At 48.7% G+C, this 120661-nt stretch overlaps 1 protein-coding gene across 1 annotated transcript; it reads left to right on the top strand.

Moving 5' to 3' along the window:
- The first annotated feature begins 38995 nt into the window (after positions 1 to 38995).
- Spsb4 (splA/ryanodine receptor domain and SOCS box containing 4) lies at positions 38996 to 116270 on the top strand. Its single transcript, XM_028866045.2, has 3 exons — positions 38996 to 39755; positions 59308 to 60154; positions 115012 to 116270. The coding sequence occupies exons 2-3, from the start codon at positions 59461 to 59463 to the stop codon at positions 115137 to 115139; spliced, it is 822 nt and encodes a 273-aa protein (XP_028721878.1). The 5' UTR covers positions 38996 to 39755; positions 59308 to 59460; the 3' UTR covers positions 115140 to 116270.
- Positions 116271 to 120661: the final 4391 nt, after the last annotated feature.

Genomic DNA, 120661 nt, shown 5'->3' with positions numbered 1-120661 from the left:
TGTGTGTGTGTGTGTGTGTGTGTGTGTGAGTCAGCTTTCTTTTGCAGTGAGACAGTACCTGAGAAAATCACTTTATATGGAGCAAGGTTTATTTTGGTTCATGGTTTTGGAGGCTTTGGTCAATGGTCGGTTGGTTTCATGGTTTTTGTGTCAATGACAAGACAGAATATCTGGACAAGGGCACATGGGTAAGAAAGCTGCTCAATGCATGGCAGCTGGAATCACAAGAGGGGCCAGCATCCCAGCATCCCCCTACAAGGACACACCCTAATCTTGGTTGTCATCTTGACATACCTGAAAAAGCAACCTCTATTGAGGAATTGTCTCCATTAGATTGGCCTGTGGGCATGTCTGTGGGGCATTTTCTTGATTGCAAATTGATGGAGGGGACTCAGATCTCCATAGACAGTCCCACCCCTGTTGTAGAATATTGTTTTAAGATGTGTTACATTTGTTTATGCTATGGAACATCTGTTTAATGATGCAAAGATGTGTTGCATTCTTTTATGTTGCATTTGTTTAACTCTGTTACTTTGCTTATTATCTAAAACACCTGATTGGTCTAATAAAGAGCTGAATGGCCAAGAGCTGAATGGCCAAGAGCTAGACAGGAGAAAGGATAGGTGGGGCTGGCAGGCAGAGAGAATAAATAGAAGAAAAAGCTAGAAAGGAGATCAAGGAATGAGAAAAGGAGGAGAGGAAGATGCCAGCCAGCCACAGTCAGACATGGAATAAGAAGGAAAGATATGCAGAAATAGAGAAAGGCAAAAGCCCAGAGGCAAAAGATAATTTAAGAAAAGCTGGCTAGAAACAAGCCAAACTTAGGCCGGGCGTTTATAAGTAAGAATAAGTCTCTGTGTGTGATTTATTTAGGAGCTGGGTGGTGGGCCCCTGTAGCTAGAGTTTTTCTCTCCGGTCCCGGCCAAGCCCCAGCAGTCCCGTAGCCCACTTATAAAATAAACATACAGACACATATTATTTAAACTGCTCGGCCATTAGCTCAGGTCTACCATTGTCTAGCTCTTACTCTTATACTCAGCCCATTTCTGTTAATCTATATATCGCCACATGTTCCATGGCTTTACCTGCTGCCTTTACATCATGCTCCCTGGACGGCAGACTGGTGTCTCCTCCAGACTTCCACCTCTGACTTCCACCTCCCGGTCTCTCCTCTCTGTTTGTCCCACCTATCCCATACTTCCTGCCTGGCTACTGGCCAATCAGCATTTTATTTATTCACAACATACAGGACATCCCACAGCAGGCCCCCAGAGGAGCAAAGAGCCAAAACAGGAAAAGAGTAAAAAACAACAACACACCCCTGAGCAGGTAGTCCCGAATTAGGTAAACAAGCTAAGTGAGGAAGCCAGGGGAAGTGAGCCAGTCAACAGTGTGTTAGGTCTCAAACCTGGGACAAATGGCTAAGGTGCCTATTTAACATATCACAGCAGCCCCTGGCCACCAGGTTCTCCCAGGTCCTCAACCCGACCTGTTACAGGGCCTGCCTGCCTGGCATACCCTGCCCGGCATACCCTGCCCGGCATTCCCTGCCCCTACCCTAAACTTCTCCAGTCCAGGCGCTGAGCCGCCCTTCCCCCAGCTGCTCTTCCGCATGTAATTCAACCATTTTGGTTCCCTGGCCTTCCTGTCTACTGTTTGGGCCTCTTGGCTGCTGGACCGGGATCCTCTCTTTCCCCTCTTCTCTCCCGCTTCTCCTCACATGACACACAGCTCAGTCAGGACATGTCCACTCTGGACTCCCCGAGATGTCCCGGCCTTTAGCTATACTCTCCCGCATATTTACAATAAACTTCTCCTCTACCGTTCCCAGGAGCAGCCACGTCCTTCCTTTGTTTCTCTTTTTCCTTTCACAGCGCTCCTCCATGCTCGCCGCTCCAGTTCCTGCTCTAACTTCCCCGACGGTGGACTACACCATGTAAACTAAGTAAGCCCTTTCCTCCCCAAGTCGCCCAGGTCAGAGTGGTTTCCTTCAGCAACGGAAGAGCGACTAGGACTTCCCCAGTGACCAAACTTCCCACTGCCACCCAACAGCACTAAGGCTGGGAACCCAACCTTAACACGTGGGCCCTAGGGAGTCCCTCAAGATCCCAACTACAGCATTTGCCGAAGTAACTACACAGTGGGCAGGTCATGTATGTATTTTTACTCAGATGTTTTTCCTTCTGAGTTTCTTCTTTTGTTTCACTTTTGATCATTTCACAGGGATCAGCACAGTATTTTATATAGTCACAATGTAACGGTCCAGTTCAGGAAAACTGGTATCGGGCAGTACAGCTGTTACCAGTGTTCAGCATACACTCAATTGTGCCTGTCCAGTTCACAGTCACAGTCCAGTTCACAATCTCACATACTTATTATTCATCTCTTTGAGACACTGATATTTTCTTTTCTTTTTTTTTGGAGACAGGGTTTCTCTGTGTAGCTTTGTGCCTTTCCTGGGACTCACTTGGTAGTCCAGGCTGGCCTCGAACTCACAGAGATCCGCCTGGCTCTGCCTCCCGAGTGCTGGGATTAAAGGCATGCGCCACCAACGCCCGACAAGACACTGATATTTTCTAGTGCACAGGCTAATTCTTGCATAGAATGACCCACACTTACAGTCTGTCTTATTGTGTTACAGGAACAGTACCATGTGGTTACTGTGGGAGTTACAGGGCATTTTTTATTGTAAGTTTTGTTTATTATTGTCACATATGTCTCTGCATGCAAATGATGTGTGCATGAACATGTGTTCCACGGCATGCATGCATGAAGATCAGATGACAACTTTCATTTCTTTCTCTCTACTGTGGGTCCCAAGAATCAAGCTCAGGTTGTCAGGCTTGCAGGGTAAAGGCTTTTGTCCTCTAAGCCATCTCAGTGGCACTATTGTAAGGTATTTAAAGAGCCAGTCACTCCTGAAGCAATCAGAAAATAATTACCAGTGCATCTCAGCTTCTGAATTTAATGAAGAATGATTCAGAGAAGGGCTTTAAGAACCGAACTGAGTAGGCGCCACCCACTCTCAGTCTCTAGGGGGTGCCAGCGCCTGCTGTGGGGCATGGAGCCGCTATCTGGTCTCTAAGTACATTCTTCCTGCCCTCTGAGGAGCAGGCACCAGGAGCCTGCAGAACCTGGGGACAGCAGCATGCACAGAGGAGTGTCCCTAAAGTATAGAAAACGCTCCAGATGCCAGGAGTCTGATAAGTGGTACTCATTGAAACACAAAGGGAATAAGGAATTATTTTATAGCCTTGTGTAGTAAAGGCCAATTAAATGTAGTTTGAATGCATGCATTTACCATTGGGCATTTACCCAGTAGTAACATTCTATTAGGCCAGGTGTGGTGGCTCATGCATGTAAACCCAGGACCTGAGAGGGATTGCCGGAAGTTTGAGGGTAGCCTGGCCTGGGGGACATAGTGAGTTTCAAATTGGCCTGTGCTGCAGTGTGAAACCCTGGGTCATAAAACAAATCAGTGAGCAAAACCCCACACTATTAGTACTGTTGAGTATATCCAAATTTTGTGTGGCATATTAATTAGTTTATGATTGAATGTTGTAATTTAGCTAGAATGAGATTGTTGTGTTGGAAATAGCAACCAAGTATTCCCAGATTTCCCATCTCCCAGAAAAAGGGTCTACAAAATATTGACATTGTATCTTTAAAAGCAATTTAATTCTTATCTAATTGCAACTCAGACAAGCACCCCCTTCATCTCCTGCAAAGCCCCTTTCTCTTTCCTGGGATGGGATTTTACACCAACTTGAGCGGCATTAGCACAATACTTTGCCATGTCTCTCAGGAAACCAAGGATTTAAAGTAATATTGTGTTTATTGGTGCAATTTCCTCTTCATTCCCTGGGGGTTTCAGTTGAAAGCAGGTGGGACAAAGGAGAAGAACCCAGGCCTTCAGTAGCCATCCCAGCCCCCTCCCTTACCCATAACTCATTGAGACTGTTCACAGCCCGGGGAAGCATGGGAGGCACTCATCAGCTTTCTTGTGTATTCCTTCATATTCAGCAAGTGTCTGCTGAATTCGACACGTCCTGGAAGAGCTAGCTGGCGTCTGGAACTTCCTTCCACAGCTCTATATGCATATGATGAAAGACCACTAAACTATGCTCACACCATATCCTGAAGAGAGCCGGCTCTGGCCAGCAAGCTTGTCTAGAAAGGCCTTAAGGGAGAGTCTAGATTTACACTGCGCTCCTGGAGTTCCATATTTGGGAAATGAGACAGATACCAAGAACAAGAAGTCCAGCCCATTATGGTGGTATTTTATTTGTACTGAACTGTGATTTTAATTGTATGTTAATAAATAAAGTTGCCCGGGGGTCAGAGCTATTAGCAAGCCATAGGAAAGCAGGGCGGTGGTGGCGTACGCTTATAATCCCAGCACTTGGTAGGCAGAGCTAGGTAAGTCTCTGTGTGTTCAGGGATACAGCCAACATTGGAGACATACGCCTTTAAGACCTGGAGGGCGGTACTTACAGGCAGTGATGAGGCAGTCACGTGTTTGGGTTTATAACCAATGAGAAGGCAGAACAGAAAGACTATATAAAGACAAACACATAGGAAGTAGCTCTCTTTCGGAGAGGTAGAACCATCACAGGAGGAAGGGTAAGGTCTTAGCTCTGAGCTCTGACCTCTTGGCTTTCTTCTTTACATTGGTTCTGTGTTTCTTATTTAATAAGACGATTGGTTACATCTACAGCCCATGGCTCCCCACAAACTACTATATTCAATAAGGCAGTGTACTCTATGGCTCATGTGAAATGAGGAATGGGACAAAAGCATTCAAACAATCAAGGACCCACTGGTATCTTGGATCATGTGGTTTTTCCAGTTCCAACAGGTCTTCAGACCCAGAGTCTGTCTCCTATTCTGGGAACTTAAGTTATTTTCTGTTTTCCCCCCCGACTATAAGACTAGATGATGGAACACCACAGGGCTGTTCAGAGCATAGAATTTGACAAGCACCTGTGCAAAGGCCTGATGCACAGAGGAAGGGCTGCAGGTATGGCACCCTTCACGGTCCCACATGGAGGAAAGAGCTGGATGCAGCTTCCTCCAAACCATGTGTACATGCTTAGAGAACCGTCTGGCCTCAGTCTTCGTTGTTTTGAGAAACAAGACAAAACTGGCTTTAGAAAGGAAAGAATTGGGTAAAGAAAACATTTTTCTTGATTGGAAAATGAAATGTATACATACGAAAACAATGAGAAACTAAGACAGCTAACTGAGTATTTATCTAGTATCTATGGACAAGGGGAGCAAAACCACAATGTGTGGTAAGTTCACCTGCAAAAAGTTCTGCACAGCCAAGGCCTTGTTGAAAGCTGAGGGTGAGCTGGGTGTGGTGGCACATGCCCTTAATTCTAGCACTCAGAGGGAAGGCAGATCTCTGATTTCGAGGCCAACCTGGTCTACAGAGCGAGTTCCAGGACAGCCAGAGCTACACAGAGAAACCTTATTTTAAGAAAGAAAGAGATAACTAGATAGCTAGGTGGATGGATGGATGAGAGAGAGAGAGAGAGAGAGAGAGAGAGAGAGAGAGAGAGAGAGAGAGAGGAAGGTCAGTGAGGATGGGCTGTCGGAGTTTTGATAGAAACAGTATGGTTGTAGTGCTTGCTGCCTGTCTCCTGGGGCCCCCGAGGCTCTGTAACTGCATAAGAAGCCTGCTCCTCCATGCCATGTCTCAGGCTGAGCAGTGGCTGGTGTACATATGCCCCCAACTCAGGCATTTTCCCTCAGCAAAGCCTCATTAGACTGTGATTTGACATTACCTAATGGATGAATCTTATGAGAAAAATGTGCATTGGTCAGCAGTGACTTACACTGGCTATGTCTTTCAGGACAAAACAAAGCAGCAATGCTCTGTGCTAGATCTTTAGAGATTTGGGATTTAAGTTGTTCAGCATCTTGAAACACAGCTGGTTAAGCACCAGAAATTTCCCAGTATCACCCTTTCTCGTCTGACAAATGGGGATGATGAGATGAAGATCCTAGAGCCATTGCTGGGATCCAGGTCAAAAGGCATCCAGCAGGAGAAGGCACACCTCTTGTTGTGAGCTTGTTCTGCAGACCACAGACATGTGTGACTTCAGAGAGCTGCCTCCCATCAGTGGCATTCATCAAGGACACGGCAGGGCTGTCCTGCCTTGTGCCCAGCATGGGTTTTCAGCACCACATGAGAAATCCCCCTGGATGGAACACCTGGTCTTACCACTCCGTTCTCTGTAGAAACACAAGATATTTCTGTGAGTTCCTAATAGTGATGCACTTTCTAGAATGCACTTTGTCTTATTAGACTGAAAGTTTACCGAGGGACATGTGCCATTTCAGAAAGTCACAATATGACAATACTAGTTCTGGATCTGATTGAAAAATAACTTTGCTCTGCATTGGTGGAGCCCTACTCGAGGTGAGCCTGCCTATGAGTATTAGCATCTGACTGCCAGTCCAGCTGTACCCAAACATTCACAAACTGAAGGACATATTACTGCAAGTGACTCCTTTTTATTTCTCCTGTAAGGTAGGTACAATTATGGTATTACAGATGTTCCCTGGCTAGACAATACCATGACCTATGTTTTTGTTGTTGTTAGTTTTGAGAGGTCTCACTGTGTAACACAGTTTGGTCTGGAACTTAGGATATAGTTCAAGTTGACCTCAAACTTACACTGTAGCCCAGACTGACCTCAAGTTCACTGTGCAGTCCGTGATGTCCTCAAACCGTGGTCCTCTTGCCTCGGTCTCCTGGATGCTAGGATGTGCACCACCATGCCTGACGAGACTTGGGGTTTTTGACAATGGCGCAGAGCAACGTCTATTCAGTAGAAACAACACTGCGAATTTTGCGTTTTGGTTCTTTCTGTGGCTAGGCAGTAAGTGGTGTGGTGGGCTCCTGCTATTCTGGAAGCGGCAGGGAGCCGCAGCCCACAGCCAGCCACCCATCACAAGAGCAAACTGTTCTGCAGTGCGCTGGGTGCCATGATGTCCGTTACCCTGGGTGTGTTAAATGCATTTTCCACCTGCGGAATTTTCTGTATGTGATGGATTTATCAAGGCGCAAACCAGTTTTAAGTTGAGGAACATCTGCACGTGGATTTGGGTATGCTATAATTTTATTTCAAGATGATAAAGAGGAACCCACAAAATATTTTCCATGGAAAGGGGAGTTTTACACAGAAGAAAGGCTAAAAGCCTGTACGCTAAGGGGTCTCGGAGAGGCTAGGTTCTCTACTGTTCCTGCTATTTCTTTTCTCCTCCCCTTGCCCCGGACAAGACTTCATGTGTCCCAGGCCGGCCTCAAACTCTCTACGTAGCACAGGACGACACTGAACTTCTGAACTTCCTCCCTCGGCCTCCAAAGCTCTGCTTTCTGTGGTGCTGGGCACCAAACCTGAGCTTCATGCGGGCTAGCGAGCGCACTCCGTCTGCCGAGAAGTCCCTAGCCCTGCTTCTGCTTCTGATGCTTATCTATATCCCTGCAGCAAAGTGCCCTAATAAATGGCCTGACTGAGACAGAGGTCTGTTTCTCTTTCTCATAAATGAAATCCAAAGAAAAGTGATTGCAGCTGGCACGGCCGTTCTGACAGTCCCCGGGGCCCAGCCTCCTCCTGTGCCTCTGTTCCCTTATCTTTAATGTCAGGCTTTCGTTTTCAAGGCTGGGTCCGAGGCGACGCTGGAGCGCTGGTCTTCCCAATCACAGGCTATGCAGGGAGCTAGGGATGGCAGGAGAGCAAGGGGGTACCTTGCAGCTGTCTGTCCCCGCCTAAGGAGCTTACCCAGAAGCCCCATTCAACAGCTGCCGTTCATCCCTTTGCCCCATCTCAGGCTGGGAAATGCCATCTTCCAGCTGGCATGCATTGTTCTATGGATGAAATCAGGAGTGATTGAGAAAGGACACTGGTGTGGCATTTAGTGATCTCAGTGACTTGCTCGGAGTGTTGATAATGTAGACATACCTCCCTCCCCAGATGTGGAAAGCTGCTGACCTTCCAAAGAACAAAGGCTGTGCCGTTTAAGAGGCATAACGTCTAATCGTGGCCTCGCTACCGAACTGTTTGCTGGCTTGAGCCAAACGACAGCCTCTAAGCTTCCTTTCTTTCCCTCAGCTGTACACAGAGGACAGAAATAGAACCTACCTTCTAGAGTCACCATGAACTTTAAAGAAAAAATGGTTCACGGAGGCCCTGCCAAAGCCTTGAGTACCCATTCGCCTCCTCCTGCCCGGTTACACACTGAACAATAGCAGTGCCGGTCCCTCTGTAAGGAGGAAGCCCCGCGCTGTCCCACACCCGGCTCCCTGAGCAGAGGAAGCGGGTCTTTAGGAAAACACCCGCTTCACACCTGTCAGCTCTTGGCCCCCGACTCTGCGGGATGGATTCGGAGACAGCTGGGTTTGGTTTTTCTGGGCTCTTCTCCACTATCCTTTCCGGCAGGGCCAGCCAGAGGCCAGACTCCTGAGCGTAGTCTAGTCTCCTGCAGCATCTGCCTCCCCTACACAAGCAAGGCTCTGATTGGTGATTGTGTGGGCTTCTCGTCCCCTTTCCGTCTAGACGCATGCTTTTAGAGGGAGTTCTCTTCCTCACGCACCGTTTGCCACCAAAGGAACCAAGGCTCCTCGGAAAAGGGGCCAGAGGCAGGATCTATACACAAGATAAGCCAGGGATAGCTCACATCCAGAGGGCACGGAAGCTACCAGAAAACCAGACCCAGTAGAAGGGACATAGAGCCCAACAGGAAGGCCAACCCTTCCGATGGCCAAAGATAAGGTGACTTGTGCATCAAAAACAATAATGAACAGAATATGTGGAAACACAGTTTTAACATATTTTATTCGTAGCTTGCTTCGTGTGCAGTGTATGTATGAGTCGTGCATATGTACACATGTATGTGCATGTAAGCATACAGATGTATATAGAGGCCAGAATGCAGCATCAGGTGTCTTCATTGCTTTGTACCTTAGTTTTTGAGGTGGAGTCTTTAACTAAACCTGGAGCTCTCTAGTTCAGCCTGATTGACTGACCATGAGCTTAGAGATCCCCGTCTGCCTCCCCCGAACTGAAATTACAGGTGTACATGGACAAATACAACTTTTTGCATGGGTACTGAAGATTTGAACGAGGGTCCGCACGCTTGCTCAGTAAGCACCTTACTTACTGAGCTGTCCCTTCAGGCCTCCAGTTTCAACATGCTTTAGATGGCAGTGAACACTTCCTGTGGTTTTCTTGTTTAAGGTTGAAAGGTCATTATTCTGAGAAAAGGCAAATGAAGGAATCAAGTAGAAATACTTAGGCTGTCTTTATTGGGTGGACTACATATCAAAGTAATCAAATAATTAATGCTAACTTTATCTTTATAGAATAAGCATAACTCTCTGCACTAAGAGGGACTGATGGGCCCCAGGGACATGGCACTTGGCCCTGGGAACAAGGGGTTGGACACCCTGGCGAAGGGGAGAGGCAGCCCCGGGACCAGCAGGGGTGGAAAAGAAATCTTTCAAAATTAAAACCTCATTTATGTTAAAAATGGAAATTAAGCACAGTCCTGCTTAATTTATAAGTGGCATCTTTGATATTTTTCCTTCTCATTCTGTTACTAGCAGGAGTCCCAGAAACCCGTGCCCTTGGCTGACTCAGTCAACCTGTACTCTCCGAGCCTATCCCTGTGATTCAGGGATTGAGTACCGTGAGGGGGTAGCTTGGTTAGTCATCCATCCCAGGAGCTAGCAGCATCCCCTGAACCAAAGCAGGCTGTGAGTGGGGCGGTAACATCACCTTCTATTGCTACCAAACAGGGTGGTGGGGGGTGGAAAGGACTTGATCCTCGACAAAGAAGACATGAGAGGCCGCTCTATCACTTCAGCACCTGTCTCCACTGCCTCGGCTCTAGATGAAGATGCTGCTGCCTACCTGAGGTCTCCGTCGGATCTATCAAGCTCCTGTCAGTCAAGCCTGTGATGACGGGAGCTGTTCTCCTCCACTCTCTCTGGTGGGCGTATGTCCATTCCCTTTTGTGGACAGAGACCTTAGACTTCAGAGTCTCCTGAAGCGTGCACATGCGTGCATTGGAACAGCCATGGTATGTCATCATCTTCTCTGCCACTGGTGTCAGGGAGCCCTAGGATTGGCAGTAATAATTACAACAATAAAATTAGGAGGCCGATGTATTCTTGCTACATGGAAATTGAGCAGGCCACCATAAGTAAGGTGTTTGCAGAATTCATCCAGTGAACCTGGCAGATTGGCTGTGCTTCAATCCAAGTATGCTCGGTCAAAACTCTCTTTTAAAAATGTTTTTAAACGTATTTCTATTATGATGTGACTGGGGCTAGTCAAGTAATGTGACATCTGGCTTCATTTGTCCCCACTTTGGGTATCGCAGGGTAAGGGACTTTTAGCATTTCACCTTTCTTTGGATCTAAATGGTATGCAAGAAGCTACTAGCTTAACATTTGACATCTAGAAATAATCTGGTGAAGTAAATGAGACATGTAGGGCTTGGGAAGCAGACCTCCTGCTTTAAATCCTGAGTGTGCTAAGCATTTCTGAGACCCTGTGTTCACATCTATAAAAAAAAGGGGGGGTAGAATTTGGCTGTGGCAATTAAATGGAGAAATCGGATTTCCCACAAATGGCCATTTCCCTCCTGTCTGTGGGCCATTGTTTCCAGGGTATAGTGTGCCTCCGAGGACAGCAGGGCAGGACTCCCCGTGGGGACTGAGCTATGTGACTTACCTCCTTTGTGTGTACCTTTTGTTCACCATCTGTCCAGCGAGCCAAGGCCAGCTGCCACATGAGCTTAGCCTGCCCCACCACCACCACTGGGGGCCGGGCAGGGCCTCCTTCAAAATAATGTCCAGGATGGCTGGGCTTTGCATATGCCTGTGGGCCTCTCTGCCTCAGAGCCAAGGCCAGATGGACCCACATGGAAAGGGATGTGGGAGACGACAGAGGACAGGGTTTGCCACAGTGGCCGGGACTCCGCTTCCCTTGACCTGCTGTTGAGCTCAGGTCTTGGCAATGTTTGCTTACAGGGTGGTTCTACCCACGTGTGGGGACTGACCAGACAGAGTCCTATGTGTGTTGGGATCCACTTCACAGACAGCTCGTTCTGTCTCCTTCCAGCTAGTCTGTGTCCTCCTTGCTAGGCATCAACTATTCACTGTGATTAGGGCTATTCGTTAGGAAGTTTCTTGACTCTTGCAGTAACAGGATTGGGCTCTGTCCAGGGAGAACTTGTGGAATGGCGTGTGTGTATGTGCAGGGGACAAGGAAGAGGAGGGGAGGAAGGGAAGTAGAAACGCGAGGAAAAAGAATGGTTTTAGATACCTCGAGTGGTCGTTTCCGTGTGAATTTATACGCACGTATAAGACTTTGAACACTCAGGCATTAATGTTTCAAGTTCGAACGAGTGAAGAAAGACACACAAAAAATCATTAAGCAAATTTGCCTTCCTGAGAAAGAAATCAAATGAGCACTTTTTAGAAGATTGCTGCAGACTTTATACGTCTGATTGTCATTGACAGCCCTGTGAAGCAAACAGCTTCTTCCACAGCAAAGAACAGGAAATGGAGACTCAGGGAAGGCAAGGGAATTGCCCACAATCACACAGGTGGCAGGTGGCGGGCGCTGACTCAGGCCCAGGTTTGCCTGGCTCCGAAGCCTCTGCTCACCTCAGCAGGCACCAGTTCCCAGTGATGGGGTGCTCACTGCTTGCTCAGGAACTGGCTGTGGGCCTCAGGGTAGCAGGCACACTTGGCCTCAGTCTTCTTCCCGGTTAGGTGGGTGCACCACACAAGCGATCATTCAAGGTGATTTTGAGCCTTAAGTGAGATGTTTCGATGGGGACGATAGACTGGTACTCTTGATGAAAATGCTTCTTTTTTTTTTCATCAGGGATCTCCCTGGTGGAGAAGGGGAACATGGGACAATTCTGGCCCAGAGATCAGCAGGCTGACTGATAGCTCCTAGAAGAGGAAAACAGGCCACACAGTGAAGAGGAGGAAATGAAGAGGTGATCACAGGAAGGGAGAGGAATGACCAGAACCTTGGAGACAGAGTAAGAGTAAAGGAAACACACTGCTGGGGGATGTTTTTCCGTACCCTGTGAATATATGTTGCTCCCATTGGTTAATAAATAAGCTGCTTTGGCCTATGGCAAGGCAGCTTCGAGACAGGTGGGAAATCCAAGGAGAAAGGCGGGGTCTAGAGATACTTGAGCCAGCTTCTGAAGGAGCAACATGTAATGGGATGCAGGTAAAGCCACAGAACATGTGACGATACATAGATTAATATGTTATGGGTTAAGTTATAAAAGCTAGCCACCAAGAAGCCTGCCATAGGCCATACAGTTAATAATTAATATTTAGCCTCTGAATGGTTATTATAAGCAGCTGAGGGACCGTGGGGCTGGGCAGGACCAGAGAAACCTTCTGGCTACAATACATACATACATACATACATACATACACACATACATGCACACACATATATACACACACAATACACACATGCAGACATACACATACATACACAATACACACACATGCAGACAAACACACACATATAATATATACATATACATACACAAACATACATACACACATGTACACATGCACACATACATACACAAATACATGTCCATACACACACATACACACACAAATGGTCTGATTTCGCTTACAAGTATCTCTAGCGTGGTACTGAATGGGTATGCCAAGACTGAACATTGCTCTTCCATTCTCTGGAGGGAGCCTTTAGTCTTTTCATCAATGCTATAAGTGTATTTCTAGTTTCCTGGTAGGTGTCATTTATCAAGCGGAGAATTTTGCTCTTTATTACTTTTATTCTTAATTTTCAAAAATCTCAAGTGGAAAATGAATTTTATTAAATGTTTTTCTTTGCAGTTATGAGATAATCAGAGTTCTTTTTTCGTATGTTGTTATTCTGAATTACATTGGTTGATTTCTGGGTGTTGACTTAATCTTGCATTGATGGCATAACTCTTACTTGGTCATATTCTATTACTATCTTTTAAAATACACTGAAAGATTAAATTTGCTAATTAAAAAATGATTTTCATTTTATATATATAAATGCTTTGATGCATGCATGTCTGTGCACCACGTGTGTGCCTGGTGCCTAGAGGCCAGAAAAGGGCATTGGATTCCCCTGGAATTGGAGTTATAGACAGTCATGAGTTGTCATGTGGGTTCTGGGAACAAGATCTGGGTCCTCACAAGAGCAACAAATGCTCTTAACCACTGAGCCCCTAATATGCTAATTTTAGAAAGGATATTTGCATCTGTGTTCACAACAATCTGTGTTTTTCTTTTCTTATGGTGTCTCCAGCTTTCTGAGTGAATCAGGAGGACTTCCTTCATTGTCTGTTTTCTGGAAGAGGCTGCGTAGAACTGGCATTATTTCCTCTGTAAAGGTTTAGTTGAAAACACAACTGTAACCATCTGGAAGTGGAAAATTTTTTGTGGCAATATTTTTAACGCAGAATTCAAATCTATGCTTCCTATTGATGGAGTTGGGCTCAGTGGTGTCTTTCAAGGCACTTTGCTATTTCTTTCGGGTTGTCAAATACACAAAGGGTTGGTAGGGTCATATGTTAGCCTTTCTCCACTGCGACGATTACCTGAGAGGAACATTTTAAAGGAGGGAAGATTTATTTTGGTTCACGGTTTCAAATCTTTCAGCCCAGCATTTCTGTCTTTGTTGTTTTGGGCCTGTGGGACCTATAGGACCTTCCATCACAGTGGAAGGCTACAGTGGAGCAAAGCCTCATGGCAGCGAAGCACAGACAGACAGGCAGACAAAGACAGCCCAGCACAAGATGTGGCCCCCAAGGAAGTGCCTCCAAATCTGTTTCCTCTAGCCAGGCTCCACCTCCCAAAATTTCTATCACCTTCCTTAATAGCTCCATAGGTGGGGACCACACTTTCAACATATGAGTCTGCAGGGGTGTTGTGTAACTGTTTTCCCAAAATTAAACGTTCTCTCCCAGGCAGAAACTCAGGAGATTCAGAAAGATCACAAAACTTACAAGCCCCAGGAAACTAACAGACATTACAAGCTTCACTAGTTACAAACATTTCTGCAGAGAGAAGCTGGGCTCAGTCGTTCAGGGCACTCCAGGGAGACACCTTCTGTGAGTCAGCACCATAAACTGGGTGAGCTTTCCTGAGATGCAGCTACGGCTAACCTCAAGTCCGTCCCTGTAAATAACCCCTCACTGTAGTCCTGTAAGGATTCCCAATAAGCTCACTGAGTCACTCTGCAAGATGGTGCCTGTTTCAGCTGTTTCCTGTCCGTTGTTGACGCCTTATTGGGTTGATAGCCCTCTATTCACGAAGGAAAAAGAAAAATCACACAAGGGAGCATTTCATATTCAGAACATAAGTAACAGTGGTATAAAAAGTGTTCCATTATTATCCTTATAATGCTTATAGGTCTTATTAATTAGCATAGCATCTCTTCTTTCATTTCTGAGAGTGATCATTTTTCTTGATTAGTTTGGCCAGAATTTTATCCATTTTATTTCTCTTAAAAAAAAAACCTGATGTTTCATTGATTTAAATATTTATTTTTGGTTTCATGTTCATTAATTTATATTATCTTGCTTAATTTTTTTCTTTTGGACAACACCTGTTTATTATTTCCCTGGTATCTTAACTACTGAGCTCTTTCTTCACACCCTATGTTATTTTTTCTATCATTCAACTGAAAATAATTTTCCTGTCTCTTTAATTAGTGAGGTATGAAGAGGTTTGTTGCTTCATTTCCAAATAGTACATGCCCCAGGCATCCTTCAGTTAGTGGTTTCTGGTTTAATTCTGTCACTGTCACATGATCTGACTTTGCATCATGCAGCTTCTTCTAAACATGATTGGATTAGTCTCAGAACTCAGTGTACGGCCTACTTTCATTTTCTAGGTCCACTTAGCGTGTATGCTCTGCTCTCTGAAGGTAGAATGAAATGTCGATTGACCTGTGTGATTTCAATGTATTATGTTTATTGGAAGGCCTTTATATCCTGTCTTGATGAACACTCTCTACAGACTTGAAAAAGCATGCATCAGATGGGTGACATTGCTCAGCAGGTAAAGGCACCTGCTGCCAAGCCTCGTGAGCTGAATCAAATCCCTGGGGCCCATAAGGGCACATGTGCACTTGCAAACACATAATAAATAAATGTTACAAAATTTAAAAGAAGAAACACGTACTCTGCAGGCATTCTATAGCTATCCCCAGATCAGTATTGCTAGTAGTATTGATTAGATCTCTTTCCTCCCTCAGAAGTTAAATTCTAGACTTGATGAAGTCATTTTTCTTCCAACCATTTTGTAAGCTTTCTTTCTCGTTCTGACCCAGATCACCAATCCCCCAGGTCGTACTCCACTGGGACCATGTACACTCAGTAACTCTTTCATAAATGCAGTAAGAGGTGGTGCTAAAACCTTGAATTATAACCTTAAAATTGTTGATATTTTCTCTTCATTAATGCTTTTGCTCCATAAATTTTAAAGCCATGATGTTAAGCATATGTATATTATTATTGATATGTCTAACTGATTGATGCCCCCCTTTATAATTATTTAATAATTATGTCTTTTTACCTCAGTACTTCTATCCTGAAGTCTATTATTTTTTTACTGTCACTAATATAGACACTGGTTTTATGATAGTGGTTATTTGCCTACTATATTTTTAAAGTTTCTTCATTTTTATTTTATGTATATGTGGAGGAACTTGCCCTTGGAGGCCAGAAGACGATGTCAGATTTCCTGGAGCTGGCATCACAGGTGGTCATGAAACAGCTGGTGTGGATGCTGGGAACCAATCTTGGACCCTGGGCAAGAACAAGTGCTCTTAACCACTAAGCTGTCTCCTTCAGCCTCCTCCTCCTCCATTTCATCTTCCTCTGCCTCCTGATTCTTGGTTAAATTATTGTGAGAATAGCTCATAGATTTAACTCATAGAGAACTCACTGGCTTCTCCTCCCTGGTTTCTGTTTAACACCATAGAGACAACTGCCATTGAGGTTTCTTGTGTGTAACTGTAGAACTATTTCACAAACACACGCGCATGTAAAAAGTGTGTAACTGCTTCTTCAAACAAAACAGAGCTGTCATGTGTGGGGAAAGGGTTTGGGATTCCACAGACAGTGCCGTTTCATTTTTCTCACTTGATGATATGTTCGGACTTCTACGTCACCAGGGTTAGAGAGACGCCATGTTTCCCAGACAACACACAGTTCTCCAATACAGGCATGTGCCATGACTTCCTTACCCAATTTCCCAGTGATGGGTTATTAAAGTTTCTTTTATTTTTTGTTGCTACAAACCATGCTGTGAAGATAAAATCTCTTGTAAAAGACATGTTTGCACACATGTGTGGGTGCATGCATAAGATAAATTTATTTCGCTAGAATTTCCTGCTGAAAAATGTGAACATTTACAACTTTGATAGACACTGCCTAATTGTGCTCTGCGACATGTGTGCTTATGGATGGCCTTTTCACTCCACAGGCACAGTTTGTCATCAGCAGTCTGTGAGCATGCTCAGTCGCTGAACGGTATATATTAGCTTTCCACTCAAACAGAAACTGAGCATTTGAGATCAATAAATATTTAATTAAGTGTCTCTACAATGTATTACTTCTAATGTTATTATTCATAGAAAATTTATTATATTAAAAAACAATTTGTAGGTTATATTTTGTTCACTTCATAAGAATTCACAAGTAGATATGTCTGCTCAGCAATAGGCCATCATAAATCAAGTAGTCTATTATAAATTACAGAGCTTATAATAAATTAAATAGCCTACCATGAGAATTACTGATAGGCATTTCTAAAAGTGAAACTGGAAAAACTCTTTCAATATTAGTGAAAATTATACTTAATGTGAATGGATATATATTTTATATCACATAGAAACTCACTTCCAAAAGTAAGAGAGCCTAGGACTCACAAGCATCTTGAAAGGCTTCAATTGTACCAAAGACACAGGAAACTGCTGGAATCTTTAGATCCTCATCATGGTGCATATTCTCAAAAGTTTCAACCCGTACCCATATCGTGGGCAAATGTTTTTCTTGTTTTTTTCAGTTTCATATTTAATTATGAGGACAATTGAGTGCTTCTATGTACTTATGTGCCATGTTTCTCCATCATATTGGAATTTGTTACTGGATGTTGATTGTCATCGTCTTCTCCTCCTCCCCCTCCTCCTCCTTCTTCCTTCTCCTCTTCCTCCTCCTTCTGTTTAATTGTTTTGTTTTTCAAAACAGGGTTTCTCTGTGTAACAATCCTGGATGTCCTGGTCTCACTCTGTAGAACTCACAGAGATCCGCCTGCCTCTGCCTCCTGAGTGCTGGGATCAAAGGTGTGCGCCACCACTGCCCAGCTCCTTTTCTTATTGACTTATGAGGTCTCTTTATGTGATAAAGTGAACAGTCCTCAATCATGTGGAGTTATAAATATTCCTCCCCTCCAATTGATTTGTTTTCAGCCTTACAGAATTTGACACACTTTTTTCTAGTTTAATTTAAAACTTCCTTCATGGCATCCTAAAGGACGTCCAAGAGCAAAACGGAAGTTTTGGATGGTTCCAGCATGGAAGTGGCGTGGCCTGAATGGGACCACATCTCAGAAGGCACAGCTAGTTCCCTTGGCAGGACTTGTCTGGATCTGCAACTAGGATGAGAACGAAGTGTTGGCTTACTAACACCATGCACTTATTAGCTGGCATTCTACGGTAAGGGAGAGCTGGCCTCCATGTATGGGTGTATTTGTGTAGATACAAATTCTTTTTAAAGATTTCTTTGTATTGCTTTTTAATTATATATACATAGGGTATGTGCACATGAGTGCAGTGCCTGCCAAGGCCAGAGATGTTGGGTTGCCTGGAGCAGAAGTGACGGGCAATTATGAGCTTCCTGACAAGAGTGCCGGGGACCAAACTTGGCTCCTCTGTAAGAGCATACACTCTCTCAACCACTAGACTGCGTCCCCAGCCCCACGATATGAATTCTCAATGAGCTCAGTTGGCTTAGATCCATTCATATAGTTGGGTGCTCAGTGCTTTCAGGGGTCCCCTTTGTCATAGGGCATGCATGCTGCTAATATTTGTTACAACATGATCCTCAGTGATTATCTTGTATCTGTCGTGTCCCATCCTTGCACCAACCATTTCTCCCAGAATCCCTGGTTCCTCAGAGCAGAGAAGACTGGTTCTCAGAAACCAGGGATTGTGTGCCGATGTGTGCTCATTACCACGATGGCATCAGTTGTTTGGGGCCCTTCCACTGGACAAAACCAGAAACACTGGTGTCCATACGTCCATGCTGCATGGTTAGGTTTGCTTGCCTTGTTCATTCAGTTCTCTTTTCAGCCACAATGACAACTGCTTCCCAACCATTGAGATTCTTTAAGGTGGTATGGACAGACCATGAAATGGATAGGGGGGAAAAAGATTGTAATGAGTTATCATGGATCTTCTAGGAACCACCTTTAAAGACCTCTTCAATTTTTGTTTGGAAAGATTTACAGTGGAAACTGAAATTAGGTTAGCTGGCCAGATGATCAGTAGAAGTGAATACATGGATACAAAGAATTTGATGCCCAGAGACAGTAAACCTGATAGGAACTGGAAATCTCTGTAGTAAATAATTCTTTATTGACTTTGGTTTGGCCCCAAGAGCACATAGATAACAAGATGAGACAATGTGCGTGGTATGGAGATGATAAATACCTCACAGGCACTGCGGGATATGCTAGTAGCAGTACACAGCCTGGTACTGAGCAGAGTGGCTAAGATGACGTGGAGTCGTTAGGACGTACTTTGATGTGCATTATTAGAAGCAGCCTGCCTTGATAAGGACGCGGTAAGGACGCAATGAAAGCATCAAACCCAGGGAAGGGCAGTGGGAAGATTTCCGCTCCCATTGAACTTCCACATAAGGGGTCTCCATGTTGAAAACTGTTGTTTATGACGAGCTACAGTTCATGTGTGTGACGCAGCCCTTCCACATGCTTAACAGGATCCTGAGCCACTCTTATGCTCACACATTGGTTAGACAGTGTAAAATCAGAAAGCACCACAGGCAGCCTCTGCCAGTGCCCAGGGTCAGCAGGCGCAGATGTCCACAGGCGAGCAAAGTGACCAACCCAAGAGAGCATGAGTGTTTCCGAGAATGACTAGAGCAACCTAGAAAGCAGAGCAGAGGATCCGAGTGGCATTTGTGTCTGTCCAGATCTAGAGATTTCGGTTCACACGCACACTTGCCAGTGGATGCCAACAGCATTTGGCTGGTGTGTGGAACCTCCACTGAGTCTCAACTGCTCCTGGCGGCACCCAAGTTGTAGCTGCGACTTGTGAACACTGAGAGAGTGAAATGCATCATGCTTTCTATTGTAGAAAATCCTACTTTTTCAAGTAGAAAAGTTAACTGAATTATATAGGCGGGACAAAGAGAGAGGAGAATTCTGGGAAGTGGAAGGCCACTGCCATGAGAAGCAAGAGTAAAGTACTGTTAAGCCACAAGCCATGTGGCAACATATAGATTAATAGAAATGGGTTAATTTAAGATGTAAGAACTAGATAGCAAGAAGCCTGCCATGGCCATACAGTTTATAAGAAATATAAGTCTCTGTGTGTTTATTTGGGTCTGAGAGGCTGCAGAAGCTGGGTGGACACAGAAAAAACTTCAACTACAGAGTTACGCTACACAGACACAAATTGATAAAGAGCACATGCTGTGACTTTTAGTTAAAATGGTTCATACTGACTTGAGATCTCCTTTCAGAAGAGTGGAGGGTCAGTCTTTAGCCACACTCGTGACAGTTGGGAGCACTCACAAGTGTGCCCTCTTACAGTTTCTTTTCCTCCCTGGAGTTTGCAAATTGTTCATATAAAACATTCTTTAAATATTTGGGTTCTTGTCTGTAAGCCAGCCGATCTGGAGGCAGCCAGAGGTTCTGGTATTCAAGTGTAGGAGAGGCTCTGCTCACTTCCCTGTAGGTGGACATCTAAAGTGAAGGCCTAAGAAAAACTGAGTGACAATCAGACATCCTTAGGACTCTGGGTTAACTAGAATGTGAAGCTGGGTGTTGTAGGGCACCTCTGTAATGCCAGCACAAGGGAGACTAGAGTAAAAGGATCACCACGGTTTGAGGCCAGCCTGGGCTGCACCATGAGTTCTATACCATCTATGAATATACTGTAAGACCCTGTATCAAAAAATATGCGTATTTGTCACAGGTTATTTAACATCTTACAACTGAACATGTATGTATGTATGTATGTATGTATGTATTATGTATGTTGCTTGCATAGATGCTGTCACTGTAAACATATATGCCTGGGGATACTGTTTTTATTTTAAAATAGATTTTTAATAGAACTTGTTTATAAGTTCTTCAAAACCCAAAAAGTTATTATTTTTTAACTGAAATTAGCTCTTTTTTCCTTCACTGTGTTTGTTCTTTTGGAGTACCATTTTTTTTAATTCCACTTTATTCTCCCCAATATTTAAAGTTAATTTAAAAATATTAAATACTAGCCCACTTCCAAAACCATATAAAATGTGAAACTCAAGTGAAGGGGTCACCACCCCCACCACCCCAACCCCCTACCCCCGCCTTGTTCTATCCTTTTCTATTCCTGCCCACTGACCTGGGTAAGTAACCAGCATCAATTGTTTCTACTTACTTTTGCTATGTTGCTTTTTGTTTTGTTTTGTTTTTCGAGACAGGGTTTCTCTGTGTAGCTTTGCACCTTTCCTGGAACTCACTCTGTAGCCCAGGTTGGCCTTGAACTCACAGAGATCCGCCTGGCTCTGCCTCCCAGGTGCTGGGATTAAAGGCGTGCACCACCACCACCCGACTTGCTATGTTGCTTTTTAAAAACATCTGTTTTCTCTTCTTTTTAATAACATGAATGCGGAGGCGAGGGTTTTGGGTGTGTGCATGTGAATGCAGGTGCCTGTGGAGACCAGAAGAGGGCGTCAGGATTCCCTGGAGCTGGAGTTACAGGCAGTCGTGAGCCTCCTATGTATGTGATGGGAACCAATCTGCAAGAGCGGTACGTACTCTTGATCATGGTGCCATCTCCCCAGCCCCCTTCTATTGTGAGCTAATACATGGACAGTTTCTTATTGCCCCTGCATCCTGCTTAAAGGCCGCACACTCTTGTGAGCTTCTCCTCCTGATAACGTTTTGTCTTTTATGAGTTTATAAAGCTCTCCTGAGTTCTTCTTTTACAGCTCTGTCATGCTTTATTGTGTGAATGTGTCTCAGTTTATTCAACCTAAGTCCTCACATTTTGGTAGTTTCTCCAAGTTTGCAGTAATAAAGAAGGTTACAGCAAGGATTGTGTGCAGTTATGTCTTCACACCATTTGAGGTGCCTCATTTCTGGGGTAATTTTTTTTTTGAGATGATCTGTTTTGGAGGTGAATGCTATGAAGTTTTGTTAGATGTTACACATTTCTCTTCCACTGAGTGCTGCTAGTTGTACTCCTGCCAGTGACGTATAAGAGTGATGGCAATGACCCTTGACCTCAGAGTCCTATTTAAAATGAACACGCCAAGCTTTCTTTAAAGCCAAATTCTGCTAATATACAGGCAGGACAGTCTCTCTACTTGGGATTTAAGAGAATCGAGTGAAGGCATTAAGTCAGGGGCAGGGAATTCATTCATTCATGGAGGATCTTTACATTATGTCAGGAAGTTTGTATTTTATTCAGTGGGAAGGCAGCTGAGAAATTTTGTTTTGTTTTCGATTTTCTGCAAGGCAGCTATGCGAAAGGATCATGCATCAGCCAGATCATGACAATGACTGGGGATCTGTTGACATCGAGTAGCCGATCAGTCCCCTTAATGGCTGAGGCAGAAAAACCGTGTAACTGCTTCTTGTATCGTAAGCGCACAGTAACTGGAATCCTAGCTGTAGTAACGACATGGCTTTGTTTCCACCGTGCTGTGTGGCTCAGCGTCCCAGTACAATGGCCAGTCACGCTGGTCCCCTCACTGTCAAACACACGGGCACAGTCCCGAAACAGGGCCTCACCTTAGCCCCCTGGAAGCCCCCGCTATGCCTCCGCTACCCAGTGGCTCACTCAGTGACCTCCTTTAGGATTTTGCTTCACTGTCACCTTCTCTAAGATGCCCCAGTATTTGCAATCTCCCTCACTCTTCTCTGTCCTTATGTGCTTGTCTCATGGTTTCCCCTTAAGCAATGCTGATTGTCTAACTCTCCCTCCCAGTGTCTAAACCCTGTGAATCTGAAAGTCACTGCTGTCCCTTGTCATATCCTTAGTGCAGAGAGGTGGTGTGGAGTCAACACAGCCGTGGCTGACTTCGGCTCGTATGACTGGGACACTGAGCTGGCATCTCCGAGTCTCCCAGCCTGTCTTCAGAGTTGAGGAAGGTCTGTGGCTTCAGTCATCATATTGTTTCAAGGTAAAGTCTCACATTGGAAGGAAAGGACATAAGTAGGTGGAATTTCCCCCTCTCCCTTCTATCACGAGAGAAAAAAATCTTCCTCGGGAGGCCCCAGGAGACTTCCTCTTCAATTTCACTGGCCATTTGTCTGCCTCTAGCTCAATCCCTGGCGGAGGGAAATGTAGGCAGGCATGGCTGAGACCTCTCCGGATTTGTCTCCTGGGGTTCAGTGGCCTGCTATGGGATGAAATGTAAAGCTATTGTTCTATTACTATAAGAGATGGGGGAAGCTTTTCAGTAGCTAGCCGGGGGTACTTGTCACGTGACACTGGATAGTGTTTGGAGAACTCTGGAGGTAGGAGTGAGAAGGCAGGGAGAAGAGGAGAGAGCCTCCCGAGCTGTAGGAGAAATATCCAGCCTAGGAGAGCCGACTGGAGACATGAAGCCAGCTCCGTCCTTCCAGCCCGACAAATTCACCCACCCCAGCTTCATGGATAGACATTTCAAATGTGCACCCTTCATTTTTGGAGAGTACTAGATGTGTGGCCTTGAACAGACTGTCGACCTCTCTGAGCCTCACAGGGGCCACTATGGCTCCAGGAGAAAGCACATGGACCCGTCTAGGCTGTTGCCCAAATGATTATTCCAAATTTACCTCTGCTCGGTGGCTTTGGCCAACATAGCATGCTTTCCTTTCATTGACGATTACGCATTCACAGACCTTTGAGTAGATGGCACTGTCCCTGCAGCTTTCTCCTTAGGCCGCTTTGGTGTTTTGGAGAGAATGAATGACAATGTCAAGGACAGCAAAGATAATTCAAAGAAATAGACAAAATGTTTGACTGCCTCTCGGGTAATAGCCGGCAGAGAGAGGTCTCGGGTAGCAATAGATCAGATAGTGTGGTGTGGATGACTGTCAGTGTATGTGTGGAATACATTCTCTGTTATTATTTCCTAATGTTCTCAACTCAAGCCTTCCTCACTGAGGGCATGACCTAACTTCCTCCCATCAAGGCGGTGCTGTGCAGGATGTATCAGCTGCACTCAAGATTTTAGAGTCATATATATATACATACATATATACATATACATACATATATATATACATATACATATATATCTGAACTGAAATCCAGGTTTTTACTCTGGGTGATGCCGTTAAATGTGAGTAAGACACTCTGATTCCCAAAGGTAAGACATGCCTTCGAGGGGACGATGGATGATGAAAGCCAGGCTGACAGGTGCCATTAGTGAGGCTCTCTTCTCCACTTGTGACTTCATAGGTTTCCCAACCAAACCCTATCTACCCATGTATTCTTCACCCCGAGGTGACTTCAGTCTCATCCGCCAGCCGGGGATCAGATCAGCAGAGAACAAGAGCCAAGAAGAACTATCCTTTTCCCTAACCTCATGCTCAGCGTATTTTTCAGGACTCGGGGAACGTTGAGCCACCTGCTTCTCTCTCTGTAAAGAAAAACTAACAAGTGTTTTTAGATGCCCACCCAGTTCCCAGTCTCCTTATTGGATTCTGTTAGCGATATTTTTAAAAAGGATACGAATCTTTGGTTCCTGCTTTCCAAGAACTAAAAATGCCCTCCCTCACGACGCCAAGCCAACAGAATTGTGTTCAATTCCAGCTCTGCCATTTACTATCCTGCAGCCTTACACAACCACGTAGCCTGTCTCTCCAAAACCATGCAGAAATAGAGCCACGGGTACCCCAGCCATCATGAGCTTTAAATTGCTGCTCATGTTAGAGACCTGGCACAGAGCAAGCACTTGGAAAATCTGAGTTCCTTCATCACCAAGCCACACGGCAGTTAAATAATATAACAGGAGACCTATTACACGACAGCCTGTAATTCACTGCCAAGTGAAATGCCATCCAAAACAAGGCTCTAAGAACTGAGTATAGGGCAGAGCCACTCACGCTGGAGGAGGCAGAGGGATGACTGGATGGCAAAGGAAGTGCCTGGCATTCTCCTGGGATGGGCTGATTTTCTCAGGGACAACACAGAAGTCTCGGCCCCATGCCCCTTCTCTGCACCCATGGTAGAAGGTAAAGGCTCAGGCAAGCACGATGAAAGGGCCACAGTGAAAGACAAATAACGTAGCTCTGTCTTCTCGCCATGTTCAGACCACAGACGCTGTCTTCCTCAAGCTGCGTTCCCACCACCCACCTTTTGGAGTAGCCTTTCAGCCGATTCTAGGTGAACCATCTTCTCACTGCAGCTTAGGTCCACAGAGGCCACTGGGCAATAAGAGATCAGGTACAGGGCAGATTACTATATACCTGGGACTAAGAAGAGCCCAGTGGACAAAGACATGTTTGCTCTGGTACTCATAATGAAGAACAGCTGTTTTCAAGAATGTGTAGGGAAATTTACTTGTAGAAACATCTCTTAGTAGCAATGATCATTGACGGTGGTAGATGGTACTATTCCTCCCAATTCTCATCTCCTTTGTGTGTACATCCTTTTTCCTGCCAGAATTCTCTCTGGGTGGAGTGCAGCAGATTCCCACAAATTTTCAGGACTACATGTAACCTACTTTAGGCAGTGGCATATGAAAGAACACAACACATGCCCCATCGGGGTAAAACCATTAAGTGAATTTCACAGCTTATCTGGCTCCGTGCCCTGTCTCGTACCACAGGAACAGTGTGTCTTGGACGATGCTACTATCAGCCTGAGTCCCAGAATGGGAAATCCTGGTGCTTGGGTGCAAACTATGTAGAGTTTTGCTGGCAGATGCAGCAAATTAGAAATGTTCGTTATTGTAAGCACTGAGATGTGGAGGTCGTCTGTTACCACAGCAAAAGCAGACTAGCAAGCACATCATCCACATTCATCAAGCACTGGCCCAGGGTGGGGACCCTCCCAAGCACTCTGTGTGTGATCTGTCATTTATTCTTCACATTTGTCATGCAAACTGCCTTTTAGCCAGGCTTCTCCAAGGTAATCATCAGAAAGTTACTCGGGCTGTCCAAAAAAAATAGAATAATAGAATATAAATGTACCTCTCTATGTGGAAAAAAGGGGGGGGGGAGCCAATAAATACATGAAGCCATGGTCCTCGAGCTGTTGGACCATAGGCAGTGAGACAGATCTGAGATACAAAACGACCATGATAACTTCTACACTGACTACAACCTGCTGTGCACAGAGCATCTGCAAGTCATAGGGGAAGCCAGACCAACTCACCTATGTCCTTGACTTAAGAATACGGAACAGAGCAAGAAGGCCAAGGCGACTTCATTTGCAAAGGAGAATACCAGGAAGGAAAAAGCCACTCAGGGCCGTAGAGATTTACGAGAGGTCTCCAGGAGGATTCAGCTGATCAGTATAGATCAGTAGTACCAAAGGCCTGGAGAGCAGTGACCAAGAAGCTCAGAGGATGGATCTGGAACTCAAATAGATCTAAAGACAGAAAAGCTCTCACCAGAAAGACTGGACCTTGGGTAAAATGAATAATCAAGGTACCTCAGTGGGAAAAGATTACTAACCACACAAAGAAGCAGACATATAGAGCCCCAAATGAAGAGAAAACCCAACCACTGGAACTGATTCCCGATGACCTAGAGAGCAGAATTAGTAGACAATGGCATAAAAAAAAAGTATTGGGACTTATACCAGACATTCCAGAAGCTAGAGGGAGAACCAAGCATGTGTTAAGTGAAGACACAAAGATGTAATAAAGACCAAGGCTGAACTGAACCAAGGTCATGACATGAAAAATACAGTGGACGGGATTAATGAAGACTGGACTTGCAGAAGCAAGAAACGAACTTTAAGACACAAACCTAGAAACAACTGGAAATGAAGAAGCCCACATAGAAAAGGATGACAAGGCACAGATTAACAGCTGTGGGCAACTTCAGCAGCCTATGAGGTAACCACAGTTCTTTGACGTTAATAGAGTAGGCAGAAAAAATAATGTCCGCCGCAAAAATTCCCAAGGAAGCCGGGCACAGTAGCATACACCCTTAATCCCAGCAGAGGCAGCGGCAGGCCGATCTCTGTGAGTTCAAGGCCACAGGCTGGTCTACATAGTGAGTTCCAGGAAAGCCAGGGCTACAGTGGGACCCTGTCAAAAAAAAAAAAGAAAGAAAGAAAGAAAGAAACACATACAACTACATGAGACACACCAAAACCACTGTGAGTAGAACTAATGTTAAAGACAACAAGGGTCAGGGCCTGGAGAGATGGTTCTTCACTTAAGAGCATTTGTTGCTCTGGAAGAGGACTTGGATTCAATTCCCAGCACCCACAAGGCAGCTTATCTATAACTCCAAGTTCCAGGGGACCCAATGACCTCTTCTGAACTCCAAGGGTAGCAAGCACAAATTTGGTACACAGATATACATTCAAACAAAAACACCCATAAAGATAAATAGGATATTTTAAAAAACTAAATGCCACGCCTATGGGTCGAGACTCCTTTGGAGGTTGAAAGACCCTTTTACAGGGGTTGCCTATATTATGATTCATAACAGTAGCAAAATTACAGTAATAAAGTAACAACAAAAATAATACGAAATGGGAGTATCCCCACAACATGAAGAACTGTATTAAAGGGTCGCAGCATTAGGAAGGTTGAGAGCCACTGGTCTCAGCACTTAGAAGGAGATGGAAGTGGGAGGCCATCCTTGGTTAACCAGCAAGTTTAAGGCCATCCTGGTCTACATGAAACTGAAAAAAAAAAAAAAACCGAAAAAGAAAAAAGAAAAAGAAAAAGTCAGGAAGGATGGAAAATAACAAAGAACTAATGCATAAACACTAAACAAATAGCAATTGTTTTATCCTAATAATTGACAGTCTCATTAAATGTAATCTTCTAAACACCCTTGACAAGACAGACACTACACAAACAGTAAAACAAGTCACAGCTCTGAGCTATTAAATTTATTTTAAATTAAATAAGGACCCATGTAAACCCACAGCCAACATATTGAAAAAGATATACCATGCTAATCTAATTTCAAAAATCAACTGGGATGGATATATTAATATTAAACCAGGTAGACTTCAGAGTGATGAGTAATATCTGGCACAAAGAGGATCATATCATAAAGGTACATAACAAACCGGAAGTGTAAGCGCCAAAGAGTAAACTCAGGACCATTCTGGTCATACAAAGATTTTCTCTGAGGACGACAGAGTTAAGTTAGAAAAGATGCTGCAGGCCGGGCGGTGGTGGCACACGCCTTTCATCCCAGCACTTGGGAGGCAGAGCCAGGCAAATCTCTGTGAGTTCGAGGCCAGCCTGAGCTACAGAGTGAGATCCAGGACAGGCACCAAAGCTACACAGAGAAACCCTGTCTTGAAATGCTGCGGGCCGCAGGAATATATCATAAGAACTCAGCTGGCTATGGCAAAGTCACTACCTGGAGGGCTCAGGGAATTCCTCCAGAGGAAGCCAAATCCCAAGGAGTTTTTGGTGTTACTTGGCTTGTTATATATCAGCTGTATTCTGTTATGAAAATCATGTGTGCCTTCGTAGTTTTCCCAATTGACTTTTCCCTAAGAAGAGCTAACAGTGTGGACTGATCACTCTCTGGACGTACACATTCCAGGTATTTTGAGAACAGCCTCAGGAAAGGCTTTCTCTGGAACCAGTTATCTCCCTTAGCCACTTTCAAGGACTAAAGGAGACATCACCCAGGTGGACGCCCAACTGCCAAGGACTAACAATGATAACAGCCCACCTGAAAGTCTCCTGACTTAAGATAAATTCCACAAGGGGACACCGCCTAAGTCAGGTAGACATTAAGTAGCTTTACACAACTTAGCTCAGACTCCTCCTTTCTTACAGTCTTACTAACTTTATAGATCTCTAATTACTTACCTAACCACTTCTAGGAATATTTAGACAACCTTCTGTGCTAACAGCTATGCTCAGCCAGAACTCCCAGTTCAAGCCTCCCTGTAATTATCATTATTGCTAGCATCCGGCCAGGTCCATCACCGGATGGAGGAAGCATCCAGGCCACCTGTTTGAAAAGGCCTGGTGGATGTGCTAATTAAGCTTAACTTCCTCCTTTCCCAAACCTTACCTCCAGTTCCAGATCTCCCTTTAGCTATCACCAGAGGCATCTAGCTGTACACAGGTTGCCTAGAGACTGAGCACACTTTTCCCCACCCTGCAGAAAAAACGGCAGACAGCCTGAACAGATAGGAGCCACAGGAAAAAAGAAGACAGTTTTATTTTCTCCCATTGACCTAGCAACTCATAGATTTTTAGCATCTTTTACCAAACACATTTAAGATTATAGTTGTACACGTAAGATCCCTCTTCTTAGATATTACCCATATTTAGCCTTTAGTTAGTTCATTAGTCACTTCCCCTTTGGGTCACAAATGGTAATTAACAACTAGAGCCCCTCTTTGTAATTCTTATCAACCCCCCATTTGATCCTGATAATGGACAATCACTGCCTGAGGAAGTTCAGGCTGGGTTTCCTGGGTGGAGGGGAGGATTGTGATTTCTGGGGGATATATAACTGTAAAGCGAGGGAAAAAGGGGGAAGAATAAAGAAAAAGTGAATGGACTAAGAGCTCGGTGTGCTGAGATTCAATTTGCAGAAAATAGTCCTCGCCGTCAGTAGTTCTCTCTCCTGAGCCCCTGGGATGTATAATATTGAGGCTGGTTCCTCTAATATTATACAAGATTGAAAAAAGAAAGAAAGAAAGAAAGAAAGAAAGAAAGAAAGAAAGAAAGAAAGAAAGAAAGAAAGAAAGAAAGGAAAGAAAGAAAGGAAGGAAGGAAGGAAGAAAAGGTGCTGCTCTCTGGGAACTCTACGAATGTTTTAAAATAAAACAACACAACTCTAAGCAACTGGGAGCCAGATAATACATTTTTTTTAAAAAAAATTAGAATATTTTCAATGTAAAGAAAACGAAAACAGCAAAAAATTTGTGGGATGCAGCTAACATCACGCTTAGAAGGAAATTTGTTTAACTAAGTGCCTGTATTAGGAAAAATAGTCTCAAATCAGTGATCTCTGCTTCAAAGTTAATGGAATAGAAACAAGGAAAACAGAAAACACATTATAGCAAAAACTGATTCTTTGAAAAGGTCGATAAAACCGATGAGCTTTTAATGAGACTGGAGAGGAGGGTTGGGGAGGACGAGGAGGAGGAGGAGGAGGAGGAGGAGGAGGCCAAATTACCAAAGTCAGGAATGAGAGAAGTGGCATGGCTGCCGATTCTGCGTGTATTTAAAAGATAATAAGGAAATCATAAGCCTGCCTTGATGCTAATATTCTTTATAATGACATGAAATGGAGCGATTTCTTGGAAAATATAAATTGCCACAGTTTGCCCCCTAACAAATGGATAACCAGAATAGCTATAATCTATCTTTTAAAACTTATTCCCTTCTATTTTAAAAGGAAGAAGACCCATAAAGAAGACCCCAAGGTCAAATTATTTCACTAGTAAATTCTATGGACCTTTTTCTTCTTTGGACAAGGTCTCACTATGTAGCCATGATGGCCTAGAACCAGATATAGAGACCAGGCTGGCCTTCTGTGGGCCTCTGCCTCCTGTGTGCTAGAGTTAAAGGTATGGGCCACTACATCCAGACTATGAAACATTTAAGGAGCAAGTACCATCAACTCTACATAAACTTTTCCAGAAAACAGAAGAAAAAAGGAATATTCATTCTTTAATGACAGACTGGGTTGGTGCTGTCTCTGGACAAGATGTTACCAGAAAAGCAGAGCTAAAAACCAACTCATAAAACCTCATGAGCAGGCAAATGGAGTTAAACAATGCAGCAAAGGACCTCCTAAGTTGTATGTATATACACACACATGGAACAGTAATAATACAGAAGGAGGGGTCATGAATTTGAGAGGGAGGTAGGGGGGCAGAAGAGATACTGAAGAGGGGTCGAGAAGGAAGGATGGAAATGATGCAAATATTCCTATATGAAAATTCTCAATTTTTTTTCAAGTTTAAGAAAAAAAAAAAAAAAAAGGATGAATGCGTCATGACTAAGTGGGATTTACAGCAGAAACCGAAAACAACTTCCACATTCAAAACTCAATCAGTGCGATTCACTCTGTGAGCAGACTCAGAAAGAAAGGAAATTGAGGAAATCATGGACCATTTGAGAAGGTTGGAGGAATAGATGGGGGAGGGAGAGACAGGAACAGCAGTTCAGAGCACAGAACCACAGCTGCCATCGTACCTCAAGACCAACCTGTTGTGTTGAGGGCAGGACTGCCATTGCCAACCCTGGTCTCTGGTCACTGGAGACAGATGTCACTGCTAATGAGAGGGGACATTGCCAGCCCTGTCTCCATCAGAATGGATTCATCCATATCCTGGGTTTGTAGAACAGTTGGTTCCAGCTTCAAAGACCCAAGAGGGAAGTTCCGGCTGCCAGAAAGACTGAACAGTGTGGTAGCAGCAGGAATCCTGTAAGTCTAGGAGCCTAGTTCAGCTGCCCTATGTGCAAAAGTGACAAATGTCACAGAGAGGGGACACCTATGAGTTCCATTCTATGGGCTGCAATTTGAGCTTCCTGGACATTTGATAACATACAAGATCACTGCTTGAAGAAGAAACACCAGGCAAGTCATTAGATACATCACCTTTAATGCTCTCAACTCCGTGTTTCTACAGGAGAAGATAAGCTGTGGGTACCATCAAAATTGATAAAGGTTCGATTTGAACAAGAGAAACCTCTTAATTAGAGGAGGTGATAGTTCATCAACCAGCATGAGCATCCAATTTAAACTAACTTGTATCAATAACACATGCCTTTTCATTTAATCAGATAACAACTTGCCAAAAGGAAACATCCCCAAAATTAGTCTTGGGGAAAGGTTTTTGTTTTTGTCTTTTAGGAGAATGAAGGTTAAGGAATCTGAAAAACACAAGACAAATGAGACAACTGAAGAAAAGGGACAAATCATCTATCCCAGGAAACAGAGTGAAACGGTATATGGGTATATATAATCTAAAAAAAAATATGTCTTCTTAAATGTTTGTTTCTGCTTTTCTCTAAAGATTTAACACTATTGGTCTTCTAATAGTCCCAGTTGAATTAAAATTTAAAGCTGACTTTGGAGTTGGAGAATGGCTCTCTCCTTCTTTAAACTCAAGCATGTTGTTAAAAGGAAAATGCAAACTCCTTGTATCATGCCAGAATAAAAGAGCCATCTTCTGCTATGGTACAGGACAAAAGCAAAATTAATTAAGGGACTATTCTATTACTAATCTCAACTCTTTGATTCTATTCTGATTCTTTAAACTTTTCTTAAAGTATAAATTTTATATCAAAATTTACAAGATTAATATATATATACCTTTTAAACTTTGTTAAGATATGAATGGTCATATAGAGTACTAACTAATTTTATGTAAGAGAAAAACGAAAGTGCTAGAAAATCAAAGCTGAATATCCTGTGCCACTCTCTCTGGTCAGACCACACTCTGACACCACATCCCAGTGTCCCCAGGCCTCTATGTGTGTGAGTGCTCTAGTCCATGTGTAGAGCTGGGCATACCACCCGCATCAAGTTCACTGCTCACTGTTCAGTGGGTGCCTCTGTCACTGAACCTCACTGGTCTTTCTTACAGAAGACCAGCTCAGGTGTTCCCAGAGTCCTTCTTAGATGCTGAGACCTCAGGACCTCACAAACTCTCTTTGGAGACTCAAGGCAATCTCTTAACTGTGAGATTTTGTAATGTGATGGACCAGAATCAGCATTCCCATGGAGAAATGGGGCACAGCAAGGGAAGGTCCAACAAAAGGATTGAAAGCAAGCAGGGAAAACTCCAACTCTCTTAGCTCTATGTCCAGTATTGAGGGCTCCTGGAGCAACCATATGGGCTCAGATAGGCTTGGCTGTCTCCACCCCCCAGCTCGGGCCACCTGCAGTACACATAGCCTCTCTCTCAGGTGAGTTCCTTGGGCATGATCTTGGCATCATCTTAGGGTGTCTACTGTGATTTAGATTTTACCTTCCCAGGTTCACACATTGCCCCTTAGGGCCTCATCACAAGGGCTCCAACCCTGCCACACATTGCCTGGCCCGACCAGTTTCTGGGGACTTAGATGCAAGCCTCCATGACGCACTCACTCTTACATCTTTTATTCCTGTAAAGCCAATACTTCCAAGTGCTTCAGTTAGCTTGAGACGTGGACCACAGGTGTGGCAGCCTGTGTGCTAAACCTGGAGTGCTGGGGGGGGGGGGGGGCGGAGACACACTTCCCCAGGGGATTGCTTTCTAGGCATGAATTTTCAGTTTCTGCTTTCTCTTCTCAAATAACTGCATTTTCACAAGTCTGAGCCTTTGGTGGGTGGGGTCTTACCCTCAGTGCACCTTTCTTGCTGTTCCTAAAACAGGAATTCACAGTTTTCAACTTTCTGCTCTTTCTCACTACAAACCTAAATAATAGCACTGAGCACTGCCAGTCTGACAGCCTGCCAGTCAGCCTGGCAATTTCCTCTGCCAAACACAGCACTCCTTCTTTTTCAGACCCACTCTCAGTCACATCTCAGGACAGTGGCAGGAATGAAACCAGAGTCCTTCAGGAAAATAACTTAAATGGCTTCTCTACCAGTTCCTGGTGGAGACCTTGCTCCCCTCAGAAACCTCACCAGCTGGACCTTCACTCTTCAAATTTTTGTCATTATTCTGGTCTTCCAGACTCCCACAGGAATGACTGGAAAAGCTTTGTTTACAGTATTGTTGTGAAACATTCCATCCTGCAGGAAGCTCCTTAAACCAAAAGGTAGACAACTTAAAATAGCTTCAGGAAGTCCCTGAAACTCAACAGATTCACTAAACCCCTCCCTGCCAGACTAAGCAATAAAATCTGAGCATCCCCCTCAGATGATTGAAACCAAGCTGCAAGGAAGAATCTCAGAAGAACAAAAGAGACAAAGGAGACTCTGAGACCAGACTAGTTGCCTGGAGCAGTAGAAACCAGCCAAGCTGGCTGAAGAGGTTAGACCTTATTCAATTATCACGATGCAGGCCATACATATTTACAAATATTGTTTCAGCTAATCTGGTTTTTGTTTATTTTTTTCATTTTTTTAAAGAAAAGAGTCACTGCCAAGTGCCAGAATATGATCTGACAAATCCCAGAAGATGTCAGAACCAAGTGCTGTGGAATTTTCAAAGAAGAGGCCCCTCAACCAGCCAGAGCTACTAAGGAAAAATATAGAGCATTGTACCTTGAGAAATTAACAAGAAAAAAATGTAGGCTTGTTACGAAAGGTATAAGGATGAAAAAGACATCTTGAAGGGCTCCTATCTTAGAGTGAGGACAAGAAGAGAGGCAAGAGCAGCTGTGAGGGCGGGAAAGGCAGAAGACACACACTGGAGGACATCTGTCACCTGGGGCACAGAAAGCTTCCTGGAGGGGATGCGGGGCATGCAGGCCAGAAGGCAAGTTAGAGCGACCTGGGCTAAGTCAGCATGTGCTAGGGCCGGTGTCGGGGAGAAGGAGCCGGATACACTTCAGGAGTTCCGTGGTTCATTATGCTCTGTCCAGCGCCAGACGGAAAGAGGTAAAACTAGATGGCTGGGCCGACGTAGACCCCACTAAGAAGTATAAAGACCACCCAGTGAGTCATGCCAGTGGCCTTGAAGGATGTGTCAGAATATTTCTTTTATGAAGACTGCCCAGGCATCTACTAGAGATAATGGCACCAGAGCTGAAGAGAACAGGATCTAAATGTTGAACACCACCCTCCCCCGCAAATCGGGGTCATACTATGCTGTAGAACAAGTTGAGCAGTCTACTCCTGATGAAGACAGGCAGACTCACACTCCTTTTCTCCTGCCCTGCCCACAAACATCATTCCAGCCAGCTCTGCACTCAAAATGTCACAGAACTCACAACTTTTCCACAGCCGCTGGGAAACCATAGTGAGGGCTTCTGCAGGACCAAGAGTCTCGGGTTTGACAGCTGGGAAGCAGATAACAAACCATACCTGGAGAAGCCAAGGCGAGAGAAGGCCAGTTCATGGTTTTCATGTGTCCACTTACGACATTGTCCTGCATAAATCTGTACGGCTGAAAAGCTAAAAAGAATGTTTTGGATATCATCTCATGGACCTTCTGCCCCATGCATGACTCTTCCTCATTCAAAAATTCTAAGAATGCTGTAGATTTTGGTTCCCTGATAGGAAGCATAGGAAAAATGTACTGGACACCTACTTTGTAATGTGCTACAATATAAAACCACACGGAGAAGAAATTCTTTTGTCCCTGTTTTTCAAATGAGAAGGCTAAAAGCAAACATTTCTAGACTGAGATTTAAGCCCATGGCTGCTTGGCTGTATGGTGATATTTTATTTGTACTGAAATGTGATTTTATTTGTATGTTAATAAATAAAGTTGCCTGGGGGTCAGAGCTAATAGCAAGCCATAGCAGAAGCCGGGTGGTGGTGGTGCACACCTTTAATCCAGATCACATGACAGACAGATCTCTGTGTGTTCAAGGATACAGCCAGCATGGAGACACACGCCTTTAATCTCAATACTAACCATAGAAGACCTGGAGGTCTGTATAGACAAGCAGTGACAAGGAGGTCATGTGGCTGGGTTTATAACCAATGAGAAGGCAGAACAGAAAGTCAATAAAAAGACAGATACACAGGAAGTAGCTCTCTTTGCTGAGGGGAAGGACAGCAGCTACAGTGAAGGGTAAGAAAGGGTTTTTAGCTCTTAGCTATTGCTCTGACCTCTTGGGCTTTTAACTCTGCAATTGGCTCTGTGTTTCTTATTTAATAAGACTGTTCATCGGGGCTGGAGAGATGGCTCAGAGGTTAAGAGCACTGACTGCTCTTCCAGAGGTCCTGAGTTCAATTCCCAGCACCCACATGATGGCTCACAACCATTTGTAATGAGATCTGGCACCCTCTTCTGTGTACATAATAAATAAATAAATCTTAAAAAAAAAAAAAAAAAGAAAGTGGTCTGAGATCAAGCAAACAAATTTAAAAAAAAAAAAAAAGACTGTTCATCTACATGGCTGTATGTCCATATTGTGTATTCTTTGGAACAAGACTATGCCAAGTTCATCAAGGGTTTATTTTAGATCCACTCCCTGGCAATTGGGAATATCTTTTATTAGTTATCCGATGCTGATTAACAAACAATCCCAAAATTCAGAAGCTTAAAACCACCAACATTTTCTTAGTGTTTCTGTCCATCAAGAATCAGCGCAGCCTCATTTGTACCTCTGGTTTGGGTATCTTTGAGTTGTAGTCAAGACAACAAAAAGCCTGATGGGAAGGCTCCCATGGTGGTAGGCTGAGCTCAGTCCCTCACCAGGTTTCCTCACAGCATAACACCTGGCTTCCTTCGGGGCAATGCCAAAAGAGCAAGAGAGACAATGAGTGTCTGTCGCAGATGGTCTTTTTATTACCCAATCGGGGAGGGGACATCCTGTCTGCCCTACTGCATTCTATTTGTGAAAAGCAAGACAGCAAGTCCAGCTTACGCTTCGGAGGAAAAGGGGCAGGATGAGGCTATCCAAAGTCAGGGATCGCCAGAGGGCAGTTTATAGGCTGCAGACTTTCAGTTTAAAGAACATTGATCAGGTTATCCAAACTAATTTCCCCAAATGGCGAACTGTTTCCTCTTCCTGTGTGGCTGTTTCCTCTGAGTGGAAACATTATCTCCAGGAGGGAGGAGAGAGGTGCAATAAGACTCCAGAAGCTAATAAAACTGAGAAGGCTCAGAAAGCTCATGAAAGTTACAAGATTCACAAGGCCCCTTCTCAAGCTTGTAAAAGCTGGGGCATAGAAACTCTTCCGCCTGCAAGCTGTGCAGGGAGCCCCCGCGATACAGCTTTCCTGAGCTGTCATCCATATGGGAGTGGGTTCTTTAGTGGCAGCTTTGTGGCTCCCATGCTCCTATTAGTAACTTCAACCATTTTACTGGTCCCCCAGACTAGGCAGGGGGGTGGAATCATTTCTCTGGTCTGTCATGGATACCCTATCTGGAACGAACAGACATTTGTTCCCATTTCAAACCTGGGGACAAACCATGTCCATGCTCTTCAGGGGTTGGAGGATTTGGGGAAGTTCAGTGACACCTGGGGGTGCTGCTGTACCCGTTTCTTGACTCCTGAGGCACAGTCACATTTGTAAAGGCTTCTGTAGTGAACCTATCTGGCGCACAAGTGTGTGTTTCGAGGGGGAGTAGTTTTTCAGTTTGTAACTACTGACCCCTCCCTCCCCATCTTGCTCTTAAGCGTTGTGAAGTCCTCCAGCAAGGAGGATTAGAAATGAGTGCTGGCCATGTCTAGATAGAGGAACCATCAGCTGGAAAGTCTTGGGTATTTTGTTGTTGTTTTCAGGTTTATTTTATTTTAAGCGCACGAGTGTTTTGCCTGCATGAATGTATGTGTACCATGTGCATGCCTGGAGCTCACAGAAGTCATAAGAAGGCACCTGATCCCCTGGAACTGGAGTTCTGAATGAGTGTGAACCACCACGTGGGCGCTAGGAACTGAACTCTGGTCCTCTTCAAGAGCAACAAGTACTCTTGACCATCTGAGTCATCTCTCCGGTTCTTGGAAAGACCTGCTAAAGTTCCCTTTGCTTCTGAGTTTTCCTGTTTTCATCTCATGCTGTCCAGTTCTGTCAGTACCACAGCAGCTGGCAGAGCAGATGCTCCAGAAACATCCTGAAGAGGGAGGGGATAACAAGCAAGTGTGTCCATGGGTCACATTCCTTCAACCGCTCTTCTGTGCTATCACGAGGGCATCCAGAGACATACAGGTACAGACAGACAGACCTGCAAACATAGATGAAGCAGTGTAAGCAAAATCATAACCCCCATAAATACTTGCTCAGTATACCTTTGCCTCACCACTGAGCTGTCCTGATTGGTAAAGCATCTTTCATTGCTCAGACCTGTGGTGGTATTGTGTTCCCCAGAATATTGTGTACCCTAATAAACTTATCTGGGGTCAGAGACAGAACAGCCACAATATTAAACATAGAAGTTAGGCAGTGGTAGCACACTATCCTAGCATTAATCCTAGCATTCCAGAGGCAGAAATCCATGTGTTCAAGGATACAGCCAAGCATGGTGACTCACGCCTTTAATCCCAGAAAGCGAGCCTTTAATCCCATGGAGTGATGGTAGAAAGCAGAAAGGTATATAAAGCATGAGGACCAGAAACTAGAAGCATTTGGCCTGGTTAAGCATTCAGGCCTTTGAGCAGCACAGTTCAGCTGAGAGCCATTCGGATATGAGGACTCAGAGGCCTCCAGTCTGAGGAAACAAGACCAGCTGAGGATCCGGCAAGGTGAGGTAGCTGTGGCTTGTTCTGGTTCTCTGATCTTCCAATTCACCCCAATACCTGGCTCAGGTTTGATTTTATTAATAAGAACTTTTAAGATTCCTGCTACACAGTATACCTTTGCCTCACCACTGAGCTGTCCTGATTGGTAAAGCATCTTCCGGTGTTCATACCTTCCAAACTGGCCTGTGCTATTCATTCATCTATTCACTCTGCCACTGGACTATCTTTCTGGACAGCAAATCTGTCAAGGTCAAAAGGCTTGCCTAACTGATCTTGGCGAAAAGCCAAGCCTTTTGAATGGTCTCCAAGACCCTAAGTACCCCTCCCGTTTTGTCTTACCTCCTGTTTGGGCTCCAGTCACACCACCCAGGCTGTTACAGGTACCTACGTGAGACTATGATGCCTTCTGCGTCCAGCAGCTAATTCATGCAGCCACTTCCACAAGGAAGCATTCTCAAATTGCCCTCTCCAGTCTGGGAAAGGAACCCTGGAGTCCGGGTCAACACATTCACCTCACAGGATTGGATTGCAGGTGCTTGTCTTCGGTGTCTTTAAAAAAAAATGGACACTTTCTGATCTAGAATCTTTGCTCGAAGCCCATTAGAGAGAAGTGAGATAAGCTAGGACTGCGGAATGGACCTGATGTCAACTCTGGGATTGCAAGCAGGTTGCCCTGGCCAGGAACCTTCGCTTTCCTCAAAGAAACGAATGCGAGAAGTACAGAGTCCCTCGCTTTGGCCACGCCCTCTTCCTTATCTCTGAGCTCAAGCTAGTTAGGGAGCAGCCCACCATCAGCGTCTGGAGCCCTCTGGCTTCAGGTGGGCGGGGAAAGGCACCGTGGAGCAGGTGCGGCTTGAAATTGGCTTTGAAAGACGAGTTGGAGTCTGGCTTCAAAAATAAAGTGTGGACATGTATGTGCCTAAGGCAAGGGGTTATATTAAAGCATTCTCTTTCCCCGTCGCTGTTTCCCACACGCCTTGAGTACAGACACTAAAGCTATCTGGTGACGGTGGTGTCTCCTCTCTTCATCCCCCGCCCCCAGAGGCACCCACCCTGGCTCTCCAGGCACGCTTGAATGAATGGGGGAGGACCCATGCGCATGAATGAGCGAGTGTGTGAGCGAGTGTCCAGGCCCGCCAGCCGGCAGATGAGTGAATGGCGTCCGCGCCACTTCGGCCCAAGGGCGCGGGCGCGGGTTCCACTTCCCACTCCCGCCAGCTGGTGGCCTCCAGAAGGTGGCAGAGCCGGCAGCGGCCCGAGCTGGGACGGCCCGGGCGCGGGATGGTGGGGGAAGGGGCGTTCCCGGCGGCCGCGCCTTCCGCGGCTATTGGATTAGTGGCCTTCAGGGATGAGCTCAGCCGGATCGGCTTTCAGCTGCAGCCTCCGGGCCGGCCGGGAAGGCGGGGAGCGGGCGGCCGTGGAGGAGGAGGGGGAGGCAGCGGCTGCAGCATCCAGAGCTGGCCCTGGCAGTCGGCGCGCCCCGCGCACAAAGGCGCCCAGTCCCTGGGGAAGGCGATGAGCGCACCGCAGCCCGGGCCCCGGCCACCGCTGCAGCCATCGCGGCGTGCGTCCGGGGCGCTGGGGAAGAAACCTGGTGCTCCGGGGACCGGCGGCCGAGGTGGGGCCCGTGCGCCCTAAGCGCGGGACTCGCCGCCCTCCAGGTCAGGCGCCAAGCTCCGGGGCGGCCGGGGCGCGTGCTTCCGCGCCCCCCTGAGATCGGCGCAGTCGGGCGCTTCACCACTTCCGAGCCCTCTTGCCGCGCCTGAGCGCCAACTTCGCCAAGAACGTCCGTAACTCCAGGGCACCCTGCGGGGAGAGAGGGCGCTGCTGCCGGGCACAAGCCGAGAGGACGCGCCACTGGCCGAGAAGCCAGCATCCGCGGGGTCGCTCGGGCGCCCCTGAGTGGGCAGCAGCGGCAGCAGACCTCTCTCCCGAGAGTTCTGGACCTGCCAGCGCTGGGGATTCCTCCCGGGCAGGCGCTTGCCTTCTCGTTTATGGTAAGTGTTCTCCAGCTCCTACTAAAGGGTGATCGCCGGCCGGCACCGGTCACACCCGGTGCTCTTGGGGTCCCTCTGGTCGCGGTCCGGGGGAAATGTCTCTGCGAATTGTGGCAATCCAAGCTGGTTGGTTTGCGCCGGGGCATTGAGGCCAGCCTCTGATACTGTAGGTTTGAAACCCGCTGCTTCTCCCTGTAGTGGAGACAACACAAAAAATTACTCCCAGAGTCACCCGGCTACGTTTCAGTCCTACATCCGTCACTCTCTGGGGTGACCTTGGGCCAAGCACCATAACCTCGCTCTCCTCATCCGGAAGATGGGGGTGATGATTGTGCCCCTTTTACTAGTGTGTTGGGAGGAACTGCAGGGCGGTGCGGAGACCTGCGCCTGGCACTCAGGAAGCACACTCAGTCAGGCATTAGCTAGCGTTAATATTAGCCTTGTGAGCGCCAGCACATCATCCAACTTCCCAGAGCTGCAGCAGCTGTCTCATCTGTGTGACGAGGACAGTAATTTCTGGGGGTCTGCTTGTCGCTGCGGAAGCAAAGCGCCTCGCACTCACTAGGCGCTGGTGGTGATTAGTATGGTTTATCTCCGACTCTGGGGCAGCGAAGGCTGACTGCTCCGCCAGACGAGAGCCGGCTCGCGGCCGGTCCCCAGCCTGACTGGGAGACAAACTTGGAGAGAATAGGGGGCTCCGAGGGCCCTGGGCGAGGGGGGCCCTGGGCGAGGGGCTGTGGGAAGCAGGGAGGAAGCCAAAGCCCCGAGTATGGCAAATATGCCCATCCTGGTTGAACCAGGAAAAACAAGGGACCCCGAACCTCTGGTTGGTGAGGCCCAGGAAGTGTGGCTCCCATCGCCCGGTTGGCCAAGCACGGGGCTGCTGAGCCAAGAAGAGAGAAGAGGGCACGTTTGTATGACTGTCTCTAGAACTCCTGGTGCTGCAGTTCCGGGCTTGGATTCGAATTCTGCTTCTAGCCCCAGCCCGGGGGTGTGACCTTGAGCGGGTTCTCTAAGATCCGCAGCTCTTCCGTGCCTTCTCTCCCCACTCTCCTCTCCCCCTTCCTTGCCCTCCTCCAGGATTTGGGTGTGAACTCCTTCTCTTCTTGTCTGCCCACTCATATGCCCCCAGCAGTTGCTGAGCCTATGTAGATCTGGAAGAGATGAAGTGGGTAAGGGAGAAGTTCTCTCTTCCCACCTGCCCTGTGGGAAGCGATCGTGCCCTCACCTCTGAGGCTTCTGGTCTGTTTCCTCGCTTTGGCACCTCTGTCTTTCAACTAAGGCCTGCAGTTTCTGTTCCCCGGGCTGATGGAGGATCCTTCAAACTCTTCCCTCCAGCCCCTTTCCCAAACCATTCAATATTGGTTTAGGGCTGCAAGTAAACCCACTTTGTAGAGGAAAATAAAAAGTCAAAAGTATAATATAAGTATACTTTACAGGAGGCCACAGTTTGTTATTGTATTTGTTGTTGTTGTTTTTGGTTTTTCGAGACAGGGTTTCTCTGTGTAGCTTTGGTGCCTGTCCTGGAACTCACTCTGTAGCCCAGGCTGGCCTCGAACTCACAGAGAACCGCCTGTCTCTTCCTCCCTCGTGCTGGGATGAAAGGTGTGAGCCACCACCACCCAACTGAGGCCACAAGTTCTTGAGACACACACCCCAATTCTGTGTCTAAACTTCCGTAGCAAGGGCAGTTAAAAAAAAAAAAAAGTAAGCCTTTGCAACCTGTGAACAAAATTAGCGTCACCAGTCACGCCACTCAGATGTCTCTTCAGTTTGCATTTCTCTTTGATTTTAAAGACTGATGCATCCAGTGATGTAGAAATAAAATCTGCAAGGAACAGCGCTTGCCAGAAGCAGTCCAAAGACGTGACAGACTGGGGAAAGAGTCGTTGCTTATTGAAGTGGCTTCATATCTTCCAATTTGGAACAGATTTGGGGTGTGTGCTGGGAATGCAACCCAGGGCTTTGTGCACTCGAAACAAGTGCTCCACCCCTGAGCTACAGCCTCCTCGGCCCCAAATGTGTAAAGAATCTTCAAGACAAGGAAGCGTCCCAAGGACAAAGACTACAGACAATTCACACACTGAGAGTGAAAACCTATATGCCTTACCTCACTCAATAAGAAAAATGTGTGTGAAAGCCATACCATTCAGTTGTTCAGACATCAGATCAGCAGATAGTAATAACCATTCTCCAGGAAGAAGCTTTTATCCTTAAAAATGTAAACAGACCAAATTCCTCCCTAGTTAGAACTTCCTCAAGGCTGCCAGGAGTGAAGGCTGAGAATGCCCTCCAGGCCTGGCTACCACCGACCCCACCTCCTCTTTCATCATTTGTCTTCCCCACCCCGAGACCCTGGCCTAGGATCTTGGTTTTGCTCCAACACTCCCGGGTCTTATTCCTTTCCTGACTCCCACTCCACTCCACCCCACCCCACCCCACCCCAGTTGATCACAGGACCGGAACCTTGCCATCCTTCATGGAAGCCTGTCCTGGAGACTTCATTCATGTCCCAGGATGTGGCTATGGCTCAGGCCCGAGGTCTTTGCCCCTGGAGGAGAAGGCTCAGTGCAACTCACCATGCTCCAGTTTGTTAATTTCTTTCTAAGCTGTCTGGCTCATTGCCACACATCGGTGCTCCTGAAAGAGCCCTCTTCTGTTGGCACGGTAACAAAAGATCTCCAGGAGCTCCCTAGATAGAACAAGAAACTGGACGTGGAAAATCAGGAGGGTAGAAGGACCTAGGTCTAAGCACCAGAAGTCTTTCCTGGTAATCATTTAAAAAAAAAAAAAAAAGATACTTAATGTATGCACTTAACTTGTGTGAGCATGATCATTCATACTTGGCAAAAAGATCAATAATAAAAAATTAAAAATCTAGCAGCACATTTAAATAAAACATGGTCCTTACATGAGCTGACTGGCTTTCCTGCTGCTGCTCAGTTACAGGCGTCTGTTCGGAGGCTGCAGGAAGCAGCTGTCTGGCCCATCCTTTGGGAAAGACCCCAAATGAGCTGTTGTAAACTTTGTGGAGCGTTGGATCGCACGAGATTCTTGTTTTACAGGTTGAATGTGGAACTTCATCCACATTATAAATGTATATGTCAGTGGTGGGAAAAAAATTCTTGTTGGTAAAAACACAAATTCTTCAGTCCAACAAGCATTTCTTCTAATTTTTTTTTTCTCTCTCTCACCTTACAGCCCATACTGGACTAGAACTCATAGCATCTGTAGCCTAGCCTGGCCCCAAACTCTCAATCTTCCAGACCCCTCCAGGTGTGTGCCATCACACCTGGCTCTGACAGGCACTTCTTAATGCAGACAGGTAGTGTGCACAGGACTGGTCTAGAAGACAGGGGGTGGGGAGCAATGAGCTGGGCACTGGTTAGCCTTCTAGAAAGTAGCATGTGATGCAGGAGACATCCGTGGCACTAGATTGTTAGGATGACATCGTGGGACAGAGAGATGGAAGGAGGGTGCCGTGGTGGGTGCACAGAGGTGTGAGAGAATGTCAGTAGGCAGTGTCGGTGAGCAGGTCCCGGAAGGTTGGGGTAAGAAGGGGTAAACTGACTTAAGAGCTGGTGTCACTGTCTGGAGAAAGACTGTCAGGAGGGGCTGGCCGACTGTGAAGCCCTTGGCTGTCAGCTCAAGGGGTGCATGTTTGAATGAGCAGGTGATGGGCCGCTTGATTGGATTTAGCCTCTTGGCAGCAAGGTGGGTGGGTTAGAGTTCCAAGATGAGGATCACAGGCCCTCCCTTGGAGACTGCTCCAGGAATCCCGCTAAGGTGGAAACCAAGGGGAAGTAGAAGGCATTGAGTGGGAGCGACAGACAGAGAGGAACCTGGGTTACGGAGATGGAAGAGGCTGAGCTCAGCCCAGGACATGTGATTCGCAGATGTGCCACAGTGTTGGGAAGGTGGACATGTGCTCAGTGGAAAGCTTAGAATGGAAAGAAGCACTACGGAGTCACCCCAAGGAGCATCTAGAATGACCAGAGGCTAGGTGAGGGAGGGTAGCAGGGCTAGAGACATCTGCAGATCCCTGGAAGGACAGATTTTAAGAAAGGATGCACAGGGAGGAGGGGAAAGAGTCTAAGATGCTGCCTTGAGGTGTTGCACGGATCAGGCAGGCAGGACAGTTGGTGTGGACACTCTGCTTCTCTGAGTGCCATGCATTACATGCAGGAGTAGCGCAGAGCAGTGCCAGCATCGTCTTCATGGGTTGTGACCCTGTGAATTGTGCTTATGATGGACCGCACCTCTGCCTTTTCCAGAAATGCGAGAGCGCGACCCTGTTAGCTGGCCCACAAAGACGTCCCACCTGCTAACCACGGTCTGTGCAGTCCGTGAGGGAATGGTAAGAGTCCTAGGGATGGAGCGCTTCTCACAGGCAGGGCCCTCCTGTCTGCCCTCTCCTGAGACCCTTCTTTCCAAGCCTGGTGTGTGCAGCACACCCAAAAAGCCCAGGCTTACCAGAGGACTTCCCAAGTCCCCACTGCCATCCTCTAGATTAACCCTGATGCTTGAATGGTCCTGCTTTTCCTTCAGGAAACCTGTTTTCAGACAAGCGCTTATGTCCAGTGAGTTATGCTCATCTTAGGGGATAAATGAGAGGTTAGACATGCAGACTACTGCATTCTTTTAATAGATGTTTTCCTAGAGGGTCCCCCTGGCACCCCCTCCTCAGCCGCTTTTGTCATGCTCTGCCCCAGCTTGAACCAATGCTGGGCCTCACAGAGGACAGCTGTATTACAAAACCAAACCACAGGTACCCAGGGCAGCTACACCACTAACCAGGACTGCACATGGTCCCACTGGATCTGACCTATGTCTCTTTCAAATGACCTTGGAGAGCATGCTGGCCTGGTCACCACCACCCAGCAAGCCTCCTGCCTCCCAGCGCCTGCTCTTCTTGCTGGCTGACAGCTGAGCTTTTATCCCAGGAGCCTCTGACTGTGTGGGAGGAGGATTCCCATGGAAACCCCAGGAGGAGGGGAGGCTGGGGAAGCCTCATTGATTGAGCTCTAGGAAGATGGGAGCGGCGGCGGGAGTCAGGAGTCACCTGGACTGGACAGATGGCTGCTTTTGTGAGTGCTGGGGGAGAGAGGCTGGCCTAGCCAGTTGTAGAGTGAGCTCCCTGTGTGCATTATGGGAAAATCTAATGGACATCTGTGATTAAAGCCCTGGGGGTTCCATAGTTCATTCGCTGCTGGTAGGGTTCATCCTGAGTGATCATCTTTTAATAAAATACCTATCCAATTTAGTGTCTGTAGCAAGCGAAGCTTACAAGTAGTCCATAGGCTCCTGGACCAGGCAGGTCTCATTAACCCTGAGGTAGCCAGCCGTCTGGACGAGTCTGAGGTAGCATGATGCCTTACTCATTTATTTACCCTGCAATTGCCAAGTCATTCACCCACCATTTCCTCTGTACCAGACCCTTGTAGATGAAGTCCTGGGGACTCAACCTGGGCACCTCAGCTCCTGTTCCGGCGGTGCCCCAGTCCGGCTCCTCACGTTAGGTGCTGTGGTGGGGACAAGCACAGGGCCTCTGAGAGCCTGGAGCCTGTCGGGGGAGGTGTTTGCCCAAGAGTTGTGGATAGCCAAGCCGAGTGGAATTTCTCAGATAGCACATGGGGAGGGGTGCCGAGACAGGGAGGGACCGTGGCACCCAGGCAGGGAGATGGAGAAAGGGGTTCAGCGAGGGCTGTGGGCTGGGAAGGTACTCTTGAACATCCTAGGAGGGTGAAAGTCTGAACCGTCTCGTAAAATCCTCAGGAGGGTGTAAGCAGAAAGCGCAGTCCAGTCTTGTTATTATAAATGAAACTTACCATCTACTAAAGGGAGTTTAGTGATGTCAAATGGCCTCGCTCTTCCAGTCCCTGTCATTATTCACAGCTGTCACTGGTTCTGACCCCTCTGGGGTGCATTTCCCTGGAGGGGAGTAATTGGATTGAATAAGTTCCTCTAGCTGTGGATCCCTAGGGGGACATCATTACCGCCAGTTAAAGGAAGGTATGAAACTTGCCCTGGTCCCTGACCTCAGCAAAGCTAAACCCCAAGGCCACACTGAAGGGAGGGCATGTCACTCAGCCGTCACCGAATGCCTCCGGTCATCAGGGTCCTTGTAGACAGACCTCTCCCCTCTTAAGCCCAGCCAGCCTTACCTTTTGAGACCGTCTTGACTGTGGAAAGTGTGATATAATATGCAAAGCACTGAGGCTTGTGGAGCAGTGTGGGAAGGCTGCTTCATGGTGCCTCATTGCCCTGCTGAGTAGTAACACCCACCAGGGTCCCGGGAAGAAGGGCCATCGGCCATCTGAGTTTTTGTTTTCCTGCTAGGTCATGATTGAAGCCTCCGAATGAAGCAAGCGGATGCTCTAGATAATGTCTAGATGCTCTAGAGCATGGCATGAACATTCAGTTTGGTTTGGGAAGTGGATTCCGTACTCCCTGGTGTGCTTCAGGGTGCCTGCTGCTTATTGGGTTTATTCCCACCAAGAATAAGTTAAGTTCTATTGTTACGTCCCGTGTGCCTGGCCATGGGCCACACGCTGCAATAGGAAAGAGAGAACAAATGTGGTTGGCTAGAGGGAGGGGGGAGGGACTAAGCATGGCCGAGTCATTGTTGTGTCCCCAGCTCTCCGCTACAGAGTGCCTGGCACACACCGGGCATTTTCCGAGTGTTTGTTGAATGAATAAATGAAGCAGAGGAGGTGTAGAGCGGTATCTGTGGAGGAGACCAGCAGATTATAGTCAAGAACCAGCTGTTCGGAGGAGATGGCATGTTCTGTGCTCTGTGTCCTCACTGGTGCCCTCCCTGGCTCTTTCCTTGCTCCTTTCTCCGAGAGAGCCTCTCTGAGCTGGGTGCCTCCTCACAACAGCCGACCTGTGTTCCTGCCCTGTGTGTGGTCCCTACGTTTCTCAGGACAGGAGGGGCTTCTCAGAGGACACAGAAGTGTAGAGATAGCTTTTGTTTCTGGGTTGGTGGCCTTGGCAAAAAGCAGATGACCAGGTCCCTCCAGACTAGTCTGGGGTGTACAGAACCTGGAGCAGGCCTCTTGAGACTCGGAGGACCAGGGCAGGTTTCCCAAAAGAGGTGGAAGAAGTCACCATGCTGGGACCCCGCCTCCAAACACCTCCATACTGTGAATGTTGGGCATTCAGAACAGACATGCACTCCATAGCAGAATGCCACAGCAATGGCAGGGGCACAGACAACTTCGGGACCCTTGTCCTTCCCAGGCTTCCTGATGGGGAGGCTACTGATAACAGTGGAAGCAGGAAAGGCAAAGAGGGAGTCAGCAGCGCTTTAGTGATGAGTCTCAGAAGTTAAGTCCTTGCCCAGGGCCCAGCACATAGGCAGAATCCAACCAACCTAGATCCCCTGGCTTGCGTTACGTCGCATTGCTGCTGGTTTTCTTTAGTGCCTTGACATTAATGCACATGAAGACCCTGCACCGGGGAGCAGCGAGGGGACAGTCTGTTTACATGCCCACCTTGTTATACCCCGAATGTCAGGAGCCCTGTCTGCCACTTACAGGGATAAGAGCTTGGAGAGGGGAGACTGCCAGAGTGACCCAGCATGGAACAGTCCAGAGCTGGTAAAGAGCTGTCCCAGGGAATACTCTGGGACATCTGCAAAGTTGTCATGCTGTGTAAATGGATATAAAGTGGGGGGGCAGTGTCAGTCATGCAGAATGGTGACAATGACCTGGAGGGAACTGTTGTAGACTGTATGGAGGACGATGTGATAGCCCAGGCTTGCCCATCCAGCTACCCTAGGCTTGCTGTTCAACTCGTTATGTGACCTCGGTTCACATTATGCCGTGTCTCTGAAGCTGGGTCCTCCTTTGAATGAAGGAGCATGCTGTCTGCCTCATAGTGCTTGTGGGAAAGCTGGCAGACTGACTGGCATCTGGAACATCCTGGGTTTTCCACTGCATCCATAGGCTTTATCTTCATACTTCATTCAGTGGCCTCTCAGGGCCTCTTTGTGGGAACTCTGATCCTGCTACACATTGCCTGGTTTCAGTGGCTCTCTGGAGCATGGAGCAAATGTATACGACCCACTTAATCTTGTATCTTTCATGCCTGCAAATCTAGTACCTAATAGGTGGTGCTGACAGCTGGTAGTCTTGGCCACAGCTGTGGTGGCCTCTGTATGTCATGGTGGCTGGATCGGGAATCATTTTCCTAGTGCTGATATTTGAGGGTAGTGATGGAGAGGCAAGCGAGATGGGAAGCAGATGAGGCTGAGTTCAGGATGGGACCAGCTCTGCCATCTTTTAGCTGTGTCTTTTTGACTGGGCAGCATCCCTCACCACTTCAGTTTCCTAGACTATTATTATAGGAACATAAGGTGTCTTCTAATGAACGGTAAAAGTGCCAGGTTGCAGCTCTCTTGCCTCCCAGCTTCCACCCTTGGGCAGTCTGTATAGACTCACAGGTGTGTCCTTGGACCATGTTGGGTCCAGCATCCCCCTATTCAGGCCCCATGCTTCCCACACAAAAATCTGGGTTACCTTTTACAGTGTGGTTGGGGCTCAAGGGCTGGGTAAGATCAGTCGGAAGAGTGAGAGGACAAAAGCAAGCTGTCTTCTAAAATTGCCCTGGGATATCCACTTTGCTGCATTTGGACCCATCTTTAATCCCATTCTCCCTCCTCGAACTCTTCCCTCCACAATAATATTCCTTGTCCGTTAGATTCCGTCTGTCTCTCGAATCTTCCATTCCAGTGCATTCTTTTCCTCATAGTGTTCTGTAAGATGTGTACAGTTTTTTTTTTTCTCCCTCAGTGCTGTGACAGAATACTTGACAAGGAACTTGAGGGGGAGTTTATTTGAGGTTCTAGTTCAAGGGGCCACAGTGCAGCATGGTGGCGAAGAGTAGGCTGCAGGGGTGGAGAGGGGCTGGTTACTTTGCATCGGCTGCCAGGAAGTAGAGACATGGAGAGAAATGGGAAAATATCAAGGAAAGAGCGGGAAGATGCCAAGTCCTACAGCTCCAGGCCCAGCCCCTGGAACTCATGATGAAATCATCTGGGCTCCAAAGAGCTTAGGTAGCCCAGGCCTCCAGGTCTGCCACCTTCAACACACACAGTCTCTCTAGGCCAGATCTACTCTATACCTGCAGCTTTCCTCAGCAGATGTCCCATAATTTTGACATCTCTAACATCCTGGGTTCTCCAGGGCAGCATAGATTTTTACCTTCGAAGCGTCATAGCAGTGGACTCCCAGGGCCTCCTTTCGGAACTCTGACCCTCCCGTGTGTTGCCTGGTTTCAGTGGCTCTCTGGAACCATAGAGCAAGCCTCTATGATCTTCAATGCCTGGTTCAGTACCTCGTGAATCAAATAATACTGCCAACTTGAGATGTAGCCTGGTCACCTTGGTCACAGCTGAAGCCGCCTCTGTAATGCCTTGTGAGATCTGGAACTGCTTTCCTAGGAAGTTGTTTTGATCAGGGAACCCCTTCAGATGCCTTCTTGGTTCAGGTTCTCTCCTTTCAATTCAAGTTGGGGTGTATGATGGGGGAGGGTCTTGTCTGCATAGCTCTTTCCTATTGTCCTAGTATAGAGCAGGGGATTTCTCTCTAATGGGGTGAACCTCATTCATGATGACAGCCTCTCCTTCTGTATCTGCCTGGTAAGCAACTTCCAACCTCCTCATTGTCTTAGTTCCTTCTCCATTGCAGTGACCAAACACCGTGACTAAAGGGAAGCATTTAGCTGGTGGTGGTAGCGCACGCCTTAATCTCAGCACTTGGGAGGCAGAGGCAGGTGGATCTCAGTGAGTTTGAGGCCAGCCTAGTCTACAAAGCATGTTCCAGGACAGCCAGGACAGAGAAACCCTGTCTCGAAAAAAACGAAGGAGGAGGAGGAGGAGGAGGAGGAGAAGGAGAGAAAGAGAAAGAAAGAAAGAAAGAAAGAAAGAAAGAAAGAAAGAAAGAAAGAAAGAAAGAAAGAAAGAAAGAAAGAAAGAAAGAAAGAAAGCATTTAATTTGGGCGTTCACGGTTCCTGAAAGTTAGAGTTCATGTTCATTATGGCAGGAAGCATGGCAACAGGCAGGCAGGCATGGCAATGGAGCAGTAGATGAGAGCTGACCTCTGATCTATAAGCAGCAGGCCCAAAGAGGGAGAGGAAAAGACTGGGAATGACATGGGTTTTTGAAACCTCAAAGCCAGCCCCCAGTGACATACTTCCTCCAACAAGGCCACACCTCTAATCCTTCCCAAACAGTTCCAACAATTGGGGGTTGGCAGGGTGGGCAAAGCATTCCAATATATGGGCCTATGGGAGCTGTTCTTATCCAAACTACCATACTCACTCATTTACAAGCCAGATGGCACATTTGAAAACTACTCCTCTGCTCCACAGATGCTAACTTTCACTGCAGACCTGGATAAGACTGGTTAGTTAGTAGTGATGGTTCCACAGCCTGAGTGTTACCTGCCCTCAGAGTTTCCTCTGCCCAAGGCATTAGTTCGTTACTGTAAAATCAGCCTCACTCAAGTTCTCCGGACAGGGGCAGGGTGAAGCCATGTTCTTTGCTAGAATAGAGCACATGTAGCTTCTAACCCAGATCCCACTAGGGTCCTTGTTCTGCCCTGACACCTTAGGAGCTGGGCCTCCACGGCCCACATTTCTCTCAGGATTTTGGCCTTTCAAACTCCCACCAGAATACTTTGCTAAGTTCTGCTTACAGTTGTTCTGAAGTGTTTTTTTTAACCCAGTGTTCCAAAATTTTCCGTTTTTCTCCTTCAGACAAATCCCCAAATTTGTCTGATTTATCACATGGCCAGATTTGTCACGGCAGTGGCCTCACTTCTCACTGCCAATGTCCTGGATTAGTTCTGCTTTGTCGTTGTGTGGCAAAAACACTTAACAAGAATCGACTTAAGGGAGGAAAAGTTCAATTTGGCTTACAGTTCACGAGGATACAGTCTGTCACACAGGAGAAGGCAGGAACAGGAAGCCAGTGGGTCACATGGCATCTGTAGTCGGGAAGCAGAGTGGATAGGAAGCAGAATTGGTCTGTAAAACCTCAAAACTCACCTCCCGAGACTCATTTCCTCCAAAGGGTTCTGTCTCTTAAAGATTCCACGGACTTCCCAAATAGGGGTGCCTGGGACTCAAGTGTTCACGCACACACACAGGAATGTCCCCCTGTGAGGGACATTTCACACTTAAGCCACAGCAGGTAGGTTGATCATTAGTTTAATCTGTCTTCTATTTGCTTTTCCTCAAATATTTTACTATTGAAACAAATGCGTAAAATGTTGTGCACAATTGAGCTAAATAAAAGGGGAAAGTGAAATTGCTAGACTGGCTACATTTGCCGTTTTTGAAAGATGGAGTTAATTTACCATGCTGAGTTGACCACAATACATTCAGTTCCGTGATGTACAGGCTGTCAGCTTTTCTACACCTCCTGCAAGGAGCCATTCATCTTCTGGATCTTAATAATCTGATACATAAAAGAAATGGCTTTCCACTGCAGTTAAAAGTTGTTTCTTGCTGGGCGGTGGTGGTACACGCCTTTAATCCCAGGACTTGGGAGGCAGAGGCAGGCGGGTCTCAGTGAGTTTGGGGCCAGGACTGTCACACAGAGAAATCCTGTCTAAACAACAACATCAACAATGAAATGCGTCTAAATGTGTTAGGTTAGGTGTTTGTAAGGTAAGTGGTGAGGTTTGGTTAGTGTACAGTGTTGGTATTCCTCAAATTGAGAGACCGATTTAAGATTTAATTACAAGTTTTACTTTCTGAATAATTTTAGACTCATAGAAAAACTAAACCAACACTTACCTAGCTGCATGAGGCCCTGGTTCAATCTTCAACATGGGAGGAAAGGAGAGAGAAAGCGGTGTGGGGGAGGGGAGGTTTAAACCAACAAGCAGAGAGGTTTCATTCACTGACCCCCCCATACCTAGTCCTTCTTTGCAGTTAGCTCTTACACTGGTATTACAGATTCGTCCCAACCAGCGAACCGATATTGCTACATTATTGTTACCCAAATGATTTTTGGTTTTTGCCTACAGTCCTTTTTTTGGTTCCAGTATCCCACCAGGGAACCCATCCTATGTTTGGTCCTTATGTCCCCTTGGGCTCCTCTTTGCTTGTCACCGACTCTTGACCTTTTCTTGTCTTCAGTGACCTTGACAGTTTGGAGGAGTGCTGGCTGGTTGGGCATCTTGGGTCCCCTGCCCCACCAGCTGGAATTTGTTCTGTTATCTTTACGATTAGAATGTGCTTCTGTGCTGGGGGAGAGGAACCACAGAGAAAGTGCCGCTTCATTATGCACATGGAGGGCAGGGTGACAGGCTTGGGTAAGAGGTAATAATTGCTACTAGAAATCACAGTGTGATTAAACTGGATTAGTTACTGGTTTACCTTTAGTTTTGTGATATCTATCCCTCTCTCCACAAAAAAGAACTAGCTCTTGGATTTTCTCTTAATCCTGTTATTTTTCTACCTAATTCTGGTGTGGGGTCCGGTGAGATGGCTCACCCAGAAGGTGGAGGTCCATGCCACCAAACCTGATGACCTGAGTTCAATCCCAGGACCAAGTCGTGGAAGGAGAGAGCTGATTCCCTTAAGTTGTCCTCTGACCCCCACATTCTCACCTTGGCGAGCATGCCCCTCACCCCAAAATAAATGAAAAACTGTAAAAAAAAATTTGTTACTGTAAGCACATTATCTATGGCTTCTTCTTCCTTGTGTCAGAGACATCCCACAGATTTAATAGATGGCATTTTTGTTACTTCCTAGATACCATGCATTTGTATATGAAATGTTAAAGTCTGAATTGTTTAAAGAAAATCTACAAAATGCTCAGTGATCAGATTTTGTGATATCCCCCTCCCCACCCGTTACCAGATACTGTCATATTCACTTTCTGAAGCTTTATTTGTGGCCTAATATGCAGGAAAAGGGTTTTTTTTTTTTTCAAAATAATTTATTTATTTCATGTGCATTCATGTTTTGCCTGTATGTATGTCTTTGTGAAAGTGCCAGACCCCTGAAACTGGAATTATAGGCAGTTATGAGCTGCCAATCAGGAAAAGTTTTTAGTGGTTCCCTGAACACCTGAAAGAACGCGCACTCTTTGCTTTTGAGACACAGAACACAAATCCACACATCGACTAGATCTGGCGTATGACGCAGGCTTTGCCTTTTCGTTGTCTATATTACATTTGGTCAACTGACCGCTCGTGAGCTGGAGGATGGGAATTAAAATCACCTGCCCCGGAATCCCTCTAGCTTTGCTCTGAATTGTGGGCTCCATCTGACGTGTTTGATTTTTAGCTGTGGATCATATTCCTTTATTACTGCAAGACATTCTCCTTGACTTCATTTAAAACTTCTGCTTTGAAATCCACTTTATTTGCCTCGTGCTGAGGCTGTTCTAGGTACTGACTTCCCCATAGCTGGCTGTGTGTCTGTCCTTCCGCTGTTTCTGGCTCTGACTCACTTTGTTTGGGGATGGCTCTCCTGTGTTGTCTGTGGCAGGGGATTTTTGTCTGGTTCCTAGTTTTCGTCTTTGCCTTTGAGTAGATTGTTATGGCTGTTCTTTGACATGGCTACTACTTTGGTCTTAGTTTTACTATCACATCTTATGTCTTTATGTCTTCTTGCTTCAATAGCTTTTTAAAACAAAGCCCTCCAGGGTACGGTCTGTTTTACTTTGTGCCGCCTCCCTTCTGACAGTTTAGAAGGTTTGTGCTTTATTGTTGGTTGGGGAAGTTATCTTTAGAATAACTATGTAGAATGAATTTAATCTTTTGTTTAGACTGCCTGCCTTCTAAAATGAGTAACTGCAAAGATTGTTTACCGATTCGATCACAGTTTCTAGCTGCTTTACGGCAGCTGCTTTAGATGACGGCTTCTCTTGACTTGCCTTTTTTTCCTTTTTTTCCTTCTTTGTTTCTCTGATAGGATCTTAACATTTTTAAATGACATGGCTTTTCTTGAGTTGCCTTTTTTTTCCTTTTTTTCCTTCTTTGTTTCTCTGATAGGATCTAAGCATTTTTAAATGACATGGCTTTTCTTGAGTTGCCTTTTTTTCCCTTTCTCCTTTGTTTCTCTGATAGGATCTTAACATTTTTAAATGACATTTACTCATTTTGTGTTTGTGGGGTGAGGGAAGGGTGAGCGCGGGGTTGGGGGAAGGGTGTGAGTGCCACATCGTTCACGCAGAGGTCAGAGAAACAACTTGGGAATTGGTTCTCTTCCATCTACCATGGGTCTTGGGATCAAACTCAGGTCTTCACACTTGGCGACAAGCACCCTACTGGCTGAGCCGCCCTCCGATAGATAGTTTCCTTCACTACATCCAGGTATGGTTCTCGCTGATCGAGGCGCGCTGTCCTGGATTAGGATTTTGCAGACGGCATGTGCAGAAGAAGTGCTGGAAATTACAATAAGGGTGCAGGACTGCTCCGTTCACGGGGTGATGATTTCTTTAGGAAGTTGTTCTTTTCAGTCAGCAGAGAGCGGCAGCTATGAGCTTCTCTCCTCCCTGCCCTGCCTCCCCTCTGCTGCCGGTGAAGAAGGCAGGTTGTGGTTTCCTCTGTTACCCTGCCTTCTCATTCCCTGAGAGGCCAAAGGCAGCTCCTGACACCAGACTGCACATCCTGTGCCCGACGCTCTTGATTTAGACCAATGGATTCTTCCTTCAGGAATCCCAGCTGCTGGTCTGCTCTGCAGGCTTTCCCACAGCCCTGACCCGCAAGGTGCCTTCTCGAGGTGCTTTGGACCAGCTTTGATCTTGGCTGCTCCGGGCCGCCTCTGACTGTGTTTGGCAGCCTTTCCCTCCTAAGCTAGGGTTTGGGTTACAAATGTGTCCAGCTTTGCTGAAGAGGACTTTTGCATTTTCTAGTTCTCTTTCTCCTTGATTTTGGGGGATTTCAGATAAGAACATGAGTAGTTTTATTCTGCCGCCTTTAAACTAGGGAGTGTTGGGAATTTTTGTGATCGAGTATTCTCTCAGCTCAAACATTACCCAGAACTTTTCCAAATAGAGTTGATACCAGTGGCAGCGGAGGCCTGACAACAGAAAGAGAGGAACATGGGGGCCGAGACTAAAACCAGAGGGTTAAAAAAGAAATCCAAAACATGTGTGTCTCTGCTGAGCGGCAGCAGGGGTCCTTCCTTCCCTTCTGCCCTTTCGTTGGGGTGTGCTTCTGTCCGGGTGGGGTATTAGACTTTCCTGTCTGTGTCAAAACACCTGAGAAAACAGCCTAAAGGGAGAAGGGTTTGTTTTGGCTCACAGTGCCAGAGTTCCAGTTCCTTGTGGCAGGTCTGATGGCGGAGGCCAGGAGCACACAGGGAATGCCTAAAGCAGTACTGGAGGTGCACCTGTCGACCCTCCCAGGCCCTTCTCAGTCCAGTCAAGTTGACACTCAAGATTATCGTGGGTGGAGATGGCTCAGGCTTAGGTAAAGTGTCCGCCGTACAAACACAAGGACCCGAGCGTGATCCCCAGAAGCTATGTACAAACGCCAGGCGTGGTGGTTTGTACATGTAATTCCAGCCCTGGGGGAGTGGAAAAGGTGATGGATCCCTGGGATTTGTTGGTCAGCCAGCTTAGCCTATTCAGTGAGTTCCAGGCCAACGAGAGACCCTTATTTAAGAAATAAGGCAGATGGCACCTGAAGAATACATTCAGGGTTGACTTCTGGGTTACTTACACACATATGTGCATATGCACCCACATACACACATGCACCTGTACCTACAAACACACACACACACACACACACACACACACACAGTTGTGTGCACATACACTCAAGAAAAAGAATTAACTATCGCAAGTTCACCTCTTATCAATTAACATGCAAGCTACAACATTTCACCTCTGGCTCTCAAAAGGCCCAATTCTGTCTCATAATGTCCTAAAGTGCATTTAGTCGCTCTTGTGTATCCCCAGTCTCAACAGTTGCAACCTTGTTCAAGTCCAGATTATCCTCTGAACCTCCATGCACACATTCAGCGGTGGGCCCCTGCAAAGTCAAAAACAAGTCACATGCTTCCAAGATACAATAACACAGACCAAACATCCCCATTTCAATAGGCAGCGCTGGGGAATGGGAAGGACAGAACCGAAACAAGACTGAAACCTCTTAGGGAAAACATGGGGCACGGGGCGTCATGATGTCAGCTCTGGAAGGCCCCAGCACCCTTGGTCCTATGACCAGGTCATGTGTAGATCACCTGGCCTCTCTGTTGGCTGTCTCCGCTCAGTGCCCGCTACCTTCTTCAGCAGACATCCCACCTTCCTGCCATCTCTGGCTTCTTCACCTTCACAGTTTCATGCATCCCCCTCTTGGAAGAGTCACTTGACTTTTCCTGGGACTTCCTTGCCTGCAGGGATTCCACAACTGTCACAAGCTGTCTAGACACCTAGGCTTCCTTTATTATTTAGGTTTAAGCCTCCATGATCCAATAGTTCTTGCATTCTGCATGCCTGCAAAACCAGCATGGCGGATAATGCTGGATTTGCCACCTCCTCAAGCAATAGCCAGAGCATCTTGGGTCATGACTGAAGTGGCCTGAGTGCCTTAATGATTGAAAACAGAGACTATTTCCTAGGTGCCTGGTACAGGTATCCTGGAGTTCTCTTCTTGGGGCAGAGTCTTTCAAATAAGTGAAAACCTTCACACTCTTGAGCCAATTCCCCAGATGCTCTCAAGGCATCTTTCTAGTTGTCCTGATGCCCTTCTATAATGGCACTAACCCAGTGTTTCTCAATCTGTGGGTTGCGATGCCTTTCCCACAGGGGTCGTATATCAGATATCCTGCATATCAGATATTTACTTTTGTTGCTACTTTGTAACAGTAGCAAGATTACAGTTATGAAGTAGCAATGGAAATAATTTTCTGTTGGGGAGGGGGTCACCACAACATGACAAACTGTTTTAAAGGGTTGCAGCATTAGGAAGGTTGAGAACTGCTCCTCTGATCTCTTTAGAGGCCACAGTGCTGTGGCTTCTGTATTTGTTACTTTTTTCTCGTTGCTATGAAAACCCTGACGGAAGCACCTTAAGGGAAGGGTTTGTTACAGCTTGATACAGTTGGTCATGGCGGAGAAAGCTGGACGGCAGGACTGTGGGGCAGATCACACCCATGCTGAGAGATGAATGAGAGAAGAATGCTGACTCAGTTCACCTTTTTATTCAGGCCAGGGCCCCAGCTTATGGGATGGTGTTGCCCACATTTGAGAGTGAGTCTTCCTACTCCAAGCCAGCCCAGAAACTCCCCCACAGCACAAGCAGAGGTTGGTCTCTTAGGTGACCCTGGGTCTCGCCAAGTTGACAGTCAGTGGTACCCATCCCAGTATCTTTTTAAGGGTTAGGATCTTCTCGCTGTGTATTTTGCTCCCAGACCTCACTGTGAATCTGGCCGAAGAGCCAAACTTAGTCATAGCCTGAACACAGGGCTGCTCTGAGACTCCCTCCCCCAGATTCATTCATTCTTCACCTTTAAATCCAGCCTCTGTGAAGTCTCAGGACATGGGCAAAATATGCACAGCTTCTTTGCCAGAGAGTAACACATGGTCTTGGTTCAGTTCCCACGAGACATTGTTTCTGCCTGGAACCGGATGAGATGCCTTTACTGTTCATTGGCATTCCTCTCAGCACCCTGGTGTCCTAAGGTCTCAGAATCACCCATTAGGCTGTGCTTATAGCATTCTAGGATATCTCTGGCTGGCTTCTGCAAACTTTCCTGGATTCTCCCGACAAACTAGTTCCACGCGTTTCTGTACCATGGTCAGGTACAGTCACAGCACCAGCTGCATCTGAGCATCAGTTTTCTGCGTTTGTCATCCTTCATGCTCTGACAAAAGGCCCGAGGGAATGACTTAAAGAAAGGATTTTAGGGGCTGGAGAGGTGGCTCAGTGGTTAAGAGTACTGACTGCTCTTTCGGAGGATCTGGGTTCAATTCCCAGCACCCACGTGGCAGCTCACAAGTATGTGTAACTCCAGTTCTAGGGGACCTGAGACCCTCAGGCAGATATACAAGCAGGCAAAATGCCAATGCAGATAAAATAAAAAATGGAAAAAAAAAAAAAAAGAAGAAGAAGAAAGGATGTATTTTCCTTGCAATTGCAGAGGTTTCTGATTAACATGGAGAAAAGGGTGTGGCCCAGCCCAGCAGCTCACTTCATGGTGATGGTGGCCAGGAAGGTTGAGAGAATATGCCTACAGTAGGCAGCTTTCTCTTTTCCCCCTTTTATTCCATCTGAATCGCCAGCCTATGGAATGGTGCTGCCCACATTTAGGGTGGGCATTCCACCCTCGGTTAACTCTTTCTGGAAATGTCCTGGTTCAGATATACCCAGAGGTGAGCTTTACTAATCTCATAGGTGCTTCTTGAGTTGACAGTGAAGACTGGCCATTAGGAAGTCATAGATAGGCAGGACAGAGCATGGCAGCATCCTAGCTTCTTGTTGGTCTTGGGGAAGTCGTCCTGAGCCAAGCTGCGCTCAGGTTAGGGAAGAAGAAGGCACACTGTCCTCTGCCAGCTGTGGGAGTCTGGTGGGGTAAAGCTCAACCTTCCTCTTCTCATATTTAGGGCCATCTAAGCACCCCAAGATCCCAGGAGCCTGAGTGACCTAACTGTGGCCAGTTCCTCCTCCTCCTTCTCCTGGAAAATCACCGTCTTGCATTAAGGGATACTGATTGGGATTAATGTTTCAATGATGTTTCTATACCCAGGGAAAACACTGGTGTGTATCCAAGAGAAATAATTCCCTGTGGGATGCCTGGAGGCAAGGGGACACCTGCCTCCAGAGTCCCCAGATCTGAGCTTTTAATGTATCATCTTTCAGTATCTCATACCACCTGGAGGGAGGTGTTTCATCCCATCTTACAGAGGAGGAAAGTGGAGTCCAGGAGAGGCTTCAGATTTGTATCAGTGTTGTCCGGCTCCACAGTTTGGACGGACGAGCTCTCTTTTCCTCTCTCTGCCATTTCTTTTCCCGTGGTGACAACACACCATCCTCAAATAGTTGCTGGAATCTTTGTCCCTGGGTGACCCTGCTGGACACTTGCTCTGTGTCTTGCTTCCCAAACCTGGTTACATTTTAAGATGTTTTTTTTTTTTAAAGCTCCAGACAATTGGAGCTCCAAACCCATGAGCCACATGCTAAGTGTGTATGGCCCCATGTCTCAGCACTCCAATGTCTTGGGGTTCAGTTCTTATAGTGACAGTGATTTCCAGCGGTTGCTCTGGTGCCCAGAACAGACTCTGAGAGCAAAGGACCTTGGTTTGACGGTTGGCTCAGTCACTTATTACCTGTGAGACTGGCTAATCACTGACCTCTTTAAGATTTAGATGACCGGAGAAACCTTAATCATTGAGGGCAGTGTCTGCCATATCTCATATACTTGGAAAGTACTAGATATGAAGCATCATTAATTATTATGCACATTAATTATGCGGTAGGACCTTGCAAAGGGCCCTACCAAGGCCTGGATATAAATGAAGGGATGAGTAGTTGAGTGTTGATGCTTCTGTCTTAACCTGTGTCCTTTGCTTCCTTCCAGGAGCTTGGGCCCCTGCCACAGCCCAGCAGAGGCTGTGGAGATCAACCATCAGGAAGCCTGGTTCTCAGCCTCGGGGTCCATCCCTGGCTGCGGGGAGTGGAGGCTCCGGCGAGGTAGCAGTGGCCCGCAGCGGTCCCCTCCCCATAGTGAGCCATGGGTCAGAAGCTCTCTGGGAGCCTCAAGTCCGTGGAGGTGCGAGAACCAACGCTTCGGCCAGCCAAGCGGGAGCTTCGAGGCTCAGAGCCCGGGCGGCCAGGGCGGCTAGACCAGCTGCTGGACATGCCTGCGGCAGGCCTGGCTGTGCAGCTGAGACACGCGTGGAACCCCGAGGACCGCTCACTCAACGTCTTTGTCAAGGACGACGACCGCCTCACCTTCCACCGCCACCCGGTGGCCCAGAGCACGGATGGCATCCGTGGCAAGGTGGGCCATGCCCGGGGCCTGCATGCATGGCAGATCCACTGGCCGGCTAGGCAGCGGGGCACCCATGCTGTGGTGGGCGTGGCCACAGCCCGTGCCCCTTTGCACTCAGTGGGTTACACCGCACTGGTGGGCAGCGACTCCGAGTCGTGGGGCTGGGACTTGGGCCGCAGCCGCCTCTACCACGACGGCAAGAACCGGCCGGGGGTGGCATACCCTGCTTTCCTGGGGCCGGATGAGGCCTTCGCTCTGCCAGATTCCTTATTGGTCGTGCTGGACATGGACGAGGGCACACTTAGCTTCATCGTGGATGGCCAGTACCTGGGGGTGGCCTTCCGTGGCCTCAAGGGCAAGAAACTGTACCCGGTGGTGAGTGCCGTGTGGGGCCACTGCGAAGTCACCATGCGCTACATCAATGGCCTTGACCGTAAGTGTGCTGGCCCAGGTGGCAAGGGGTGTAGAGGCTTCCTGCCCCAGGACAGTTGGGGAGAGGGGAAGCAGAGTGGGTAGAGCAGCAGTTGGGGAATCCTGCAGTTTTCAGCAGTGGTCAGGGCGTGGTTTTGAATTCTGCCTTCGCTGAAGGCTTAGCAGCTTAGAGGCTGTGCCTCAATTTTCCCATCTGCAAAGGGCACGATGGCCATACTCCAACTCAGGGCACTTTGGAGGGCCCTATAGGATGGATCTTGTGTGTGCTCAGAACAGTCAATGCATTTGATAAAGCCTGTGAGTGCTGAAGAGATTTATGAAATAACCCAACCTGGTCACAGCTGGAGAGCATCTCACCACAGCCCAGTCCCTGGGTGGGAATCCAGCTATTAAACAAGAGGTAGTGTTAGCCACTGTCATTTATTGACGCCTACTGTATGCAGGTCTGAACACCCAAATCCCAGCTCTTCTGGCAGCCGCCAACGGAGGTAAACTGCTCTCACCTCCAGCTGGCTATAGCCATGTGGAAACGCAGCCCTGGACTAGGGAATTTTGCCATTTTTTCCAGACAACCGGAAATCTAGATACTGTGAACTGTCCCAGCAACTGCTAAAGACTGTGTGGTTGAAGTGAGACTCCTCTGTGGGCTGCTGGGTTTTACCCCAGCAACATGAAGTCCTCCTTTATTCAAAACACATAACCCATGAGGTGGTTTAAAAGCCACAGTAATCGGCAGCACACGCCTTTAATCCCAGTACTCGGGAGGCAGAGGCAGGGGGAAGAAGGGCAGCCTCCAGGCAGGGCACACATGGCTACATGCCACATCTTGAATCCCAGCACTTGGTTGGGCTTGCTCACACATACCAGCTATTGTGATTTAAACATGAAATGTCCCCCATAGGCTCAGGTTTGAATTCTCGCCCCCCTTCAGGAAGTGGAGCCTTGGGGGAGGAAGTTGATCGTGGGGGGGGGGGCGGGGAGGATGGATCTTGAGTTTTTAGAGCCTGGCTCCACTTTATGTCAGCTTCTCTGCTTCCTGACTGCAGAGAGTGTTATACTTTCCTTGTCATGGGGACCTTATACCTTCTTAAGCCTAAGCCAGGACGACCTCGCCCTTAAGTCCCTCCTCGTCAGGTGTTAGGTCACAGCAGTGGGAAAAGTGTCTTACGGACCAGTCCACCAGCACCCATCTGTAGACTTCCTCCCACACCCCTACCAAAACTTACAGAAGTGTGTGCTTGCAGCCCCAATTCCAGGGTTCATTTTAAATGAGAGATATAACTGTCAGCCAGTGTGGCTGATTCCAGACCCCGTTTTCCTTTCTGAAAGACATAGAAAATGAAAACAAACAAAAACCTTGAAGCACAGAACTCCAGAACCATAAACAGCGCCGCCCCGCCCCCCCCACCTCCACCCCCCACCCCCACCCCCCCCACCCCCACCCCCACCCCCCACCCCCCCACCCCACCCCCCACCCCACCCCCCCCACCCCCCACCCCCCCCCCCCCCCCCCCCCCCCGCGCACACGTGTCCCCGCCCACCCAGGTATGTTGGCCTCTGAGACCAATGATTTTCCCACGTTCACCCTCTTCAGTTGAGAGCCCAAGAGTAACACCCCAGAAGAGGAAGCACAGGCCAGGCTTGAGTGGTGTGTCTGCTTGAGCGGAACAAGAGCTGACAGACAGTTCAAGGGTGGCCGGCCAGCGCAAGGGCGGCCGGACCTCCCAGCTCTGGGGTAACTGGTATTTGTTTCTGTGCTTGTTGGACGAAGATTAATGGTGGAATGAAGCTCTAGTTTTTTTGTTTAACTGTAAAACCCTGGAGCCGATGAGTCAGTCTGCTCTGAGCAGGGTGACCGTCATGGTGCCTTGTAGAAAATGTCTGGAATCCTCTTAGATAGACATGGTGAGGCAAACCCAAGGGACGGGGAAATAATGGCATTAGTGAGCACTCTGGTCCAATGGGACGTTTGCTGCTGGAATTAATTTGGGCTTGCACCAAAGCTCTGGAGGGTGTGTCCTGTACCTCTGTACATCCCCAGTTCAGTGGTTCTGTCTCTAGTGAGTCACTCTCATCCCCTAGGATCCACTTTACTCATCTGTAAAATGGGACATGGGATCCCTTTCTTAGTCTGGGTGTTGACATCAGTGGTAGCCAGGATCAAATGTCTGAAATCGACAGCAGGGGGAGCTGTGAAAGCCTGAAAAAGAATATTTCCTTTTGGTTATTGACCACTCCGGTCTATCTATTGCTTGGTCTTCAACAGCAAAGCGAAGGCACCGACATGTTGTCCCTGCGGCTCTCTTGTGGCTGTTAGAGTCAGGGATCTCCTGCACTGCTGAAGGAGGCCGGGTGGGAAAGGCAATTGTGTTTGATGCATTTTGACCTCATGGGTCCTTTGGATGGTGTCATTGTCCTCTCCAGTGGCTGGGGTTCTTCAGCTTGGCGGAATCCGGAACAGGATTCAGGAGGTGGAGGAGAATATGGAGTGGGGGTGTGACGGTGGCGTAGGGTGTCATGACGCAAGCCTGTAGCATCTCCGGTTTGATGACCAGGTTAAGTTTGCCTGGCATTGTGCTAGCCTGTTCTCCAGACAAGAGTAGCCTCCTCTACCTTGGGTAGAGGTATGATGGCAGAGAGGGATGCTCAAGCCCTGACTATGTGGTAGCCCGGGCTACCGTGGAGTCCCAGAGCTGTGATCGGGAAAGAGCTATGTTGTGTATGTGGTGGGTGACCTGGGCTGAATTCCACCACGAATTCCCAGGGAGGGAAATAGTTTGGCCCCAGAGTCCCTGGGTTGGGTAGGTGCCCCGACATGAAGATCTGTGGGTTGAATTCTGAGGCTTTCTTGATTGTAGACATGGTAACCTGTCTGGGGTTGAGGGATTGGAATGAAAGTATAGTTTGGAATAAAAGGGCTGTCCCTTGGGGTTACTTCCCTGGAAGACCTCCTTCTTCAAAGCCTCAGCGTCCCCTCTTCAGCTTGGGGCGGTCAGGCACACCAGCACCGAGCAGACACCTAGTAGTTGGAGCCTGTTGCTGCAATTAGCAGCTGAGCTGAAAGAGGTTCCGGGGGTCATGAATGGAATGCAAAGAATGGCCTTTGTAAAGCATTTTCCGCTAATGCAATGGAAGTTGTTAATGGATAACTCTTTTTCAATTTATGATTTTTATGACTGTGAAAGCAAGCCCTAAAAGGTCTTACCACACTGAACTCTGAAGCACGTGTTTGACGGGACGAGAGTGCCTGGCAACGCAATTTCCTCTTGCAAATGCACGATGCCCTGGAACCTCTCGTGGATAGAATTGTTCTTTTGCTACGCCGTGGAATGATACGGTTTAGCATCTGGGAGTTTACTGCAAAGACCCGAAGGATGCTCAAAGCTCTGCAACTGAGAGAGCTGAGAAGTGTGTAGCTGAGGTGTGTGCAGACCAAATCAGGCACGTGATGAGGCTGTCTCAGTTGTTTAGAGCCAACCTAGTCAGAGCAATAGTAACACTAGCTAGAAGTATCTCATCCTGCTGGGCTCTTTTCTAAGCCCTTTATAAAACTGATCATTGAAATGCTCTTTAAGCTAATCTATGGATGGTCATCTTTCATTCACCCTGAAGGAACTGATGCGCAGTGAGCTTGAGCGAGTTGCTCAAAATCACACAACTCATAGCTGAGGAAGCTGGATTCAGGCTGAGGCAAATGGTGTGAGATGCTCGTGGGGGCCCTAGCAGGGAAGGCAGGGGAAACCACTCAGGAGAGTCTACTCCACCTGACTGTGGCCCTTTGTGGAGAACTCAGCTGAGACCCTGCCATCCTGTCTCTTGCTTTTTCTCCCTCCACTGCTTCCTCCCCTGCCCTCAAAGAGCTCTGCAGAGTGCACCGCAAAGCTAGGCTGGATGCAGAGGATGGCCCTGCTGCTGCCCGGAATCAGGTGTGCATCGTCACCAAGCAGATGGTGTCTTGGAAGACGCCCCATCTGCTCTGACGCTCACCTCTGGGGTGGCCTGGCCTTGTCTGGAATTGCTCCCTGGCCTGAAGGCTCCTCTTTCCACATGCTGGTGGCTGAGTGCTAACAACAGAAGGGCATTGTCTTGGAGTTCCCGAATGGTGAAGGGGGTGTGAGTGATGCAGGTGGGAAAAAGGAGCCCTGGATGGAGGCCAACAGCCTCGGGGCCTCAACAGCTTTGATACAGGGGCACTGGTGCTTCTGTTTGTCAGAGGAACCCATGGGCTGTACCCTAGGCTAAACATTTTACTGGGGTGTTTGGTTTGTACTGTTTTGGGGGTGTTCTGCGCAGAGGGCCCCTTGGCGCTTAGGACTGACTTTCGGATGGAGAGTGGAAGCCCAGGTATGGTATCCTGAGACTAGCTGGCTGTGAAGGCCCGTCCACTTGAGCCAAGCCGAAGAAGCTATATTTCCAGATGTCATTCCTAGATGGTTTAATCGATCTGCCAACAAGTATTTATTGGTGCAACCGTGCAGCCGAGGAGGCTGGCAGCCAGACAAAGCTTCGGTTATTGATGGGGCCCAGAGAGGTTTTCCACAGGATGGCTGCAAGGACAACCTCCCCTTGTCCGACTGCATCCGTGCTCTGTGCCGAGCTCGACGCTCATGAGCCTGGCGTGGGCAGCGAGGTCCTCCCAGCTTCCCTGATGATGGGGTGTGGCTCCTCCACCAAGGTCCACGTCTGACCTCCCCATCTCTCAGTTGTCATCCCAGCTCACTGCCAACCAGAGAGACCCTGTCTGTCTCTGCACCATCAGTGAGTGTCCCCGGACCCCACTCAGAGGGTTTGCCCTCTGTGCTCAAGTAACGGAGGAGTACTCAGGCAGGGATGGTGGATGGCCGGGGAGACGCTCGTGGGAAGAGTCCAGACTCAATGCATTTGTGTTTCCTTTGACTAGGTGAGGGTGTGGGTTGGGGAACAGCTGTCAACAGCACACACAGATGTGCACTGAAGCAGCATCCCCACCACGTTCTCTAGTCCCAGCCCCTCTTATCCTTACCGCCAGCCACCACCAGCAGTCTCTTGGGTAGCCTTCCAGAAATATTTACGGCAGGAAATTTTTGGATCACACTGTAAGCAGAGCTCTGCATCATGGTGCCTTCCCCCATCTTAATGGATCTTGGCAATTATTTAAGTATCAGTTATGGTAGAATGGCCTCATTTCTTATTAACAGTTGCATGTATTTTCATAGTATGGTTGTCTCACAATTTAATTATTCAGATCCCTATTTTTGTACGACCAGGCAATTTCCTGTAAGAATAAACTTTTAATCTTAATTTGAATTCCACGCATTCCCCCTTCCCGCTACTTAACATTCTCAAGGCTCAGTTTATCCATCTGTGCAGTGGGATGGATACGTGGAAGATTATGCCACATGCTGTGGAAGTGATGTAAAAGTGAAGTCTGGCCCAGCACTTAGGTGGCCCGCTGCAGGTGTACCCATGGAAACTGTCATCACACGTTTGCATTTCCCATCATTCCACGGAGCTCACCTCAGGCAGCCAGTGAGCATTGTGGATGATTTGGTTTCTAGTTGTCAGTACAGTAGAGTTACATGGCTTTGATGCCAAGAAGGCCGTAGACACCTTATTGCGCTGAGATGTTTTTTTTTTCAGCTGGCCAATCCAGCCAATCCAAATGTAGGGTGTACACCAGCACCATACGAACCTGGCGTTCTTGCCTGCACGGAGCAGACCATGGTATGTATGTATGGTGCTGCTGCTGCTGCTGAAGGGAGATGCCTCTGAAATCTGCTGCATCTACTTAAGCGTCTGTCCATCCCTCCACATAGCACCCCGTGGACAAGTGCACAGGATGCTGCATCTCAGTCTTCACAGCTACCTTTTGTGTAGCACCCATGCCCAGATGGCCTAGTAGGTGTGCTGTGTATACACACGAATGTATTGGCCTCTCACTACCTGAATAGCCTTTCTTTTTTCCTCCACAACAGGGACTGAGTCACAATTGGCCTGCGATCACTGCCCGCCCTCTTGCAATCTGACCCCTGTGACCCATCCCCACTCCTCATTGTGTGCTTTTCGGGGCACATCTGTCTCCACAAACAGACCAGCTGGAGCTTGTGTGATAGGCCAGGCAGTTCCATTCAGGACCTTGGCATTCAGGAGCCGGCCCCCTACCTTTTATTCACCACAAAAGGAACAGATTTTTCAGCTGAGAAAGAGCCTTGCTCAGCTGCCACAGCCCCTGCTTTGAAGGAATTTCCACATTTAATAGTCGTGAACAGTTGCACACAGCCCTGCCTTCACCAAGGGCTTGCACATGTAGATGCCAGTCTCTGGAATTGGGAGAGGGCGGGACTGGCGTCACACTAAGTGTCACTCTGGGCCAGTGTGGTCTGGAGGTAGCTCTGGCCTCAGGATCTCCTGGCACCCTGGGGTCTGAGTTGCTCCACCTAGCTGGCACCTGAGTAAGTCATTTTAACTCTTAAGCTCAGTTTGTTCATCTGAAAAAGAGAAATATTTATTCTGCCGTGAAGTGTTAGAATCACGGATGGTGTGTTTCTGGCACACGGTAGGGACTCACAGAGTAGTAGACACAAAAGTGCTAATTTTGTCCTGTGGATTGGAAAACCACTGTGGACAGCGGCTGTTAGTAAACTTTGGTCCACGCTGAAATCAGAGGGATTCACATCAGGGAAGCCTTCTCCATGAGCCGTTTCGAAGGTTTCCCTCTGAGCATCTTGTTCAAGTGTATCTCCGACAGACTCTGTCTCCTAGTGATAACCTCCCTGGTGAACACGTACTCAGCAGGGCCATGTGAACACGTGGTACCACTCCTGCCGTGACCATGTGTGTACCAGTCAGGAGGAGATGCTAGGTGGAGGGCCAAGCTGGGGCTGGTGGACATTTGTGAGGGAAAGGGGAGGAGACAGAGTGTCTCCAAGTATTAGGGTGAGAAAACCTGGGGTATTGCAGCCAAGTGGTAGCCACATTGTATAGGCGGATGTGGAATGGTCCAGAGAACTGGGAGGACTTGCCAAGGTCATCTACCAATTAGCAGCAAAACCAGACTCAAAAGCCAGGTTCCAAAGCCTTTGAAGATGTTCCTGGCAAGAAATGAGAGAGTGAATCACCAGTGTGGTTCATGGCTCTGGACTGGAAAGCTGGTATATGATGCAGGATAGGGGAGGTTGGGATGCCAAGGTCAGTGAGGACTACAAGGACCAGGAAGGCTTTTGTGCGGAGGCCTTTGGCACAGAGCAAGGGATTAGGCCTTCATCGCTCCCTTCCTGCTCTTTTTAATACACACACACACACACACACACACACACACACACACACACACACACACACACAAAGATCCTGCCCAGAGCCTCTACAGACACTGGAACCAGATACTTGGGAAAGAACCCTACTTTTTACTATGTGGGCAGCATAGGTACAGCTTTCTGACCGCTGTGTTTCTCAGATCCCTCATCTGGGGTGGGACTGTAGTGATGAGATTTGTCCCGGGGATCTTTGGACAGTACAGATTATGTGTGACCCACTAGGTCTGTGGAGGTCCAAGAGTCTGCATTTCTAACAAACTCTGGGCTGATGCCAGTGGTACCACGTGCTGCAGGTGTGGAACAGAGCAGGAGTCCTCACCACATTGTCCCCGGACACCCCACCTCCTATCCTCCTCTTCCTTGCCAGGTGACCCTGCAGCCAGGCTCGTCTACAATTCCCCCGTAGTTTGGTCTGTTGGAAATGGCGTGCTTGCCCATGAAAGCAAAGCCTGGTGCTGCTCAGGTCTGCCTGTACCCATTGTCTCTCCTGCCAGCTGATGCCAGGGCAGGTCCTGGGCCTTGCACCTTGTCCCTCTAGGGCCTCGGTATCTTCTCTCCTCTCCTCTCCTGCTCCCTCCCATCTTGTGCCCCTCCCCCATCTGCCACATGATAATGGCAGAGCTTTGCCGTGAGGTGACTGGGAAAGCATCACAGATCAAACTGCTTAGCCTCCCCAACACATCCGGGGCTGCTCAGGGCCCTCTGCTTGGTGGCTCGCTGAACCGCTTTGAATGCTCCCCTCCCATCCACAAGCCCATTTTGCACATGGGATGTTGGAGGCTCAGGACGATGAAAAGCCAGCTCATGGAGCTGTCTAGTACTTACCTGTAAGCCACAAACTAGAACACCGAGGGTCATGCCCAGTTTTCGCTGGCGACAGCTAGGCCTTGGCTACACTGTGCTTCCTGAAGATGCTGACGCTGGTGCTGGTCACCTGCACTGCTGTGTGCTCTTAAAGCCAGGGCAGTCCACTGCACTAATTCCCGGCTCATCCATGGCGCTGGGGACCATTCTGAGTAGGAGGGGCTAGGAAAGCAGTGAATGAGCAAGCATGTTTTCAGGGGCTGTTTCAGCTAAGTGGGGGAGAGCGGCAGGCTGCAAGGCTGGCGGCAGCATTTTTTTTTTTTTTTTGCCTGCCATCAGGGAGCCAGCTGATTCGCCCTGTCTCGTCCTTTGGTTACAGCAAGGGGGTGGTTAGCATGAGTTACAGTCTGGCCCAGACACTAATAAGGCTGCTGTCGGAGGCCTTCCATAATTCAAGGGAAGGCTGTGCTGTGTAATGGCCTTCTTCGTCAGATCTTCCAGGGCTTAGGGCCTCCTTAATGATTTATTTGCCTAGGATGAAATTAAGCCAAGACAGTGTGAGCTTGGAAAATACTGCCTCGCTGGCTTTCCCGGTTCATCCTGTGCAGAGGCCACCTTCTATAAATAGAGCTGTGAGAACCCTGCTTCGTGACCTGCCTGCTGGGAGCCCTGACAGGCAAGGGCTGCCCCACCACAGGCCCTTGAGACCGCACCTGGCCAGCACGTGGTCCCCGTCTCCTACTCACCAAGCTTGGAACCCCACTGTGGAACAGTAGAGGACAGATATACTAAGACTTAACCTTTCCCAGCTTTAGCATCCTTTCAGGACATGCTTTTTTTTTTTTTAAAGATTATTTGATGTTCATGTGTGCGTGTGTTGCCCGCATGCATGTATGCATATGCGTTACCTTCATGTCTAGTGTCTGCAGAGTTCAGAAGAGGGCATGTGATCCCCTGGAACTGGAGTTACAGATGGTCGGTCATGAGCTGCCATGTGTGTGCTGGGAACCTAGGTCCTCTGCAAAAGCGATAAACGCTCCTAACCACTGAGCTGTCTCTCCAGGACCCAGTGCATGCTTTCGAGGAGCTCCATTTGGACCCAGACTGAGTTCCAGAACTTGCCCTTCAAAAATCATTTGGCAGGGGTGCCCCAGGGCAGATGCAGATTTGTTTCTGGTGTTTAGTGAGGTAGAGGACAGTCCTCTGCCTGAGGCTTGGGCCTTGCTAGCGGTGAAGGGCTAGGGTGAAGGGCTAGAGTCGTGAACTTAGGCCATGTGCTAAGAGTCAGATGGGATGTTTATATCAAGACTTCTTTGGAAATCTAGAACCCAGAAGAGCCCAGTCACCTTAGGGACATGAGCATAAAATCACATTAGAATTGCATGGTGGTGGTGCTGGGCACAGGATTGGAAGGGGCTCCGCAGTCCCATTAGAGTCTCAGCTACCCATTGGCTCTAAACTATACTCGATACCCATTGGCAAGCTTGCCAGTGACTTTTCTGTGTTTCCTCATAATTTGGGGTGTTACTTGACTGTCCGTCATCCTGACCCTTCCTTTGGATCCTGAGAACTTTAGTAGGTGCTAGGTGACTCGTGGTTTCTCGGGTCTTGATCTAAAGTTCTCAGTCCTGGCTCTGCAGTCCTCTGACTGGCTTCCTCTGGGAGGGTCTCTCAGCTGGTCTGTCACCTGTGGGAGTATTGTGGGCACCCTCAAGTTAGTCACTTGGCACCTCTCTTGGAGAAGTTGAAATACTGTACTAGATATCACCTTCCTGATCAGGAATCCTGCAGTGGCCCTGGAACATGTCAGTCTGTTTGTGCCAAAAGTCCAGCACTGGCTAGAAGCTAGCCATCTGGGATGCCCTGCTGAGATAAGGGACAGACGGGGAGTGTGTGGGCAGAGCAGAGCGAGGAGTGGTATCCTGAGTTTCTAGAAGCAGGTTGGAGAATGTTGTACAGGCGGAAGTGAAGGTCCAGCTTCCAAAGCTCTGAGACCAAAGACATGCTTAGCAGATGGCTTCGCGTTTCTATTGCTGTGAAGAGACACCATGACCATGGCAACTCTTACAAAGGAAAAACATTTAATTGAAATGACGGCCTACAGTTTCAGAGGTTCAGTCCATTATCATTCATGGCAGGGAGCATGGCAGCTTGACAGCATGCAGGCAGACATGGTGCTGGAGAATTCTACATCTTGATCCAAGGCAACAGGAAGTGAACTGAGACACTGGGTGAGCACATATGAGATCTCAAAGCCCACCTCTGCAGTGACACACTTCCTCCAATATCGAGGACTATGGGGGTCCGGGAAGAATCTACAACCAGCTGATAATTAATCTTTAATGAGAAGAAATGAATCTATGTACACGAAACTCCTTAGTTCATACACTTTATTATTCTGTGATAGTTCTCTCTCTACACAGCTTCTATTCTGCTCTCATGTTTAGCTCCTTTCTTGCCTGATTTTTCTTTATTTATCTACTGTCCCTAGGTTCTATCTTAATTCCTTCATCTAGTTCTGTCCCTTCTAGGTTCTCATCTATCTAGTTCTTTCCCCTATCAGCTCCTCTCCCATCTCTTTCTCTCTCATCTGGCTCTTCCTCATCTTCCATCTCGTTCCTCTAGTCCTCTTTTTTAGCCCTTCAATCTAGTTCTTCCCCATCTCGGTTCGTTCCTCTCAAATTCTTACCCATCTAGTTCTTCCATTCTCTTTTTTTTCTCTGTCCTCTGCTTTACAGTTATATATCTCCCCAAAATCACAATCCTCCCCTCCACCCAGGACACTCAGCCTGAACTTCCTCAGGCAGTGATTGTCCGCTATCAGGATCAAATGGAGGGTTGATAAGAATTACAAAGAGGGGCACTAGTTGTTAATTGCCATTTGTGACCCAAAGGGGAAGTGACTAATGAATTAACTAAAGGCTAAATACGGGTAATATCTAAGAAGAGGGATCTTATGTGCACAACTATAATCTTAAATGTGTTTGGTAAAAGACGTTAAAAATCTCTAAGTTGCTAGGCCAATGGGAGAAAATAAAACTGTCTTCTTTTTTTCCTGTGGCTCCTATCTGTCCAAGCTGTCTGCCGTTTTTCTGCAGGGTGGGTGTAGCAGGAATCTTAAAAGTTCTTATTAATAAAATCAAACCCGAGCCGAGTTATTGGGGTCCATGCTGGTAGATCAGAGAGACAGGACAAGCCACAGCTATCTCACCTCACCTGATCCTCAGCTGGTCTTGTCTCCTCAGATTGGAGGCCTCTGAGTCCTCATCCGGAATGGCTCTCAGCTGAACTGCTGCTCGAAAGCCTGAAGCTTAACCAGCCACATGCTTAACCAGCCAAATGCTTAACCAGCCCAAATGCCTCTAGTTCCTGGTCCTCACGCCTTATATATCTTTCTGCCTTCTACCACCACTCCCTGGGATTAAAGGCTGGCTTTCTGGGATTAAAGGCGTGTCACCATGCTTGGCTATTTCCAATGTGGCCTTGAACTCACAGAGATCCAGAGGGATTTCTATCTCTGGAATGTTAGGATTAAAGGTGTGAGTGCCACCATTTTCTAGCCTTTGTATCTAGTGGCTGTCTGTTCTCTGACCCCAGATATTTTTATTAGAGTACACAATATTTTGGTGAACAAATACCACCACATCTCCTCTCTTTTTGTCTAAAATTAAAAAAGCTTATAACTAATACAAGAAAAACTAGCCAATAAGCATATACAATATATACAGCCAAAAATTACATTAATGATGTCTAGTCCATTAACATTTTACAGATTCAGATAAAAAAACTCCATTATATATAAACAATGTCCAGTCCAGTAACATCTGATAAACTCAGACCAAAAAATTTTCATTACTTATCTTATTTAAAACAAGTAGTTCCTTTTTAAAAGTAAATTCCATAATCTCCCTTTTTATCTTATCATATCCATATTCTCTCTTTTTTCTTTTCATAATACATTCAGTAGTTTACCTTTTGTCATTTTTATATCTTCCCCTTTTTCTTCAGTGTAGATTCAATGATCTACCTATTTATCCTATTATTTATCTTCTTTCTCAGAGTAGATTCAATGATCTATCTCATATCTATATTCTCTTTTTCCTTTTGCTTTCTAGGGGTGAAGATATCTTTAGGGAATCTTGAAAAGAAAAGTTTTGGGTTAATTATCAAGTCCTGTATCATTTGTCCAGTCTCTGCATAATAGGAAAGTTCAGGGCTTGTTTCAAGTCCTTGTTCAAGTAGTCTGTCAGGCTGGATCATCTCAGCTAGCCATCTCAAAATTGTCCTAAGCAGTTTGTAGTCCAAAGCAGATCTTTCCGTGGTGTTAATCAGCTTAATGGCTTTACCATAGTCCTTTTGAAGATTTCAAAGTTGCTGTTAGGTGTGGTCATGGTTCCATGCAGCCTTTTTTTTTTTTTTTTTTTTGCCTCCTCTGTGGTTTGGAGTAATCACAGTCTGATAAATGTCTGTCTCTCGGAACCATGAACATTCTTCCCTAGAACAGAAAATCTTCACAACAATTTCTCCCCACCATTTGTCTTGGCAAGCTTTTCCAAACTGACCTTTGCCGATGCTTTCTTGTAACACGATGGTCCTGGCAATTCTTCTCTGAACCAGCAGCAGTAAACCCTTCGTCCCAGGTAGCAGCATCACCGCAGTCATCAACACGATGAGAAGGAGCTGGCAACGTGGAGCAGTAGCCACTGCTTCCATGGTCCCACCACTGTTTTTGGCTCAGTCCAGGCCAAAGCTTCTCCCAAGCCTCCTAGGCCGGCTCAAACTCGGGATCCTACTGCCTCTGTCTCCTTCAGCAAATCCTACCGGTGTGCGCCACCACAACCGCCTGAGTGTAGCTTGGGCCTGAGCTGGGGCTCACAAGGCCACAGGCAAACAGCTTTTTCATGAATTCGTAACACAAACGTTGGGCGCCAGATGTAGCAGGAATCTTAAAAGTTCTTATTAATAAAATCAAACCCGAGCCGAGTTATTGGGGTCCATGCTGGTAGATCAGAGAGACAGGACAAGCCACAGCTATCTCACCTCACCTGATCCTCAGCTGGTCTTGTCTCCTCAGATTGGAGGCCTCTGAGTCCTCATCCGGAATGGCTCTCAGCTGAACTGCTGCTCGAAAGCCTGAAGCTTAACCAGCCACATGCTTAACCAGCCAAATGCTTAACCAGCCCAAATGCCTCTAGTTCCTGGTCCTCACGCCTTATATATCTTTCTGCCTTCTACCACCACTCCCTGGGATTAAAGGCTGGCTTTCTGGGATTAAAGGCGTGTCACCATGCTTGGCTATTTCCAATGTGGCCTTGAACTCACAGAGATCCAGAGGGATTTCTATCTCTGGAATGTTAGGATTAAAGGTGTGAGTGCCACCATTTTCTAGCCTTTGTATCTAGTGGCTGTCTGTTCTCTGACCCCAGATATTTTTATTAGAGTACACAATATTTTGGTGAACAAATACCACCACAGGTGGGGGAAAGTGTGCTCAGTCTCTAGGCAACCTGTGCACAGCTAGATGCCTCTAGTGATAGTTAAAGGGAGATCTGGAACTGGAGGTAAGATTTGGGAAAGGAGGAAGTTAAGCTTAATTAGCACATCCGCCAGGCCTTCTCAAACAGGTAGCCTGGATGCTTAAGTCTGTTCTTAGAGAGTACAGAGGTATCTCTGATAAAGTACTTTCCTCCGTCTGGGGATGCACCTGGCCGGATGCTGCCAATGGTGATAATTACAGGGAGGCTTGAACTGGGAGTTCTGGCTGAGCATAGCTGTTAGCACAGAAGTTTATCTAAATATTCCTAGAAGTGGTTAGGTAAGTAGTTAGAGGTCTATAAGTTAGTAAGGCTGTAAGAAAGGAGGGGTCTGAGCTAAATTGTGTAAAGCTATTACTTAATGTCTACCTGACCTAGACGGTGTCCCCTTGTGGAATTTACCTTAAGTCAGGAGACTCGCCTGTGGGTTGTTATCACTGTTAATCCTCGGAAATTGGGTGACCACCTGGGTGATGTCTCCTTTAGTCCTTGAAAGTGGCTAGGGGAGATATCTGATTCCAGAGAAAGCCTCTCCTGAGGCTGTTCTCCAAATGCCTGGAATGTGTATGTCTAGAGAGTGATCAGTCCACATTGTTAGCCCTTCTTAGGGAAAAATCAATTGGGAAAACTATGAAGGCACACATGATTTTCATAACAGAATACAGCTGATATATAACAAGCCAAGTAACACCAAAAACTCCTTGGGATTTGGCTTCCTCTGGAGGAGTTCCCTGATTCCTCCGGGTAGTGACTTTGCCATAACCAGCTGAGTTCTTACGATATATTCCTGGATATATTCCTGCGGCCCGCAGCACTCCAACAAGGCCACGTCTCCTAATAGTGCCACTCCCTTTGGGGGCCATTTTCTTTCAAACCACAGCACAGGTCAGCTGCTTTCCTTCCCAAAGGGAGAAGGTGTGCCGCCTAAGTGAAGTGTAAGGTACCATTGTTGGGAAAGATGTCCATACTCCACCCATATCTCCTCAGGACATACTTAAGGCCTCTAGGTTGATAGGCAGTGTGCCCAAAGCCAGGTTCCCAGAAACAATCCCATTCTCACATGTGTCCTTCTGTCCCCTCAAGGTCATATAGGTACATTCTTAGTCCCTCGGGTCTCTGCATCTCCTTGCCATCCTGTTGCCCTATGACCCAGTTTCTGACACTTGGTGGCTTCTCAGTAAGTGCTAGTTGCATGAATGGATACCTAGTTGAGAACTAGGACAGTGGTAAGAAAAGCACCCCTGACCAGTCGGGGGTGGGGAGATGTTCCCTTCCACAGTACTTGTAGGAAGCAGGAGTGCGCACACACTCGTCACCGATGCTTCTGGGAAGGAAGCTGGAGAGCTTGCCAGTTAGTGAAGAATTCTAAGTTTACGTTAGTTGTGCCTCACACGTGGCTGCTAACTTGATATGGGTGCAAAGACATGATCCGGGCAGTCATTGCTGCCCAGTGGCTTGGCACCTGATCATCTGTCTGTCCTGGTGTTTATACTGACACCAGCCAGATCCAGGCTGCTGCACTGAGCTGTGTAGACCCGGTTTCCACCATTGTCCAGCCTGGACTCAAGATGAGAACAGGTTTTGTTCTTGTTGTTTCCTTGAGCGACTCCATGACTCTTTTCTCCGTTGTCTGATGTGTGTCCAGCGATGGGAACATCGTGATGCCAGTCTGAGGAAGGAGCTGACTGGACGGCACCTAGATAAATAAATGCATGTTTATGATCCATCTGGATATTGAGAAATGTGATCATGAGAACAGAGGGAGAAGGGACAACTGACAACCGTTACCTGGGAACTCCTTGGGGAGAAGGACTGAGAGGAACCCGGACGGTGAGGTGGGGGTTGCCAGTGAAGGTTGTATGGAGAGTAGTTCAGTGAGGATGAATGAGCCTGTTGCCAACAGCACTGGACACACTGGGCACCATGTGGCTCAGGAGTCAACACTGCCTTTCGGACTTCTTTTAGTCCACTGTTTGATTGAAAGGTGTTTTATTATCTCATTTGAGAGCGGTGTCTCCCCTCTCCCTTCCACCCGCACTTGCCTCCTGAGTCTACAGAACAGCCTGTGGTAAGGCTGTTGAGGAGGTGCCTTGGTCAAAGTGCATCTGATTCTCTGTTTTACCCACCAATTGGTTGAGGAATCAGTGGCTGAGAGCCTTGTCGGGGTCATAGCGAGCCACAGAGCAGATCTGAAACCCTGATCATTGTTCTCACTTTGTACTGCTCCCAGCAAAAGTCGGGCTTTGTCTTGTTCTGTTTTTAACGAAGGTCATTAGGTTTGCTCACAGCCGACTGGGAGTCCAGCCCACAGAAGCCCCTGCAGAGTGAGTGAGGGTCCCTGAGGGTGAGCTGCGGCCAGCACTGCTCTCTGGTCAGGGGCTTGCATTTGAGTTTCTCCCATCTGGAACAGTGGGCAGGTGATGCAGCGCATGGAGCCCACCCTATTGCCTAGGCATAAGCCAACCCTGTCTACTACGCCCCTAACCCTTTACATTCTTAGAGAGACTGTGGTAAGGCGGTGCCAATGCAAGGTTCTGCTGAAGGACCCTCCACCTGTACTTTCTGTCTCCCAAGATGAGACGCCCGAGGACAGGCTGGGAGTCTTTCACCTCCAGCTACCCAGGGTGGAATTAGTGGATTGAGGGCTTCTACCTCCTCTTTGGACGACACAGGCAACCTTCCTTGACTGGTAAAGATAAATGGATTGATTGTACAGATGTGTGAAAATTGAAATGTGCTCTTGAGTTGAACTAACTTGACTTCCCCAGAGTCTGGGCTGGATATGGAAGAAGGAGAAGTGGAGTAGGTCCTGGAAAGCATACTGGGTTGGGAACCGGGGAAACTGGTCAGCTGGTTCCAGCTAGGAGAAATCGTCTCTGTTGGTGCCTCAGTTTTCCCATGACAGGAAAGAAGTTTGGACAAGATGGCCTCACGGGTCTCTGCCGTACCGTCATCCCTGATGTTGGTTGTCTGCACTATCTGACTTGTTTGATAAACACTTTTCAGGCCCGTGCCATCTGATGAGGTAGCTACTGACCAAAGGTGGCTTCTACAATTAACTCAAGCAGGTCTCTAGTTCCTTGACTGTCCTGCTCACATTCAGATGGCCTCCCACATGCATAGAAGGTAGCCACCATATTAGACCATGGAGATATGCGTCGTCCCCACCACCTAGGAGTTCAAGATTCTGGGGAGGATTGGAGGCTCGTGGACAGAGCAAGAGGTACAGTTTTCCTAGGGTCTACTAGGCACAGTGTGGGCATTAGGTACGCCACACTCACATGGGTTCTTTCAGGGCTCACGAGCCGGTCAAGGAGGGCCAGAGTTAGAAGATTCTGGAGTCCGGACAGGACACCTTAGAGAATATACTAGGTGGGGAGGAGGGTGACAGGAGGAATGCCAGGAATTCCAGGGCAGCCTGGGGACAGTGAGCCACCCCCACCACCTATCCCCACCCCCACCCCCACCCCCTCCCCCGCTGTAATATAGCTTGAACTGCCCAGGACCCAGGTTGACTCTACCACTAGCCCACCCGGCTCTGTAATTTCCCGAAGTCCATAAGCCCACTGAGCCTCTTGTCCTGAGGAAGCAGGATGGCTTCGGGGGGTGGGGGTGTGTGTGGGGGGGAGTGAGAGGAGGCCCCAGGTAGCAGTTCTGTGTGCACGGTTAGGCCACCACAAAGCGCCATACTTCCTTCTAGGGTCACACGCACTCCCATTTGAGGGTTCTGTGATACCTGTCTTGACTTCTCAGTAGGGCTAAAGACAGTTTGGAGAAGGGGACAAGTACATTCCCTTGTCCCCACCACCCTGAACACCCAGCAGCCTCCCACAGCCCATGCTGTCCCACCATAACAGAGGGCACTGCCGGCCAGCCGCTGCCCAGGGAGCCATATTGCCTTTCTTCTTCCCCTTTGACCCTGTGACCTTCCAGCCTCGGATTCAGGCTTGAGAGAGTTGCTGAACACTTTCCTTGTCTGTGACACATTTGAGCATCTGGCTGGGTCTGCTTGTCATTTTCTAAGCCCATGGTTCATCTCGGCTCTGATCTCCAACCCTGCCTTGTATAAACAAATCCGGGCCAGAGGTCAGAGGCCAGAGCTGGGCCTTGCCAGCGTTTCCCCTGGGATGTCTTGGTGGGAAGCGCCTGGAATCGGGTTTCATTGTTGCCCTCCCCACGCTGAGATAGGCCTTGCATCTGTGGTCCTAGTTGGGAGGTGACGTGTTTTCCTGATTTATTGAAGTGCTGGATATACGACAACCCCCTGCTGAGTTTATTGCTCAGGTCTAGAGCTGGTTTTCCTGAAGTCCTTACCACAGACAGGTAGAACATGGAGTTTAACTTTTGGAAGTTAACTGGGAAACCAGTGGTATAGGTAAGTCAGCGACACCAGTCAGTGACCACCAATGATGTGCTTGTAACTCCAGGTTCGGTGTGTTAACATGCCGTCTCACAGACAAAAACACAGGCCATGAGACGCTAGCTCGTCTCTGATCAGAACTGATGTTTGGATTCTGGCCTGTCTGATCCTCTGCTTTGGGCCATGAGTCTTCCTCACCCAGTGTCTTCCACAGCCTCCATCCCTGCTTTGGCCTTTGAATGCTAATCAGGGCTTCTCTGGACTTAGCTTTAAGGCTGGATTTAGCTGACCTGTGTGACCAGATCTAGGTCTGGAACCCTGGGCCTCTCTGGACAATGGATTGCCTGGCTTCTTTTGCATATCCAGGGAGTTTAAGAGGTACATGGCCTCCCATGGCTGGCTTAGATGTCCATGAGGATCTCTGTTGTCTCCGTACTTCCTACACCCCCATCCAGATGACCCTGGGGGTCGTTCTCATGGTTCCTGGACATGTCCAGCAGGGTCCACACTAAAGACTACAGCCCTTAGCTCCTCCTGCCCCTAGAAGCCTGTGGCTAGGGGCTTAGGCCATTGCCTAAGCTCTGCCTCTTCCTCTGAGGAGACCCAGGGAGATGGATGCTGTGAGTGGTCTCCCTCAGCAGGGCCCATGTCCCTGGCTCCTTAATAACAGGAGCATGGCCTCCCAGACCTCCTCCTCCAACCTGGCCTCCACTCCCTGCCTGGATGTCACCCCATCCCCCCATCTGTTCAAAAACCATCCTCCCTCGAGGCTCTGGGATGACAGCATGTTTATGAAGCTCTCTCTGGTGACCCAGCCCATACCGCCTAGCTGCCGGAACACATTTGCAGTTGCTAGAGGGGGTCTGACGCCCTCTTGGTGGGACTAAGCCATCACTCATATCCCTCTCCGATGAGTGCCAGCTCTCTCGAGGCCCTTCGGGGCATAGGAAAGTTCTGCAGCTGGGCAGGAAGCCTGGGCCAGACATTCAGCTCTGCCAGTGCGAGCTGTAGAACTCAGCCCTCGGGTATCGCCTGTCACATATGGCAGTCATGGCTGAGAGGCTGAGCCATGGGGAGGCAAGACCGAGCGTTACCACCTAGAACCCATGTGGCTCGCTTCTTCTCCCCAGTGCCAGCGCCAGTACCGACCCAGGTAGACAGTAGGCGCACAATAAATGCCTCTTGGTTTTTTTCAACCCCGTACTTTCTTTTGCCATGTTCTGTATTGAAAACAGCTAGAAGCTGGGCTCAGAAGCAGGTGGTTGCTCAGAACTTAGTCTCCCCTCTACCCCCTCAACCAGTCCTTTCTTTCTCCTCCCCCCTCCCCTTTACAGGCTCTCTCCACATGCCCCTCATGCCGCCTCGGTGGCTGCCCCAGCTTATAAATCAAAACGGTCCCCGGAGACCTTTGACCTAAACCAGATGGCAATCCTTTAAGCTGAGTTCAGCAGCCCACGGTGCTTGTCACCCCCCCTCCCTGCCCTGGGTTCGGGGTTCCTGTAAGCAGCTGCCCTGTCAATCACCAACAGCGGCTGAGGGCCGTGACCACTCTTAGATTCTCCGGGGCATTGTGGATGTGCTCCATTAAGTCACGCCAACATCTCCTGAGGGTCTGCAACGTGTGCTTTCCTAGTCAGTGGCCGGGCTCATTGCCCAAACTGGCATGGCCCGTGTTTAGCCCGCTCTCCTCTTTCTGGACCCCCTCCTGGGCCTTACACCCTCCCTGGTCCCTCTGGGTGTGTCTTCATCAATGCTTCATTCTTTCTATAAACATTGACTTTCTACTTTCTGCCAGGGCCCCGGAGAGGGCCGGGCAGTGTCCTTGTTACTAGGACTCTCACAGAAAGCTGCCCATTGGATGAGTGTAGGAACAGTGTTGGGGCTGGGGGGACCTGGAGACCCAAAGCGCAGGGGAGCTCTGAAGATGTCCCACCGCCTTGGAATCCAGGGCAGCTCGCCTGAGGTTCACTGGCTCTCTTTGTTGTTGTTTTGTTTTGTTGTTGTTGTTGTTGAGTCAGGCTCTAAACCTATATCCCAGGCTGTCCAGGCTACCCTAGAACTCACAGCAGTCCTCCTGCCTCATTCTCCCTAGTGCGGGGATAATGGGTGGCCATTGTGTCAGGCTGGGGCTGGTCTGGGTGCACACGCTGGTATTTGCCAAGGAGATGGAGGATTCTGACAGTAGACACAGCATGTGGAGGGCCCAGGCCCAGGCGAGGCAGCTTGGTGGAGTTCAAGATCAGTTCACCGGGGAGCTGCTGGGAGTTTTGAAGGGTGTCAGTGAATATTGAGTCTGGTTGCTTATGACCCAAACCACTAATATGTAGGTTTAAACAAAACTAGATGTTTGTTTTTCTTTCATGTAGGAGAAGTCTGGAGGCAGGCCGTCTCCAGCCACCTGCTTAGACGCACTGAACGACGGTTCTGGCCATGTCTGTGGCAGGGGTGGGCCGTTCACTTTTGTACTTACAACTCTAAATGATAGGCTTTTCTTTAGAAGCAAAAGTTTGGTTCTGCTCAGTGAGCAGGAAAATGGGAGTGACCCGGAGCGAAGATTCAAAGCTCTTCTGTCCACCGAGGAAGAGCCAGGGCCGCAGCAATGTCAGGGGGGCTGAACCTGCTTTCTGCTGTGGGGCAGGAGTGGCCCATTGGTGTCCCAGCTTGCAGGCCCTCAGGGTCCAAACCCCTCCCCAAGGCCTGTCTTGGAAGTTGGGGCGGGCTCTCACACTCACACTGCCTGCTGTTAGCGCTGACTGTCAAGGAATTGCTATCAGGCCACTGGGGGACACAAATGTACACAGAGTGACAGGTACCACAAAAGCCTGCGTCATGGAAAATCCTGCCACTAGGCCATCTAGGGACCTCCTTACCTACGGGGGTGGGGGGTGCACCCCAAGATTCCGGAGCATGCCGACATGCAAAGTCCAGACCAGGCCCTGTGTGTCCTGTGTTCTTTCCCAGGCAGACAAGCTTATGACAGAATTTAATTTATAAAATAGTTGCCATGAGCATTAACAACACAATTGGGCCAGGTGTCATGGTATCCACCTGCAGTTCCAACACTCCGGAGACTGAGACAGTAGGATTCCCACAAGTTCCAGGCGAGCTTGGGTTACAGTTACAGTCTAACGATGACAAGAACAAAAGGTAGACAACATAAAATAAGTGACAATATAGAAAGACTCTATAGTAACTGTTACTGAAAATGGATGAATGGTTCCCTTCTGGAGTTTTCCATTCAACATTTTTGGACAAAGAGGACATAACCCTGAAGAAAATGCAACCGTGAGTAAGGGGGTCGACGCGACTTCAGACAGGTTAGCCACGGTTGTCTCCGGCAGCAGGAGGAAAGTAGTCTTTTCTACTTTTTTGCACGTGTGCAGGCACATGTGAGTGAGTGTGTGAGTGTGTGTGTGTGTGTGTGTGTGTGTGTGTGAGTGTGTGTGTGTGTGTGTGTGTGTGTGTGAGTGTGTGTGTGTGTGTGTGTGTGTGTGTGTATTTATATGCACATGGGAGCTTAACAGCTGAACCATTTCCCCAGATCCTCTAAATGCTCTTAATACTTTCCAACCCATGTGTACAAAGTAATACAAAGGCAAGACACCTAAGGTCCCGAACATACTCTTTATGGCCACACCCCGCTCTGGCCTGCATCTTCTGCAGCCAGTGCCTCACCAGCAAGGTGAAGCCTGGACTTAACAGACGCTAACACTCCATAGTCCCCCAACCCGGGACACAGGGGGCCCTTGTACAGCAGCTCTGAGCGGCCTTCTGCATCAGGGCTCGAAGGGACCATAAGGGAGGGCCAGCTGCCCACTGTGGGCAGCTCATTCACTTCCCCTTGCTTGCCTCCCTTTCTCCTCTCTCCAACTCAGTTTTATCTCCTAAGGTCCTTTCCCCAAACTACCTTTCCCCAGCTCTTGGTGGAGGTAATCCAAGCTAAGATCGGCCCCGTGAAACCATCTCCCACGGAGCTGCACAGAGCCAGTCCCCATACCCATGCTTGGTATTCAGGGCACACATAGGCTGGACTCACCCATCAGCAGCTTGCTTCCCGGGTAGCTGAATGAGACTCTGTAGGAGCTTGGGAAGCTGGTGCTCAGGCCTTTCTGACATCCTTGGCCTCGCATGCTGTGGCTGAGACCAGCCCAGCTAGAAGATGGCTATCAAGAGAGGGGCAGTATGGGGAATCCTTGTCCCTTCTGGGAGGTCAGCCCAGCCTTGATCAAGTATCCCCCCACTTTTACGAAGGCTGAACAGAGTGCCCAGATCCACAGCCCTGGTCCAACCCACATGTCCAGCGGAATAGTCTAGGTTCAGGTGCTTCCAACCTCAGAAAGGGGACACCCAAAGGAGAGAGGGCTTGGGGTGGGCAGAGGTGGTGGTGATGTCCATCCTGCTGGGGGGAGGGGTGCTGTGTTGGGAAGAGCCTGGGCTGGCAGGAGGGTGAGGTAGCTGCAGAAAGCACAGTCTCGGGTGGGATCTGAGTGAGTCTGAGCAGGTCTGGATACTCCTTTGCCTGTCGTTTCCTGGACCACAGTGAAATCGCCTCCCCTTTCCCAATGCTGGCGATGGAGAAATGGAACTCACATGCTAGGCCGGTGATCTGCCACTCAGCCAGGCTGTCACCCCAACCTCCCCAACACCCCCAGCCCTGGCTGCTAGCAGCCTCAGGGTCAGGAGCCAGATGAGGGATGGATGCGTTTGGACCAAGCTTCACCTTATTTTCTGGGGAATTTGTCAAAAGCTTGTTATCTTTGAAAAACCAATTTTCAGGGATTTCGCAGGCATCAGTCCAGAATCTGTGGGTGTTGACAGCTTGGCTGTTAATCAGCACTGTGACCTTGGGAGAGTCCCTTAGGCCCTGCTGTGGGATCACTCTTGTTGCTGCTTGTAAAGTGACAGGCTGGCCAGAGCATGCGCCCTGCGGAGGTGAGCAGGACTGGCCACTACACCTGCCTCCCTGCCAAATGCTTCTAACTGAAGAAGCTGAGCAGGAATTCCCATCCTGCCCCCTGCCCTGACTCCCACATGGGGGGGGGGTTGCCCAGAATTAAACCCCCAACCCTACTCCCACCAGCTGGTTCCATTGTGTGGTTGGGTTTTACCCATTTGTTCTTTTCTTTTTTTAAAAAAAATAAACTTTTTTTTTTTTTTTTTTTTTTTTTTTTTTTTTTTTTTTTTTAAAGACAGGGTTTCTCTGTGTAGCCCTGGCTGTCCTGGAACTCACTTTGTAGACTTGGCTGGCCTTGAGCTCATAGAGATCTGCCTTCCTGTAACTCTCAAGTGCTAGGATTAAAGGTGTATACCACCACTGTCTGACTGAACTTTCTTGTGTATTAAAAAGAAAAAAATTGCAAATAAAATAAATACCACATACCAAATGAACCAGATCCCAATGTCTTTCCATCTCAGTGAACTTCTATACAGTTAGAATAGGCATTCTGAAGCCATGGAGCTTCACACTGGGTTTTACAATTTCACTGTCAAATATATTCTTACATACTTAATTCATCACCCAAACCAAAAATCTATGACAGAATCAGAACTAGACAAACAATTCACTTTATATCCTCTTTTTACACCCTCCTTCAAACTGGTGTCCAATGACCTACCCTCATCCCTTTCTTTTTAGTTTCTTGTTCTCCTTTATACATGTTATACGCTCATGTGTGTGTATGTGTGTGTGTGTGTGTGTGTGTGTGTGTGTGTGTGTGTGTTTACATCCGTACGTGTGGTATTGGCTAGAGTCTACATAAGGGAAGGCATGATAATTTTTTCTTTCAGACTTAATATTATACATTATACATTATAAATCCATCTATTTGGGGGCAAATTTTGTAATTTTGTTTTTCCTTAGCACTGACTAGTATTCCATATATATACACATACACACACTAAATTTTCATTATCTGTCCATCCTTCGGTGGAGCACTAAGTTGATCTCCGTTCTTTGCGTTAGTGAAGAAAGCAGCAGTAAACCCACGAGAGTGCAAATGTCTCTGGTAGGACAGAGTGTTCCGGGGTATATGCCCAGGAGCGAAGTGGCTGGGACATACAATAGTTCCGTTTTTAATTTTTGGAAAAATCTCCAAACTGATCTTCACAACGGTGTATTCATTTTTACACCCTCACCATAACAGCGGGCCCCTTTCCCTCCACGTCCTCTCCAACTTTTCGTGTCAGATTTGTTGATGACAGCCATCATTGGGGTATCTCAAAGTACTTTTAATTTGTGTGTCCTTGATGGCTAGGGATATTGAGCTCTTGTAAAAACAGTTATTGGCCATTTGTGTTTCTTTGTGTTTGAAAACTGTCTGTTCAGTTCGTTTGCCCATTTGTTGATTGGCAGTTTTATTTCCTTGATGTTTAATGTCTGCAATTCTTTGTAAATTCTGCACATTAACCCCTTGTCTGACATGCAGCTGGTAGGGATTTTCTCCCATCCCGTGGGCTGTCTGTGTGTTAGACTGTTTCCTTTGCTGTGCAGAAACTTGTTATTTTCATCTAGCCCATCTCTTGATTGCTTGGGCTAGTTCCTGTGCTGTTGGCGTTCTTTTCTGGCCTACCCCGATATCTTGAAGGGTATCCCCTTTGTTTTCTAAGTTTCAGTGTTTCCAGTTTCAACTGAAGGTCTTTTCCATTTTGAATTGACTTTTGCACAAGGTGAAAGAGGTGTGTCTGGTTGCATTCCTCTGCAGGCAGAAATCCAGGTTTGCCAGCACCATTGTTGAATGCGCTCTCTTTTCTCCGGTGTCCGTTTTGGCCTCCTTTGTCAAAAGTTACGCGGGCACAGCTTTGCTCGCTAATTTATTTTTGGGTCCTCTATTCTATTCCATTAGTCTACTTTGATGCCAGTACCAGGCTGTCTTTGTCACTCTAGCTCTAGAGTATAATTTGATGTTGGGCATTGTAATACCTCCAGCAGCGTTCTTACTCCTTAGGATTGCTTTGGCTATTTCTGGTCTTTTGTGGCTCAGTATGAATTCTTGCATTGTTTTGTCTGACTCAGTAAAATATGACATTGCAATTTTGAGAGGTATTGCATTAATTCTGTAAATTAAGACAGAACTAATGCCTGATTGTCTGCAGATATTAGGTGAGCACTTTCTATGTGCCAAGGACTAGGACAAGCACTGAGGATACAGACCAGCAGGGGACCAGTCAGCCACAACTGCCTGTCCTGTCCTATATTACTGGTAGAGATAGGCAGTCAGTGCAAAGACACACCAAAACTTTAGCTAACAATAACAAAAGGTAGGGGAGGAATAGAGCTGAGGGCTGTTGGAACTGGCAATTTTAAGTAAGTAGTTAAGGAAGGAAGGCCCCACTGAGAAAGTAACATTTGAGCAAAGAACCCAAACTGAAGAGGGGAAATGAGTCATATGGTTGTCTCCGGAAAAGGCTATTACATCAGAAGACGCTGCAAGCGCAAAGGGGATGGGATGAGGGGTGGGGCCAGAGAGGGGCTGGGCACAGAGACCGGCAGATCAGGTGCGGTGTCTCTGAGTGGGATGTGAGGTCACCACAGACTTTTGGCATGAGAAGTGACAATATACATTCAGGGTTTTTTTTTTTTTTGGGGGGGGTCACTTTGTATTATAAATATATGGTATAGGATCAGTGGAGATGCAGGTCAGCTCAGAGGCTGCTCCCATACAGTAAGAATCATGGTGGCTGGTCAGGAGACTGAGCTAATGACTGGATGCTGGATTTGATGGGAAAGTAGGGCTGCAGGATTGGCTGTGGTAAGAGAAGAATCGAGGCTGAACAAGACTTTGGGTCCAAGCAACCAACAGGATGGAGTTGCCTTGGAGAACTGCAAGCTGGGGTGGGTGTTGGAGCTGGGCAGGCACACATGAGGGTCAAGAGGCAACCAGGCATCGCAAAGGGAGCTGGGTATGTACAGGGTCAGTGTAAGAGGCTTCATAGCTCGACTGAAGTTCCCAGGTAGGAATGAAACTGCTGAAGACATAAGGCCACAGGACTGAGTCCTGGGGCACAGTAATGCTTAACCCAAGTCTCAGTTACTCCTGCAAAACAAGGACGGGCCCTCTCAACACCTCCTCAGTGTCACTGTGACTCTATATACGTGAGTGTTACAGTAAGTGCTCAGAGCTGAGTTCTCCAAGCGAAGTTTACTGTGTACGAGAGGAATTACCATCTCAAAAGCATGCTGCCTCCTAGTTCAGCTTTCTGGCGTTGAAACCCACTGACCACACTGTTGACCATCGAACCTGCAACAATACATAACAGTCTCCCTCGTCCAGTCAGCGGGACGCTTTGGTTCAGAGAGACAGAGGTGCTGGTTCTCCACTCCTGCCCCTCGGTCCCTGCACTACCTGTTAACATTGACCTATGGCTTCATTGAAGGGTAACAGGTGCCATTTACCAGCAAAGGGGTGGACTGAGCTTTGCTTACAATTATGCCCAGTGGCCATACCTACCTACCATAGGTGGCACATGAGCCAGGGTCATTCTCCGTGGCTGAGGGACACAGTTTGAGACTCGGGGAGAAGGGGACAGGGCAGAGTGACTTCTGCATCACTTTCCTCTTCCAAAGCAGACCTGCAGACCCCTCCACCCTGCACTTCCGCCCTTCACAGTCCAGACTATGGAGCATCAAGCATTAAGAACCATGAACTCGGGAATTCTTGAGGGAGCCGGAGCTAGCAGCATGGGGTTAGGTGAAGCCTGCGATTGCAGGAGGCTGGATATTAGTTTTGAAATTGATGGAACTGTGTTCAGACCTCAGTGTCCCTTCTCTCCAGGTCAGGGACCCAGGACAAGTTATAGCATTTCTGTACACTTTGCCATCCTCTTATGCCAGTGCGTTCCAGGGTAACACTGGGTTCTTTTGTGTGGCTTGAGAACTGGAAGTGACGCATGGAAAGTGAGCGACGGGGCCTGATAAATAGTGGAGACCATCAGTGCCACCAGTGTTAGCATTATTAGCAAGGGACAGAGGTAATCAGTCTGAGTTCGCCATAGCCTTTTCCCTTCACTCACCCTGTGTGTTTTTCTCTACCAGTGACAGATGACCAGTCAAGGAGGCCTGGTCAGAACTTGCTACATGGAGTCCTTCATTAGGGGTGGAACTGGTCCAAATGCCCCTGTGCAACAGCCTAAACTTGGCTGGGATCAGCCAGATACTGGAGGGTGATTCTGAGCAATCAGGCCTCTCTCCAGGCTCTGCTGTACCATCTGGCCCTCCAGAGGAATGCCCAGCCCAGTATAGGGTTCCGACTCCTGCCGTGGGGTGTGAAGCATTTCCTGTGGCCTCCTAGAATTGGTGACCGCATCTCGGGCACCTGAGAGTAGGGAGAGAAACTGAGGCAGAATGAATGGCCTAGGCATTGTCCCAAGGTAAGGAGAGGGAAGGGAGCCCAGGAGGGCCAGCACAGCACACCCTCTGTATTTTAATCTCCTCTTTGTCCTGACCACAGCACGGGGGGGGGGGGCTATTCTCCCCATTTTATGAGGCTCAGAGAGGCATCCAAGGTCATGCTCTTCCCAAGCCAGTCTGATGCTCCAGCTCTGCTCTATCCATCCACCCCCACAAGGTTCTGCTCACCACCTGTAGCTCGAATTGTTAGACAGTCTTATTAATAAAAACAAACCCGAAGCCAGGTATTGGGGTGAATTCTGAAAGATCAGAACAAGCCACAGCCACCTCTCCTTGCCAATTCCTCAGCTGATCCTGTTTCTTCAGATTGGAAGCCTCTGAGTCCTCATCCAAATGGATCTCAGCTGAACTGCTGCTCAAAAGCCTAAAAGCTTAACCAGCCAAAAGCTTCTAGTTCCTGGTCCTCATGCCTTATATACCTTTCTGTTTCCTGCCATCACTTCCTGGGATTAAAGGCATGAGTCACCATGCTTGGCTGTTTCCAGTGTGACTTTGAACTCACAGAGATCCAGATGGATCTCTGCCTTTGGAATGCTAGGATGAAAGGCGTATGTGCCACCATTTTCTGGCCTCTATATCTAGTGGCTGTTCTGTTCTCTGACCCCCCAGATAAGTTTATTAGGGTGCACAATATTTTGGGGAACACAATATCACCACAACCACCTGCAGCACAGACCCCAGGGATGGGCTGGGGGTGGCAGTAGAGCCAAGCTTAGACTGCCTAAAGTGAAAAGGAAACAAGAGTCCCACCCAAGGAGGGATGTAGAGGCTGTGAGCATTCAAACCGGTCCTAACAACGTCATCCTATGTAAAGTCCCCTTTAAAAGAAAACTCCCTTCCCCCATTAATACTAAAACTTTTCATGTGAGTGCCTGCATGACACGTCTTTCCCGAGGCTCCCACCTGCCATGTCTCTGTGGCAGCTCTCTTTCTCACCCGCTGGGGAGCTCCTCGGCTCCACCCCACCAAGGTCTCTGTCCCGCAGTTTTTTACAACAGAGGTTGAAGGCAGGGTGTAGCCAAGGTGAAATGGGAACACTTACGCAGATCATACAAGGAGATGAACAATTACCTTTCATGGAGGCTATAGGGATCAGGACTTTCCAGAACCAAGCCCAGAAATGCCAGCTAAGGTGGGATGACCGTGATGATGTCTCTAGTGACGCTGGGGGTTGTAGGGAGCATTTGCTTGCTGTCAGTCTCCCAGCAAAGCTTTAGGGTAAGGGTAGGTATTCCTTTTTTTACTCTTTGCAGATAAGGTCACCCGGGCTGGGGGAGGACACCCTGCTAGCCCAAAGTCACCCAGTGAATAAGTAACAAAGTCAGGATCCAAACCCAGGGCGGCCATATTCCATACTCCAGCTCGACCGAGGGATAATTTGATTCTTCAGAACACTCCATCTTTGGTGACCACGAGGCTCAAGAGGTATGGCTGGGCTCAAGAGCCGTAGTGGATTAGTCACCATCCTCTTTCGGAGGATGCCATGTGCCTGCCACCAGGCTGGCTGTGCTGCCCTCCCCATGTGTACTCAGCAGGTCTGAACATAGCTTTATGAGCAGAGGCACGGACCAGAAGTCAGGATGTCCTTGTTGATTGACGCGAAGAGTCTATGTCCACTTCCCCTGCCATCCAGAGCCCAAGCCAGGCCTTGCTGAACCCGAACCAAATGATTATCTCCTCTGACAGCTCCTCTTCTGGTCACAGCCCTGTCCTGTACCTCAGTTTCCTCTCTTGGCAGTAGAGGTGAGCAGGACCGCTATCTTGTGTTTGTAAAAGATACAGGCAGAACGCAACAGGCAATTGGCAAGTGACCCATGCCATCCTGGCCTGCCCAGCTCTTGGTTGGAAGCTGGGTATGTTCTCTGTACTTCCAGAGCAGTGTCTTCCTCAGCCTCACCACCTGGGCACAGTCCCTTTGGTCATCCTTGCAGGCTGGCACTGCCCCTGTCCTTTACCTCCTCCTCCTCTTCCTCCTCTCCTCCACTGCCATGGGCTGCCCTGTTCTATTCCTACCCTGCCTTGACTGTGAGCCTCATCGAGCTGCACCTGTGATCTCCAGCACTGGGTAAGCAGAGCAAGCATATGGGAATGCATCGGTGAACATGAACTTGGCTGTGTCCATCTCTGTGCTGGCTCCCGAGATCTCCCAGGAAGAGCCGTCCCTGTTCGGAGGATGGCTGGTGAGCAGGAGGCTGAGAGGGCCTTAATGAGGACAGGTTTTAGCTTGTGTTTGCTACAAGGCCTTTTTGATTTTTAATTACCCTCAAAGCCTTGTAAAGAGAACATTTGATGGTACTCCAGGAGGAAGCTAGTTACCTGCCAGGCTGGGACACTGGCTAGTTGAGGCTCTTTCATCCCTGGGCCCCTGATGCCAACTTACATTCTCCACCTCACCCAGTGGCCAGGCTCCAGCGCATACTTCTCAGCCTGAGGTTTTTGAGTTTTCCCTCATCACTGATTGTCCCTGAGAGCTTGATTGTCCCTTGGTCACTGTGGGGTTGACCATACTCCAGCTCCTACCCCTCAGGGCATCGAAGTGGCCCAGGCCTTAAATTCAATGCATGAGCTAGCCTGAGAGCTGTCCTGGTCCCCTGCCTGTGTTTGTCCGTCTTTCCGCCTTCTTATGAGGGGATGTTCTTCAGAAAATTTGGGTCCTTTGAAGGGTTTGCCCCGTCCTGGAAAGATGGGAAAGTATTTAATCACAGGCGAGGGGTGATATGGAGCCGAGGTTTAGCCAGCTAGCATGAGAAGCTGAACTACATGGCTCCTATTTGATTTTGAGGCTGGGGAAAAGGCTAAGGCAGGTGGGGGACAGGGTGAGGAACTGGGCAGGCTGGACCAGGGCCAGGACTGAGGTATGAGAGGGACAGGATGAGGAACAAGGCCTGTTGAAGGAGAGAGCAGGGACCCTCCCTGGACTACTGCAGGGCACATGTCTGATGTTAGTCACGAGGATGCCACCAGACCTGCGCTGCACCCTGGGAGGGAGTCCCACACTGGCGTGTTCAGGAAGGGATTTCCGGGCTGCTCTGAGGGGGAAAATGTGAGACCATAAGCTCCTCAACAGCTGTGTCTTCTGTATTGTTTGGGCCACTGCCTGGAATGCCATGGCTACAGTGAATACAGATGCATAATGTATGAGGCCAGCCAGGGGCTCCAGTGAACTCACCCAGGCCGGCCTGCCCACCTGCTCCCTGCCCCCAGCTCTACCAGACTGCAGACTATCCAACCCTCTGCTGCTCCCGAGGCTGCTGGTTCCGTTGCCAGGAGGAACAGCCCCGGGCGGGCAGGGAGGCTGCTTGTCTCTGCATGTGGTGGTGGATGAACAGGGCTGGGGCCTCCCCAGTTTCCTGAGAGGAGCCAGGACCTGCAATGCAAGGCAGAGAGTCCCTTCAGGAGATCCACAGAGCAGGGAGGCCGGGCCGGCAGGAGGTCCAGTGGAGCTACTCTTCCGAGGGAGGGACAGGGTGTGTCATGTGACCCTAGTGTTAATCTGGGGTCCATTGGGTTGACAGCCAGGGGACTGCTGCAAGCCAGTCTGGCCTCCTGTCTGTCATCAAGTCCTGGGAATCCCTAATGGATTTTATCTAGGCCCGGGGTCAGACTTCCTAGAGGTTGGAGACCACTGGATTCCTGATTCTATATGTGCCTTGCGTTCTCTGTCTATTCTAGTCTGTGCTGAATTTGTATGTTGAAGCCCTAATATCTGGGATCTCAAAAAGTGACCTTATTTAAAAATGAAGTCATTGTAGTTGTGTGGTGAGTTAAGATGAAGTCACTTGGGTGGGCCTTAATCTCTGTGACTGATGTCATTAGGAGATGGGAAACTTGGACAAACATGTAGACGACACGTGAACATGAAGGCAGAGGCCAGACCGAGACCGACGCTCTGTCACACCTCACACATTTGGTGACAGCATAAGAACTGTGTTAGAATGTGTCAGACTGATCAGAGTGGGCGTGAACTCAGTGGATCTAGTCATGTGGACTTGTGCTGAACTGCCCGGCCTAAGCTCTTTGGAGGCAGGTAATTATATTAAATAGATATTCATTTTAACTTTGCAACTTTCTCTCTGTAGCTTTGAACCCATCAGTTCTCCCCAGGTCTCAAAGTCCTGGCAAAGTGTGTCACGTGGGGCCTGTGTGTGCACGGAGTGGTTTGTAGTTGAGGTGGCGGCAGCACTTGCCCTTGCCCCTGACTCCTGGCCAGCTGAATGCACACCCCGTTGATCTTTCCATGTCTGCTTCTCCCATGCTTGCTTAGTCCTTTGTCTTCTGTGAATGGCCTCCTGATTCATCACCCTGAAACTTCTCTTGGAGCCAGGCTACCTGCGGGGGGGGGGGGGGGGGTTGGTGGGTGGTGTCTTTCCATCCCAGATCTCAGCTCCTATGTGAGAAAAACAGGGCCTTTCTGTCCTCACAGAGGCCATCACTTCTGTCAGCCTTGGCCTCTGTTGATTCTGGGACCCACCATTCAGGGGTCTCCATTTTCACTCATGTTCACTCTTAACTAGCCTGGACTAGAAGGGGCTGAACCGTACCACCCTAGACCCGTGGTGATAGCCTCCAAAGCACAGGAATGATGCTCCTGCTGCTGACCTGTTTCTCACCCCAGGCTCAGGCTTCCGGGGCTCTTGTCCATTCTCTCCTCTGACTTTGAGCTGCTTGTCCGCAGGACACTGATTGACGTCCCTGTTACGTGAGGGATGGTGGGTCCTGCTGCTTGTCCACAGGAGACAAATTGACTTCCCCCTGTCACATGACGGATGGTAGGTTCTGGGATCTGCAGGTGCCTGCACGTGAGAGGAAAAATCAGATAAGGAGCTAACACATGCCTCGTACCACAGAGCAGGCCAGTAAGCCTCCAATCAAGCAGCAAATTGAAGATATTCGATAATTAAAATAACTTTTTGAAAAAAAAAAAGTAACCAAGCCATGGTACATAAATGTCAAATGCAAAATTCAGGAAATAAATTCTAAGTTCTAAATTGCATGCCACTCTGAGTAGTGTGATGAAATCTGTCACTGTCTGCTCTAGCTCTCCCAGGACCCCGTCTGCTCTAGCTCTCCCAGGACCCCGAGTTACCCTTTGTCTGGTGTCTCCATGCTCTATACCGCCTCCCCCTGCCCCCACCCCCGCCCCAGTATCCCCGAAGCTGTCAGATCATCAGAGCAGCTCTTACAGTACCTGTGTTCAAGGAATGCTTACTTCACTGAACAGTGGCTCCAAAGTGTCAGAAGAATGATGCTAGCTATGTGGATTTGCTGAAGAGAATGTGTTGAGTACTTGATTTGAGTGACCGTGCTCAACTGAATGAGGAAAAACACAAACGCTGTACTGAGGTTGCTAAGATGTGTGGATGAACCTGTAGAACTGTGAAAGAGAAGGAAGCAGTTCCCGCTATGGTTTGCTTTGCCTCAAACTACCAAAGTTGGAACCACAGTGCAGTGGACAGTTGAGCTGGGAAAGATATTAAATTATTGGGTTCTGTGATGGCTGATCTTAACTGCCAACCCAACAGGACTTAGAACAAAACTTCGTCTTGGTCTGTGAGAATGTGCTCAGAGAGGTCTAACTGAGGAAGAGCTGTGGGTGACACCATCCCATGGGCTGGGGGCCTGTACCGAAAGAAAAGGAAACTGAGGAAATGTGACCAACTGCCTCCCATTCCTTCCAGCCCAGCTAGCGCCCCCATGCCTTCCCACTGGGGTGGACTGTCCCCTCAGACTGCAAGACAGAAACAAGCCTTCCTTCCTAAGGTTGTTTTGGCCAGGGCTTTGGTCACAGCAACGAGAAAAGTGGCTAATACAGGTTGCATTCTGTTCATGGCTTCAGGCACTCACTGGGCTCTTAATGAACACGCTGATGAGAACAGTGCCTGTCAGTGAATGCCCACTCCCGAGCCTCTTCTGAGCACTTCACATACATGACCCTTAGGCAGTCCTCATAATGCATAAGACAAAAGCGGACCCATGGCCGATAGCAGAGATGCCCCAGGTCATTGAGCTGGGTCTCAAATCCACCATGCCATTTCTTCCTCATTAGGCTATTCTCTCGCCAGCTGTCTTAGTTACTCTCGCTGTGAAGAGACGCCATGGCCAAGGCAACCTATGGAAAGAAGCATTTAATTGGGGACTTGCGTATAGTTTCAGAGTGTGAGTGCATGATCCTCATGGTGGAGGGCATGAGATCGAGCAGGCAGACATGGCACTGGAGCAGTGGCTGACAGCTTACATCTGATCCCCAAGCAATAGGCAGAGAGAAAGACTGGATCTCGATTGGGCTTTTGAAACCTCAAAGACCACCCCCAATGACACACCTCCTCCAACAAGGAGGTGTTGTCCAGCATCCTAACCCTTCCTGAACAGTCAACCAAATGGGAACCAAACATTCAAATATATGTGCCTATGGGGGCTATTTTCATTCAAACCCCGACACCAGCCAAGAGGTATTTACCAATTCCTGTAGCAAGGCTGAGTTCCATTGGTGAGTCTGTCCAGTCCTGTCCAGTGCTCAGTAGCAAATGGCTTTAATTACTGTCATGCCGTGATTATGTGTTTCAATAGCTGGTAGATCCCCTCCTGCCTCCTTCCTCAGAGCATTCTTCTGTTTCTTCTTTTGTGTTTACTTTTCCAGATAAACTTTAATCAGTTATGGTTAAGGTCTCCAAAGTCCTGTTGGTATTTTGAGATTATACTGTGTTTATATGTTATTCAGAGGGCGGGAGGGTAGGTGATGTATCCAGTCATTGGGCATGCCCATCCAAGCATAAAATATACCATCCTCTTTCAAGCTGTCTGTTATGGCCTTGAGTGTGTTTACATTTTTCCTCTCATGAGTCTTAGGCAATTCTTGTCATGTTTACCCCTAGGTAGTTCATCTTTGTGTTTTTATTACGAAAGGAATCCTATCTTCCATTATATTTCCTAACATGTTGTTTATCTTAGAGGGAAGCAGATCTTACCAGGCTGTAATGAATGGCCTCACCGGATCCTTACTTCCTTGGTAAAACTCTCTTAGGGGTCTCTAGGGTGGTCCAGGCATACTGTCACATTGTCTATAGCTAATGACAAATTTGTCTCCTCTTCTTCTTACCTAATAGTTTGGATACTCGACAACAATGAGATCAGTAATAGTGCTGTTTATGGAATCATGTTGGTTTTGGTGACTAAATACTAGGTCACTCTTTGTACTACAACTTAACTGTTCTATACTTTGTACACTGGGGTTGTTCCTAACTTTTCGGTTTATAAATAACATTACACAGAATGCTTTTCTTGCTCCCGTTCATTCTGTTGACTTGTCTCAGCATGATAAAGTTGTTAGAAGTAAAAATAACGAGCCAGAGCCCATGAGCTGTTTTAAGATTGTCAATACTGAATGCAGCCTGATTTTCCAGAAAAGATTTTTCTGTAATATAATTTAAAGTGTACACTTCAGAGCTTCAGATGGTACTTAGTCGCCTACAGAATCTCCGGACTGGGAAACATCTCCTTCCAGGAGAATCTAAACCTTGTGAGGTTTACTTGGTTGGAACGGGGTTTTATGGTGAACTTAGACTTAGTTAAGAACAAGGCATGGCGTCAGAATTGGCTGATGCTAAGGTCAAGTCTGACTCCCTGGTTTTGCTTGAGCTGAGGTCTAAAACACACAGCCCTGGTCAACCTCCTTCCAAGAGTCCCCTTCTGTCAGGGACAGGTGTGAACTACACAGCAGTCAGACATGTGCCCAGCAATGTCTTCCGTAGTCCAGGCTCAAGAAGCCACCATCCGTGGTAGCTGTGCTGACCACGTGCAGTGGGTGGCTTCTGCGGCCACCTCCGAGCGGCAGACCTACCTCCTCCTTCTCTTCATGATTTGTCGGAGGTATCTTATCAACCTAACCACGCACTTCCATGACCACATCTGCTCTTGCTTCACCTAGACAGAGGTGCTATGAGTCTAACTGAAGTCCTTCCTGACTTCACATGTTGAAACCCTAACAACCAGTATCGCAAAAAATGGCCTTCCTTAGAAATGGAGTCATTGTAGTTGTAGTGGGTTAAGATGAGGTCACTTGGGAGGGCTTTAATTTCTGTGACCGGTGTCCTTAGGAGACAGGGAAACGGGCACACGTGGGTAATGCATGTGAACTTGAAGGCAGGGGCCAGGGACCAGCAGCAGTATGCATAACATGGTTGGTAAGGCACTGGAAGCTAGGGACCAGGCACTGTAGAGTCTCCCTCACAGCCCTCAGAAGATGCCACCCCGGCCATACCTTCACCTTAGGCTTTGGGCTTCCAAAGCTGGAACAGAACAAACTTCTGTTGTTTCATGTTCATGTGCACCAGCCCGTGACGCTATTTTGACCCAATAGGAAGCCCCTGTGAAGTGGTCTGGGCCCTCTTTCCACTGAGCTGAGGAGATCCTGCATAGCCAAGCGGGGAGGGAAGGGTATCTTCCTCCAAAGCCTTTGACTGTAACAGCTTCCTATAGGTCAAGGGCACCGACCCAGAGAAATCTTACCCAGAAGAGCTCCTTTGTAAATGGGAAGGCGAACCTGAGAGCACATTCCTTGTCCCTTGGGGATGGTCACATCCCCTCCTGGCTGCCCCTGCTGTTCTGGAATACCCAGGGCCAAGTAGCCCAAGGGACCACGCTTCCTTGTCTCCCCTCAGCATTCTAGACCCCTGGTCAGGGACATTGGGGAAGATTTGACCCAGGACTCTGAGGAATGCACTTGGCAGGACCAGAGACTGGCCTCCTGGTTTCTATGGCAGCACGTGCACCTTCAGACTTGAGGCTAGCTGCCCGACATCTCATTTAGCAACCGTGACAGAGGCTTTAGAGTCCAACTGCTTAGTTGAGCCACACTAGTTCTGGGACCCTAGACCAGTTCTCAGCCATCCCAGGCCCCTGTCTCACTTTTAAAGCAGCAACAACAACCTGCCCAAGTTCTCCTGAGGCACAAATAATGTAACAGGTATAAACGGCCAGCCCAGGGCCACCAAACACATGGAGGAGATCTCTGCTAAGGGCTCTTGTTGTAACTTGCTTGCTATTTCCCCAAACGATGGACACCTAGGTTCTTTGCACTATATGAATGTTCTTTACTTTTCTAGAAAAGCTAAACATGGAATATGTCAATAGTGCCTTGTGTGTCTTAAGTCAGCCCTGACGACTTCATTTCACTCATTGGCCCTGGGAGACACTTTAGGATCTCCCCCAGTGCTTAGGAGGATGCTTGTCAACTCACCGTACTGTGGCGGGCAACCTGCCTACCCCTGAGCCTTGGGGTCCATGGATACTCCTCTAGGCGTGTCTTGGGGTCTTGCCAGCTGGGCAGCAGTGCACCTGTGGCTTTCACATGGACTACCTGGCCTTCTAACTCTTCTGTGCTTTCATGTGACTTACTCATTCCTTCCTCAAAGGGCAAGAGTTGGGCAGGGAATGTGTAGTGGTTTGAATGAGGTGTCCCCCCCCCCATAGTCTCCAGTTAGTGGCTCTGTTTGGGGGGCTTAGGAAGTGTGGCCTGGGTGGAGGAATTCTGTTACTAGCGGCAGGCTTTGTTCGGGTGTCTGCCTCCTGCTGGCAGGTTTAAGATGTGAGCTCTCAGCTTTCTGTTCTCATTGCTATGCCTGCCTGCTGCCATGCTTCCCCATGGTGACCGTGATGGCCTCTTATCCCTCTCGGACTGTAGACCCCAAACAACCCTCTCTCTCAGTCCCCTTGGTCATGGTGTTTTGCTGCAGTAATAGGAAAGTAGCTAATACAAAAGGCATGTCTAGGTAGAAAGACCACAGGATCAGTTAGGAGAGGGCTTACGCACAGCTAACAGTGGCCCAGACAAGTGAGAAGTACAGTCACTGGCTGGCAGAGGACATGTCACTGAGTGCATGCATGGTGACAGGCCCTGCTGTCACTGATGAAGATGCAGGGAACAGAGAGGGATGCTAACCCCAGGAGGAAACTCAGCAGAGGACCAAAATCCCTTAACTAATTGCAGAAATTATCGTGTAGTTACTTCTATGGTGGGTAGCATGTGGGAGAAATAGAGGCCTGGGAGGGGAGTGTGACAGAAGCGGATCTATCCTGAGGGTCATAGAAGGCTAGCGGAGGGACCCCGGGAGACACAGTGGAGGATTTAACTAGTAATAAGAGTCTGGTGGGGGGGGGGGAGGGGAAGAGACAAGGTATTCACAGTAGAAAGATGAGCATGGGCAAAGGCCCTGGGGTGAGAAGGAGCCCATACAGTGGAAGAGCCAAAGTGAAGGCAGTGGGCGGCATGGCAGGATGCGAGGCCGAGGAGGCAGTTATTGCTTCCCAAATGTCAAAGCAAGCATGCAGGAAGTAAAGCCTTCAGCTTGGAAGAGTTCTCTTGTAGTCATTATATTGCTGGTTAGAACCAGGCACCTCTGAGTGTCTTGTAGTCAGAGTGGCCACCCAAGGAGAGCATCGCCAAGGAGCGCTCCCATCGGCACAGCTCATCCATCTCCTGCCACAGGACTATCAACTGAGCTGTGGGGTTCCCCAAAGCCCCTGCACCCTTTCTGCCTGGTGCTCATTGTCCCCGGCCCCACTCTGGGCCTAGCCCCTCAACTAGGACTTGGAAGGAGGACTCCATCTCAACCTGTATCAGATGTGGTCACACACAAAAACCAGAAATGGCCCCAAGTGTCCATGCCTGTCCTACGTGTTACCTAAGTCTCCTTGACATCTCTGTCTTTCCGCGATCAGGGATTACAACACTCTGCTACAAGCTTTAGGGTCCCCACAGGTGTCAAAGGGCATCCTCTGAAGACAGCAGCTGGCAGATGGAGCCAGGGCATGCATGCTTTGATCCCATCCAGTCTCGGTCCAGCGTGCCCTTCCAAAATGCAATTAATCCTAAGCAGGATGCCACAGCGGAGGGCTCCATGGAAGCCACACCCCCTGAAGCAAGTCACTCAGGACAGATTCCTGAGCTATTCGGGTCAGACACGAGTGGTCACAGCGGGACCCTAACTAAGGAAGTGTGGACACAGGACCAGATTTATGTACTGGTGCCTACTAGAGCGACTGGGAGAGTTCCTCCCGGGCCTTGAAAGGAGCATGCTTCCTTCCACTCTGCAGTCTATGAAAGGTCCTCCCAGAGGCAGGCTGAAGTTCACAGACAAGCTGCCTCCCTCTCCTTCTCAGAGTAGAAGCAGCAGGTGAGAACGTGAGAGGGGAAGCCAGAGGCGGGCCCGGCCACTGCTGCTGCCCCACAGTCTGACTACCTGCCTCCAGGAAGGGCAGTGACAGACAGCAAGGACCCTCTGAGAATCGTCATGGAAGGCCCTTCTGGAGAAGCAGCACACTGCCCCAACCTCAGAAGCCACACAGAGCAAGACACGGTACCAAAAGTGACCCTTCCTCTTTTCCAATTCTGAGCCATCCCAAAATGGATTCCGTTATTTGGGGTGATCGGTCTAAGAAAATTCCCACCCAGAGAGATCAAACTAAAAATACACTGTTCACTTAAAATGAGAGCTGGTCAGGAAAATTCACCCATGTTGAAAGGGCTCTTTCTCCAGCAGTTTTAAGAAAGCGAGGTGTCAATGAAATAAATAATCCCGGCATTAAATAATAAGCCTCACCCAGAAGGGGATGATTAGCTGCTGAATGAGGGGTACAGGCAGTGAGGGCCGTCAGCTTGTGGGTGAGATCAGTCCCTGTGGGAGCAGTTACAGGGGTGGGCCTTGTACAGAGCTGGTACGTACAGGCAAGAATGGTCCAGAGGCAAGATGTTCTAGGCATGCCAGGCGGGAACAATGGCTGTGAGGCCAGACAGCCTTCACTTCTTGGGGGAGAGGAAGGAATATAGGAGTCTGGCAGGAGGGAAGTTATGGGTGGATTCTTTGAGGGGAGCCTGCTCGAGCTGGCCGGTGACCCGGACACTGCCACTCTGTGGACAGCTCCCGGGTGGCTCCCCCTGACCAGCCACCGAAGCTCCTCTGAGGCCTCCCAAGCACAGCCCAAGGATCCCTCTGCCCAGCCCTGGTGGCTGTTGCTTTTGGCAGCTGAGGTTCCGCAGGTCCGTTAGAGGAGATGGCGTGGCAGGGTTGAGGGCTGCCAGGTCCCGTGGCCTGCATACAGGTGGCCGGTGTCGGGCGGGCCATGCTGTCTGTGGACCTCACTGCCCAGACCTGGGCAGGCCTGGGAAGCATCTTTGGAGCCAGCACAGGCTGCGTGGCTGGCCCAGCACAAGTGAGCCTTTGTAGCCCTGGTTTACGAAACCAGCCACATATTTCCGCGTCACTTTATGAGGTGCTAGCTCTACCCCTGCAAGCTGGGGAAAATAAAGCGTCACATAATTTGTACTGCTACAGTTGAGGAGGTCTGAAGTGAACCAACGCTCCCTTGCAGAGAATTCTGCGCCCCTTGACCAGGCCTTGTGGCTCTAGGGGGAAGGGCAGACTCATGATTCCACCCCTGGAGGGACACTGCGGTCCAAGCTGGCTGGTGGAGCACAGAGAATGAGGCCACGAGGCTGGAGGCGACATCCAGTGCGGAACTGCAGACTTGAGCATCGTCATATTGTCAAGGCCCGCTTTCCCATGGATGAGGTCCCTTAACGAGGCCCACAGAGGGCTGAGTGGGAATGCTCCTGCAAATTTTGCCACAAGGTAGAGAGCCTTCTAGAAGGGCTTTGACACAAAAAAAATACCCAGCTGGGAGGGCGTGTTTTAACCTGAAATTGAAAAGGATTAGTCCCCTGCAGTGAGTCTGTGGCCAGCCACCCATGCACTGTGATTTCTGGCCTCCCAGGGAGTCCTATCATCTCCTGTAAAGTCCTCTTTCTTACTGCCTGTGGCCTATCATTCTCTTGGTAAGGTCTGTTCCCTTTTAACCTTTACCTGTCATCTGTTGGCTGCTTCCAATATTGTGCCGAGTAGTTCACTAGGCACCTCGTTGCATGAATTCTTCTGAGGTTTACTGGACACCTCCTGATGCTTCCTGAGAACCCTGTGCGGAGTGTGTGGCGTCTGCGGTGACAGATGTGTACTTTGAGCTCAGAGATAACTGACTTGCCAAGGACACACAGCTAGTATCTGGCAGAGTCTGGTCACCCATTGGCAGGGTCAGAAAGAGGGACACCAGGCAGGGACTGGGAATGCAGCTTGGTGCCTAGCTTGCCTAGCATGTGCAGTTGCCTAGGTTTGGTCCCCAGCACCAAAGCAGGAGAGGAGGATTAGTGATGAAGAGACCATGTTCGTAGTCCCAATTATAATTCAGTGGTTTGCTACGGAAGTGATAATCAAATTGATCGTAGCTATAAATTCTGATTACCTTTTGAGCTAATGCATTTGCGTGAAAGCAAATCCACGATGTCCACTCAGAATTCCCCACCCCACGAGGTAACTCCTCATTGCCCCCTGGTGGCTCTACTTTTGCCCAACAGGGAATGAAAATAAGACCAAAGACAGCTAGACATCAGCCTTGGACCACTGAGAGAGACCCCACGTTGAAAGTGGGAGCCCAGCGTTCTAGCCAGTGTTGTGCCCCCAGCCACGGTAGCAGAGAGGGCCTACCCTACCCCTTCAGCTTCCCGGGTGGCAGATCCTTCGTTCCACAGCTCTTTGAAGACTGTTCTTTCTGGAGTCTTCCTTTAAACATGTTGCAGTGAACCTAGAGAAGAATGCTCAGATGGGTTTTGAGGCACAGGGGATGAAGGCAGTGGAGGGTTTTCACGAGTCCCCAAGCCCTTCCTAAAAGTCACACTTCCTCCTCTTACAGTGCACTTGGGCTGGTCCTCTGCTGTCCTCTGACCCTAGGCCCCTCAGATCACTTTGCGTCCTGTGATGGCTGATCGGGATGGTCAACCTGACTAGATGGAGAGATACCGAGAATTCACAAAGCGAACCCACACTCTACCTTTCCATGGGCAGTCTACAGAGTGGGCTAGCCCCCGCTGGCTGAGCAGGGAGAAGCCCACACATGCATCCACTGGGTTGATTTCCTGCTGAGGGGGTATCCCTTCTTCCCTGCGCTTTGCTCCAGATGTTAATAATCAACTAGCCTGGCGTGCCAATGAGGCCAGAGGTCAGATGAGTGCAGGAACCCCGGGGTTTTGGTGGACAGTTGACAAGAAAACCAACTGAACAATGGCCTGTCTGTGCAGAGGATGGTAGAGAGCAGCTTTCTGTCCAGAGGCCACTAATACTCACACCGACGACCGCCTCAAAGTGTCTCCAGATCACTGGGGCAGCCACCAAATTAGGACTGGTCAGCTGAGCATTAATAAGGGGTAGGAAGTACAGTGGAGAGAGAATGGCCGTTTGGGCCCAGGAGGGAATTGCGGAGGGGCACACAGCAGGAGTATCAGAGTGAGCATTAGCGAGATTGCTAGGTGGAGAAAGCCATGAAAGGCATCTCAAAGGAGGGGTCAGAGTGTGCAGAGGCTCAGAGGCCTACAAAGGCGTAGAGGCTTTAAAGAGACACTGCAGAGTGCAAGAGATCTGAGCAAGGGCTCCTAGTGGGAGGGAGAGCCCAGCAAGACCTCTCCGGAGTTCAGAGAAGCCGAGCTTGCTAATGTAACCGACTCTACTCACCGAAACCTGGGAATCTGGAATCGGCTGGGGTTTTGATTTTGTTTTGCTTTTTTTTAATTTTTAAAATTTTCCTTATTTAAGGCCAGGCAGTGGTGGCACACACCTTTAATCCCAGTACTCGGGAGGCACAGCTAGGCGGGTGGATCTCTGTGAGTTCAAGGCCAGCCTGGTCAACAGAGCGAGATCCAGAACGGGCACCAAAACTACACAGGGAAACCCTGTCTCGAAAAACAAAAACAAACAAAAAATTCCTTATTTAACTGCACCCATAAGGTTTAATTAAAACACGGCAGTGGTAAGTCTGCCCACGTCTGTGTCCAGCCACCCTCCCCAGAGACCACTGAGGCAGTTGGATTCTTGAGAATTCCTCTCAGGTATTTCCCAAAGACACAGGCAGCGGGGTCCACAGCACACCCCGATGTGCACCTTGGAAGTGACTCAGCACCCGGAGACTGCCTGCTGTCTTTTGCCCGCAGCGGTTCCTTCCGTTTAGGAGCCTGAACTGTGCCTCAGGAACTCGGGGACCTCACTCGGCCTCTCCTTTGTACTGGAAGGTCACTCTTGTACAGCAGGTGTGGAGCTGGTGGGGCACGCACCCGAGGTCACCTGGCAATTCAAGGACTTAGCCAGAACTCAAACTGCCCTCAAAGGCCTGCCAGGTCCATGTCCGGCCTCCTTGAGCACAGTGTGTCAAGCCATGAATTGGCAAAGGTGAGGCTGCTGGTTTTTGTAAGCATTACAGGCAGTAGTCTGATGTCTCAACGTTTCTATTGTAGAGTTGTTATTTCAGGCTTCCTTGGTGATTTTTTTTTTAAAAAAAACAACCCTTTCCTCCCCCTCTTCTGCCGCCCCACCCCCAAACCCCAGCAGCCCTTCATCAAGCCTGAGCTCATCTTGGTCCCGGTGACTGGTCACTATGACAACAGGGGCGCCCTGTCAGAAAGTGGCCTTCCAGGTATTTTATTTTGAGCCTCAATTAAGCAGAGCAGGCTGAAGGCTGGGAGCAATGCAAGGAAGTGGGTTTTATGGCCTTCGAGACAAGGAAGGTGCTATTTATAGCTCCTTAATCGGTGTTGCTAAATGGGGTCTTAATGCAAGCTCCCATGGCATCGAACATTTGCATCACAGAGACTCCTCCCCCAACCTCACTCCCTCATCTCCCTGCTTGAGGGGAAGCACCTCCTTTTTGTCTGGCTGTCAGTAACCTCCCCAACCTTCCTGGCCCTCTGCAGCGCAGCCTTTGGGAATATTTGTTCCGCCCTGTCACAGGTCTATCGGGAATCAGTTCTCAGGAGGCTGTCCATCTTAGGGCCAGAATTCTATTTCCGGTCTCCACCACCTCTCCTCAGATTACCCCATCAAAGCCAGGGTGGAATGAGAGACGTATATGCTGGAATATATTAAAGAAACATCAGCATCTTTGTGAGTGTTTAAAGTCCTATCCATTAGCACTTGATAGGTTAACGCGGTCTACCCACTAAAACAAAGCAAGTTAAATAGTTTCCTATGACTGGAGGAACTGAGTCTGGGACCAGGAAAGTCGGCAGACATCTATTACCTGTGCTGTTTTGGAAGTTTGTGTGTGGTATTACACAACTTCTCTACAACAAGAAGATTAAGGAAAACGCTGTGTCAGAGTTTCTGAACATAGTGTCCCTTGCACGGTGAATGCTCAAAACGTGGTTCTCCTTGACTCCCGGGCTGAGCCGATGAGCCTGGAAGGAGCAGCGGCTGTAGGAGGTTGCTGTGGGAACTGCACCAAAGCAGAGGCCTGTGGATGCCCTGCAAACTCGAGTCAGCAGCTCTCCCGGTTTCCTGAGTGTCCCTTCCTCGGGTAGAGAGGTTCTTTGGGGCCTCATTATTCCTTGAGTGAGTTTTTGGAATGATTCACTCCCGCAGTAAACGGAGTGTTTATAAAGGTCCTTGGAAAAAGACAGTGCTTTGTAAGGATAAGTACTGTGGTGTTCTCACACTGATTAAACCTAAACCACGAGTGTGGTCTTCCCATCGGCAAGTCTTCAGCTCTGTCTCCATTCACTTCTTACATCATGGAGCTGGCAAGGCAGAGCCAACGTCTTGTTCCTTGGAAGACCTTGGGGTCCTTCCTTAGGGTGGGAACTTAGGACTCTACCGTCCAAAGCCACTTCCTCCTTAGTGCTTAGTCCACTGTGCTTAGTGCTTAGTGCTTAGTCCACTGCTCTGGACTCTTAAAATTGTCAAGAAGGCTTTCTTTTTCTCCCTTGGAAGAAGAGACTCACCAGGCTTTCCACTGGTGGAGAATCATAGTCCAGAACTTCCACAGGGTGTGGCCACCAGGACCTGGGCTAAGACTTCCTCCTGGATGGCTATCCCCAGGGACTCCTCTGCAGCCCAGAGGTTCCTTGGGTGTGGAGGCAAGACAGGACCTTCCCTACCTGAACTGAAGATGCTAAGGTGTGTGAGGGGTAGAAAAGTTCATTTCTAGAGGGTTAAAGTGGCCCCTGCTGCGGCAGATGTTCTGGAGGAGCTGACTCCTGCTGTGTTCCTCTCAGTCTGTGGTACAGCCGGTATCCCTGTCTCTCACCACTGAACTGTGCGACTCAATTCCCAGATGTGTCCTCCGCCCACGCACCTGAGCATCCTTGGCAGTGACCCTGCATGGGTTTAGGAGGTGCCAGGTTCTGTTCCCCTCAGTCCTCTGAGTGGTCAGGCAGGGCTGTGGTACTGGGTCAGGGACAGCTGTGGGACCCAGGAAGAGGCAGAGTATAAGGCAAGGCAGGCCAGGTGGTATGCTGGCGGGGTTCAAGGGCAGCTGCTGCAGGCCCTGGGCAACGATTAACCAATGTTCAGTGGGATTCTGTGTAACTTTGGGAAACTGGTTTTGCCACTACCTAATTAGTACATTTTTTTAAAAAAGTTGATTTTCTCTGTCAATTTTTTTTTTCCTGCCAATACATTTTGGCTCATAAACCCTTAATGTCTGCCATACCTAGTCTGTAGTAAAATAAGAAATAAGATGTTGGGGACTGTGGGAAAACAGATGTTGCAGGCATTTTACATCAAATATATCATCTTTCTCGGCACTGAGTGGTGTCTTGTAGAGTTCAGGTCCCAGAGCCCGAAAGCTCTCTGTCTGCCCTTTCTAAGACTGGGTAAGCCTGGAAATCACATGACCCCTCTGTTTGAAAGTCCTTACCTCCATGTGGAAGGAACCTGGTGGTAACAGGGGACCCACGGTCCTGCTTGGAGCCCAGTGCTGGTCCCCTGGTGTCTGCTCCTAGTCTGCTGGGCCGGCTGCTGCTCTCCACACCTGCTCTTCAGGGTGCAATTAGAGGATCCCGGGCCCCAGAGGGTGGAAGCTTGCAGCTCCAGTCTACAGTGTTTGTGCCACTGGGGGTGGTCCCGTCCATGCATTGGGCATTAACACTTTTAAATTAGTAACACAGGACATCACTTGCCTTGAAGCCAGAAAAGGGAAACAGAGTCAGCGCTTCCAAATTTGGTGATTCCTGTTCCGCATCATGGTGCTTGTGCGACGCATACACTTACGCACAGACTTCACCACTTCTGAGCAGGCCCCGCCTTCTCCTCTGGAGCTATCTATCCCATAAATACCGGCTCCTCCTGAGCCTAATTGAATCCTTTGGCTGGGGAGGGAAGGAGGGTGAGAGAATGAGGCGGCCCGTATCCAGGAATTCAATTTACTCATCACTTCTGCAGAACGTAAGGGAAACAAACCTCTTCGTCTCCTCTGGGCCCGTTTCTGAGTTCACACTTGGAAAGGTCAAATAAACACAGCGAATCCATTAGGAGGCCTTCGTATTAAGCCCCCGGGGCTTAGGCTGATTAGTAAGAGGCTAACATGGCAGCATTTCCCGAGTGGAAGGAAGTTTGTCTGACCTTGGCTATTTGAAAACAGAAGGCGGCAGGGCCAGCTAGCCTCGTGGCTGTGAGCAGCAGCACCCAGGCTGCTTCCAGGAGGAAGACTAAAGGTGGCGCTTCTGGTCGCTGGGTCTCCAGGCGGAAACAGTGCCACAGATGGCGTCCAAATCCCATGTGGAACCCTGGCAAACTGGACCCATTGGACTGTCTAACACTGGGCAAAATCCTTTACTGGGGCCCCAACTCCCAGCTGCCCTGCCAGCCTGTGGCTGGGCTTGCCTGGGTCGGGGTCCACAACACACCAGATGATGTCACCGCATGAAGCGGTGTTGAAGAGGCAAGACAGGGGGGTCTCTTGACCAGTTAGCAGACTCCTCAGAGCTGGTAGGCAGGCTGTACTTAACACACAACACTACAACACACACACACACACACACACACACACACACACACACACGTGTGCACACACACATCCCAGATCAGGCCCTGAGTGCCAACCCCACCGTCATCCCTCAGCTGCGGCCTTGAGCTAGTTACACGGCCCCTCTCTGCCTCAGTCTCCTCACACCTGTAGGTGGGCATGCGTAAACAACTGCCTCATCGGGTTGTTGTGAGAGTGCAAAAACATCGAGGAACAGAAAACACTAGAATGTTTTCCGTAACATGGGAAGTGCTGGGTGAGTCCTAGCACAGCTCTTCTCCTTGTAACGGTGGCCAGAAATTGGGTTCGAGAGTCCGCCCAATGGCCCTGAAGATGCCAACAGTCAGGGCTTCTCCGTGCTTCTGTATCTGATGGAAAAACTGGAAGGTGGATCCTAAACCCCCACAGGCTGGTGGGTAGGGCAGGAGGCTCCCGTCTCAGGGCTGCTGAGTCCTGGGTCTCCCGCACATTAGCTGCTCTGGCCTGCTCAGATGTGTTTAGAGTCGTCTCTGGTTCTCAACACAGGCATAGCCTGCCTTCTACATCAGTTGCCTCATTTTCTCTTTGTTCCCAAGGACACCGGCTGCTCTGGAATATTAATAGTAGCTGTCACTGGTTGAGTGCCACCAAGGCCAGGACCTTCCCTAAGAACTCTGTCCCATACCTGATCCTCCCACTCTTCCTCCCGAAGCAGGGAATCTCCCTGTTTTACCAAACAAAAGCAGCCGGTTTTATCAAGGCAGACCTGAACTTAGGTCTTGGACTCCAGGTCAGGGCTGTCTCTCCATTGTAGAAACGCCTCTCTGAGGCAGCGCTGAGTTCTGGGCAGGCTCGAGTGACTTCATTATTACTCATTAGCTAGAATTAGCTGTCATTCATCTCCTGGCCAAGCTCTTGTTTGAGTTAGACTGGGACTCCAATTCTCTTTGGTGATTTTGCTCTTGCCTCATCTCTATTTTTAACTTCTGATAGTGGTAGGGCCGTGTCCACCACTTAACTGTGACCTTACTAACAACACCATCATCACCAGTCCCCTGCCCAGCTCTCTTTTGTTCTAACTTGCTTATTTATTTGTTTGTTTCTTAACTTGTTTGAGATTTAATGCACACACCTGAATCCACCACCAATCCGGAAGACCAGAGCATTGACAACCAAATGCCTCTGTACCTATTCCTGTCTTTTTCCCTTACTGATTTTCAGCATTCGTGTACACACCTACAAGATAGTTGGCCTATTTGTCTCTTCCTGAACCAGGACCACCCTGGATTCATTGACTAACCTGCCATTTAGTGGAAAGTCTGGCCGCCCCACATACCTCACTCTTCATCTTTAGACGAAGACATATCCTGGGAATAGGAACCCTATTCCTGAGGTGCCCACACACACACACTAGCTGGCTCTGTAAACACAGCCTTGACTCCCTGCCCCATGATGGGCATATTTATCTTAGTATCTGATGAGCAGCAGATAGCCCAGGGCCATTTCAGAAAGGAAACCAGGAAGGCAGTTTACCTTGCCGTGTGTGGCTAGGGATGTCCTTGCCCAAGGCCAGCACATCCAGCTACCCTGCAGCTCCCTGAGGCAGGACCCACGTTTAACTGTTTCATCTGAGTCAGGATCATCCCTGTATTGGTTTGTAGAACTGGCATAACACAGTACAGTACCATTCTGCTTGTCAGGGAAGGAAGGACTCTGCCAGAGGCTCTTCAGCCGGCTTAAGGCTGGATGAAAGGGGCTACACTCTCTATCTATCTATCTATCTATCTATCTATCTATCTATCTATCTATCTATCTAATCTGTCTCTATCTCTATCTCTCTTGTGTGTCTCTCTTTCTGTCTCTATCTCCACACCTGCCCTCTTCTCTCCCCCACCTCTGTATGTGTGTGCGCGTACACGCAAACACACACACACACACACACACACACACACACACACACGCGCGCGCGCGCGCGCGCGCGCGTATGTGCCTATGTCCCGTCTTGTTTGAGACAGGATCTCTAACGAGCCTGTGAGCTTCTGGCCATCTTTCTGTGTCCACTTCCCAGTAGGAGTGCTGGGATGGCAGATGCAGCCTCCCACATCCAGCTTTACATGGGTTCTCTGCACATCTGGACGCAGGTCCTACCTCTTGTGTGTCACGTGCCTTCCCCGCTGAGCATCTCCCTGGAAAGGACTCCCTTCTATTATTAGTACTCATTCCCTGCCTCGAAGGGCTTCAGTGCCTTTTGTAGAGAGGAAGGCTCACTTCAGCTGCTTCTGTCTCCCAGAACCTGGGCCTCTCCATCCCATTGACCTTGTCATTTCCAGGAAGGACTAAGCAGCAGGGTTGACACCCATTCCTTTGGGAGCCACAGTCCCCAGGGGAGGAGATTTGATAGCGACTCAAGAGCTCAGGACTTGCTGGCAGCCTGGGACAGGGACCACGGATTCCCCTTCCCTCAACCTCCTACTTAGGACAAGGTCTGAGGGTAGGGCAAAGTTCTTCAAATGAGTTTTGTCTCTGAATTCTTGGGTCACCATAATGACGCTGGCCTTGCTGAGGACTGACTTGAGGAGGTCCGTCAGGGAGGAGGTTGGAGCTGTTTGAGAGGGTAGAAGGACACCTGAGCCTGCTTCATGGTGGAGTCAGGAAGAGACGGAAGGGCTCAGAGTGAATACAGAAGCTAACAGAGAACCCAGGTGCTTAGAGAGTGGGTGGAAAGGGGCGTAGGAGTGGGCGCCATTCAAAGACAAGAACATGAAGAGCATGTCTGAAGGTGTGGGTCAGGGATCCACTTGGCAAAGGTGACTTCCCTTAGATTCTGATAGCGTCCACAGACATGTGAGATCATTCCTCTCAAGACAGAAACATCTCAAGCATCAGAAATGCCAGCATTGATCATTATGATCAGAATTTAGAAATAGAAAGGTAGAAGGGAAAATATATGTGTTTAGAATTGTTCTTCATTTCAAGAACTGCTTTTTCTGTCTCTTCACGGGTTATATATGGCATCTTTTGTTATTAGAGACATTTCAAGCTGGCTGTAGGAAGAGTCTGTCTTTGGCTGTGAACCAAGGTCAGGCTAAGCTGGGGTTTGCCCCTAGTATCGGTCTCTATACCCAGCCCAGCTCCCTGAGGCTAGACAAGCAATGAGGCGTTCCTCCCTATCTCTCCCCGCCCCAACCCAAACACACAGGTCTGCTTATTGCAAAGGCCCATCAGAGAGAGCTAAGCTCACAGCCAGCAGGGTATGGCTGCAGTCCCCAGAGTCCCCAGAGCGGTTCATTCTTCCTTAGAGCTGGCAGAGGCTCAGTAGCTAGCCAGCATCTGACTCCACCAGGGCTGGGTATGCGGCAAAGCCAGCAGTGGACAAACACCCAAGAGCCTGGCCAGGAGGCAGAGAAGGCCTGTGGACAGAGGCCTGGGGTGCAGGGTCGGGTCTGCTGATGGGAGGCCTGGGGTACAGGGTCAGGTCTGCTGATGGGAGCCTGGGGTACAGGGTCAGATCTGCTGATGGGAGCCTGGGGTACAGGGTCAGGTCTGCTGATGGGAGGCCTGGGGTACAGGGTCAGATCTGCTGATGGGGAGCCTGGGGTACAGAGTCCAGTCTGCAGATAGGAGCTGGGGTGCACGGTCAGGTCTGCAGACAGATCCCTGCTCCTCTGTGGATGCTACTGTAGACCGGTGGCTAACATTTTCCTTGGGTGGAAAGCTGAGTGTGTCCTCTGAGCAGCCTCGCCTTTGACGAATGCCACCACGAGCCAGCTTGTCCCTGGGGCCTGCTTTGGATATCTGCCTCTTCTCTGTTAGAGGCTGGGTGACCACAACCCTGGTCTCCAAGGCCCACCCCACATTTCTCTCCCAGGTATTCCCTGCCTTACTCCGTCCTGTGCATTTGTTCCCCTGAAACCTAAGTTGATGTGGTACCGTCAAGCTTCCCACCTCCAGGAATCAGTGTGGGTTCCATCCTGCCAAACTGCACGCATGTCAAGGCACCTAGGCTGTCATACCAGGCCACCTGCTGCTCTGACAGTGACACCAGAGGGGGGGGGGAGAAAACCGAGGCCGCTCTGCCACTCTGGGGGCGGAGCCCAGGCCCTTGGGTTCTTCCCTGCATAGAAATGGCCTTCCTTTCCTCCATCCACCGTGAAGGGTCTGCTCATGCTCCTCCATTCAGCTGACCCTGCACACTGAGCAGGGCTGTCTTCCCTTGAGACAGACAGCAGGCTCAGGCTTCTGCTGGGGCAGGGTTGGGAGCGCCATTGCCCCAAGTGTTGGGCTACAGCTCCCCGTGGATTCTCAAGATGTGTGGTCTGCGGAGCTTGTGGCTTCTCTGAACCTCCCTCCACCCTTAGTGGACAGTGCCGTCGGGTTTTCTTCTTCACCTCTCCACCCTGTCACATTCTCTACTGTCTTCCTAGAGTCGGCCCAGCTGACGAGCCGGCCACTGCCTCTCTCCTAGTTTCCAGCTCTGATGTGGTGTCCTTCAGACACACACAGGGAACATGTGCGCATCTTTTCTGCCATTTCAGCTGGGAAGGGCACCAACATGGAGCCCAGGCTGCCCCCTAGAGCTTACTCCTGTCCTCCCAGCATCCTCACATTTGAATAATACTAGCGGATGGGGATGGAGAGATGGCTCAGCAATTAAGAGCACAGACTGCTCTTCCAGAGGACCTGGGTTCAAATCCCAGCACCCACATGGTGGCTCACAGTTGTCTGTAACTCCAGTTCCAGGGTACCCAGTGCCTTCTGGCCTCCATAGGCACCAGTAGTAAAAGTGGTACACAAGCACACACACAGGCATGAAACCTCTGTATCTCCCTGTTTCCGTTATGAAAAATAAGCAGCACCCAGGTCTTCTTACGTTCAGCTTTCAAGGATGCTGTGCAAGCAACCGTGTGACTGTTTTCAAAGCTACCTCTTGAGCTGATGGTGTGTTTCAGCAAGGACCGTGCTAAGGCAAAGGGTAGGCTATGGCATGGATCATCACCATATAGTCCATGATGTGATGTTATCATCCCATCCCATTTTACAGATGAGAAATGTGGGGCTGGAAGAAGAGGAGCCAGCTGCCTCTGGCTGGCAGGGCTGAGTGTGAGCTGGGCTTCCAAGCTCACCCCTTTTATCCTTTCCAGCTTGGCATTTGTGTAGCTGGAAGTTTTTCTTTGTCCTGCCTGGTCCCACAGCCGTTCAGACCCAAATAAACACACAGAGGCTTATGTTATTTCAAACTATGGCCATGGCAGGCTTTTTATAGCTAGCTCTTATATCTTAAATCAACCCATTTCTATAAATCTATACCTTGCCATGTGACTTGTGGCTTACCGGTACTTTTACATTTTGCTTCTCCTGGGGGTGGCTAGCAGTGTCTGCCTCACTCTCTGTTTTTCTCTCCTGTCTCTCTTGGATTTTCCCGCCTGGCTCCATCCTGCCCTGCCATAGGCCAATGCAGCTTCATTTATCAACCAACCAGAGCAACACATATTCATAGCATACAGAAACACATCCCACAACACGTGTGTTTACGCTGCCTGCTACCCCAGGGGACTAAGGCCTGACTCAATGACTAGCTCCTTTATTTCAGATCTAACTTCTTTTTGAAGAGTCATAGGTGAAGAAAGTGTCCAGATCTCAAGCTGCTGCCTGCGCGCATCAAGGCAAGCTGGCTAGGAGAGCCGAACACAAACCTGAAAGTAACCCTCCACCGTCACCACCACCCCGGTCACTACACCCTGGACATCATCAGCTACTTTTAGACTTACAGGGTTTTCAGGAGTCACACACAACACACTTTTCTTTCACTTAAAACTCTGCTTGAGAGGCTCATCCCTGCAGTCACGTGTACTTGGGACCCCTCCGTCACTAGAGCTGATTTGTTTTCTATTCTGTGAACAGGTGAGGTTAATTTTGGCAACTGACTGGTGAGCGGCAGTAACATGGCTGCTTCCAAGTGGTACTGTTACAGTAATGTGGGAATGGGGGGAAGCAATAACCTGGAAAGTGGCCATGGGGGCACAGTAAGAGCCTGAGACTATGGCACCGTCTGCCAGGAGTCTAGAAGACAGGTGATGTCACCCTTCACTGTCCCCTTGAGTCCACCTCTTTTAGTATTGTTTGGGGGAGGGGCAGTATGACACTCACGTGCAAGATTTGCCATTCTAGTTAAGTCTCTCCTCTTCCAGCCTCAGTTTCCTCTTCTCTCAGACAGGAATGAGTAGCCGCATTGACTTCAGAAGGCTGCTTTAGGACCTCAGTGAGATATGCTCAGCCTAGGCATAGGTCAAGCAGATGTGCGGTAAATGTGGGTAAGATAGAAGGCAAGTTCCCACTTCTGGTTCCATGAGTTTGATTCCTGATTTTGCCACTTGCCAGCTGAGCATCTTTAGGTAAAGGGCTTGTGCACTCTGTTTCAGCTTTTGCCTCCTTAAAATGGAGATGATAATAATAATATTTATTGCCCCCAGGGGTTCATGTGAATTGAAATACACACACACACACACACACACACACACACACACACACACACACGAGCTTAGTATGTGTATGGCCACATACTAATCCTTCAGGAGAAAGCAGCTACATGCATATCTTATACCTCACAATCCCTGCTAAGCGACCAGCCAGGGTTGAAAGGCCAAGGGATTAGAGCCGGGGCTTGATTGACAGGGCAGGGCGCCGTGTAGACTGGTGCTGTGAAGGACAAGGGGCAGGGAGGGTTGGAGGTGCTGCTGCAATAGAGGTGGGAACCCTGTGAGGGACAGGTCAGGTCAGGATGCATGGCCAGAGTCCCCTGACTAGCCTCGTTTTGTATGAGGATCAAAAGATAAGGAAGAAGTAAAGCTACTAGTGCCAGAGTCTGGCCTCAGAAGGATAGCAAGAGGTGTCCTTGGACGTAGCCTCTGACGCTCATGCGAGTCCCACTGGGTTCTGATGGCGGCCCATTAGAACTGCATCTCCCGCAGAAATTCCCTGGAAACGCCAGCTGCTATTGTCCCCATCCCTCCTGATACCATTCCCATACAGCTGACATATTTGTGTTTGTTACTTAGGATTTAACCATGCCTTAGAATGCCTTCAAAAATCCTACCTGCTCCGTTACCAAAAGAACACTCATTTGCAATGAGAGCATCTCGGCCCCATGTCAGCCCCATGAGGTGACCTGGAACCACTGTCCTCCTCATTCTCCGCTGGCCTGTGTGAGCTGCCAGCCCTATTCTGCTCAGCTTCCCCATCTTCCTGGTCCTTGCTTTTTGTCCCTGCTTACCATACTGCCCAGCCTCATGTGCCTAGAGCACTCCTGCTCACCCTTGGAATTCCATTCAGAGGTCTGTCCTCAGAGCTTTCCAGCAGCTGCCGGTCCTGTCCCTGTGCACTCAGGAGCTCTCTCATGTATAACACTTTTAGAATAATTCACTTACTGCGGCTGGAGAGATGGCTCAGAGGTTGAGAGCACTGGCTGCTCTTCCAGAGGTCCTGGGTTCAATTCCCAGCACCAAACACAGTAGCTCACAACCATCTGTAACTCCAGTTCCGATGTACCCAGCCCCCTCTTCTGGCCTCTGTGGGCACAAGGCTTACACGTGCTACACAGATATACATGCAGGCAAAACCCCCATGTATTCAAAATTAGAAACAACAACAACAAAAATCCCAACAACTTAAAAATCCCAGACTACAGGCTCACCCCAGGGCTGGCTCTGCCCCGGCTTGGTGGTCTCTGTACCCCGACAGTTACCCACAGAACCTGGGAGAGATAAATGTTAGTATGAGTACCCTCAGTGAGTCTGTCACTCAGTAAACTATCCTGTATCCCGAGGTGCTGTTGCTGAGGTTTGGTTTTTACTCTTCGGGGTTGGTTAAGTGCACCACAGGGTGCATGTGAAGGTCAGAGGGCGACTTTGGAGAGTGGGTTCCCTCCCCCCACCATGTTGAGTTGGGGTCTCTCGTCTGTTTTCCATCTCGATGTGGCGTGCTGGTCTTACAGATGACTGCCGTTGCTTCCGGCTTTTTAAGTCGCTCCCGAGGATCAATATCACGTCATCAGGCTTGTGTGGCAAGCACTGTTACCCCCTGAGCCGCCTTCCAGGCCCCTGGAGGATTTTAACTAGAACCCGAGTGCTGTGAGAAAATGTGTCCTTCCGCTGCCCATCATAGACACTGCAGGGAAAGTGTGAGGGTTTGAAAGAACTGTAAGAGCTGGTGGAATCTAACCTGTCGGCTTGTTTGTTTTGAGATAAGGTCTGGCTGTGTTGCCCAGGCCGGCCTTGAACTTCTGGGTTCGAATGATCCCCCTGCCTCAGCCTCCTGAGTAGCTGGGACAAATTATTCTGTTTCTAAAAGGATACCCCTTTCAAACACTTTGGAGCCACACACTCCACATCAGGACTTATCCTTGCTATAGATAAGCTGAATGCCAGTATTAATCCTTTAATGCCCCTGTTCGCCATTGGTTATTCCAAATCTTCTATTCTGACCAGCTCTCATCCTCCTTTCATAAACATTGCTGAGGACTTCTTACTGCAAGCAGGGTTGGCTCTTTAGGAACAGGGGGCCCTGAACTAGGTCAGGGTCAAGGGTAGGCAGCGGCGGGCAACCTGGGCGGAGTAAGGAGGTGTGGGCACTCACACTTTGCTATCTTTGCAGCTGAACCCCTGCCGCTGATGGACCTGTGCCGGAGATCCATCCGCTCAGCCTTGGGCAGACAGCGCCTGCGAGACATCGGCTCTCTGCCCCTGCCTCAGTCTCTCAAAAACTATCTGCAGTACCAGTGATCGGCGCTGAAGGCCTGCTGACATCTGGTCACACGGCACCCAGCTCCAGAGCATCCGGATGTGTCACTGACTTGGAAAAGGAATATCTGTTGCCACTGTGGCTGCCAGGGCCAAATTGCTGCCCTCAACCGGGACCAGGAGGCCACCTAGTCAACCAGAGTGTAGAGACCATGTCTTCCTCAAGAGAATGAATAAAACATTTGACAGGAGACGGCGTCCTGTTCCCCACTGCAGACAGGCCCAGGAAAATTGGCCAGTGGAGAGAAAAATAGCTTCTGAATAATGAATGACGGAGGGAGGGAGGCAAGTCCTTGATGGTCCCCTCTCTGCAGGCCCCTGGCCAGGGCAGGGAGATTATCCTTCCATTTTAAGACTTAGTACCACTTTGAGAGACAAGTCACCAGGGACCACGGCAGTGCAAAGAACCTGGGCTTGCCTCTCTGAGCCGGCTTCCTCACCCCTTCCTGCCCTCTTCCACCGTGGATCGAGGCCTTTGGCTGTCCCCACCCCTCTCTTCAGGGACATTAGTCTGATGACTTGCCCCGGGGACAGAGCTCATTCTTGGTATGATCGTTTTTTTAGGTAGCGTTTGCATTTTGAAAGAGGAGTGTGGTAAAGATGGCTTTCCCCCAAAGGTGCTAAGGAGGATGGGGGCCTCGGGACACCAAGTCTGAGACACCACGAGTGTCCAGGGCTCTGGCCGCCGTCCTTCAGGGTGAAGCCTGGCTGTCACAGAGCTTACTTTGAGCAAATTATTTTTTCACTTTAGGAGACTTCCACAGTTTGTTTCTCGTTTCCAATATGTGTGTGACATGCTGTTTATTTATCAGCTGGGGCCCCGCGGTGTGGCCTTGGGAAAGGAAGGGTGGGTGTGACACACAGTCTGAGGCCCTGAGACCCATCCTCCCACAGAATGTTGCTGCCACCGCCGCCGCCGCCGCCGCCGCCAGCAGCAGCAGCACCCTTCAGCAACTTTGGTGTGTTCCAGAGACTCGCCACCCAGGCTCATTTTTTAACTGGAAATCGTCACAGCATGGGATACCAGAGCCAGACAGCGCAGCCTCCACTTTAATGTGAATGTGACCTACACGCAAGGGACATTTCTAATAAAGTTTGTCATTCTGTCCTTGAGCTGTGTGTAAAGTGTTCTGTCAGGGGTGTGGAGACAGCACCGTCAACCTGGCCGGTCTGTCCTGAGATCCACAGTCATCACACCTGGGAGTGCCTGCCTCTCCATACACATGTTCCCTCAACTGTCCACAGTCCCCCTTTGAGCCCCAACCCCCAGAGATGTTTCAGAGACCTGATCTGGAAGAAGACGCTCTGTCCCCAGGTTCTGGAAAGACGGCCATACCCCCTGAGGCTGGAGCTTAGATCGTCAAGGTGACCACGGCTGGCCAGGGCAAGCAGACCTGGGGTTGGGGCTGAATGCATGTGGCTACTGGGAGCAGCGCTGACCGCCGCGGAGTGAGGGGCAGCTGGGCTGGACTCCATTCCGCTGGGACTGGTAGCAGGTTAGCAGTTAGGAACAGGAAGGGGTCTGGGTCAGGACCAGTACAGGACTCATTCAGCAGCATCAGCCACCAATGTGCCACATCACACCAGACTCCAGGGCAGTGTCAGACTGGTGTCTCTCTCCCCAGTGGAGACATCGACTCTAAGACCTTAGAAGCTCAGCAGGGAGTGGGGGGAGGGGAAGTGAAAGAACAGGTTCTTGTGGCTGGAAGAGCAGATGTGAAACATACTGTGTCTGCCCACCTCAAGACTGGAGGTGGGGGAGGAAAAGGCACCCCCAGACTGCAGGCCTTGGAACCTGCCTGACGGCTGGCAGTCTCGGCCTCCAAAGCTTTCAGTCATTGTGGTTGCTAAAGGCAGCTTACTGCCAAAGCACAACCTCGGCATTGGGTCAAGAAGCCCAGGCTTCCTCATTTGTAACAGTGACCTTGGGTAAGTCACTTCCTCCCCTGGGCACAGGGGCTAGACCAGGTAGCCAGTAACTGCCTAAGACCTTCCTCTCCCAGCTCTTAGGGTCTAAGTCTCTGTCCCATCGTCCAGTTTGGGTACAGCTGTCTTGTTTCAGTTTCTAAGCCTCATTGGTGTGGTTTCTCTTATTCCACCAATACCTTACCCACCCTTACCTCACCCTCTCATGATCTAATGAGACCAGCCTTTCTCCAGACACCCTATAACTGTTCACCAGTGTCTCCTGCCCTGAGCTATTACTTCCTCAATTCCTTCCAGAGTATGTATCTCCTGGTCCCAAGGACCCTATCCTGAGCACCTGGAATGGGTCCTCATGTACCCAACAGGCTGTGGGTCTCTGGAGGGCAGAGCCTGTGCCTGTATGTACCACATCATCGTAGATCAGACACAGCTTTGCAAAAGCCTGCAGAAGGACAGGGTGGGCAAGATGCCCTGTGCAAACTGGGACACCCATAGGAGCGCAAGGGAAGTGTTGAAACGGGGAAGAGATCCTCCCCAGGATGAAAACATGTGCCTAGGGACTCCTGGACCCCCTACCTTCTCATACCCATACCTACAGCACTGTCCTGAAATGAGATCTGGCCCAGCCCTGCCAGACCTCACAGTCCAAAGTGGAGGGGTGGGGGATAATACGGATGACCTCCAAGCAAAGAAGCACTATGGTATTTGAAGCAGGAGATGAGGTGAGATGGGGGCTAGGAGCTAGACCACAGAAAGCCACTGGGGAGACACTGAGCCCTGACCAGGAGGTGGATGTAAGAGGAGACAGAACATTCATTTTTTTAAAACCCTTTATAAAATGTTGGGTCCAGCAGCAATGAAGACACAACCACATCCAGGTATCTTTCCATAATTCACCATCATTGCCTGTGAACTACCTGCCTCTGGATCCTGGGGTTCTGCTTCCACCGAGGGGCTCCCGCACATCTCCCCACCCATGATGGACTGAATGGGGGAGGCTTGTGTTTCTCCACCCAACTCGGGCCCAAAGGAGAGCGGGGCTGTGCTCCAGCTTCCTGTGCTGTGACTGGAGGCAGTTCCCCGGCTCTGACAAGCTCCAGGCTGGCCCTGTGGCTCTTGCCTTTCCATCATGGCGGTAAACAGACCCCAAGCTAGATCAACAATCCTGCCCCTCTGTGCATTTTCTTTCAGGAAAGAAGGGTACACCACATACCCTGACAGGACAACTCTCCACCCTAAGGCAGTCATAACCTTTTTCAGCTGCACAGTTTCATCCTTCCTGTCTTCTCTCAACTGTTGCTCAAGCTCTTATAAGAAATATCCTAAACGTAATCATCTACAAAATGCATGCTCCAGAATCACACAATTGGTTTTTTTTTTTTATTGAAAAAATAGAATGTTTAAGTAAGTTTACACTTTTGTGTTGGGCCATATCATTGCTGTCCTTTGCTTCATGCAGCTGACAGTCTGCAGGTTGGACGTGCTGGGGAGTCTACAGCTTCATCAGCATGGCATTTGGCTTTCTGTTAACTTTTACCCTAAGGACTCTGGTTCCATGAGAATCTTGTCACATTCACCTTCAAGTGAGAGACCCTGGACAGACCCCCTTTCCACTTTGCTCTGTTCTCTTTAGTACTTCACAAGCACAATCCATATGCCTATCTAAAATACTCAGATCTGTCATATCCTCTCCTACCTTGTAAAAATTATGCCCAATCATAGAGCTTAACAAAGTCACTAAAATTCTGTGGTGGTCTGAATGGGAATGGCCCCCATAGGCTCATATATTTGAATACTTGGTTCCCAGTTGGTGGAACTGTTTGAGAAGGATTAGGAGGTGTGGCCTTATTAGAGGAGATATGTCAGTGGGGGTGGACTTTGAGGTTTCAAAAGCCCGTGCCATTCCCAGTTACTTCTCTCTGCCTAGTGTGTGTGGATCCGATGTGAGCTCTCAACTTCTGTTCAGCACCATGCCTGCCTACCTGCTGCCATGCTCCCCACCATGATGGTAATGGCTTCACCCTCTGAAAATGTAAGCCCCCATTAAATATTCCCTTCTATAAGTTGTCTTCATCACAATGTTTTGCCATGGCAATAGAAAAGTGACTAAGACAAACTCCATGCTGGTCCTGAGGGCCCTGCTAAATCAGCTCGTCTCTAACTCTCTTGTGGACACACACCTATCTGGCCTCGTGAACTGGACATCAAATATATCATCTCTCATGCTCGGTCACTTCACGTATGCCTGTCATTCCTTTATTCTCCTCCAGTCCATGATATGCACAGTGACTGGCAATAACCGAGTGTTCTTAATGGCTTCTATGAGCCTGGGCATCAGGGACTGATTTCCCCACATTGCTGCAGATTCTGCTTGCGGGGAGTAGTTTTATTGGTTTCTCTGCTTCCAAAGCATTCAGACTGATATCATCTGCCCTCCCATCCCACAGCTGCACAAGCCAGGCTGTGGGAAGCATTTTTATTCCTTGTTTCAAAGCTTTCCCCATTAAAGTAATTCAGATGTGTGATATTCCTCGATTATCCCAGTTTCCGGTGCTTGGCCATTATTAGGGCCTGCTCTGCATGCTGATCTAGGTTTTCTCTTCCTCTGTACTAAAGGTTGGGCCTGAGGGTTATTTTCTATCACATCTACCTTGTTCTCTCTCTCAACACTGTCTGAATCCTCTCACTGGTTCCAAAATCCCAGGAAGCACTCTTTAACACATAGCTAGCTTGTTCTCTCTCTCTCTCTCTCTCTCTCTCTCTCTCTCTCTCCCCCCCCCCCCAATGTCCGAATCCTCTCACTGGTTCTGAAATCCCAGGAAGCACTCTTTAGCACACAGCTAGCTTGTTCTTGCTCCTTTGCATCCTGCCAACTGTATAAAATGACAAACTGAAACCTCCTTCTCATCCTCCCAGGTCCCACTTTTCTTGACCAATCAGAGGCCACGGCAGAGGACAGCATCTGCAGATCGTTTGCCCTGTGGTATAGGCAAGCTCTTTATGGGCAGACGGCTGAGCCTCCGTAGCATCTCTTTTTGCACATAGCAAAAGCCACTATGAGTTGCCAAAGCCTGCTAATGAACCTGTCCCGTGTGTACTTTTTTAAAAAGTAGATTTTTTAAAAGGGATTGCAAAGTATTATCTAGACCATCAATCTTTTATTGTTGTTGTTTTGTTTGTTTTATGAGACAGATTTTCTCTGTGTAACAGTCCTGGCTGTCCTGGAATTCACTTTGTCGACCAGGCTGGCCTGGAACTCACTGAGATTTACCTGCCTCTGCCTCCCAGGTGTTGGGATTAAAGGTGTGTGCCACCACCACCCAGTTTAGACCATCGAACTTTGAGAGTGTCTCCTTATTCATGAGGTGGACCTTATAATTTCACCAATAGATTAGTGAGGCGTGCTCCCCATTCCACACATAGGAAAGTGCTCAGTCCCGAACTCACGCCCAGGATCCTCGGCTCTCAGATGGCTTAGCCTTTGTAACAGGCTTTATCATCTACTGCAGGGATGTGACCACCATAACAGCAAGAAGCTCACCATCCCAGGCCACACAGGGATGCCCCGTTCCAGTTTG

The sequence above is a fragment of the Peromyscus leucopus genome, chromosome 7, assembly GCF_004664715.2.
Source record: "Peromyscus leucopus breed LL Stock chromosome 7, UCI_PerLeu_2.1, whole genome shotgun sequence".
Classification (NCBI taxonomy): Eukaryota; Metazoa; Chordata; class Mammalia; order Rodentia; family Cricetidae; genus Peromyscus; species Peromyscus leucopus.
This window is presented reverse-complemented; position numbering and strand designations above follow the sequence as displayed.

What these genes read in the sequence shown, in the direction of transcription:
- Spsb4 (XM_028866045.2), top strand. Translation starts at nt 59,461, where the DNA reads ATGGGTCAGAAGCTCTCTGGGAGCCTCAAGTCCGTGGAGGTGCGAGAA. An exon ending in CTACATCAATGGCCTTGACC is followed by an intron (nt 60,155 to 115,011) that starts GTAAGTGTGCTG and finishes CTATCTTTGCAG; the next exon opens with CTGAACCCCTGCCGCTGATG.